The sequence below is a fragment of the Amphiura filiformis genome, unplaced genomic scaffold (assembly GCF_039555335.1).
Source record: "Amphiura filiformis unplaced genomic scaffold, Afil_fr2py scaffold_40, whole genome shotgun sequence".
Lineage (NCBI taxonomy): Eukaryota > Metazoa > Echinodermata > Ophiuroidea > Amphilepidida > Amphiuridae > Amphiura > Amphiura filiformis.
The window spans coordinates 107,335-251,513 of record NW_027305504.1 but is presented as its reverse complement, the minus strand read 5'-3'; the positions used below and the strand labels follow the sequence as shown (position 1 = coordinate 251,513).

The following is a 144,179-nucleotide window of genomic DNA, read 5'->3' as shown; positions in this document are numbered from 1 at the left end:
CAGGTAATTACTGCGAGCGAAAAAGTTGACCATAAATCAATAAATATTAGTTGGCTGATTCCAATGAATTTTCTCAAAGCATTGCATGAATAAATTATGCGTTCTTTCTGAATGACTGACAAGATTTCCAAAAATTGGTGTGAGGGGTTTCTTTATTTCAGTGTCTGGGGATAATTTAGATATTAAGTTTATTTATCATCCCTGAAAGTTTGGTAACCATTAAGTAAACACTTTATCCAAAAAAACTGACGAGAGAATTTAGATATTAAGCTTATTTACCATCCCTGAAAGTTTGGTAACCATAGATCCTTTATACAACACCCTTGCAGAAAAATAGCTCCTGTGTCAGATCAATCAGGTCTATTCATATTAAATCTTTAACATAACAAAGAAAAGTATTTTCCCCACCTTTTTAAGAGTCTTATAAAATTGTAACAATTCTTATGTTTTTCTTTATTTTTGAAAATTCCTTAATTTTGACAGTTTTGATTTTTTTGCCCACTTAGGAAGGAGCTGTGGTTACCACACTTTCAGGGATGGTAAATAAGCTTAATATCTAAGTTTGTTTTGGATACAGTGTTTACTTTTTGAATTTTTTTCCATTTTCTATTTTAGGGAATGTTAGAAACACTGTAGCTTAAAATAGAAACACTTAATTGGAAAAAGCTGACGAGAGAATTTAGATATTAATCCTATTTACCATCCCTGAAAGTTTGGTAACCATAGCACCCTTCCATGTTGGCTAAAAAAATTCTAGAATTTAGGTAATTTAGTGTTTCTAGGAAAAATAAAAAAATCATACAAAAGTACCAACATTCCTTTTAAATATATACTTAAGTAACACTAGGTTAGAAAATAAACTTGGTTTGTATTATTCTGTGATATATTGGCAGCGTCAAACTTTTATATACAACTGCTATAAAGGAGAGAAAACTCAGTTTTAATAAAATCTTTGTTTTCAAAAATGTGGTTATTTTGAGAAATTGGCAGTGCCAAAAGCCCTTCTCTGTAGTAATTCAATGGGATTTTGAGATGACAAAAATCAAAAACTTGGCAAGTAAGGTTTTCTCATCAATTCACACATCCTATATCATTTTCAAGGAGTTCTGAGCATGACACCGTAGCCGATAAAGCCACCTTAAACCATTATTGTGAGTACAATGTATACCGTTTTACCAAATATTCATTAAATTACTTTGTACTATTTTTACATTGGTACTGACTCCTCCATTTTCAATCATATTTTTTAATGAAATAATGTCCCCCCCAAGAGGGGCCAACCACTTTGCTGCTGCTACTGAGGCTATCACCGCTGCCGCCACCATATGATTATTACCATTTGAGGACCTACCCCTATACTTCTGCTGCTGCTACCACCACCATGGGTATGATCAGGTTACCTGTGAGAACTTTGACTGATGTCCATTAGTTGCTTAAATACCAGACTACCTGTCGATATCGCAGAGGGTGTCTTTCATGCAGCAAGGGTTCACATATATTCTTTATAAAGCGCATGCGTTCACAAAACCGTGAAGCCTAAATGTAATTACTGAAACAAGATATTCCTGAAAAAAAAAAAAAATTGGTGTCAGTTCAATTTACAACGTAATTATTATTTGAATGTAATGTTAAAGATGGAACTGCATGAGAAGTTTTGCGCTGCAGCACTGACAGGAACATTTAGTGGTAGTTCATTTATCATTAAATAATTATACACTTACATATGTGTTTTGGCGCAGCGTCAGCCTTCTATTCTAGCTAAAAACGTTTTTAAAAATAAAAAAAAGGAGGTAGCTAATTTGCATATTTTTGCGACAAAAATCACATGGGATCTTAAGACTGCTCCTGCACCATCCCACCAAATTAAATTTCTATACGCCTCACCAGTTCCAAAAAATGGCAAAAAACCTTTTTAAAAATAAAAAATATTCAAAATGGCAAAAAGCGTTTTTAAAAATAGAATAAAAAGGAAATGAGGTGGCTGATTTGCATATTTTGTGACAAAAATAGCATCTGATCTTAAAACTGCTCTTAACCATCACCCCACCAAATTACATTTCTATATACCTCACCAGTTCCGAAAAATGGCCAAAAGCATTTTGACAAATAAAAAAACAGGCAAATGTGGTGACTAATTTGCATATCTTGCGACAAAAATCGCATCTGATCTTACGACTGCCGCTTACCACAACCCCATCAAGTTACATCCCTATACGCCTCACCAGTTCTTCAAAATGGCAAAATAAAAAAAAACCCAAAACAATTTTTAAGTTAAATATGCAAATTAGCTACCTAATTTGCAAAAAAAAAAAAAAAAATTGCATGAAGTCTTAAGGCAGCCACTTACCACCACCCTACCAAGTTACACCCCAATACACCTCACCAGCTCCGAGAAACTAACCTGGAAGCCAAAGGCATTTACACAATACAAATGTAAAAGACCCCATTATAGCATAAGGCAATTTATAAGTCATTTTAAATGATTTTGAATGTGACGTATAAAATTTGTCTATAACACAGGGAGATATAAAATGTAGGTATTTGGGTACTTTTTGTTCAATTTTCACAGACATTGAAGGATTTTGACCCAATGTTTTTTTTGTCTGTTTACCCCAGGGTCGCTGAAACAAAGAATTATATTAATTAAGGGGGTACTACACCCCTGTGGTAAATTTGTGACTATTTTTGCATTTTTCTCAAAAATTAATAACACACTGGTAAAAAAAGTTATGTATATCATTGGGGCAAGGAATCCAATTACTACACTGAAATATCAGTGACTCAAGACGAGCAGTTCAGTATATATGATATGGAATGAGGTACATTCGAGCGGTACCTCTTTTCTTATCATAAATAACGAACCACTTGTCTTGGGTCACTGAAATGCCAGTGTGGTAATTAGATTCCTTGCCCTATAATATACATAACTTTTGTTACCACTGTGTTATTAGTTTTGAGAAAAATACTAAAAATAGACACAATTTATTGAGGGTGTAGTACCCCTTAAATCACCTAATTTATAATTAATAAAGGACAAAGTAAGATAAAAGCAAAAGTATGCTTCATTTAGTTAAACAATAAATAGTAACATCCTTGTTGTGTACAAAAAATAACTCTATACGACAATGCAAATCAGGATCAATGCATGGAGTAAGTCCACAAGGAAATGTTGATTTCCCAGCGGATGGAACAGCCATTTTTTTCAGAGGGAGTATGTAAATTAAATGGAACAGCCAATTATAGCATTAAACATGATCTGTTCTTTCAAAGGTCAAACGGAAGGAAATACAATACACTTCAGAAATTAATTTCATGGATGACGTGTCAAAACATATTCAATAACACAACAATGAATGCAATATTGTTGTGTAGTGTCACGGTTTATCAGATCTCTAGTCAACAGATATAAAGCAGTATACAGACTTTTTATTGTACGTACAATATTGTATGTACAATATGTACGTTATTTAATCTATTGCCATTCTATTTCCAGTAATGTTTAAGTTCTAACGAATGTTTGATGACGTAAAATCGATAATATATTTCTGCTAGATATTGTATGCAACATATTATCGATTTTTCGTCATCAAACATTCGTTAGAACTTAAACATTACTGAAATAAAGAATGGCAATAATAAATAACATACATATTAATACATACAATATTGTACGTACAATACTCAAAGTCTGAAGCGCGCTTTAGGCTCACTCAGTCATTTATGAAGCAATAAAAACGATCGAATTTGGTGTTGACCTGGTTGAAATGAGCAAAATTTTGAGTTACACCTTTTTAAACAAGACAACAAATAAACACAAATCCCGGCCGGCACACAACCCAACAAAGGAATGTGCCGGTATAAGATTCGAACCCACGACCTTCCAATCACTAGACGGACGCTCTATCCATTAGGCTACCCTTCCCCTTTTTTCAAGTTGGGTTGTGTTGTGTGCGGGTCGGAATATGTGTTTATTTGTTGTCTTGTTAATTGTAACACTTTGGGTTTGTTAACTGTTCTTTCTTTCTTATTAATTATATTCAGTTTCCTCTTGTAGCGAGCAATCGATCCCCATTGTGTTTATTTGTTCTTGTGCAGGATGCATATCCTCCTTCCCTACCTAACTTGTACTTGTATTACGACTCGTATGCTTGGGAAACGATTATTAAAGCATCAGCAATGATCTCCTGTACGTGAGTAGTTTTAACAACCGTTTATCAGTGGGAGCTGGTGACCTAATGGATTGAGCGTCCGTCTAGTGATCGGAAAGTCGTGGGTTCAAATCCCATGCCGGAACATTCCCTTGCATTCCGGGATTTGTGTTTATTTGTTGTCTTGTTCAATTGTAACACTTTGGGTTTGTTAACTGTTCTTTCTTTCTTGTAGCGAGCAATCGGTCCCCATTGTGTTTATTCATTAGTTTATCTTAAATTGACCAAAAAACTTTCTAATAAGGCCAAAAACAATATATAACTTTTGGCAAAGAATAATTAACTTACAATTTGACAGAAATCGTATATTAACAAAAGTCCTGTACGTTCGAGTGTACGTGGCATGTAATCACAAGTTTTCTTATTTCAATGTCAAACATCTTATATGGAAAATTAAACGGACAAATAATGTATAAATTGTTGACAAGGAATGATTCATAACTGGGATTATGTATGCATTATTTTTACATGGTTTACATGATTACTTGATTACTTGAAGCATAAAAATTTCCATTGATCCAATGAACCGTAAAGTAAATTCTGTATAGTTAAGAATTAAGTTCATTACACATGTTACATGTAGGCGTTTGAATTTCACTATTGAATTTAGTTACGATGATAAAATGAGGAACGACTTCCATTTTATGCATCATTAAAGTTTCAAAATTAAATTAAATTTACAAAATTAATTCAAACAAAATAGGTAGCAAATTAGATCATTGTAAATGATTTTAATAGTGCGCTCTGAAAATTAAAAATGTGCAGTTTTTCATTGCTTATCTCTGCTTTAGATGCCCTCTTCTATTTTTATGCATCATTAAAGTGTCAAAATTAAATTAAATTTTCAAAATTAATTCAACCAAAATAGGTCGCAAATTAGATTATTGTAAATGATTTTAATAGTGCGCTCTGAAAATTAAAAATGTGCTGTTTTTCATTGCCAATCTCTGCTTTAGATGGATGAGGATGGCACTCTCATCATCAATGACATATAAATTATAAACGAATAAATACGTTCACATCATTCCCTTTCAAATTAAAAACAACAACAACAAAGATTCAAAATGTTTGCCTCTTGTTTCCTGTGTGTTAATTACTTAATTTATCGTATAACTGGCTGTAAAATGTAAATCTATATGGGATGTATAGAAGGCAGGAACCTGGGTTAGATTCCAGAGGGAGTGTACGGTACCTGTAAGAGACACAGCTATCAGAAAAAGACTAGCTCAGATCGTGCGCCAAATAAGTTTGCAGTTCAGAAAGTGCAATTATTTCCTAGCATTGAAAAGATAGGCACAGCTGGGAATCGAACCTGGAACCTCCCCATTGTAACAGTGTATGAACACTAAGCCAACTAATTATTAGCTGTGCAGCTGTGAGAAGTTTAATATAATCCTTGATATTGCTGAATAGAATAAATCAATACTGATATTTATCTAATGTACGATGCTATTCAAATAGACGTTCCATAGAAACTAGGAATATGTGAAATGGCTATCAATCGATCAATCAAGTTTTCAATTAATAATAAACCGATGAATCATGGAATATTACTAAATACTTACTAATCTACCAAAGAAATAAATAAGTCAGTAAATAAATAAACAAATAAACAAATACATGATGCAGATCCAGTTAGTATTTTAGTTACAAAATTCCAAACATTCTATTATTTATATATTTCTGATATACACGCAAAGGGGCTGTACTTTTTGCATTTAATATCCGCGCCTTATCGATAATGGGTCTTTCACTCCACTATCAAACTGCTGTGTTCCTATAGGATTATGTATTGACCAGGTCCTAAACAACTCAGTCGTAAGCTGTATGCGTTATAACAGATCACAGTACCCAATCAACCATACTAGAAGGTCAGACATTGCTGAATAGCAGGGCATTATACAAAGAGATACTTCATGTAAGTGCCAATCACAGCACACGTTCGAGATTAACAGTTTGGTGTATCCTTGGTATAAATCAAAATAATTGTCAATAAACGTATCCAAAGCAGTATAATATAGACATAGACGCAAGCTTTCATGCGGGAAATATAAACACACTTGCTATAGTCCTGCTCTCTTTTATGAGATATTGATACGGCACCAAAGACTACAGCTGTTCTGAAGTCAGCCAGGAACCCTGTTTCCAGACGAAAATTTGGACGTTGTCACAATGAGTTCAAAGTAATTATACCGTCAAGAGACCACATATATGAATGGCCAAGTGGTCCAAAAAAACGCGTAAGATTAACGTGTAAGGTTACACGTGTAAGATTGCATCTTACACGTGTAAGTAAATTGCATCTTACACGTGTAAGGTTGCATCTTATACGCGTAAGATTGCATCTTATACGTGTAAGAATGAAGCGGGATATTTAAATTGACGAATCACAGAGTAAGAAATCACAAACAACCAATCATCTCGCGTAACAAAGTTCAACCAATAATAAGTAAAGACGTTTTGTGATGTGTAACACCCACGACTTCTTATACGTGTAAGATTGGGATTTTAGTGATGGACGATATGTGATATTATTGGCGGCGTACCGAGGATAAGGAGAGCTCGTCACCAAAATCATAAACGAGGCATTTTCTTAATTTGTATAGGTGCTACAATGTCCAATATTTTATGACGAATCTCTGTCAGGAATTGTTCCTACTGTTGGTCCGGCATGGTCACATCCGTTTTATCTCACTTTTGGCTACTTTTTCAGTTATCTGGGTCAAATAATACTCATATCAATTTCAAGAGGCGGTGGTAAAATAATCACGTTTGCGAAAACTACTGCGGTGCAGATCGATATCGAGGCTGAGATTATTCGACACTCGTCGTACCATTCAAATCGAAATACCGTCCATCCCTAATAGGCAATTCTTACGCGTATAAGAAATGCTATGGTGAGATTTCATTGGTCGAAGATGAATACGCGTAAGATGATAGGTTGTTTGGGGTTAAATATGCATTCTTTATATATGATTCGTCAATTTAAGCATCCCGCTAGATTCCAAGACGTATAAGATGCGATCTTACACGCATAAGATGGAATCTTACACGCATAAGATGGAATCTTACACGTGTAAGATGTCATCTTACACGTGTAAGGTTACACGTATAATCTTACACGTTTTTTGGTCCACTTGGCCATTCATACACATAGAGGAATACGACATCTATCTAAAAGGACCATGTCCAGATATCAGCATTAATTTCATGGTAAGCTTAAAACGTATCGAAAACGCCAAATTGCAGCATTGCAGTCACAAAATATATCACCAAAGCAATTGTAACGTAGGTATGTGGAAAACATATCAATTTGTAAGCGCTCTTTAGCAAAGTCACAGTTCATTTAATTTACAACCGTATGACAAAACAGGCCGAAATAGTAACTTTTTGCACTAAGATGTGCAATTTAAAGAGAATTGGCCATTGAAATGAAGCTAGTGTATGGATAATATAAGTGTGGTTTTTCATTTCATGACATAAAATTTGACAAATATTGTAAGGAACACCTGAGGTTTTGACTTTTAAAACCTACATTTTGGTCAAAAATTGTGCTTCAACACATTTACCACATTTGCCTTGCTATAAACATTGAATTGCGTTATCTGTTGACGTAATGAAAAAAAATGTTTTAGAGTGAAGTGTTAGCTTTCGTTCAATATAAATATTTTTCTAACTGGATGAAGGGAACACTTGAGGTTTTGACAAAAACCAATCACAGATGCCTATTTTCCACTAGATCTCACACAGCTCATATGATGCTGTGCACTCAAACGTGTAGTACAGACTCGCTGTGCTCGGAAATATCTGTTTACTCTGGTGTATCGAGGTGAAAACTGTGCGTAGATGCATTTATAAGAGAATCGTTTTGTAGCCAAACCTTTTCATATGGAACTGTATTAACAAAAACAAAGTATGTGTTCAAAGATGTGTCTTTTAGGCATGTCGCCTTTTTGAAATATCAGCAAAAATATCAAATTTGGGAAAAACGTCCCAAAATTTAAAAGAAACATGAACCTTCCAAAGTAAATACACAATCGCATCGGCGGGCCAGTCACTACCTGCTGCTGTCATTTTGGGGTAACTCGTCGCTTCCCCTCTCCAGTGACCTGTACTTTTTAAGTTTGCCCATACCCCAGGCTAAGGGGGCTGTTAGGTAAGAAAATGACTAAAATGAGCATATATGTGTAATTTGAGTTTTGCAACTTATTAAATTCAGTAGAGTTTTAGCTTTCAAATATTTTTACCCCATTAAAATCGGATGTTGCATTGCAAAGTTGTGGCTATTTGAAGTGAACAAGGTGTCGAGAAATATGGTAACATTCGTTCGTTTCCTATTCTTATCCATGCATTTGAATTTTAATGTATTTTATTGTTTTTCTTGGTGCGATATGTAGAAAAATTACTAACAAAAATATTTACATGGCAATTACAATCATAATTTAACATTTATTTACTTTATTATTATTTATATACTTTATTATTATTTTTGCTTCGACAAATTTATATTCTAGTATATTTATAATATATTTCATAATTTCTCACCTGGCTATTATTAGTCATTTTTAAAGCGCGTTTATTTCAAAATGGAAATTTTATCAGTAATTCAATTTTTTTTTTCAGCCATTGTAAGTCCAAATGACTTGAAACTTGACAGAAAGGTGTATTTTAAGTAGATCTAGAGAAGCACAGAGCCCTTTTTAAAAAACAAAACCCCTCCAAATTTTAAATATGGTGATTCCCCCCCCCATGGACAAATTTTGAACTTTTCGCATAAACACGATCTTAAAACATCTGAAAAACAAAAACGGAACAAAATTTGTGAAAAAGGGCTCTGTACTTCTCTTTATTATGCTTCAAACAGTTAAATATTGGTGGTTTCAGACTCATTGTTGTTTTAATTTTTCTGAACTTTTCTTGAATAACTTGTGTATAAAAATCCAATATGGCTGCTGTTACCATGGCAACGGTGGATGCGGCGACGAAAAAAAAATTTAAGTTGAGAATTGTTATAGGTATACACCAGTGATGATTGTTTATCCCAAAAGTCCAAAATAACCAAACATGCCTTCTTGCCTAACAGCCCCCTGGTCTTAAATTCATGAATATTAAAGATTAATGAAGAAAAGTGGCTTTTTACCAATTTCTGGATACTAGTAATTAAACCATGTAATTTTGGGTCACTTAGTTTTCTTATTTGCTTAGAAACCTGGAATTTTTGACATTTCACACTTAAGTGAGAGTATCAGCCTCCTAACGAAAGGACTTTCGTTTACAGGACTCCGTCAAACTTTTGGGTTGTTCCCTTAGGGATAAGGCTAATAACGGAGTTGTTGATAGGACATGTATTGCTCCTTGTCCATGGCCCCCGCTAGGCTCTTGCTACGCCCCGACGCGACGTCTGGCCATGGTCTGACCTCCTGACTGCTGTTTTCTTGGCAACGATGATTTACAATATGTAGGTTTAATAATAATTTAATCAAAATTAAACATACTTAAATACTTGAAAAAGTTCCTGCAATATTATTGGTTCTTAGCCGTGTGATATGAGACGATATAACACGGTTTATCATGTGCACGGGATACGCGTACGCGCTATTTGAACCAATCGGAGGCTCATAACAACAACAGGACTGATCGATTCTGAGCCCCAGGTAATTCCTTGTAAAATGTAGGATATAATTTGTATCATGAAATTCGGCATACTTATAATGACTATTTTTTTAATATCAATAGAATTGTTTAAGAATAAGAATAATGGTGTTGTTTTTAGCCGCTGCCGTGCATCTATCGTCTCATATACTGACACGGACGACACCATTATTTTTGGCGTAAAACAACTCAGCTTCGCCAGATAATTTTACCATGTCCCTGTAAGTTGCCTGTCACTTTACAAGAGCTCTAAATTACCATGGTTACACAGAACAAATCATGATTTGATCGACATCATGCTACACACAACCAATGAAAAAAATAAATCGATATCCCTTTTTTTCTTTTATTCGAAATAAATAAATTTATTGAATTTGCGACATATTTTAAGATACACTCTGTATATTACACAAAATGTTAACTAGGAAAAAATATCGCATGTGAAATTCCCAAAGTGGGTTTTTAATATGTTAAGTTTGGTTCCCAACTTACCTAGACCGACTAGATCAGTCGGTGTACAAATATCTGTACATTTGAGCTGTACTGATCGTCCAAAGAGCGAAACAAAATGCACAAAAACAGTTGAAATCTGCCATAAGTAAAGCCTTTGACATCCATTTTGACATGAAACTTATATGGCCTCCATCATTACCAAAATTGAATGAAACATTAACCACCAAAGTTTTATACAATAGGTGCTATCTATTTTTCAATATATCTGTTTACTGCGCATGTGTATATGTCAGACAGTAAATCCCATTAAACCTTTTTCGTTGTTTATTCTTTATTGAACCGTTACTGAAGCATGAACTGATAGTCTGATCATGTAATCATAATAGTAATTTCATGGTAGGCCTATTCTATCCCACTACGGCAAAATGAAGTATGGAACATTATTTTCAAAATGCTCTTTTTGGCTTAACTGTCTATAAACTGAACTTCTCGTTTATTAAAAGTTTGGCTTAGTTACGTTTTCAAAAAGTAGGTAAATCTCATTAAGAATACGGCTTCCTCTGATTTTGCAAACAAAAATATAGGTCATCTTCATCATCATCAGTCGGCTGCGGAACAGGTGACTACAAGCTTTCTCCAACTATATCGATCTTGGGCAAGCGAACAATTTTGTTTGGCTGTAGCATCCCTTCAGTATCTCTGTAAGTACAGTGTGCGCAGCCGTCCCGGTTTCCTCTTGCCATGTGGTGGAATATAAAAGGGCATATTCTTTCACAGGCTCATCGTCTTCAAGACGCAGTTTATGGCCAAGAAATTTGAGTTGATGAATCTTGACTCTGGCAACAAGTGGAGTGGTGTTGGTCAGATTGTAGATGGTTTCATTTGGAATCCGATCCACACGCTTGATGTTTAATGACTCTGTATCAAGATGTTGCAAAGGCATTAATCTTGTTTTCCATGTCCTTGGTGATTACCCATGACTCGCACCCGTACAGAAAGACAGTAACACAAGCCGTCTCAAACATCTTGATTTTTGTTTCGATTGTCAGGGATGGGCTTCTCCAAAGAAGTTCCAGTTTCAGAAAACTACCCAGACTAGTGCTTTTCTTATCAATCGTAATTGATCATTGTTTTATGGCATTATTGCTAATATCTGACAAGGTACGCTGATTTAACATACAAGAATACCAGTAATATGGGTATTAATAAATAAATGTTTTGGGACATATCTCAAACATATATGTCTACTAATGTTTTCCTTTTGTCGTGAGGGGTTTTTAATAACAAAGAATAGCAATATAATGGTATAATGGGGAACAAAATATTAATTACCAATAACAAGTTTTCAACTTTCAGAAAAGTACAGTAAGTCAACACGCTGTGTTGACATGTAAATGTTTGTCCTTACACTTGGTACAACCTAGGGGCTGTGCAATAATTATGAACGGAGGGGAGGTAAAATTTCCAAACGGCGTGCTAAAAAATGCCTGCCCCCGGCCTGCCACAAATCGGTTGCCCCCCCCCCCCCAATTCTCGGCATGTCAAAAAAATCGCTGCCCCTCTGCGCATTTCAAATTGTTTGGAATCTCAATTTGCAAACCTTAGTCTAGTAGATAGGCCTATGTTGCGAGCGCAGCGAACATGAAAATTTACCTCTTTATACGCTTCCGTATTTAACTCTTTTTACGTTTTAGAGCGTTTTATTTAAAAGGCACCCCATGAACGTCTGAAAAAAAACCCGACCGCCCCCAATTGGCTTGGCAAGAATTGCACCTTCTCCCCTTTTGACAGGCCAAAATTTTTGCCCCCCCTTATATTTAATTGCACAACCCCTTAGAATTTACGAATACAAATTTAGTTAACCAAAACCATAAAATGAAGTGGGTTTTGTGTTATGTCTCCACTCGAAAGTATAACAATATAATATTCGGGATGTGGATCAGCAATCATGCACGAAGGTCATTACTATCTGAAAACAAATTAATGACGTTTATGATATGTACGTCTGGCGCTCGCTATGATTATAGTTCGTCCTTTTTGCACAGTGGCCTTGCCCTATGCTCAACTTTGATACTTTCCGCCCACGTACAAGTTAGCAATTTTGTTGCGATTTGGTAGTTGACAGCATCTTCGAATGGTAGTGAGCTTTGGCAAAAATTACATTGATCATTTCATAGCGAGTGTGTAGAAGATTCAAATATCACAGATATACTTTTGTAGGTCCAGTGGTTCTTGAGTTATGTTGTAATGAGGGCTGAAACAACATACCTCATTCACAACAATAAATCAAGCAAGTTTTCAAAGTATATGATAAACTTTTGCAAAACATTTGTTACGAGTCGTAATTACTCAAAGCCAAAATCACCTTTCACCCAAATTCACGCGAATGAATAAGTTAACAACATCTGGTCTATAATTAAAAGTAAAATAAGATTGATACATGAGCAAGAAATTTACATTATAATCACAATTGTGTTGTAATGCGAAAAGACACTGTGCCTCATGGAAGAACAGAGGATACCTTAAAGGTCCGTAACCCGATCGACAGCATCATCCCCCCGATTTTTTTCATTGTTGATGAGGTTTTGGTATCACATAATAGATACTATTTTTCTCATTACTATCCTGAAATTTGACGCTCCAAGTCGATGTATTTCCGGAGAAATCATGAATCACAGCGGTTTTACAGGTATACCAGTTTGTAAACAATGGTAAATACTTTGGAATTCTGGGAGGGAATTATGAACGAAATATCAGTCACCGCAAGACGGTGCGCCGTATATAGTTATGAAAACGGCAACGGTAAGCGTGGTGTGCTAAATAGCTCAATTGACTAGCGCGTTTGTTTTTTACCCGAGAGGTACCCGGTTCAAAACCCGGTCTCGGAAGGGTTTTTCCTCTCCATTTTACCCAAACTTTTTTATATTCATTTGAAATGTACATATTGCAAGGGGAAATATATTTTGTTTCCTTTTTTTCTAAAACGGTACGAAAAAACACATTTTCCGTTCAATACGGGCCGGGCATTGTACAGCATGTCAGCATTCGTCATTGCCTGCCCAGAATGCAATTCACGTATACCAAGGTATTGGATTGCAAATTTGGCTATTTATTCACATTTACGCTGAAAATGCTCTCGTTTTTTCACAAAGCAGCATAAAGGAGGCGATATTTGATATTATTATGTAATTTTAAAGACAATCCATATCCAAAACCAATAGGGTTACCCCCCTTTAAAACATCCACTGAATGAGTAACCCAGGCAAAAAAGAAAACAAACAAACAAACAAACAAACAAATTGTTCAGCGAAGTCCACCATACACATACATTTATATATCCTTTGCGTGAAAATCCTCGCACAGAAATGGTGCTGCTTTCTCCAAAGACTTAACTCCTAGCACAGATGACGATCTCCAAAAATGATGCTTATTTCACCAATCACTCTAGTCCTTTCTCCAGGAAACAGGCTTTTTTCTGCAATGATCCACTTTATTGACAGATGTGTTGTTTTATGAACCAGACTCCAGCAAGTCCCAAATTGCTGTAATAAAGTAGCATGTTATTGGCTGTACAAACTGGTTCAAATGTACCATTGATTACAAACTCTCTTCATATTCTGTAAAGTGCAAACTCTATTGCTTCCACCTTTTTATACTCCCCCCAAGAAACCACGATAATTCTGTCACGTTTATCCTTGAAAAGTAACATATAGGGTGATCTATTTGATCTTCACCCTCTTGCATCACAACACCTCCATAGTCTATGTTACTGGCTTCAACAGTCAGCTGAGCATCCTGCGTTCTGAGCGTGGGCACACCCTGGTTCTCCTGCGCTTACCTAATGTATTTCCACAGGGCACGAGGGTTTTCTTGCAGGTTCTCCACGACAGACTCAACATAACGCTAATGCATCCATTTTTGAGCTCATGTTTTACAATTCTTCTAGCAGCTGCAAACTTTTCCCAGAAGATAGCTTTCCCGGACTGCTTAGCTTTTACGCAAATAACTTTTGGTCTACATGGCACACCGACATCGCCTGGCTAATAATTACTTGGTACACCAGAGATACTAAAATCTATACCCGGGATCGATACACGTGAATGTGCTATGCACGATTTTGATATTCAGATGAAAATCTTTGGATACCGGGGTAGAAAATGATGAATCTGTCCCGTAAATGATTTCGTCTAAAGAAACCAGATGTGGTTCCTTGCACTTGAATATATGTGCTGAACAGATATGATAATCGTTAGCTTGCGTCTTGAACTCAAAAACTGACAATAATTCTGATTCAACCTACCATGGCGATTTCTGCCATGAAGATATCGGGGCGATGACACTGTGCATGGTCTATGCTCGTCGATGAAAGCGTGGAATTCAGGAATCTTCCCTCGGAGACTAGTGGCATTCAGATTTCGCCATCTTGGATGTTTTGTTACCTTGGTAAGACAGCAAAATAGGTCATGGTCAATAGGCCTCAATGGTACTTGACCTAATTTGATGTGTTACCTAGGTAACGAAACATCCTAGATGGTGCAATCCTATCCTTATTTGAATTGTTTTATCAAAACGAACAATTTGACACCTCTTTTGGCAAAATCTAAGCACTTTGATGTTTTTGACCCCCATAGAGCCAAATACATGACCTTTGACCTTTTCGGCTATAACTCAAGAACGGTACGTCCTAGATAGGTTTTCTGAATCTTTGTGACTCGAGGAATACATCGGAATGATTTTTAACACAATTTGAGCAAAAAAAATTGAAATTTGACCCTGTGTAAAGTTCAATTTCTATCATGCATTTTTGTGAAGCCCATGTCAACTATCTCTGGTAGCAGTGCAGCTTTGTACCTGAACTGGTACCAAACACCCCCTTATGAAGATGTCAGGCTCACACGTTATAAGGGTTTGAATTATATATTAAGAGTTTTGATTATTTAGCATTAGGTCAGGGTCAGGGTTTAGTTTAGGTTAGGGGTTTAGGAGGTGACGGTTAGAATTGTTAGAACTACGTTAGGCATGTAAAACAACGCATGGTGCAAACGACGCATTAGCCACACACCGTTCCCACAACTCCTCTACCCCACCCTGCACGTGGAATGTCAAACAGACTGTCCGCATTTTGTTACGCAATTGACGCATTATGTTGCGCAATTGACGCATTTGGCAACGCAATCAACGCATTTCATGGCGCAAACGACGCATTAGCCACACACCGTGCCCACAACTCTTCTTCACCACCCTGCACGTGGAATGTCAAACAGACCGTCCGCATTTTTTGTTACGCAATTCACGCATTATGTTGCTCAATGAACGCATTTGGCGACGCAATCAACGCATATTTTCATGGCGCAAACGACGCATTAGCCATACACTGTGCCCACAACTCTTCTTCACCACCCTGTACGTGGAATGGCAAACAGACCATCCGCATTTTGTTACCCAATTGACGCATTATGTCCCCCGCGCAATTGACACATTTGGTGACGCAATCAACGCATTTCATGACGCAAACGACGCATTAGCCACACACCGTACCCACAACTCTTCTTCACCACCCTGCATGTGGAATGTCAAACAGACCGTCCGCATTTTGTTATCAACGCATTTCATGGCGCAAACGACGCATTAGCCACACACCGTGCCCACAACTCTTCTTCACCACCCTGTACGTGGAATGTCAAACAGACCGTCCGCATTTTGTTACGCAATTGACGCATTATGTTGCGCAATTGACGCATTTGGCGACGCAATCAACGCATTTCATGACGCAAACGACGCATTAGCCACACACCGTGCCCACCCACAACTCTTCTTCACCACCCTGCACGTGGAATGTCAAACAGACCGTCCGCATTTTGTTACGCAATTGACGCATTATGTTGCGCAAATGACGCATTTGGTGACGCAATCAACGCATTTCATGGCTCAAACGACGCATTAGCCACACACCGTGCCCACCCACAACTCTTCTTCACCACCCTGCACGTGGAATGTCAAACAGACCGTCCGCCTTTTGTTTTTGTTTTGTTTTTGTTTTCATGGCTCAAACGACGCATTAGCCACACAGCGTGCCCACAACTCTTCTTCACCACCCTGCACGTAGTCTGTGTTACAAACCGTGTACCTATATTATCCATAGGGAGAGAAACTACTACATGACGCAAACGACGCATTTCATGGTGCAAACGACGCTATCCAATGGATAGGCGTAGAAAAGGTTGTTGTTAAAATGGTTCCAAAAATTCATTTCTAAATTTGATTCTGAAACTGAAACGGTTAATTTATTACTTATTGTCTTGAATGTAATTTGTACAATGTTTTATCAGGTAGTTTTAATTATTTTTCTATGCTACATTTCATTCTTTGATTGCTTTTATTATGAATATTATCAATGTTATTTATGTTGATGCTCTGTTGAGCAGACAACCCTAGTTGAAATAAATAAATAAATAAATAAATAAATAAATAAATAAATAAATAAATAAATAAATAAATAAATAAATAAATAAATACTGGCAATTATGATTTTGAAATAGTGTACTGACTGTGGAAAAAAAAATGATGAAATTGTTTACAGAACCTAAACATGGTCAATGTGCTTAAGGAATGGGATATTATCGTTTAGCGATGTTTTCACGTATTTTTGTGGGAGCTGAGAGTTTTGAATTGCATTTTGAATACGAGGAATGTCCTTCTGATATCAAATAATTTTGATTTTTGAAATTCGCGATATAATACAAATTTTATGACAAAATTATAATATTAAAATTTGATATTTTAAATTTTCAATTGATCGTCGGCTTTTCTTCCCAGCTACATACACTTTAAGTACATATCATTACATTTATAAAGTTTACTTCGAGGACTGTTAAATATCAAAAATATAATTTTTTAATCATTTGCTATAAAATGCGTATTATATCGCGAATTTCAAAATATCAAATTATTTGATATCAGAAGGACATTCTAATTTGTTTGGTCTTTTCATACCTGTATATACCAACAAAATCGTTGAGTTAAAGGTCATATATTGCTCGGACAACATCATATCATTGGCAAGCTAATATTATGAGGACAATGAAAATGACTATTTTTTTGAGAAAATAAGACGTTTAAAATTGATATTCCGCAAAAACCAACTTAAGCGATGAATTCCTTCGAACGAGACAGATTTGACCTAGAAAAAAGTTGACGTCATGAAATGAATGTGCCTGGTTTGCCAGAAGGGACTATACACATTCTCAATGCACAGAACATATACTGTTGTTGTTCACAGAAAAAAAACCTCTGAATTAAGTATTACAAATTTAATGGTTTTTAAACATATGGATAAAATCAGCCGCTTCTTTTTTTTATATTATATATATTAGTAAATTGTGATATTACAAATAATTATGAGAAATATTTGGGGTAAAAATTAAAAAAATAATTTGAACTTAAAATTTCAGCGTGATCAATCTGAGACTAGCATATAAACCATGTCCACAAACTCATGTATCTGATTTTCCTGTGCGATATTGCAATGCTATAGTTATTATAGTTTCAGTTGGATGAAAAATTACAAAGCAAACGCATAAAAACAATATTGTGCGAGGCTTTGTTTCCGAAATGAGAACAATAGTCTGCATATTGTTATCCAGCATTGTTATGGTAAATAATAGTACAACTCATTGTTGCTAAATGCTAATGTCAAACTTGTCAAAGTGATTGTGATTATAGTGTTCGCTTCATTTACTTACGTCATCAGAAAAATTAATTTCGCTTCAAACGGGGAAGTTATACACGTACGAGCCCGAACTTTACCCACACAATTTCTCTTTTTTTTCAGGAGAAATACGCATAAAAAAATTGCAACGAGTGTCAACTTGTAATGTAATAATTATTCTCTTCGAATAGAGATAAACTTGTTTTTGCAATAGACCTGCCCTTTAAGAAAGTACCTTATATTACATGATTAGTCATTTATTAAAACTATTGGCTGTCACGGTAAAATTAATAAGTTTATGAATAAATTTTCATTAACGGCAGAGGAACCCGAAACCATAATAATGCGTCTTTACCTACGAAGACATCAAGGAAATAAGTTTGTTTGAAGTTTTGGTTTCTTTTAAATTGAAACCTTTTTCATTTAGAATTAAATTATTTTTCCCAATCAAGAACAAATAATAATAATTCTATTAGGAAGAGAAACCATACAAATTAATGTTTCAATCATGAGACATATCGAGGTTAATAATAAAACTTAAGTTCCGTTTTCACCATTATGACTATAATGACTGCATAATGAATGTGTACAGTTCACATTTGCCACCAAACTGATTAAGACTCAACCAAGGTCCACCATCACAATGGCGGGGATGCAGGTTATTTCATCCAATAACGGTATCGTCAACTTATCGGAAAGTGACCGTGTGGAAAATACTTCAACTACACGAGCCAACAAGACTTGGATAACTCGAGACAGTTACTATTCTGCTGTGGTTCTGATGTATTTTCTGATGAGTGTTGGCATAACACTCGGGTTAGTTCCTCTGCTGACTCGTGCAAGGTATCCTGAAGCAAACGCCACAGAGGTCGGCAACGGAACCTCTGGACCTGATCCGTCAAACTCTTTAGAATACAGATATGTGATGATTAAAGTTATCAGGAACGCCTTCAGTTGCTTTGTGGCGACTCTATATTTCTGGCTTGTAAAGCATAAGGCAAAGTTCATACAGGAGGGTTCAGTTTGGTGGCATTTTGACATGTTCAACACATCAGATATGAGCTTACAAAGATCACGGCATGGATATATTGATGAAGATAGTATAAACACCCAGCAATATCACCACAGTTCCCTATTTGGTGCGTCTTTATTTCTAGGAGCCGCGAGTGCCGTTATGATTCTCCTGGTCATCATTACAACGACGCAATGCGTCGTCTACGTGCAAAATCAAGGGAACGATGTCACGGTCAGTCAGGTGCTTAGCGTCATGAACAATTTCGTTTACTTGGTTTTGTTAATTGCACAGCTCGCGTTCTTCTACACCTATAATGGAGCGGTGTTTTCATGCCAGTCGAGACGCATTTTTCATTTCGCTATGGCGTTAGGTATTGCTGGTAACTTCTGGGGATGGGTAGGGAAGGCTTTCACCGCGCCAATTTGGGAGTATATTGAGGAAGAACAATACCAGGATCAACCCCACTGGTGTAAAGGTAACGAAACACATTCAATGTGGGTTCTCGTTAAAATACAACGATACATGACGATATTTTTTCCAGAATACTCTATCATGGCGATAGGATTGCTCTACTGTCATTGGACAACTATGGTCTATTTCGGCACTGCTCGCCATCTTGAACATACAGAAAGATTATCAATTCAAAACTTTGGCCGGACACAGATACGTGGAAGACCCAGAGCAGCAAATTGTATCGACAATAATAATGATGACGATGACAATGCGAACGAAGAAGCGGCGTTATTATCGGTAAACCCGACTGCTATAAAACAAAACGGATACCTCATTGCGACCCTAAGGAAACATCCCTATGTGTCCTTGATTTCTTTTGTGTTGGTTTCCATTTACTTGACAGTGACATTTTGTAGCCGGTACGGAAAAGTTCGCGACTGGAATAAAAATGAAGAGAAAGACGTAGCAGTGAGTATCATGCAAGTCTTTCAGGCTAGTATATTTTTCCCGACGATATTTCTCATGATCCAATGTCTCCGTCGGCTAACTCATATCTCACCGCAGCTCTTACCGCTGAGTGGCAACGATTACATGTTGCTCTTTGTGTCATTGTGGGGACTGCTCTTCGATCTTCTTCAAATCGTTGCATCGATTGAAATACTGAGATCAGGACGTTACACAAGCCTTGCAATTGTAGGTATATTGGTGGCATGTGTCTTCAGTACACAGATGTGTTTGCAGACAAAGTTTCTCATCACGATTCATCGAAAATGTGTTGATAACGAGAAAGATCAGGACTATATCAGAGCGAGTTTGATTTTCATGATGTTAACTAACGCGGCTAATTGGATGGTCACGAGTTTGACCCATGAATGGGCAGAGGATAGGAACTTTGTACCTATTGTCGCGATAGGTTTTGACCATATTGGATTTGATTTTAAGCAAGATCATACTTTGACCATCGGAAGCACCATCATACTCATAGTTTACCCGATGCTATCGCTTTATCGTTTCCATTCAGCGGTGATTTGTTTCGAAATGTTGAAGAGGCAGCAACCACAACTTAGAAAACGCCTGATTTCTGTCCGGCCATACCTTGACGACGAAAATGAGCTATATGAACTGTAACTGATCAATAAGACGGTACTTTAGTCCGTTACAAATTAATCGCGTATTATAGTTATTTGATGGAAAGGGAATATTAACATTTCTTGAATTGCGCCAGAAGTCGTATTTATATTCCCATTCCGTAAATAGCTCTCATAAGCATATTGTTTGTGACTTTATATAAGCAAAATGAATATTTCTAATCTTATCAAGAGATAACCATTTAAGTTGTCCCGAACGTCAGTATCCCAAGAAACATTCAATTTGAAACTTACACCCGGATAAGGGTGATAAAGTATTCGGTTTCGGTGTAAAACGATCAGAAAGCTAGAGGTCCAATATTACTGAGATGCTATAGAATAGAAGGACAGTTTGTTCACAAAATGTTCGTAAACATTATAGTCAGTAGCGAAGCCAGCGGTGGAGCAGTTGGGGCAGAGTGCCCAACAGACAAAAAATGAAAGAGAAAATCGGGAAAGCAAGGGAAACGAAGGTCAAAGGGAAAAGAAAGGGGGCAAGGAGCCTGTTTCCCAAGAAGTTTAACCTGATCATGGGCATGAGCATAAAATAACAAATTTTTGTGCGCTACGCGCGCACATTGTCCAAATAAAGTCCATTTTGAAGACCTTTATGTGTAGTCTCTCTAAAAACAACCGATATAAGTTTACATCCGGGTCAAAATGATGCACCCGTAAAATTGTTTTCGTCTTTGCCCCTGAAATTTGTATTTTGTCGCACCTGACCAAGAAAGCTGGCTAGGCAGATGATTATAATATCCGTCCCATAAGGCAACTCGAAATATAATCGGGACGATGTTTTTGAGAGCAGATATCTAATTATGCAATACGTCAATATAAAAATGACACTTTTGATAAGTCAATTAATTACGCAATTGAAAAGTAAAACTATTATAAAGACTCATATTTCAATTTTCATTTTCCTTTTCAAACTACTGTACATACTATATAGGCTAGTCTGTATCTTGTATGATAGATATATGTGATGTGATCAAGCAAAATCAGTCGGAAGTCAGAAATATTGATTTTCAGATATAGCCAAACAAAGGAAGTATTTCCTTTTGTTTCCTATTGTTTTGGAAACTCTTTAACTGCTCATATCTTTCAAACAAAATGTAGCTTTGCAAATGCCGGTTACAATCCTGTAATAAACTGAAAATTTAATATGTCCGACTTCAGACTGATTTTGCTTGGTCACACCATATATAATGTAACATAATCATAGACGAACATACAAGGGTGTACCAATTTGTTTCAATTAAAGATCAAGTACCTTTGACCAATGACGTAGCGCTTTTCACAACGCAAGAGAAAGCACTATACTTCAATGAACAAAAATTAATCGGTCATCGCTAGCGATGTTATTGTAAATTCAGTAGAAAAATGTGAGACGAAACTAGCATAACGGATAGCTGAATCTCGGTACCAATAGTCAATTGTCTTTTGTGTTGTATTTAATGTCTTTATCGCGTGTAAAGATATTGTGCATTGGTAGTTTCAGTTTTTATATAGACCATTCATATAAAAACTGCTTGAAATAATATTGTTTACACATTCAGAGGCATTCGTCTAGCGAATAAAGGACATCGGCAGAAAATCCACAATGGCTGGAATTCAATCTATCCAATGCGATAGTGAAATGCTAGACGACGAGCAAACAGAACTGATATCCCATCGGAGCTCAAACAATTCGCATGTCACCAAACACTATATCAGCTACTACTCTGCAACAACGCTCATGTTTTTCTTAATAAGCATCGGTGTAACATTAACTATCGCTCCTCTTCTCTCTGTATTCTCAGGACAGGAGGATACCGACTTGATGTACACATTTATAGCGATTAAGATGGTAAGGAATGTGTTTAGCAGTTTAGTGGCTGTAGTGTACGTATGGTTCGTGAGGTGCAAGAGAAAGTGGTTGGAATCTGGTTATGTTTGGTGGCTGAAAACCCGACCCAGCAGCAACACCGGGTCTTCAGAAGAGAATGACTACCATCATGACCGTGGTAAAAATCACTCTTCACTACTTGGAGCTCTGCTAGTCTTAGGAGTAGGAAGTGCTGTCATGATCAGTATCAGAATCATCAACGCATCGCAATGCCTATACCAAAAGTATGAAAAGGAGGATACCGAGGATGTACCACTTGTGATTTCGCATGTCATGGACGTTATGAACAACATTGTCTATCTGATATTACTGCTTACGCAGCTCGTTTTCTTTTACACTTACGACGGTGCTATCTTTGCGAGCCGAAGTATTTTTCATTACGCAATGTCTTTGTGTATAGCCAGTAATATCTGGGGCTGGGTAGGATTGACCGTGTCTGGATCATTTTGGAACCATCTTGTGCATAATCCGTACGGCAATGAGACATACTGGTGCTCTGGTAACGAAACAGAAGGAATTGAGATCCTGATTACCTTACAGCACAGTATGTCAATCCTCTTCCCTGAATACTCGACGATGGCTATAAGCATGCTGTACTGTCATTGGGACATCATGACTTCCTTTGTATCTGACATTACAAGAGATATACGAGACGGGATACGAGAATCACATACGTCTCATCAGCGTGATCAAGGAGAAAACGATACCAGCTGTAGATCAGATGACGCAGGAGAGGATACCACCAAAGACAATGTTAACGAGGAATTGGGAAAGCCAGGTGCGCATTGCAAGAACGGTATCTTTGATACTTTTCGAAATCATCCTTATGTAACATTCGTTTCTTCTACAACAGCAATTTTCTATCTAGTACTGAACATTACAACTCAATATGGAAGGTCTCGTGAATGGGCTGCTAATCACGCCCAGATCGTCGCATCGATCGGCTGTTTCTTTTCCGTTGTCATTATGGGTGCCGCAACATATCTCATTCTTCAAAGTCATCGTCGTCTTACTATCACTTTGGAACACTTGGTTTCGTTAACGAGTAATGATTACTTGCTCATGTTTACAACGACCTGGGGACTTGTCTACGACATTCTTGAATTTTTAGCCGCGATTGATTTGATTAGATCAGGGAAAGTAACTTTAGGGGTGATCGGTATCTGTGTTTCAGCTTCTTTTGCTACACAGACATGTCTTCAGACCAGGTTCCTGATTACCATCCAACGCACAAGTGTTGTCGACGAAGCGTCACGAGAGTACCTCAGATCTTGCCTGATATATCTGTTCATGATTAACGCTGTGAGTTGGGTCCTGACTGCTCTAACTCATGAATGGGCAAATAATGTCGGAACATTTGTTCCTATCATTTCCATGGGATTTGATAGTGATGAACTTGGTTCAATATTGATTCTAGCAATATTTCCGATGGTTTCGCTTAATCGCTTTCATTCTACCGTCATCTGCTGCGAAATGTTAAAGACTTGTAGGCCCCGCGTTGCTCCATATCTGTTGCCTGTTGAACAGTAAAATCGGACAAGATCGGGTGCATTTAAATATCAATATATAGATATAATGCAATGAAATTAAACATCCTAGTTGGATAAGGGCCGTTAATAGTCTGATGCGTACGTTTGGCCGTGTGACAAACGCAAACGCGTATGTGAAAGTTTTATTTATACATGTATGGTAAAGATCGAAGGGCCAAATACAGAGCCCTGGGGAACTCCTGAGCTTAATTCCTCCAAATCACAAGCATCCGATAGAACACCTCGAAGGTCGACTGATTTTAAGCGTCCCCTCAGGTATGATTCAAACTATCCAAAGGTAATACCAACAATGCCGTGCTGATTTTGCAGGCAGCGTTCGAACAACTGTGAGATGAACTATGTTGTGGAATGCCGTGGAGTAATCCAACAACACCAGCACCGCTTCCTGGTGATTGTCCACTACTAAGGACGCCTCTGTAGTGTTAAACTTTTTGGTATGAAGTCTGTTAATGGTAGCAGCCCGGTTGTTCCATTCAACACCGTGTTAAAGCATTTTCTATAATTAAGCAGAAAGATACGAAGAGCAAGCAAGAAGTAAATTTGCACATACGGTCAAAGAAGCAGCTGACAGTCATTGCCTTTAGCCTCACAATAAGATGACATTGCTTAAGATAGAGTCTACTCCGAAGCTAGATTTAATCATTCTTCGATATATGCTCCGTAATGTAATGTAATGTAATGTAATGTAATGTAATGTAATGTAATGTAATGTAATGTAATGTAATGTAATGTAAAAATGTAATGTAATGTAATGTAATGTAATGTAATGTAATGTAATGTAATGTAATGTAATGTAATGTAATGCTATGCAGTGTAATGTAAAGTAATATACATGTATTGTAATGGCAATGTATGAAAGCTAATAGATTATACCCAGTTCTGGTAAGACAATATCTTGGAGAAATTTAATAAAGAAAAAGGTTCCATACATTACCCGAATTTTTCCGGGTATTATACCGTTATGTATTTGGTTATACCCATTTGAATTACAAGGTAGAATTTATTTCCCTATTTTTTAATTATTGAATGGAGATTGTAGCCCCGCTGCTTCAAGAAAGTATAAATAGCTGCATTAGTTTTTGATACACTTGGAATACATCCTGTTATCATATGATATCAGCTAGTATCAAAATATAGTGTATCAAAAAAACTGGCTGTTGAACAATCAAGTGTATCAAATCGTATCAAAATCTTTCAAGTGTATCAAATTGTATCAAATTCTTTCAAGTGTATCAAATCGTATCAAAATTGTGCAAGTGTATCAAATCGTATCAAAATCTTTCCAGTGTATCAAATTGTATCAAAATCTTTCAAGTGTATCAAATTCTTTCAAGTGTATCAAATCGTATCAAAATTTTGCAAGTGTATCAAATCGTATCAAAATCTTTCAAGTGTATCAAATTGTATCAAAATCTTTCAAGTGTATCAAATCGTATCAAATTTTTGCAAGTATCAAACTGTATCAAAATCTTGAAAGTGTATCAAATTGTATCAAAGTTGATATGATTTGATACAATTTGATACTTTTGATATGTTTTGATACAATTTGATATATTTTGATACAATTTGATATATTTTGATACATTTTTGATATATATCAAAAACGTCCCAATTTGATACACTTTCGATACAGTACTTTTTGATACAATTTTGATACAATTTTGATACTATCAAAACTATATCAAATTTCTGCCAGGGCTAATTTACCTGTTTCTGGACCATTCATTATTAATATCATAGGCAAAGGAACTAGACCCGTACGTATGCAGGATTTCATTTAGGGGGGTGCTGATTTTGAAAAAGTGGACTTTTCACCAAGGGGTGGGGGGGGGGGGGGGCAATTTTGTGAAAAGTGGACTTTCTTCCCAAAATTTGGATCTGTTTTGTAAAGCGTAAAAAACCTGAATTTTGGGACTTTTGGTATACTTATCCAAATTTGGGGTTCGTCACACCCCACCCCACCCCCACCCCCTGCGTACGGGCCTGGAAGGAACATTGCGATTTCAATGATGCGTGTGTTAGAGGACTTGGGAGTCAAAGACATGATGCAGTCAGTCATGTCTACAGTAGAATTCATCACGACCTTTGCAGGACTTAAACCTCATTAAAAGCTATTAAACCAAGATAACACTCATTGAAAACAGCTCAACTGATTAAATCATATCTTCTCTGGTTAAATACACACAACATATATTTCTGCTTTACACGTACAATGGAGCAATGAGCGGGGATTCTAGTTTCAGTTGGGTGAACGATTATAAAGCCAGCGCTAGAGAACAATTCTGTGTGGGCTTTTGTTTACGAAATGAGACAATACGTGCTTATTGTTAACCAGCGTTCTTGAAAATGAGAAGCATGGTGGTTTGCAGACTTAACAACGGTTTGGAAATAATTTCTTCATATTTTTGGTCGTTTACATATCCTTCCTAAAACACCAAAGTACGCATATTTCCAAACATCTAAATTAGCTAAAAATTTAGGACATGTTACAAAACTATATTTTCTAGAACTTTAGAAGAGTACTTTTAATATTGGCCGGTTATTTTTCACACAGCGACGTTAACTAGGCAAATCCCCATACTTCTAACGTGTACGCTATTTGTAGACATGGTAGAGGTCACGCGTCAATGGTAAGAGCACTGTGTATTGTGTATAGGAAAACGGACAGTAACTGCAGATCGCTATTGCGGTGCAGTTAACAGAATTTGAAACAGAATTGCGCAATCCGAGCATCTGGGAAGCATGGGCTTACAGTATGGTTTTGTCCCGGGGGGGGGGGGACTTAACACTAATGACCATTTGAGAACCCCTATATTTGACCAAAATAGAGCTCCGAAAGACCCTTGAGTTTGATAATTTCAGCTCTAAAAGACCCCAAAATTGCTCATTCCTAATATTTCTGTTTTTTTCGGGCGAATTTCAACCAAACAGCCAACAAAGACCCTTGATTTTGACTGTTCGCAGCTCCAAAAGCCCCCGTTTTACTTGTTCGCAGCTCCAAAAGACCCCCCTTTTACCGGTACGCAGTCAGCTCCCTCGGACCCACCACCTCAAAATTCCGGAGGAGAACATACCCACCAAAATGTTTAATCATGCTCCCCTCTGGGGGTTTGTATGGTCTAGTAGCCTCAAATTAGTTGTCAAGTTATGTTCCAGGGGTTGGGAGGTTTGAGGGTAAGGAGCCAGAATATCCAAAGTGATAGCCATGTTTTATTATATCACTCATACATAAATTCTAGACAGTTCATTGGTTGATTACCATTTATCATTTTTACTATCACCCTCTCCGTGTGATAGTCTTTAACAATCCATCTTTCACCGAGTGATTATATTTCGACCATCACACTCATAGACAGTTAATATTTGCATACTGGCAAAATCCTTGTTTAAAAAAATCACACCGTCTTCACAAAGTATGGTCTTCATATTCAAATATGAACGGGGTCAGTTCAATTTTTTTTATTGTTTTCAAAGTGTCTCAACAACATCACTAGCAACAACAAATCTACAGAGCAATTGATTTAACATCCACTGATGACTCCGGTTGACTCGGTGAATACGCTTCGCTGTGTCAAATTTGCGTAGCGTAGAAGTTTATTAATTTGTGGATTCTATTGACTGTCTATCGCCAAGGCTCGCCGTGTACCGACAACCATGATGAGTGGTGGGAGCACATTTCTGCAGTCCTCTCCGTGTCTAATATTAAATGGAGCGGCACAAATTGCTCAACGCTCATTGCAAATGAGATGGGTGATGTTGAACACCCTTGCTGTACTCTTCGTCATTATTTGTACCAATTAAATAAATGTATTTTGGCAACGTATTTTTGATTTACTGGTCTCATCTTGCTAGCAGTAACATCCCTCGGTGTCAGTTCTTGAGTCGGTTGATGGAACTAACCGTGTTAGCATTTTATCCTTCTTCCTTAAAAAATATTTGAGCCTACACGTAAAGAACAATTATTCCCAAGCAATCAATATTTAATAGTATTGGGAGTGACCTATAAAGGTCACAGCAGCACTTCTTTTGATAAATTACAAATTGTTGATATTAACGATAGTCCTTTGTAATATATAAAACATTTCATTAGTTGTTGTAAACATGATTTTCCGAAGTTTTTGGTTCATAAACTTAACACCATATAGGTGACTCGAATCTATTCATCAAAACAAAATAGGCAAAACATATAAAGTCTGCACAAAAAGTAACTCAGCTGTTATAAATACGCCTATAGATTCAGAACTAATAATTGTTTTCACAATATTTCAACATTAAAAGAAGGATGATTTATTTACGCGCATCTTGATACCCCATTTGTCCAATTTTGTTCAATATTGACAATACAGCAGTATTTTGAAAGAAAAATACCCCAATTTAAAAGTTGCAATTATTTATATTGATTTGAAGTAAGCGCGAAGATAATGGCGGGCTTTACGTGTTACAGTGCTGGCATTATAACCATTGATCGCTGTAAACTGCAACTTTTAAATTCGGGTATTTTTCTGTAAAAGCACTACTGTGTTGTTAATATTGAACGACATTTGACGAATGGGGTATCAAAATGCGTGTAAATAAATCATCCTTCTCTCTATGTTGAAATATTGTGAAAACAATTATTAGTTCTGAATCTATAGGCGTATTTATAACAGCTGAGTTACTTTTTGTGCAGACTTTACATATAAGGGTCATTCTTCGGTATTAAAGGTGGTATTTGAAGGTTGGGAAAATATACATTTCAAAATGATTTTTCTGTTAATTCTTTTTACAGATTAAGAAAGAGACACGTCTCCAGTGCAGTAAAAAAGTGTTTGGCTCAATCTTTATTAGCAGCTTGATATATTTTTTTGGCTTTTTCTGCAGCTAATGTCATCTCTGTCACCGTCATCTCTGTCACAATTGCAACAAAGTTCAACTGATACCAAAAATGTGTCGCACATTGAACATTTGTTTTTTACCTACAGAGGAAGGGAGTATAACCAAGATTATGTAACATATCATTACATTTCCATTTGACCAGTTTGAAGGTCAAAGCAGGGCATTATCTGTAGAGTGACGGATATGATGTCAATGAATGGAAATTCTGCTGTATCATCTCCGTCACGTGGCGGAAATGATTCTCGATGTGTGGTATATTACGAAATTAACAAACTTACGACCCTAGTGGTAAAACTATAACATACACATGGTCAATAAAGTAGTTGAATAGAAATAATCGTACAACTGTTGTAATTTTGAAAAAAAGTAAAATAAATAATGCGAACATTTTAGGTATAATCAGAAGCGTTCGGAGATGATAATTAATAAAGGTACCCACCCGTATGAGTGAAGAAATGGTTCTAGTTTTTATGAATTTTTCGCGCCAACATGAGGGAAAAATGTCTAAATGAATTTACTGCATATTGAGTTGTGCTCTCTGGGTCAAATATATGACCTTACAAAATTAGTCTTTTTCTCCAGGCGCTTCTAAATTTTCGTGACGGTAGATGACGCAGACATCGGGACAGGAAATTTTAGACATAAAGGGTGAACTCCTGGCTATGAAAGATGTGTTACAATAACTTTTTCTACAATATACAATAAATAACTTGTCATTCCCAGTGTTTTTTACGCTGCTGAAGTTACCCACTAAAAGATGTCAGCATCAAAGTTTTGATGACCCCAATCGGGACATAGGGTTTTTGGGGTTGTGACACCCTGTATTTAAGCAATTTTCTCGAGAATAAGGACTTCTTTTAATATTTTGATGTTTTAAGATATAAAAGGAACGTCAATACTAAACAACTGCAAAAATAAAATTCGAAATTATGTTTCATATTTTAGTTATGACTCCTGAAAGTGGCGGGACTATTAGGCACCTTACCGAAGAATAACCCAAATCTGAATCAGGGCCGAATTTACCATTGGGCCAGTTTCACTCACAGCTGGCCAAGTCATCCCCCAATTAAACCCCACAGTGGATAACCAGTTGATACAAAAATATTATGTTATTACATGTTTCACACCATTTTGACAGCTCTATCAACAGGGCACAATAGGAGTGAATGCTGCACACACCAAATGTGATGCAATAAAACAAAGAACAGGAAAATTCTGGTACAAAATATACATTTTATTATATAAAGATTATCCAATTTTATACAATATAAACCTGATTATATCAGGCATCATATAGACATTTTTATAAACCCAACACAAAGGAAAATCATCTGGTTTCGCCACGACCACTATGAAACAGTGCTTAACCCCCTTAGATCTCTTTACCCCTCCCCATCAGCACATATCTGACCATTCAATGGGCCCTGTTTACCCCCTCCCCATCAGCACATATCTGACCATTCAATGGGCCCTGTTTACCCCCCTCCCCATCAGCACATATCCGACCATTCAATGGGCCCTGTTTACCCCCCTCCCCATCAGCACATATCCGACCATTCAATGGGCCTTGTTTAGCAGGTTGACAACAATAGGAGTTAGAAATAGGTTGCAAAACCTATTGTCATGTGATACAACAGATTTGAACTAAGCCACTATTCATTGTGTATAAATATTAATAATTGCTCCCACAGTCTAATATGGTTTATTGGTTTTGACATTGTTTATGACTATTGTTTCAAAATTACTACTGGATTCTAATGTTCTACCTGGTTTCTTTTCTGTTGGGCTTATTAATATATTGCATACCTAAATTCCTTGTGAAATTAATAATGACATTATTCTATTTAACAATCACATTCCACAAAGACAATATTAAAAAAACACAATGAAGATTTGTAATTTGTACATTCTAAGCCTGTTGTATATTCCTCTTTCACAGCAGCGCATAGTGGTTCTTACCATTGCAACATCCATATCAAAACGATGCACTTATCGGCTGCTACTTGTGTCTCTATTTACATTATTAGTTAAGAATAAATACCAAAGTCACATGGTTTAGGAATGTTCTCTTTTTTGTAAACCATGTAATGAGGGGATTATTTGAAGTGACCCCACTTGATATGTTTGGTATGCATTCCTAACTATTATGTAAAAAGAGACACATGTAGCAACTGACAAGTGAATCGTTTTGATATATGGATGTACACATATACTCCGAATGGTGTCTCTCTCGCAGATGTTCCAGTGGCCCCCACAGCATGGTAGCTCATACTTTTGGCGAAGTCCCCAATAACCCCACCTTTATTTAACAGCAGCCAATCACAATCGTGTAGCGCTGCAATATCGCAAAGAGCTGCAAAGAAGTTGAACAAAACTCTCAGCGCCCAATGGCCAGAAATCCATCCCTGAATGAGAATTTTCTTCACAGGGGTCATAAAAATCTAGCTCTATTTCATTGCAGCCACAAAATGGAGTATACATCAGACTTAACACATCTATTTTATCTCTCTATTTGACAAACTCCCAACAAAACCTGAACAAGTTGGTAGACCTGATTTTGAGATAAAGGCCTCTTAAAGTGGCATATAAAAATGTGTAAAATTTCTGCAATGGAGTTGCTATTGTTTTTGAAGATGATACCCATGCTAATCATCACAAGAGTTCAGATACAAAAGGTGATATATGCCATTTTCACTTTTTCATTAAGGCCACCAACATCTGCCAATGCTAGCTTTAAATTCCAATCTTTTGAAACTATGATCGAAAACAGCATATATCTTTAATTATTCTCTTTATATATTGGCCTTTATTTCATATTGAGAACAATGTATTATATCAGTTTTTGCATTTGAACTCTTCATTATGTTACAAATCAAAAGTAACCACTTAACTTTTGTTGGTCCCATTCAGCACTATGTAAAAAGAACAATTTGTTGCTTTATTTCTCAGCATTCCACTGACAGTTTGACACTGACTGACAAATATCAAAAGAATCTTCTATATCGCCAATATGGTACAAAAACATGAGTGAACATTTCAAGCTTATTTTCATTTTTTTTACAGCTATATAAAAATCTAATAAAATCTAGGCATGTTACTACGTTCTACATTAATGTGGTGACTCCATTTGAAATCTAAACCCACCGTGTGACAGATTAATGTCTTCCATAGGCGGTGTATGGATTTCAAGTGGAATAGTCCAATGCATAACAGCTAGTGAGAAACAGTGAGATCTAGAACTATATTTGATTTTTGTTAAAATCTTGCCTACAAAAAAGTACCCATTTTCCCTCAAAATTTGATCATTAACTTTATTTTGTAACTACTAGCAACAATCACCTCAAATAATTATCAAGGTCCATTGGGAAGTTTTCAAAACACCCATTCCAGTGTAATTTCAGTTCTCTGGGTCCAAAATATCAAAACTACCCAATTATAAAAAAAATGCTATCCCTGCTTGCATTTAATACAGAAGATTTCTTGTCTGTTTGTTTTCGCATAAAATGTATCAACAATGTTACTACTTGAAAGCTTTATTTGCCAAAATATAGTACAAATCAGTTTTCTTTTATTGCCAAAATATTTTGTTATAGATAGGTACCATCTGAATACATATTTCTTTTGCCAAAAGTCCCATTTAATTTTCATTCTTTTGCATCTTTTTTTACTTGAGATATGGTACTAGGTTCTGCTTAAACCAATCCTCAGTGAATTGAAGATGATCACCTTCTGCCGTCAGGAAAACAAGCTTCTTCTGTGCATCCATCTCCTTCAATCCTAATGTGTCCTGTCAGATGAATAATAGAGGAAATATCCATAAAAATATATAGTATACGTAAATCTTTCATCTGCTAACAATACAATAGGACAATTTTCATGATAATTTTCCCAGGAATATGCAATATGGAAGTGATACACTGTACATGCAGATCGGGAGGGTAAAATTCTGGCTGGTAAATTAAAACACCTACCCCCCTGACCGAGGAGTGGCAAAACATTTTCTATCCCTTGTTTCCCTTTTCAACGCATATCAGGATTTCTGATGTGATATGCATGGCTGTATAGGTCTATTCCAGTTGACATCCATACACCCCCTATGGAAGACATGACTTCAATCTTCCGCACAAGGGTGTAGATTTCAATCAATCAATCAATCAATCAATCAATCATCCTGAAACAGTTTACTCTTCAGGAGCTTCTTGACCTGTTCAAGTACAATATTTGTTCTGGTAGTCGATTGCATAATCTTGGGGGCATATGCAGGAAAAGCTCAGTTAAACAAAAGAAACACATTCAGTTTTTGGCTCAACTAGAGAGGTACCATCTGAGCATGATGATCTAAGCTGTCTTTGAGTAAATCAAATTTGAAGCATATCAATGATGTCATATAGAGCTTGTCCGTGAAGTGTTTTATATACATATCTTTCAAATGGGGATACCTGAATGGGTGATTCCATTGAAATCTACACCCCTATGTGGGCGATTAAGGCCATGTCTTCATAATTGGGTATACACTATCAGTGTTGGAGGACTCGGGACTTGCACTCGGACTCGAGTCCGCACTCGAGTCCTTTTTTCAAGGACTTGGACTCGGACTTGGTCTCGGAAGCTAAGGACTTGGACTCGGACTCGGACTCGGACCCCAAGGACTCAGGGACTCGGCTTCGAGTCCTCCTCGAGTCCGGCAAAATAGGATCTTTTTAGGTCTTTTATTTTCGTTCATTGTAAACTTCTTATGCTTCATCAATGATCACATCACATCGTTTGTAAATAAAAGTAGGCCTATAATCAAAAGGCAAGATTGCGATCAGTTATATCTTTAATTGGTTAAATGGATTTTAATCATATTCGTTTGTTTTGACATGACTGCTTTGTTAGACGCAAGTCTAGAATGTACATGAATAATAATAATACTCTGGGGCACTCAAGAACTGATTTGGGGGCAAAATAGGGGTTTGATGAACTGAAATTTCAACATTTTTGTGGAGGTCTGTGAACTAAAATTGGGTCAAATTATAGGCTTTGGAGCTAACAAATTCAAAATATTTTCAAATTTGAGCTAAAGAGCTAAAATTTTCAGAGTGTTAGGCTCAATGAACTGGAGCATGATGCAAATGTGTTAAGGGACTGCCGGAGAGCCTGAAAAAGGACCCCTGACCGCAGGACATACCCGTATACCATCTTTACATGTGAGTGACCCCTACCCCCAGAATAATACTGCATAGGCCTACATTCAGATCCAACACCCCCACCCCCAGAATAATACTGCATAGGCCTACAGCCAGATCCAACACCTCTTCAGTTGGCACCTGGGGTTTGGTAGTGACGTCATATTTTGATTGTAATATTGCATTTTTTGCCTCTGTAAAACACAAGCCTAATAATTTACTGTGCTCTGTGATTATACTCTGTTTCCAAGGTATGCTACCTAAGGGTAAAATTTTTTTGACCGATCGAAATGGAGGGTGGAAGCAATTTTTGGCAAGCCGAGAGGGGGGTAACAAGCAATTGTTGGCACATATGGGGCACCTTTCAAATAAAACGCCCTAAAAAGGCTTAGAAAACAGTACGGAAACGCTTACATAATACAGATTTCCCTGCTTGCTGCGCTCGAAACATAATTATCTAAACCATTTAAAGTTAAGTAAATTGGGATCCCCAAAAATGGCATGTGCAAAGGGGTGCAAAGATTTTTGGCAGGTCGGGAGGGAGGGGCAAACAATGCATTTTGGCAATTTCACCCCTCCTGGGCTCAGCATAATTATTGCACAGCCCCAAAACAATACTAGGCATGCTAGGTGGGACTAGCAAATTATGTATTTAGAAGAAAATAATATAGAACTAAAATTCTGGTTAAGTATAGGCTATACGTTGATAAAGTATTGGTGAAAATCCCGGGGGTTGAATTTGATACATAAGGACTCGGACTCGGACTCGGACTCGAACATTGAGGACTCGGACTCGGACTCGGACATCAGAAATTGGCAGGGACTCGAACTCGGACTTGGACTCGGACACCAAGGACTCGGACTCGGACTCGGACGACGAGGACTCGACTACAACACTGTACACTATACAGATTTCAACTTAAATAGCCCATTGTACCGGTACACTGCACTCAGAGCACACAACAGCCCATCATCACATCACAATAGAGGTTATCCACTTTACTCATGCATGACTTCTAACAAAAGGCACTGGTTCCCATAGTATTCCTCATTCAAACCAATTCAATAGAGGCCTTGCATGTGACGTATCATCCCGTAAATATGGCGGACTACTCAAATGCATTCAACAAAAGCATGATTCAATCTACCGTGACAGTTCGTCTCACACACATAACCCTGCACTATGATCAAATAGGTTGATGACAACATTTGATTGAATAGACTGCACTCTGCCATAACTACGGTGAAGGACACCGGCTCAAATCCTTTGTTTGGAGCCAATCGATAATTTCATGCAGGGCCTCTATACACGACCTGATGATTTTGGCGGGCTATTTTGAAACAGCTATGGTTGCACATGCAGGTATCTCTTTTGAAAGTCCTAAACAAGATATAGCAGTCACTGATAGGATATGCAGCTTATAGAACACGGATAACCTCTATTATGAAAATACCTGTCCTTTGTGACCCGGCAGCACAAACGAGCCGTAAATTCCCTAAATTGTATTCTGTGTTACGGTGTAAAATTTGTACGAAGGTCGTATTCATCGATAACTTAAGCTGGCCCGACATCCGTCTTATTTTGATAGTCAAAAACTAATCAATAATCCTATTGTTGAAGTGGATAATAAGCTTCTACCTCAGATGGCCAGCTATAGAACTTTTAGCTCTGGTCTTTATTTGCTTTTGCTAAATCCTGTTCAAGTGGTGGGTTACCAGGCATTGTATTTTGTACAGGTATGCATAACCAACAATTAACAATGAGAGAACTTTCTTAAACCTCGTTGACTTTGGGATGATTTGAAATGACCGCCAATTATGACTGTTTGATATAAATTGCCAGCAATGTGGAAAAAAGAGACACATGTAAAAACGAAAAAAGCTATAATTTTGTTGAAGGAGCAAAGTTTAACAAACCATAACCCGCTTCTGGATATCGTTTGAAGTCAAATGATATACCATTTTAAGTTTATGATGTTTATTTTTTTAAACACGAAATAAAACAAAATTGACCGGGGAGGAATTTACGGCTCATTCGCCGTGGGACGGTCACATTTGTGTCTTATTTACTTACATTCTTGTAGATGGCACTCTCCTGTAAAGTATTAAGTATCTTATCCTGACCAGGCTTATAGAACCCAAACCACTAGAAAACAGAACATAGGAAACATATAATAATATCAGTAACTCTTTGAGGCAGTTGAGATTAAGAAATTCCTTTCCAAATGTTGACAGTAAAATTATTGTTTAGTTCATGTGATTTATTGGGATTGGCCTTCATTTTGTTGTTCAATACTGTTCCTTTCCATCTAGCCCAGCATGCATACTTTTTAGTTGCTCTGTTGCTGACTTATCCTTTCTAAGATGTTAATACTGTTTTACATGACCCATTCATGCAATAGTTATATTCAATGTATGATTTTGGTCAAATTTTAATTTTGTTATTCTTTGCCAAAAATTATTACACACCATTAATAACAAGGAGATTTTCTGATAATTTCCAGCTGAAATATAATCAGGTAAAATGAATAAAAACTACTAAGCTGCTTAACTGTGGAAGTCTATGCGGGAATTGGCGAATAAAACCGGGGATCCCCAGTTTTATTATAAAAACTCTAAATTTTACTGTAATTAAAGCATTTCAGGCTTAGACTTTCACATGGTATTTTAGTAAACCATTGGGCATTACAATCATACAAAAATTAGAAATTCAAGAAAAATTGAAGGCTTTTCTCTGAACGCAAATCACACATTATGGCTTTAATCATCAGATAATTACCTCACTTTCCTTTGGTTGTACTTCTGTGTCTTTTGAGAACATGACCATGACAAATTTGTTAAGCTTCATCAGGTTGGTTTTGTAGCTTGGATTCATTACCTGAAAAAAATATATTAATTTTAATCAGATTATAATTTTGATGTATCACTAACATATGAATACAGTCAGTCTACTCTGAAGTACAAAGTACCGATGGGGACGCACACATTATGCCGAATCTGCAGGAGAGAGGTAGCACTGTGCACTGTTTACGCTCTGTATACGCGCATGTTTTCACTTGTACTTCAGAGTGGACAAACTGTAGTGGGAATGTTGGCATCCAATTTCATAGCTTGGACTATACTCCCAGTTTTCCCCACCACCATCAGAACAAAAATCCCACTTACTTGTGTAAAAAATTCCAAATTTCCATTTTTTTGCTTTGCTCCCCCTTACCCTTCTGAAAAAAAAATCCTGTCACCACTGCAAGTTGCTTACATTGTTTAAATCAAATGTGAGCCCTGTGTCATTGCACTGCATATTTTTATGATGGGAAAAAGTAGTTGATTTTTTATGGTCAAGGTAAACATTTACTGCTATTGGAAAAAATTAATTTGTAGCAGAATTCCTTATTAAACACATAAACCTGTATGTTATCTGTTAAAACATGTTAAATTAAAAATGAAGAAACTGCTACATATATACAGGCATGAGAATGATCATCCATGAAAAAACCTGAAGTGTTTAAAAAAAAGCCTGAAAACGTGTGTGAAATGGGCTAAAAAGGCCCAAAACGGGCTGAAATTAAAAGAAAGTATGGAAATTTGGACAACAAAAAAACCTGAATTCAGATTTAAACCTGAAAATTCTCATGCCTGTATATATGTACAAAAGGATGCCTAAGGGATCGTCCAATATTCACGCCAGCCGCCAGGGGGAGTGGGAGTTTTAAGGGGAAATCTGAATTTTGGGGAGGTCTTGAGGGGAAAATCTTGGTTGAACCATGAGGGGGAATGTTAAGTTTTAAATGGAGCAAAGGAGAAAAACAAGTACGAATCCGAAAATGTTGAGCAGGCACGATGGGGTAACATGAAATTTTTTGCTAATTTTTTTGTCAATACTCCCACTCCCACGCTGGTGTAAATATTGAACAGTCCCTTAATCCAGAACCGTAGCCAAAAAAATGCTAAAGGCCAAAAAATTCCCTTTTTTTGACCCAAAAAGTCCCATTTGCGAGCATAGCAAGAACCAAAAATAGGGTTTTTTCAATGTTCTCCCCCCAGTCCAAAAAGGTCCAAATTTTGAAAAAAAAGTCCACTTTTTCAAAATCAGCACCCCCCAAAATAAAATCCTGGCTACGGGCCTGCCTAAATCTCTGTAATGTTTTACTGAAAACTCACTTTTTCCTGGTTGATATCTGCCAAGAAGACACTCTTAGCTCTGTATTCCTCCTCATTCAAAGGATCATGCCAATATTCAGCTTGCACAAGGCTACAATGAAACAAACAATAACAGAAATCATTACGTTTTGTTACCTGCAGAATTTGATCATGTCTCACCTCCTTTTTCAACCAAATTGACGGCAATAACTCTTGTAGTGAGGGAGATCAGGCCTCAGGCAAAACTCGCTTCCTGGGAACCAAATACCACACAAGGTCATTTTTATGTAACTCATTGACCCATTTGTGTTATATACTGCCTCTAGCTATATAATGACATCCTTGTGATCTGGTCAACTCATTGACAGATACGAACCTCAGGAGGGAATTCATTTTTTGATCAATTCTCTCCAGGTAGTGGAACATAATGTACATTTACGAAACACCTGACAATTCTTGGTGGTTTGTCAACTACATGAATGGATAATACATATTACACAGAAACACCTCAATGGCAGTTGAGATTGTATTAAGCACTTTCTTTCTCTTGATCCGAAGGCTGACAGTAAAATTGTCCACTTGATTGTTGGGAGTGGCCTTCTTTTGGTGTAATTTAATTAATACTTGGTTTGAAATCTTGAAAATTATAATGAATTGTAGTATATATGGTCAAAACTGCCTGTATCAAATTACCAACTATTATGTTATGAAACACAGACTTGACCAAGTCTTCTTAACATTCTTTTTAAAATTTTAAATGAATCTTCAACAATTAAAAATTCATGTAAGCTGTACAACTAAATTATTCAATTAATATTATCATAGATAAAAATTCTCACAAATAATTACACAAGGGATCACGGTATGCACTACCTATGACCTGTGTGGGCATTGTTTACCTGCATGGTCCAAATCATAAGCCTGCCACTTGCTGAATATAATCCACAGTTCATCAATGGCTACATTGAATTTATGTGGAACTATGTGGAAAGTGGAGTTATGTGAAACATGGGACCTAGTCATTATAACACCTAAGAAACCACTATGGGCCGGTTTCTCGAAGCATGGCTAGTGGTCATGCTTCGTTAGCCACCAGGCGTAAGCCCAATTAGTCAGGTATATCAGTGCTTATAATTTTACATTGTTCATCACTTAGAAAGATAAATCAATAGAATGGGATCCACATTGGTAGGGCAGGCCTGCTGGCTTAGGAAGCCTGACCAGCTAGCCCAGCTTCAAGTAATTGGACCTATAAATTTTCAGCACATCATATTGGCGATACTTAACCATTGACACAGGAGGGATGGGTGATATAAGCCACGGTTTAGCTATTATACCATGTGGTTATCATAGTTGTAGTATAGAGTCTTTTTCCTGTTGATGACTTGGTAAGTTGAAAAGTTTAAAAATAAAGCTTTTTCTGTGACTTTAGACCCAGGCCTTGGACCAAGGCTACATGAAACTCTAGAAATATTAAATTGATACTTACAAATCCTGTATGAAACTGGAGACAGGAAATAATCACCATCACATGTTGGAAAACAGAAAGACAATATGGTTTAGATTTCATAATATTGAATTAAAACATTTAAGCAAATACAGAATTGAGATTAAAATATACTAATGTGTGCAGAGAGAGGAGTCAAGCTTGTTTGATAAGTTTTACTTATGTTTGAGTTGCTTTGGATAATAAAAGTGATCACTATAAAATTACTAATTACAAGTTCAAATCAGGCTCAGAAGAGGTTATGATTTCAAATCCTGCTGTAAAACACACTGTAAAGAATGAAATGTTTGGCCAACAATTAACAATGAGAGGACATTCCTGAACCTTGTTGACTTGGGGATGATTTGAAGTGACCACCAGTTATGACCATTTGATATTTAATACCAGCATTGTGGAAAAAGAGAAATAATGTAGCACTGAAATAATGTCCCTATTGCTGAAGGAGCAAAGTTTAACAAACCGTAACTCAGCTTCTGGATATCGTTTGAAGTCGAATGATATATCATTGTAAAGCTTATGATATATATTTTCTAAACATGGACGAAAACAAAATTGACCTGGTCCGACTTTACGAGCGTTTTGTGGTAGACGTTCACGTATAGTTCATATCCACAAAATACTTGTTTGATTGTATTAATGTATATATTACTATACCTTTCATAGGCTCCAAGGTTGAGTAGTTTTCTGACCATTTCACATAGAGTGTAATTGGCTCCAGGACATTTGGGAAATCCAAATACACCTGTAAGTGTTTAAAGAGAAATAGATGGAAAGAATGCAACAGGTGATTGAAGGAGAATTGTGCCAATTCATCACATGCTATTCCAAACTTGGTTGAATGATCTGGAATCCTATCGAGATTCATGATGACTTTGCAATCCTTTTTTGATTAGATCTGCAAGTATGGCAAAGTTGTGCCTTTAAAGGTCTTAAAATATAGTCAAATAACTGCTATTTTGTAGCCAAGGATTTTAGAGCATAATCATGGGTAATTTCAATATCCTTGCATGTAAGATAACAGAGATGTGATGATGGAGGTAGAACTTTTTGAATGACCCTCTAATAACCTAACTATTGCTTAGTCTGCTGGGAAGCCCTGTTATCAAAACAAACAACTACTGAAAAGTTTAAATAACACTAATATCACAAATAGTATACTTAATCATGCAATGATGCATGCATCAATGGTTATCACTCAATATACCTTGGTGTTGTCCGCCCACTGACAGCAAGTTGTGCATTGGTGGCGATGGGCAGCGCTGTGCCACAGCACGTCTGAGAATAAAAACAAACACAAGAAATATTAAAGGGGCACTAAACAGTGTTATTAAACTTATATTTCAAGAATGTTTGGGATTTCTTTTAGAATACCCTACCACTGTAGATTTTCAATGGGGGTCTTTTATGAACGACCCATACACATACACTGTGAATGTAAAAAATGGTAGGGTATTCTAAAAGATAGCCCATGTTTGAAGACACCCATTGCTAATTCCTCATTTAACAGGACGAAAGTAACATGCGTAGGTGTAAATTTCACCTAGAATACATGAATAGTCTTACAATTAGGGACTCTATGAGGCCAACCATATGCCCTATAATAGGCTACAGAGTAGGACTATAACTGGTCAGTTCGACTGCCACTTCCACATTTTTTTTCAAGTACTAGCTTTAGATTAAAAAGTGATGATGGTTTTGTACTTGATAAGGATTTATTATAATGCATTACAGGATACATGTGTAGCATCATAAAAAGTCTCATCATAATAGCAAATGGAAAAATAAGCATTTGTGCAGTCAATTAATTTGGACCCAAAACATCCTGTCACAAAGTAAAATTCTCTTTTAACTATTGACGTGAAAGATTGTGTAAACCATAAAGTTTTAAAGTAGGCCTATGGTACCCGGGTATGGTACTGGAATTTTTTCATTGCTAGAATGTGTTCAATATAATTCCAGAATGAAACAAATCAAGTTTACAGCAAAATGCCACTTTTATGTTTGATTTGAAGCTTTTCCTTTTTTGAATCAGAATGAAGTAAAACAAAGTGAGTAATATGTACAAAATGAAATATGAACTTTACATAACAGGAAACTTTGGTTCCTGTCTAACAATGCGCTATTCCAGTCGAAATCCATACCCCTACATTTGTATGGAAGTCATGACCTCTTCCACACTTGGAGTGTGAATTTCAAAATGGAGTCCCATTCAGGTAACTCCATTATAATCTTCACCAACTGTGTGGGAGATTAAGGTCATCATGTCTTCAATGGGGACATGGATTTAAACTGGAATAGCCCATTCAACAGTTGCACGAGAAGTTCATAAGTCCTTTGTTTTTATGCACTGAATAGTGTACTGTAGTAGTGGAAATGTAGGAGTGTACTGTAGTAGTGGAAATGTTTTGCATGATCAATTTTCCACGCTTTGCTAATTTTGAATTTGTCATGAGTTTTAAATTTACAATTGTAAGTTTCCTTGCAAGTTATATTGACCTAGATACATAAAAATAATAAAAACATCTCAAAAAAATAAATTACCCCTTTTAAATAATGGCCATTATTCAAACACGGGCTATTGTATTACAAATCTGTAAAATGCGTTGGAAGCAGAATTTATTTCTGCACATTTTGACACCTCATTTGTAGCAATTGACATCACAGCATACATTTAAATCAATGTAACCCAAGATTTGAAAGTTGCAGTAAATTCTATTGACTTGTATTCAGTACATTGTTGTAAGGGCAACTTTCAAATCTGGACCTCACTACATTAAATTGACAGGTGTTTTATTGTTTTCTGGGCTATCGTATAAAATGAGGCGTCAAAGTGCACAGAAATAAATTCTGCTTCCAATGCATTTTACAGATTTGTAATACAATAGCCCATTTTTGAATAATGGCAATTATTTAAAGGGGGTAATTACTTTTTTCGAGATGTTTATTTGTGTTAAAGTCATGTAGCTGCATGCAATAATTAGGTCCTCTGTTTCATGGTAGCTGCTTGCAATACAAAAAGTGTGGAAATAAATGACGTATGACCTTGGCGGTGCATGGTGACTCACAGAAACTGTCCTCCTTGAGAGAACCCCATAGAATTGTATCCTCCTTGTAGCTTGGGATCTTTACTGATCTTGTCACATGCCATATCTATCTGTTTGTTGACATTCATCAGAAACCCATTGGCAGTGTCCTGTTAAAAAAAGCAAATTGGTTTTTCAAGATAAAAATCCTGAATCTAAACATTGACATTTTTTTATATTTATACTTGTTATGTATTAAAAAATTGGCAGTTGGCAGGGAGTCTTTCTTGCGCTCTCAACAAAGACCTTCTGTGCTCCCAGTAACACCATTATGTGGCTTGACCATTTCACCCTTGATGACCTTTAGGGCTCATATTGAAATACCCTACCACGTTTTCACACAGAAAGAAGGCAGGATTCCCCTCGCTAAGCGCGTGCCTCAGGAAAGCTCGGTCATGAAACGGATGGATTATATGCATCAGTGATACACCCTGCACAGGATTTTAACAAAAGAAGGCTAGCACAGGAAAGCTGCCGGATGGTGCACACCTTCCTGTGTAAGGGAATTTCAATATGAGCCCTTATCAATTTTATGTAGAAGAACATTAAGCCTTGAAAAACCTGTCCCTAAATTCCCTGGAATGTGCAACAGGTTTGCCACAAATATAAATATTTCACATTTTTCTTTATTTGAGGAAACAAAATTTCCCTCCAAGTAAATGCTACATTTCCCTAGAGTCCACATTTTTTCCAGGCATGATGAATTACATGGCAATATATTTTCAATTACTTTTCAATGTTTTGAAACCTTCATAGAAATAAAATTTCCCTACTATACCGCTCCGGAATCCGATCACTTGAATCAGCCCATAATCCTCAATAAATGATTTTAAAGAACAAGAAAAGATAAACCCGACTCCTTGTATGACTTATTATTAGTGTGGCCAGGATTTCTGAAGACAGTGCGGATTGGCCACAAGCCCAAGCCACATCAGCAAGTTTGCCTTACATGTAGACTCTTGCTAGAAAGATAAATTCCATCACAATATGATAATAGGGCGCTTGCACGAAAGGTTAAAAGGTTGATAAAAATGACCTGCATTGAGAGTCAGTCAAGTGCGGTGGAGGACAAACAAACTATTATCATCCTCTGTGAATCTTTGGCGCGTCATTCAAACCCATGCTTTGTAAGGAATACTAGCACTCTGTAGGTGATATTTCATTTTTACGTGCTCCAATATCGTTGTTGTGCCATGGCGTACATGAAACATCCCTATAGGGGATGGTTGCCCCATAAAAGCTCTACTTGAATTTTCCCCTTTTTTAGAAAAGCTTTCTTAAACCAACATAATAATACAGTTCTTTTACTTTTCACAGTCCTTTTACCTCAATGATATTATCGCCAATCTGCAAAGATAAAACATAGATGCCTGGGACTTGCTCTTCAACCATCTTCTGAATTCGCCCCAAACTAAGAGGGTTGCAGCAACTATCACCTGCAACAGTGTAAAAAAAGTTACAATACAGTATTTAGTCAATGCAAATTATATGTGACACGTTCTGGTCCATGGGGGGGGTGCAAAGGTGTCACATTTGAAATTGAGAAAAGACAAAAATATGGAGTAAAAAAACAATAAAATACAAAAAAAATCCAAATAAAATGCCTGAAGTCTAACCATGAATTTGCTCACCAATAGCTTCACATTCGAGGTTAGAGACCATTGCATTCAAAATCTAGTCGGATTCGCTGAAGCATGACCCCATGTAAAGCAATGGAAGTTTAGAAGTAAACACATCGCATCACAATGCATGATCGCATCAAATATGTTGCTAAAATTGCACTTCAACAAAATTTTGGACTGTTCAAAATAGGCTAATTTTACTCAAAAGATACAATTGACTCTTGACTCATCAAAATAACTTTCATCCAAATTTCAACATTGACGGAATAAATAACATCCATTGCAAAAATGTAAACGCACTCTAACCAAAAAATTATAGCATTGAATGCGTAACTATCGTGTGCAAATATTCTGAGTTCTCGAGTCATACAATACTTCAGAACTTTAGAACTATAGGGGCTGTGCAATAATTATGAGCCCTGGGGGAGGGTAAAATTGGGGGGGAGGGCAAGAAATTTTTGGCGAGCTGAAAGGGGGGGGGCAAGCAACTTTTGGCAAGCCGAGAGGGTGGGGGCAAGCGATTTTTGGCACACATTCATGGGCGCCTTTTTAATAAAGGCTTAAAAAGGCTTAGGAAAATAGTACGGAAACGCTTAAATATGCAAATTTTCCTGCTTGCTGCACTCACAACATACATGTACATCTATTCTAGACCATTTAAGGTTTGCAAATTGGGATCCCAAAAATTTGGCATGTTCAAGGGGGGGCAAAGATTTTTTGGCGGGCCGAGGGGGGGGGGCAAGCAATTTTTGGCGAGCCGTTTGGAAATTTTACCCCCTCCCCCCGAGGGGCTCATAATTATTGCACAGCCCCAAATATTGCAAGATTTGAATAGAGAAACACCCAATATAGCTTGATATTGTGCATTTATTCTCAGCTTTTGACATTAAGGACTTACTCCCGATATGCAGGGCCCGTCACATTTTGTCAGCATCAATCCATGCAAGTTTTAGTAACTGCGAGTCTCAAGACTTGTATGTCAGTGGACCTGTGTAACGTTTGAAATTTTGCAAATTGAGTTCGGGTCCTTTTTTCTGTTTAGGTAATGATTAAAATAGTGTAAAAATGGTGCACCAAATGGCTTCAATTGGACCTTTCTTTCTCAGGGAGGAACACCTCCCTCAGACACCCCCTGCGTAGTGGATAATCAAGTGGCCATTTTCGCTTCTGCTTTCGACATTTGCCAATTTAGGCCCTATGTTTAACACAATTTATAGGCCAACAATAATACATGTAGGTATAACGTGCCAACAAAAGGCTTCATGGACCGTCATTTCACAAATTTTCGGCTTTTTCAACTGTTCAAAGTTAAATTTTCTGAAGGGGGAGCATCCTTTTTCAAACATAATTTTGGGTTGACATAAATGGAACAAAATTTTCAATAACTTGTATTATAGTAGGACTTCAAATTTTTATTTTTACATGTTATTTTGAGGAATGACAAAGTTGTTGTTGGAAACTTTGTTGTTTATTTCAACTCTTGATGTAGGATCGCGAGGTGAGTGAATTTGTGAAGAGGCTTCCTTGTTTGAGCGATAGTAGGATACGGGGACATCCGGACATACATGTAGGCTAAAATAGTACTTTGACCTGCTCTGATGTCTCAATTCAGTCTGTCTTGTTTCGTAATGCTTACCACAGACAGCAAATACTGTGTATTTACTGTGTGGAACCAGACATACAAAAGTACAGGCAAAATTGATTTTCAGCTAAAAATTTGGAATATATTAAATTTTACAAGAGTGATATGAAAATCATTGATTTTACTGTAGAAACCAATGGTGTGCTTCACCCCTCCTGTGGTCATCTTTGACAGCCGGTCCTACCCCCAGGTAAGGTGCTGGGGTAAAACTTTTATCACTAAAATGAGCTCAAAGGATGGATCTACGATTACCTAAAGGTCGTTTGGGCGTAAACGTGTGTTTTTTTAATGACGGATAAAAAATCTTAGCTTTAGGGGGGATGACAACCCCCTCCTTCGTAGTTCTTAAAGGTAATAATTATAGTAATTAACTCAACTTTCAAAAATGACTGGCCCCCATGGAGCTGGAGCAGATTGCATCATATATTATTAAACTACCGGGTAATTATTTTATTACTTTGTTTAACATATTTAAAGCCTTAAGTTAATGTACGATTTCCGTCAAATTTTATTTTGTTATTCTTTATTCAAAATGTTGAAATAATATTAGTAATAACTGATGGGAAGGATTGATGTCCATTTTAAGATGAAAGTAAAGTGAAAGAAACCCCACTGGTTATTTTGGCCATTTAACATGCAGTTCTATGGGAGGACATATCATAATTTTTTAAATTATGATAATATATGTCGAATTTTGCTCTGTTGACTTACAAAGACAACAAATTTGCCCAATTCCATTTAGGTGCAAGTTGGGACATGTGTAAATATTACAAATATGCAAAAAAAATTAGGTTTGATAAAAATTACCAATTTCAGATCGTACATTTTGGATTTAAGAGGGTACTACACCCCTGGCAAATTTTGTGCCTATTTTTGTATTTTTCACAAAAATTATAGCACATTGGTGACAAGTATACAAATATTGACTGCTATGAGGGGCACAGTTAAAATTATAGGCCCGAGGTGATGTCAAAACCATGACTATGCCCAAGCGAAGCTGAGGGCATAGTCATGGTTTTGACATCACCGAGGGCCTATAATTTTAAACTGTGCCCCGAATATTAAGCAGTCAATATTTATTTCATATACCGAATAATATAGATTCTTCTCATTTGATTGGTTAAAAGATTTCCTGACTGACAAGGCCTACAAGTTTTTAACTGCATAGGCCTTTAGGCTTAAATGCACACAGCATGACAGTGCATGCAAGAGCAAGGGTGCAGAATTTGGACCGATATCTACCGATGTCATAATCTAAAACAACCCTACCGTTTCTGTGCTAACATCACACACTGCCGAGTCTCCAGGTCGTAGTAATTTGTCTAAAAAGTGACATTTGGCAGGTATAAATCCTTGACATGTAACATTTTGTAAACAATCACTGCACTCACTACGGCGGCCGTTGAAAGATCGTCGTCAAGCAAGGAGAGGTCAAATTCATTGCGAACTGTGACCGCGATAGTCTCAACACTCGTAATCAACGCCGGCCGTATAGTGGGTGCGCAAGGTATACGAGCGATCTGTGTATGCGGGGTTGCGAATATCCAATTATTTTCCGGGCATAGAATCAACTGTGCCCGGGGCACAGTTGTTGTATGACGTCATCTTGATAGAAAAAGGGGGCACAGCTATTTTAATGACTCCACTTTTAACCAATCAGATGAGAGGAATCTATATATGAGGTATATAATAAGATATGTATAGGCCTATAGGGGCAAGGACTACAACTACTATACTGAAAATTCAGCAACTCAAAGCAAGTAGTTATTGATTTATTGATCAAATATTGGTTTTCCCTCATTTTTGACTGTAACTCCACAACTGTTGTCTGTGCTGTAAATAAAATTTCCAGTGATTTAGTTGTAGTCCTTGCCCCTATAATAATATACATATCTTACTTGTCCCCAATGCGCTATAATTTTTGAGAAAAATGCAAAAATAGGCTCAAAATTGTGCAGGGGTATAGTACCCCCTTAATACATTAAGGTTTCTGAAAAAAAAAACTTGGAAGGAATATCGATTATTATTCATTTATTTATTCACTTTATATTTATTCTAAAAAGGCATTAAAACCATATTCATACAGGGTTACCCTTCAGATTACAGGGCCCTGTGTCATAATACGCAGTTGGTAGAATATAAAAAAGAAAACCAAACCATGCAAACACAAATGCTTTTTTAAAGCATTAAAATACTAAATAGAGTTAGAAATAATAAATAATAAACATACACTTGTCTTAAAAATCTTGAAACCAATTGAACCAGGAACTTACCCATTCCGTGCCACATTACTAGAGGCAGGGTTGCATTTGCCTTCGATTTCATGTGAACCCCATAACCCTGGCAAACCCCCACAAAAACAGCAATCAACAACACAGCAAATCTCTCCATTTTTGTTGTGGACTTCTGAAATGAAGGATGGTTGTTATTCGCATGCATAGAAAATGCTGAGATCGAAAATAAGCAACCTGCTTCGCACAGATTACTGAACACGGGTTCCTGAAGATGAGGTTGTATGATCCTTTGTCATATGACTTCACATGTGACATAGCGTTTGCAGTGTTTGTTATTGTGATTTTAGGAATACTAGGCAAAATGTTCAAATTGTTGGAGTATTCAAATGCTATCAAACAAAATTTGTTACGTTAAAAGCAAAAGTAATAAACAAACAAGCCACACGTGATAAGCGTATTGAAGAGTCATATTTTTCCATATTTTGTAAACACAAACAGAACTTATTTATAGAATCACTACAAAACAATATGTCAGCGCCCTTGAAAAAAAAAAAAAAGTAAGTGCAGAGTTTTCACTTTTCAGTGCATTTTAAAGTACCGGTAATATTGAGTTTATTCTCAAATCCATTGTATCTTAGAAGAATAACGATATAGCCAGTGTGGCTGGAAGCTCATCTGCAAAAAGAAAAAAAAAAACTAAAAATGAGCTAGACTGAAGAGTTAATTCATTTTATATCAATTGGCATTGATTTGATGATTGCTGACGATTGCCATTGCTGGCTGGTTTGATTGTATTCAGTATTTTTTGGGTATTTTTACATTGTTTCTCATTATTTTTAGTCTTTTTAAGGCCAACTTGAGTGAACGAAAGAGTGTACCACCATGAGCATTCAACCGCTTAAAATGTGAGTATATCTTAGACTGCGGAACTCAGTCCTCAATGATAGTCAGTCATTTATCTTTTGGTCGTTATAATTATATGACTATCATTTGAGGACTGAGTTGTTATAATATATTTTCCGAGGAGCAATTTCAGACAATAGCTGGGGATCAGTGGGGCAGAGGTTATCTATTGAATCCTTTCATGACCACTGAAGCATAGTCAAGTCTGCCAAGGACACTCGGCACAAATTGAAAGACCACACGACACACGACACCAATTTGGTGTTTGTTATGCTCCTCGAAATTAGTACCTTACGGTCTATGTCTGAGTATATCTGATATTTAAATCTAGACTCAGTTCCAATAATAATTGAAACTCCCGGCTCCGACCTAGTTCGCAAGGCAAACTTAAAAAAACCGGGCAAAACAGACGTGTCATTTATCGGTATGACATTTTCGTTATTGACGCTGCCCTATTTTAGCAGAGCTAAGTACGGTATGGGTTCCTCGTACTAGCTCCGACCGGGAGTTCCAACAGGTGCTGTGTATGTGTTTATATGTGCATTCACATACCGCTAATTCTACAAAATCCGGTGCCAATCCACTATAAAAATTGAAAAAATAAAAGTTGTTCAAAAATACCTGCTTTTTTGTATATTAAGAGTAAATGTATCACTACTTTTAGATGTAAAAAATTGCCAACACCACTTAAATATTTTTCTTTCAGGAAGTCATGATGTTTTTTAACACTAAAACTCTTGTAATGTGAGCTACGTTACAGACTACAAAATGGGCTGGTTTTACTCAATCCAAGGTCATAAAAAGCAATCTAAAGATCACTTGAGTGAAATGTAAAACAGATTTCACCATTTCATAGAAGTTTTGAAGATGCGTAAATGAGTGTGTAACGTAGCTCACAGTAACGTAGTTCACTGGTTTTAATGTTTTTAATGTGATTTGCGAACGTTAGAACGTTATGTCGGTTAATTCTAATATAAATGGGGTTCGACCACTGGTAGCTTTCACATATTATTAGGAAGTACATCTAATACAAGTGCATACTATAGAATCCTGGTAACGTAGCTCACCAATCTTAACATGGTCGGTCAAAATTTCAATGTTTACAACATTTCTATGCCAAAAATGCTACAGCATCACAATTTTTACTGTGATTTTTAAAAACCTATGAGTGTTTCCTTTCAAAAACCGCAAATTACATTGATACCTCTGTTTTACTTCTTTCCAATAACGTGTGTTAAAAAGGGGTAACGTAGCTCACAGCGTTTTGGTGGAAAGTGCAATTTATTTTAGAATTACACAAAGACGTTTTAATCACTAAAAATAATGTTGATAAACAATATGATGGTGCGTTATCTAATTAAAAACAACAAATATGTAAAGAAATCGCATTTATTCAAAGAAAATATTCAAGGTTAGATGTGACACTTGAGCAGTGGAAACGCATTTTTAGCGATTTTTGAGCCTTTGCTAGGGTTAATCAGGCTGAAGAAAGCATTTAAAGTATGGAAAACTATATATGTCCGTGTAGATCTCGTTGAGTTCTACCAGAAAAACAACATATTTGATGCCCTAAATGCTCGAAACAAAGTGTTTGTGGACCAAAGAAGCGGAAAAAAGGCTATTGGCACGGATTTTGTAGAATGAGCGATACACACTTAGCCATCAGTATGAAGAAATCGTTGCTCCAAAAATGATTGCAAATTACACATTTGTAATCATTTTTCACCACAAAATAGGATATATGAAAATACAGGTGAGCAATGAATATGGAGAGGTCAAACATGTTGTTATTATATTATGTCAATATTATTAATATTTTGCGACATTTATAATGAAAACAATTAACACTGAAGACACCCTATGGCACCTTCTACAACTTGAGAACAAGTCCTCAAACGTTCGAAATTTGTAGTTACTACAACTGATCTAGACTAGAGTTCTAGAATGCGTCTACGGTATAGGTGTAGTCAGATGTGATCAAGAGACCCCGGGCAAAAGACAGTTGAAATCAAGTTCATGACCTTAATCTTGCACATGACACAGTATGATGCCCATATCCGCTGCCAGTGCCGTACTATTTATGTTGACTTCCCTATTCGGTGAGGATAACAATTTTGACATCCTTGACCTTGTCTGTTTAGTGTTTACAAACAGAAAGAGACAAAAGACCTGTATCTTTCTGCTTGTCCAAACACTCAAGTATCAGAAGGATGCTTCACAATAGAGTGATTCGCACAGCATGGATAGGGGATTAAAAACTGTGAAGTAGGACCATGTGCTTCTTTTGTCCAATTTGCCATTAAGATTTCAAATGGAAACAGTTCTGATGATGATCATGTCAGAAATTAATCTTTTGTCCTGGGACTGATTGTTCGGACTAATCCGATATTTTTTTTTTTTTACTTTTTAAGCTGTAAATTTTAATCAATTAAAAAAAAATTTATTATTATTTTCAAAAAAAAAAAAAAAAAAAAAAATTGTAGTTAGGGTCGGGCCTACTTTTAAGGTCTGTCGGGTTACGCCAATCAAACAATTTTTTCAGGCCTAATCCCCATGTAAATCCCAGTACAATCCCTACGAGTGCCCCACATTTCCCACGATGGGGTTGAGAAAGTACTTGAAAAGTGCACAAGGCACACTATGGCAGTAACAAACTTTGATATTTACTGTAATGGGAATTAATCTAGCTTCCTGTATACATGTAGTAATATTTGTATGCTATTTGCACCACTTAAAGATTATGGTTTATTGTCATACCATATTTTCATTTGTGTTTGTTTTGCAGACTCGTGACTGGCGATGTAGCTGGGAAATTTGACCAGTTGTTCAACAGAGTGAGAAATGTCAACAAAAAGGCAGGGCCTTTTGAGGTAGGAATATCATTTTGAAATTGAATATTTTCAAAATTGTTTTCATTGCAAAGAGGACTTAAAAAATTGAGTGGTCAGACACATGTAGCCCAAAATGTGCAAAGTATATTGATAAATGTAGGTCGCCAGATTGTGTCAAAGTTGTGTCATTACTCTCTGAAAACAATACATGTACAATGCACATGTATTAGGGGTTCATTCATATATTTTCATGACTAAACGGTTGTTTATAAACAACCGTTATAAACAAATGTTTAGTCATGCAAATATATGAATGAACCCCGTTCATACATACCAGAACATTTTGTGATTCTTATTTCATCAAAATAATAACAAAAAATTGCAAGTAACATTATTAAAAAACATGATTTTCCTTCATTTTCCCTACCCGGTGGTTCTGGTTCTGGTTCCGATACTGCTAAACACCCCTTCAAAGGGCCAAATTAGCAGGACTGGTGCTGCAGAACGGTTGGTTACTTTTTCTTGGTTGCGTAGTGCTGTTGGATTGCTGCTTTAAACTTTTCTTTCTCCTCTATTGAAGTTATCTTGTTGGGTAGAGCATTCCACTCTACCAATGTCCTTTATAAAGGAGAACTTGTAACAGATTTTGTTAGCTCTAATTTGTGTAAACTTAGTGTGCCTTGATGAGCGTGGGACTGGGCGCAGGACCTTTTGCACTGGGAGTGCTTGTTGGAAAATTGTGATTCTCGCTGTCTTTCTGCAAATTTCTAGTGGTTCCCATTCCAGATCTGATTTCATTTTTGTAACACTGCTCTCCCTCTCGTAATCTTGACTAACAGCTCTATTCTGCACGGATTCTAGTTTTTGTTTGAGTTCTTTTGTGTGAGGATCCCATACTGATCCACTGAATCCATACAAGGTCTTACCAAAGATTTGTATGCCATATTCTTTATATTTTGGGAGCAAGAATACAAGTTTCTGCGAACGAACCCCAGAGTTCTGTTTGCTTTTGCTACTATCCCATTTACGTGTGTGTTCCATGTTAATTTTGAATTCAATGTGACACCCAAGAATGGCTGTTCATTTGTTTCAGCCAGAGTTGTATGATTGAGCATGTATGTGTATGTTTGTGGCGCTCTTGCATGTGTTATTCTTAACACGAAGCACTTCTTGGCATTAAAACTCATTTGCCACTGTGATTGCCATTTGGTGAGTGTACCCATGTCTTCTTGAAGTTGGCTAGCATCCTCTGGACCAGCTATCTTTCTGTACTCTATACAGTCATCTGCAAATAACTTCATGTGTGAGTTTATGTTTTGTGGTATTTATGTATAACAATAAATCCATGGGTCCAGTTACTGTGCCTTGAGGGACACTAGATTCTACTTTTATCCACTCTGAGTTTTTACCATCCATAACAACCTGTTGTTTTCTCTGTGTGAGAAATGCTTCTGTCCATTTCAGTGTTTTCCCTCGAATCCCGTAACGTGACAATTTCAGCAATAATCTTTGATGGGGCACTTTATCAAACGCTTTCACGAAGTCCATTATAATCATGTCAACCTGTTGTTTTTGGTCCAACTGCAAAGCTATATCTTGGATGGTGTTGATAAGCTGAGTTTCACATGAATGGTTTCTACACAATCTGTGCTGATTTTCACACAATATATTATGATTTTTCAAGATGTTTCATTACATTGGACTTTAGTATGTGTTCAAAGATTTTGCTGCACACTGATGTTAAATTCACTGATCTCTAATTCCCCGTATGAGTTTTGTCACACTTTTTATGCCTCCACCGGAGGTATTATGTTTCCTGGTTGTCCGTCCGTCCATCTGTCCGTCCGTCCGTCCGAGCTTGTGAGTGCAATTTCTTGGAACTGGTAAGGCGTATAGTGAGGCAATTTGGTGGAGGGGTGGCAATTGGGGGTCTCCAAATTTAAGCAGGTTTTTGTCGCAAAATATTGCAATCAAGTACCTAATTTGCATAATTTATGCATATCAAGCAAAATAACCTTTTGCACAGATAATCTGGAGATCTGTACAAGTTACAGTGATGAAACTTGGCAGAGAGTAGCACAGCCAGAGGTTCTTGACCTGATTTGCTTTTCAGCGCAAAATTTGCATAATCGCAAGGTCATTGTGAGGTCATTTCGGGTCATCCGGGGTCAAATGGCCATATATTGTTGCAGGTTCATGAAATTTGGTGGGAATGACTACTGTAGGAAGAAAAAAATGTCAAGGTCATTGCGGCCGACGCTTTGTGTCGAGAACCGCGCAGGTCGAGAACCGCGAAATTTTAGTTGAATATAGGAGTTATGTTTGATAGCAGCCAATCGGATGGTACCACTCCAGTATCGTATGACAATTATCATCAATTAAGGATTGCGCATACATAAGGAACTTCCTTTAGAATTGCCATAATTCCAGTAATTATGCGTTTTCCCATAGGAACACAATACGCAATTCAACTTATGCAAGGATCTTTGTAAACAATTTGCCTGAATCAAAATTAATTTATGATCTTTTAAAATAATTATTATGGAAAGAAAAATCTAAAGTTCTGTTTTCTCTACAGATGTTGCTTTGTGTTGGAGACTTCTTTGGTGTGGCAGCATCAGCCCAAGCAGAGTGGAAAAAGTACCAAGATGGGGAAGAGAAAGGTAATATCTGAACAAGATTGGAACAAACAACTAACAAATATAAGATTTTCATTTTTCACCAAACCATTATTATTTTATCTGGTTATTTAGGGGATAACATTTTAATGTTACATTGGTCCTCATTAATGTAACACTTTGTAAGACTTCAGACTTGCAATTAATAATAGATAATATCATAGATTGATGAGGATGTTAGCATTGAGGCCATCTTGCTGAATTTGGCCTTTGGTCCATAAAGTAACCAAGATATACATTTGTGACACGTCATGTCAAAAACAGACACATTTGGGCAGGTTATCAATTTTGAGGTTTTTACATATCTTTTGGGCGGGTTAGTGTAGTGGTCTTCTCACTCGCTTCTCACCACTGTGGCCCGGGTTCAATTCCCCGCGGCGCCACATGTGAGTTTGGTTGCCGATCCATGCTCGTCCTCGCAGGTTTTTCTCCGGGTGCTCGGTTTTCCCTCTGCATCTAAAATCGGACCTCTTCCCATATCCCTGTCCCGTCATATCCGGATGGCGTCCCTTAAATTTAGTAGCCTCTGAGCACTATTGGGATTAGCCTGGCTTCGGCCGAATGTTATAAATAAATATCTAAAATATAGAGATGTTTTGCTCCACAGCTGTTTTCCCCAATGAAATTGGACATTTCTAAGCGAAGATATTGAGTTAGTAAGTTATGGTGTAGTTAAATTGCAAATTGCGATATCGGCCTTTAAAAATATTATTGACAATGTTGAGAGTAGGAATTACCTTGAAAATGTCTGAAAAAATACAAGATGCCAGTTATATTCTGGTCTGAAACTCTCAGACAATATTTTAAACATTAATAACATCACAAATTCGCAACAAAAACAAATTGTGAAAAAAATCACCCCCAGGCAGGTTTTTGGCTATTTCTCCACGATCCTGCCCCAAAGTGTCTGCTTTCGATATACCACTTCACATTTACTTGAGTGTGTCACTTTATAGAATTGTCTACTGCCCTTCCAATACTTTCTTGGAATTATTCTTGTTTCATTTGTGCTCATTAAAATTGTGCATAATAACTTGAATAAGTTTTATACATGTAAATGTTTTTAAAGATTGTTTGATTTGGTAAATGTTTTTAACCCTTTTACTTTTGTTTGATTTGACAGTTCCAATGCCAACATATATTCTTGGAGCCAATAAAGTTGAACATTTGAAGTTCTTTGCTGAGCCAAATGGATGTGAAATTGCTGAAAATGTCACATTTTTAGGTAATGTAGAGTGTCCACATAGGTTAATCATAAATAGTGTATACGTACATGCTTAATTACTTAAAACATAGTTGCATATATGCGGTACTTTAGGACTTTTATTCGCATAGGTAAATGGATTTTATAAAAAGATTTTCAACAGAAAAGGTCAAGTCACATGGAAATGTGCCCAATTGGGGTATCAAATAGCAGGTTTAGCAGCTGTTTGTTTGTTTGTTTAAACGGTCACTCTGTGTGGAGACAGGCTTGGGTCCTGATGGGACCAGGCTCAAACAAAATGTTCAAGCCAAGCTAAAAAGCCTATATAATTAAGCATGGGGGCCTGTATGGAAAGAGAAACAAGAAACAGATTTGAAGACAAAGAACAAGGAAAAGAAGGCCACTCCCATCAATCAAGTTAAAAATTTTACTGTCAGCCTTTGGGTCAAGAGAAAGAAGTGCTTAATTTAATCTCAACTACCACTGAGCTTATTTTCAATCACCTGTTTCCAGGTATAAAGAAAGGGACATTCACAGGAACATTAGGTCTTCAGCCCAATTACACTACTGGCTGGTTTGGGAGCCGTAGTTTAATAAATTGTTATTTTCAATCACCTTTTTCCAGGTAAGAAAGGCACATTTACAGGCACATCAGGTCTTCAGATAGCATACATGAGTGGTATAGAACAAGAGGATGCAGCCATCAAGGAACCACATCATTTCAACAAAGCAGACGTGGATGCTCTAGGCATGCCATTGGTATCTGACTCCAAGTTTCGTGGAGTGGATGTACTGCTGACATCACAGTGGCCTCTTGGTGTGGCCAAATACGCAAGTCCACCCGTAAGTTTGCCATATTATTAATATATTTTTTGCTCTCCTCTTCCATGTGGCTTCTTTTATCCACTGCCCAAAGCCAAAATATAATGATCTTATAACATAAGTTAATATATTTTTCAGACCTGAATTTTTGGCATATATTTGTATTGTTTCCACATGTACCAACTTACACCTAAATGGAATAAGCCAAATTTGTTGTGTTTATCAGATGTCAGGTCAACAGAGCATTTTTGACCCAATTCACACATTAATTTGCCTCCAGGATGGCATCAATGTGGAAGGTCTCCAATCCACAGGATCAGCCTCTGTATCGGACCTAGTGTTAGCATTGAGGCCACGCTATCACTTTGCAGGGATGGAAGGATGCTTCTATGAGAGATTACCATACAGAAATCATAAGGTGCTGGCAGAGGGCGCCAGACATGTAACTAGGTTCCTGGCACTTGCTAAAGTTGGCAATAAAGAGAAGAAAAAGGTTTGTTTGTTTGTTCGTTTATACTTTTACAAGATACTTCTAAATGAGAGATAACCATGAATATCCTATTTATTTTCTTTCAACACACTGTCCAGACATCTCTGGGTGTTGAAGCCTTGATATGAACTTCGTCCATGGAATCAGTCCCTGGAAATCCTTGGCTTAAGATATTTATAAGATAATTTTGATACATTTTGGTGACATTTGAAATGGGGTTTTTTGCCACATACTCCTGGGTGTGCACACTCTGTCTGCATCTCCTGGATCATCATCATCATCAGTCGGCTGCACAACAGGCGACTTCAAGCTTTCTCCAACTATTGCAATCTTGGGCAAGCGAAATAATTTTGTTTGGCTGCAGCATCCCTTCAGTATCTCCCAGAGGTGCTGGACATACTGTAAGTACAGTGTGCGCGGCCATCCCGGTTTCCTCTTCCCATGTGGTGGAATATAAAGGGCATATTCTTTCACAGAAAATCACCACATTCAGAACCAATAAAGAGTAAGCTCAACTGTTAGGTGTCACTTCTCTTTCCACCTTACTTTGTTTTTTTCTTGGAAAAAAAAAAAACAAAGTTCGGAGGATTAGGCTGATAGGTTTGATGATCTGATTGGTAATGCGGCTATTCAGTTTAAATCCATACACTGCCTGTGGAAGTCATGACCTTTATCTCCCACACAGGGAGTGTAGATTACAAATGGAGTTTAATACCCATTCAGTTAACACAATTTGAAATCTACTCTCCCTGTGTGTAAGATTAAGGTCATGTCTTCCCTAGAGGGTGTATGGATTTCAACTGGGGTAGACCAATCCTAATTGATCCCACTTTTTATTCTGTACTTGTCATTTTCAGTATCTGTATGCATTCAACATCATCCCAATGAACAAGATGGAGAAGGAGGAGTTAGTGAAGCAACCACAAGATGTTACAGAGTGCCCATACAGCTGGTCAGAAAGAAAACAACAAGAGCAACAAAGGGTAAATATGACCTGTACATGTCTCATTTCAATAGATATAATCATGACAAAGTAGTTTCATGATACCCGATGCAGTCCTGTCGTTTAAAGGTGGGTGAGCGACCCTTAAAAAATAGCAATATCATTATTTTGACCCACTTCTGTTTTCATTTCATTCAGTTCCCTCATCAGAGAAACATACCTAAACCGTGATTCGGTATGATAATTAGCACACTACATGTATGCATGTATGTGAGAGTATGTTGTTTAGCAAACTATCTGTTACAGAACGTGTCCCCAAAACCTTTTGATAATGAGGCAAATTATCGCGAGTACAACTGTGTGCACACTGTCTCTACATAAATTTTATGACTGTCAGTACTCAGAAGAGTGATTAATCTGTCCATGCATCATGAACTGATGGAATGCTCAATATCTGCATCATAGAACCATTACTATGTGATAGCAAAGCAGAGTGATATGTATGCATATAATATACAAATATATACTGCCATGAGAGGTTCTGGTTAAAACTATGGGCCCGAGGTGAGATCAATAGTACTATTTAAAAAAATAGTATTAATTGATCTCAACGAGGGACCATAGTTTTAACCAGAACTTTGAATAAAGGCAGTATATATTTGTTTTATATACTTCATTGATATGTTCTTTGTTCATTGATTGGTTAAAAGAAAATTATTTGACGTTTTGACTCTCCAGCTTCTATCCTGAGTGAACAGCACGGCCAATTTAAGCACAACCTATATTTTGCCCTTCAAAAAAAATCAAATAGGCTTAAATCGGGGGCTAACCAATCACAGCAGCGCGAAATCACGCTATGGTCCGTCGCATCGAATGCGCACACACGGAAGGCATGGTCAAAAGTACTATTTACGGCTTGGAGGTACTATTTACGGCTCATCCGGGACATTGAAAATACTATTTACGGCTTAGAGGTACTATTTACAGATAGGAGTACTGATGGAAAACTATTTTTGGTCATGTGATCCACTTTTAACCAATCAATGAACAAGAATATATTAATGAAGTATATTCTGGGTTTCTCTACTGGAAGTCAGTTTGACCGAAATTACCCTTTCATTTCGTATCCATGTCACCATGTCATTCCATGTCAACCCTTCCATGTCATTTTACTCGTCTTTTTTTTTGTCTTTTCGTGTTTTTTATATATTCTTGCTTTTCGTGTTTTTTATATATTCTTGCTTGTTATTTAATGTTGTTGTTAATGTAGATGATGTGGAAAATAAAGACTTATTATATTATCCTTGAACAACCTATAGTGTACGTCGCATTGGAACGTGTATTGTATACTCCAATGATTACATGTGTGGGGTGATCACGAATGCGCTGTGAGACCCAGCATATTGTATTATGGTAAGGAATTTCAAGAGTCTTAGGAATTTCGGTCAAACCGACTTCCGGTAGAGAAAACCAGGATGCACATATTGTTGTGTACTTTTGAAGATTCACCTTTTATTATATTTCAGCCTGATATGTCCAACCAATATTTCTTCTCAACCGGTCAACATGGTCAGGGCTCAGGCCATAGAGGCAGAGGTAGAGGTCATAAGAGGTCGCATGAAGGCCAGAGGATGCCTCTGCAAACCACGTAAGCATTACTTCAATCTGTTTATAAGCATTTTAGAGTGAAAAAAAGAAGTCATTTTAGCATGGCACATGGATTATAGACCCTGTGCTGGATTCACAATTATACCTTTTATTGGGGGGTTGTTTATATAAGTTTTGTCTTAGAATTGATCTTATATCAGAAAGAGTTTGCACACACATGGTATTAACATAAAATAAACCAAACCCTATCACAAACCAACAAAACTTCAAGTTTGAGCAGGCGGCGAGTGGCATGATAGAGCCGGCAACTTGTGAAACCGCCCGGCCGTATGGCATTTTCCATATACTTGTTTAGTTTTGTGGGGTTCATTATCGAAACCCAACAGTTTTAGCTTGTATTTATATTCTTTATTAACATAGGCCTATTTGTTTGTGATATTTCAAGCGTTTTAAAATGTCAAAATAATCCCATTCAATTACACGGTTGACGATGGAAATTTACTGAATTTAGAGAATGCACGTCATTCACCACCTGAGTTTGAGTGATGTATTAGACCTATAAAGTGAACAGATTCAATAAGTTTTACAATCTGCCCTGTTGTGAAAATAAACATGGTCAATGGGTGGGACATTCTAAAAATATTATATTGACCCCCCCCCAAAAAAAAAAATCTGTGAATGTGTCTTTCAAACCACACTTTTGACAACTCATTTCAGTGGATATCTTTTTCCCGTCTTTTAACACCTGTATGATAACTCCAATCTTATTGCAGCCAAACCAACAGGTCCATGTTGGTTTTGTTTAGCCAGTCCACAAGTAGAGAAACACCTTGTAGTCAGTGTGGGAACCACAGTAAGTATCATTCATTGCATTGATTACTAATAATATTATACAAATATTAAATATTTATGGGTTCAATGGAAAGAATATTTTCATGAGGTGAAATGTGGACTTTTCCATTCAAGAAGGCTTTGCTGAGTCGAATCGAACAGTTCATATTTTCACCGAATGAAAATATTCTTTCCATTGAACAAATTAAAACAGTATTTGTTTTATATAACTCATTTATAAATTCCTTTTCTTCTACTTAACTTTATAAATCACCAGGAAAACGAAATAAATTAAAATAATATATAAGCTATATTTATTTTTGAAGCAGCGCTCACACCTATAATTGGTGAGTCAAGGTGGTCACTGTGCTCATTATACAAATGCATATGTCAGGATTGCCATGGTGCAATGGAAAATTGACTATTGCACTGGCGCAGTGTGCAATAGTCTTCTTCTAAATATAGTAAAAATATTCAACAGTAATTGACCAATCAAATGTCAAGAATCTTTTTATAAGTTATATAATAACTGATGATGATGATCAAGACTACTTTTAATTACCTGCCTTAGGAGCATAGGATGGTGTGTCCCTTCATTCTCTGACGAGTCATCCACTTCTCTCTACATTGTGCCTGATGTTCACAATCCTTTAATGGCATCCCTATGTCATGTTGTACTCAGGGCTGCTGCTATTGGGATATGGGGGGTGCAACACCCCCCAATTGTAACTTTTGTTGGCAAATATTAACTGTTATCGGCAAAGCCATTGCACTATCGGCAAATTAATAAAGCCATATTTAAATTAAATGTGTTACCAACTTGCGGCATTGTTGTTATATTGCAATATGGCTATTGTTAAAGTAATAACAATTACCAATGAAAAAAAAATTGGATGAAAAAATTTTGCCCCCACTTTTTAGATTTGCGAGCGCCATCCTGGCTAAAAGAATTTGAGGTGTACAATTCACAATTTTATTACAGAAAAAAAAAAATTTCTGTCGGCAAAATATGCAATACACCCCCCAATCAGATTGGTCTAGCGACGCCCCTGGTTGTACTGGGCCTTTCGATTTGGAATGCCCAAAACCTCTCTCGTGCCAAGCACTCCATCTGTACCCAGTAACCACAGGTGTTTTGCTGGCCTGGACAACAAAACTGCATATGTATGAGTTTGGGCGATTAAATCATCACATCACATGGGTTGCATGCATGCACAATTATTTTACTTTGAAAGTTTTATAGAGTTAGGGTTCAGATCATTTGGAATGTGTTTTTATAATTGTTCCTATAAATTTGTCTTTCTCATAGACATATTTAGCATTAGCTAAAGGTGGCTTAGTTCCTGACCATGTACTCATCACACCTATTGGACACTACCAATCAACAGTAGATCTACCACAGGTGAGTATATATACTTCTATTATTCTATTTTACCTAGGACTAACGGCGATGCTGATGAGGGCCCATAGATTGCTGGCTTATATCCAACACTGACAATAAGTAACCATTAGATATATGTGACGTGTTCTGTCAAAAATAGACTCTTCTGGCAAATTTTCAAAAATGAGTTATTCATATATTATTCAAGAATGGACTTTCTCCTTTACAATGGTAGTTCAATTTTTGAAATTGTATATTCCTGTGCAATGTTACGACATTTTGATTGCGCAAAAATAATAGAAATATAATAAAAATTAATATCATATTTTGGCTATAAATCTTACTTTCAATTTTTGCCAGAAGCGTCTACTTTTGACAGAACACATCACATATATGCTTAATTCTTCAACTGGACTATTATGTTATGTGTGAATTTGAGTTTATGTGACAAGGGCCCTTCTATTCTTTTTTCAAATAGCACCTGAATGGCCCTTTGAAATGTTGGCTTACTTCTACAGTTTGATCAGCTCGTAATCGACGGGCCTTATAACATTGCATATTAATATCAATATATTTACTTACAAGATTTGTCTGTGACAACTCGTCAGAAGTATCCTGAATTATTAATTATAGTCCTATACTTTGCCTACTTTATTTAACACACACAATATAGACCAGACCGGTCAATTATATCAATCCTAATGTGGGTTTATTTTTCGGCGTAGTGGTAAAAGCCTAACATTTACCGCCGATTACGAGCTGATCAGAGTATAACACGACCCCAAAGCATTTGCTGTGCATCAGCCTCAGCAGCTATGTGTCATGAGAATTAGCATTTGAATGAAACTATGTATATAAAGGGGGATACTCAGAGGCAGATAGAAACAAAACCACTTTCCATGCTTTTCTGGTTATTTGCATATTTATTATCATGTGCAATCCCCCATGAGGCCTCCAGGGGGACAGAAATTTAGTTAAATATGACGATGAGTCTGTACGAGTGACGTCATATTGCATATCCTCTATTGAATTTGCAGGATGTTATATCAGAACTGGAGCAGTACAAGACGGCCTTAAGGAAGTTGTTTAAATCTGAAGGAAAAACGTGCGTCATATTTGAGAGGAATTTTAGGACGCAACATTTACAGATCCAGGTAAGGAGCCGTATCAATTTGACATAAGTTGATTTTTGTGATTTGTTAATTCTTTTTGTTTTCTTATAATAAAAATCCAATAAAACATTGAAAGAAAAAAAATTGACATAAGTTAGACATAAGTTAAACAATTATCATATCACATAGACGTTTTGTCTCCCATTGTGCATTTGTCTCTGTGAGTTAGGGAAGTGTTATCAGGTACACTGTCCCCAAGGTACTTGGCAGGTGCTGTGCAGTACCAGAGGAGTACCATGCAGTGCACTGCTAGTGGGTCCTGTGCAATAGCAGCTTTTGGTACTATGTAGGCACTCGTTTCATCATAATAATTTGTCAAATAGTAAACCTCTTAACACCCAATAGTCAAATGTTGGATCGACAGTTTTATTCAAATGACAGAAGCTTGTCAGTTTTTAGCTAAGTGCTTGTGTGAAAAATAATGCTTATACATGTAGCCTTAGCACCAATATGAAGGATTCAGTTTATGAGGATATACAAGGAGATCATTTCCTATGTAAATTTATTCATACAAGTGCAAATATTTTTAAAAGGTAATACTAGGGAAGAGATGCATTGACCTATTCCATTTGAAATCCATAAAGCCCCTATAGAAAACATAATATTAATCTCCTACACAGTGGGTGTAGATTTGATTAATTAGTTTTCAGTGTTACAGTATTATTGTGCTAGTTTATAATAGTAATTTTAAAAATTGTATTAGTTGTAGTATTTAGTGTTGTCTTGTATTTTGACCATACCTGTTATATGGTGAATGTCAATAAATTCTGATTCTGATTCTGATTTGAAATGGAGTTGCCCATTCAGGGAATTCCATTTGAAATACACACTTCCTGTATGGGAGATTAAGGTCACATCTTCTTGACTGTATACATGTAGGGGTGGATTTGGCCATTAATCGACAGGTGGTAACTAACAATAATTGAATTTTGAGAGATATAAAGATCAAAATTGATTGACACATAAAATTAATTGTATTCTCTGTACTTGGCAGGTTGTACCAGTCAAATTTGATTCCATGATGGTTGACATCAAAGATGTGTTCTTGGAACATGCTGAATCACACAAACTAGAACTGAATGAAATACCCAGGCATAGTGACTTGAAACAGGTTTGTATGAAAGAAAATAGCACACTGGAAAATGATAGCAAATGGTGATCAAATAAGGAAACATATTAAACCAAAAGAACCCCTGTAAAATGTAACTAGTATAGTGCCTTATTTGAAGTTGGTCGAAAATAATAAAAGCATAGGAAATACATTATAAACATTTTTAAGGCCCTCCCTCCCTCATAAAAACTAGTTTGTGCATAGGACTTCAGTAATCTTTTGTTTTGTTCCCTGAGACATGACTATGGTATGGTCATTAACTACTGTGCTTGGATGAAAGTACTATGTACAATGTATGTAATATGAGTAGGAAAATAAAGTACAGGTGGGATTTTTTTTCAAACAAATTTACCAATAAAAAAGTTTCAGCAATATGGTTTTTCTTAATCAAAAAATTGATAAGGCATGAAGACCAATAATTTTGATACTGCTTGTATTGTAAGTTTAATTGTCAAATATACTTTTAAATCAGCATTTTGTGGGTTCAATTTAAGACTGTCAGTCTCACAAAAGACCAAGAAAAATGTTATGGCACTTGTCTAGGCTATCTCATTAGGACAAACTCTTACACATGATCTATTGACTTTGCAGATTGTATCAGTCGGTGCACCTTACTTCTATGTGGAGCTTCCTAATGGTGATAAACTCTTACACAGGGTCAAGAAGTTCTTCCCATTGCAGTTTGGCAGGTAATTTACTTTGTCTTCATTTCAGCATATTGGGCTATTCCAGTTGAAATCCATACACCCCATATAGAGGACATCACCGTAATGTCCCACACATGGGGGACAGACTTCAAATGGAATAACCCATTCAGGTAACCCCATTTCAAACTCCCTACGTGGATGATTAAGGTCATGTCTTCCATAGTTGGTACAATGATTTCAGTTGGTATGATTAAAAATCGCTAGTGATCAAACACTGGCTTGCAACTTGACGCTCGGACATGCTAGCGACTTATGGATTAGATATTTGCAGACGTTCTACTGATCAATGACGTCATTAAAAAAGGCTACGCTCCTAGCGATTGCTTAGTATGATGTGCCCTTAGTACTATATTCAAGAAAAGTCTTAATAATTTGTAAGATTGTGAGAAGCATTAACCAAGGCAAACATGGCTTTTCAATGTAATGAAAATTGAATAACATTACTGTCTGTTGACATAATAATACAATACAGACGGTTTAAAGGTAACATCAGTGTCTTAGCTAGCAGCCCGTCTGCGCATCATTTTAGACGGGGAGTTAGCTCCTGGGATGGGCAAAATTAATGCCTTTGACAGATGCAACATTATAATTGCAGGTGTTGAGAAAGGCTGTTGACATTTTTAGTAGACCAGATTTGCAAAACAAGACAACACATATTTGAAATACCTATGGGCTGTAGAAGTCTGGTAAATGTTTTAAAAGTCAAATTAGGACAGGCAATTTTTAATATTCAAATGATGGATAAACCTCAATTTCTAGTTAAGATCCTGGGTAACATGCTTTAATCTCAACGTTGTATGTAAAATTATGCATAATTATATCACCTTTTGCTTTATTTTTCACTCTTTTTCTGCAGGGAAGTGTTAGCAAGTAGCGAGATCCTTGACATGACAGAGAGAGCAGACTGGAAAGCATGTGATGTCAGCAAGGAAGAAGCAACAGATATGACAGCTGTATTCAGGGAGAAATTTAACAAATTTGATTTCAACGCTGCTGATGACGATGATGAAGACTAAAGCAGGATTATCTGAACAGCTTCAGCGCCACTTTTTCCACCATCAAAAGTGTGTTTTTGGTATTACACATACTTGAAAGATTGCTTTTTTCTCATTGACATGAAAAAGCCATAAAAAAGTTGTTTGGTTGTCCTTGATTTCTCTGTAGAAGACAGGGTCGGTTAGTCGGTCATTTAAATTTTTTTTTAAGCATGACGTTTAATCTCAATTCCTAACAACACTGTAGCTACACAAGCTCTCACAACTATAGTAAAACATACAGTCTCTTTGCAAATGAATTTTTATTTTTACTTTTCGTATTTGGCTTTGAGTAATGGTGACACATACCATGTTGACAGTAAAAAAGAAAATTCTATTAGAGACACCATACACTCTCACAACTATAGTAAAACATACAGACCTTAAGGTTTTACGTCGTCACCCGATTTGACTTGACTATTGCGCCTGTTTTCAACGTGTGCGTACTCCGCGTCATGCTCGGCGTTGCGTTGCAGACATCGCAGAGAACGATGCGTGTTGTGCGTGTCAATGCTATTTTTACGCACCGGCGATAACTAGGGCCACAAAATAAAGAAAACAATGTTTCCTGAGCGCAAAAACAAGTGGCCGCTTCTAATATATTAAATACAACATGTACAAACCAAATGCCAGCGTGCTTCCACTGATAACGGACCTGGACCCCATCCCCAATTCACCCCAAAGTATACGACAGGGTCCAATAGATGGTATGAAGTTATAGACTACCCACACAGAATCAGGGTATTTTTTTTAACATTAGGCCTAAACAAGTGTTGGTTAAATTGGTTAATTCGTTTTAATAATATTTTGGCCTATGTTGGGTAAGCACTATATTATAGGCCTATTAAAGGTTACGTTTGTAGAACGTTTCATAATGAAACACACCACAATAAAATTAAAAACATGTTGTGAAAATGTTATTGTAGAAAAATTATTTTGGCAACATTGTCCCAAATTAGAATATGTTTTGCAGCAAGTATTCAATGTTTTTGATTGTTATTTTAAAAATGTTTAAAGCATTTTGTGTTATTGGGTAAAGACCTACTACGTGCACTGAATTCATAATGCATGCGATATAGACAACACCATCAAAACTATTCCGTTTCAAAAAAGGGTCATACATTAAATTATGATATCATAATTGGCCAGCGTTTTTACACCAAAAAGTTTTCCTCTCGTAAACGGCACTAAGCATGCTAAGTAGGCCTATGCCTATAATAATTGTAGGCCTATGCCTATAATAATTGTAGGCCTATTATAGTCAAACAGTTCCGCCCATGGTGTCAAACGCTTCGCTTTAACATGTTTAATAAAATAATCCTCTTTTTGGTCATTCGAGTCAGGTAAACATAAAGCTGAAAATTCCTCACTTTGTGTAACTTAATTAGTAGCCCAATATCTTTGCAGAATGGCAGTCTTTCTAACACCTGTTTGTGACCAAAATACACCAAATTAGAATTAGGCTAAGAATTTTAAGGCTTGATTTATAAGTCTTTTATAGTCGACATCATCATAATTGTTCCTATTTAATATGGACACTTCTTAGCCTAAGAAGTATCTTAGGTAACTTTTTTTTACAGTGTAACCTTTCCTGCGTAAACAGACAATTCCTTTTTGTGGCCATATGCAAACTAACGCTGATCTGGCATCAGATCGCTTGTATACCAACGTTGGTACGCACCAAAATATCCATGTACGCAATTAACTACGCATGGTGTCGCAGAAAAAAATGCTTTTTGACCTATTTTGGTCAATTTACGCTTGAAAACAAGGTCCGGTACCCCAATTTTTTTTTTGCGCGATTTTACAGAGCTTTTTTCTTTTTCATAACATATATAAAACGACAATTTTTTATACAACGCTAAAGGTGGTATATTTTGGGCAAATTGCTGATTTTGCCATTGTGTACAGAGATTTTTGGAAATGTACACCTCTTTTAAAATGGCTGTAGCTCAAAAGTGAGGTCCGCACCCTGTTTTTTTTTCCTGATTTATTATCTACACATATTAATGTACAAAATATGTCAATTTAAAAAAAATTGGTCGATAGGTTTAGTTACGACGGTAAAACCTTAAATAGCAGCTTGTCTAACTATCAGAACACTGCTACAGAAATGATTTTTTACATCTCCGGTCAGAGTATAAGTCACTTTATGCTTGTGAGAAATCGCACGTAGTATCCCGGTTGCAAGCTGTGAATTATCCTTTCTATGTGTAGGCAGCAGAACATAGTATTGTCGTAGAAAAAATGATGAAACTTAGCTGAATTAAAAAATAAAACAATATTTGGATATTTTACTAGGTTAAAATAAATTTGAGTCTCTTAAAATCATTTGTGTCCATTACTTTATATAATTACATTGCTTGAAAACAAATTATAGCATATATTTCTTTTGAGATTTTTTACATACTAATATATTCTTGAGAATGCATTTTGTATGTTGTATGTAAAGAGGTTACTGCCTCATTGACAACACAAATTGTTATGTTGTATGCGGCAAAAAGATTCCAATGTGGGAATTGGTTGTGTGGGATGATGGTATTTCATTATGGAAACATGGAAGGAAATTTTCCAATTTTTATGGTTAACTAAAAAAAAAAAATTGAAATTTTTTTGGGGTCAGCATAAGAAGTTGGGTCGGTCGGTCAAGGACAACCAAACAATTTTTTTCTTGGCTTAATTGGCTTGAAAATGTCTGCATTTTGTAAACCAAAATATTTCTCAAAATGGGCTAACCACAGAAACAGAAGCAGAGAATTTGAAATCACTATGCAGGGTCTTAGCTAGGATTCACAAGGACCCATCTATTTCTTCAAAACTGCTTGTCCAATGTGAAAACATAAACCAGACCTCTGCACCATCTGGGGGTTCAGTCAGTTCAAATAACTATTGCTTTATTACAACAATATCTGTTATTGAAAAAGAGACATTATTGTGAGCACTATGGTAAGTTTATCTGCTCTACTCCCTATAAAAAATACAGCACTAATTTTTTGGGATTAAAATATATCCTGTTTTGCCCAATGAAACATGGCTAAATCCTTATCCTTTAGTTAGTCCTAACTGGAAATAAAAGTAAAATTGTAATATTTGGCCAATTTATGGAAATAAACATGCGTTTTTAAGGTGTTTTTCGTATGCTGTGATAAACAAGCCCAAAGACTTTGTACTAAGACTAATGTCAGTTTATGCATTCTAATTCTGGGAAAAGGCATGTTTCATTTTTATAACCAATCATTTAATTATAGTAACAATAAAAAGGGAAATTTGAGCAAAATTTTGTCAAATACTCTTGTTCCAAGCCTTTGATTTTTGTGACTCGATTGTCAGAAAACATGCCAAAAATGCATGTTTTTGGCTCTTTTCAAAAAATTAGTAAAATATTGAACTTTTTCTTTTATCTCCAGTTAGTACTAAATAAATGATTAGGATTGAGATAAGTTTCATTTGGCAGACCTTGATAATATTTTTTTAATCCTAAAAAATAAGTGCTGTAGTTTTCTGGAATGGGAAGTATAGAACTGCGGTGGGGATTAAGTTTCAGATCCAGAATTTAAACTTCTCCCACACTGGGTATGCCCCTGAATAGACTGAAGAAAAGGCTGATACCATGTAATGAAGTAATAGTCTCGGGTCAAGGGAAAAGAAATTCTGAGTTCACACTATTGTTTTTTACAACATGTTTTATTTCAGAGGGGGCATTAAGTAATTGTGTGAGTTGTTGTTTGATAAACCTTTTTTAAAACATCACTTTTATGCAAATTTTATCTTCAAAAATATGTAGATATTTTTTTAATGGGAGACTAGCAAAATGGGTGTTTTTTAATCACATTTTCCAACAAGAAAGTTTTTTAAATAGTAATTAAATGTTTGTTCAAATGTACAGTATATATTTTTCAGAACTCTGCCTCTCTTCTTTACTTGTTTGATTGGGTGTATTTGTACCAACATAAGTAAAAAAAATGTAGCAAGTTTGTTTTAATGTTTCTTGTTTTAACATTATGTTTCCAAGGCTGCGAGTAATACCTTGGAAATAAAGTCCCACTTGAAAATTGCGATGTCTGGGTAGAGAAACCAGTAGCTGGATACCTTAAAAGGACATACTAGTAATTTAATACATTCACAAGTCTTGCCTTGACCCAGTTTGCGTAAAAAGATTGCCTGCTAAGTTGAATGGCACCATAGTGAGTTGTGGTCCTAGTGGTAGCCACAAAATCCAACTACAAGAGGCCAGATGTCCATGTCAAAGAAAGCTGTTGCTTAACTTTTTACATTAAATATTTTGTGTATATTGTCAATAAAAATATCATAGATACACAACTGTTTGGGGACCATTTAAAAAGAAATAAGTGCAAATTTTGCACTCCACTTGGACTTGGCTTGGTCAAATCCTTGTTGGTACTTGTACCCTGCTGCATGGGTGGGTACCTACCTGTAAAATTACATGCACTATAGGGCTGAGATGAATATAACTAAAAAGATAGGAAGCAATGCACGTTTACCATTGTTCACTGTGAACCATGTCTTGCATGACATTATACAAATACCTCAAACAATTTCTTTAATTAAATTGTCATACTTCCTATTGTGCAATCACGAAAAGAACATAATCAGTACATGCACAAACATCCAATTCTTAATATGAAAAAAGAATAAAACTCGGGTTGCATTAAGGTGGCTGTGTACTCTCAGACATGCATGTAGTAAAAGTGCAATAACTTTGTAATTATTCATAAAACATATAAAAGTATACATTTTATGAAGGCAAGACATCAATAAATCTTAATATAAATACAGATTTGGGGTAAAAACAACAATTTTGAAGAAAATCACAAAAAGTGAGTTTTTGGCAATATTTGTTAGGTACATCATAACAAAAAACACTCTTTCCAAAATATTTTATTTTGTTTTTAGCTCAATCTTGAGGCTCCATTCCAAAAACGTTTTTTTATTTTTTGATATTGGCCTTATTTTTTGAGATATTGACCATATAAGGCATCAAAATGAACTTTTAAAATTCAAAAATGCCTATTTGCACAAAATGATGCCCAAAATCGGAAATAGACCAAAATATAAAAAAATGAGAAAACCGTTTCTTGAGTCGATCATGCTTTTTACGATGATCATATTTGCTTACCTATAGATGCTGTATTTATTGAGTTATCGTGTACCTAAATCGTAATTTTACCGAGAAAATGAACATTGAAATAATGGCCGTTGAAGTTTAAAGTGGTCACATTTTGCACTTTCATCGAATCTCACAGGAGAATGCGACAGTTTTCGTTTTTGTAACTTATATTACGTGAACATCGGGTAAATCCACAGCCCCTTGAGAAGTTTGAGCGAAATCCATTCATAACTTGATATTTAAATCGGGGAAAGAACTTGAAAAAACCCACATTTTATCAGCTAAAACGGAGCCATTTGACCACTAGGTTTTTGTGAAATCAGTGCTTCCGTGGTGTTTCCATAAGATGCGCCGCAAGATGCAGATAAGCGTCGCGTATTTGTGCGTTAACAAATTGCGCGACACGCATACGCGATGAGTTGTTGCTTGGCGTGTACCTTGCTGGTACAACAAAGATTTTCTTTCCTTTTCAATTTCAAACACGAGTGGAATAGTGAAATAAAATCCTTAAAATATTGCAGTTGGAGTTTACAAATCTGGATTTTTCATTCCTTGTATTTATAAAAAACATAACAAGGTACAAACATATCATAAAAACTCAATTTTGAGAAAGAAACAATGGCTAGAGTACACAGCCGCGTTAATTTGGCAGGAATTGCTACACAAAATGAGCCAAAATTCACAAAATTATGTCAAAATCTGAAAAAAGAAGAAGTTTACATTACATTTGGACATAATTTAATGAACTTTGACTCATTTTGTGTATCAATTCCTACCAAATTAATGTAACCTATGAGTTTGATTTTTTTCATATTAAGAATTAGATGTTTGTGCATGTACTGAGCATGTTCTGTTAGTGATTGCACAATAAAAAGTGTGACAATTTAATGGTTCACAGTGGACAATGGTAAAAGTACATTGCTTCCTATCTATTTAGTTATATTTGTCTCAGCTATAAGGTACCTGGGCACAAAATTACCCAAAAATCACAGCCTTAGTTTGCAAGAAGACACCAACAATGATAAAAATAGCAACAACCATATATTTCTTGCCGTGGGCTTTTTAATTCAAATATACATAAATATTTTCTAATATCCTACTTATATTTAATTTAATAAGTTTCCTGCATTTATATAATTTAATGCCCACTATAGTTGGAAATATAAATATGCAGTCGTTGTTGTGCAGCAAGGATAGTTGTCAGGTAAGGTGTTGGAGCAATGTATGATCATCCATCAGAATGACCATCTCTAAATAATTATATTATTAAATGTTAGTAACCTAACCTTAATCCAAATGCTAATCCTATAGGGGCCACAACTTATAAGTTCCCCCTAAATACTTTTTAAAATAAATCAAAAAATATTTGACGAAATGCAAACATGTAAAAAGATAAGTAACCTTATTTGTTTTACACATATGGACCAAATTATAGCGTCACACGTCATTGCGTTCACTCACAATGGTTCATTATGTAAAAAAAGAGACCGTTTAAACAGTGCTTGCATCTGATTCCATAGGAATCTCAAGCAATACAGTAGGCCAGGCCTATTCATGTGTTTGTTAAAGAAAACCTGACCGCTTTGGACTCAGGTGCAACTTTTAAAATGGCCTCTTTTCTTACACAATTAGCCATTGTGACTGAACACAATGATGTGTGACGCTATAAATTGGTCCACAGGGGTAAAACAATAAAACAAATAGGGCTATACATATCTTTTTACATTTTTATATTTTGCAAAATATTTTTCGACTTATTTTAAAAAGTATTAGGGGGGAACTTTAAAAGTTGTGGACTGTATATAACAATACAGATGATCACTGTGTGTAATTGAGTGTAAGTTTGTTCACTTTAAAAAAAAGTCTGTCTCAGATACCCGCACACATTGCTATGTGAATTCCAATTTAGCGCTTGGCACTATGTGTTGGCCGTAATTTTTTTTGCCCGTATGTTCAATTTAAAAAAATATTTTCAGTATCATATCGCCATCCAATTTTGTCTGTTTTTGCAGTTTGGTTGTTGTCTTTTTGTACACATTTGGCCATGATCACTAATGACTGACTATAAAAGAGATAAACAAAACTATTCATTGTGTATGTGTATTACTATGTTTCTGTATTTGAATATCTAAAAGTACATTTAAATATTGTGGCTTCATTGTAAAAAAAAATAATAAAAAATTTAAAAAGCATAACGCTTAGCTTTTTTACCAAATTTGTCGGAGACAGACTTTCTTTTTTCTTTTGGCCTTAGAGCCTATCTTGTAAAACTACCGTAAAACCCCGTCTACAAGCATATAGTGTGCTTCTGATGAAAGCTACATTAATCCAGTCGCCATCATGGAGTTTGAGCAAATAAATTACGGATCCAAGCATATACAAACAAGTATTATTTTAAGACAGATCTATTGTATTGGTATATTAACGCTTGCTTCGAATTAATTAAGCTTGTATAAAAAACACTATATATGCTTGTAGACGGGTTTTACGGTATTGAAATACATGTAGATTTTCAAAATTATGGATATAAAATAGCTATTCCCCCTTAAAACTAAGAGGTAGTTGACTAAACTAAGCGTGGTCGGTTAAGCGTCAGGTGTTAGGTGCGATATTACTTCTTAGTTTCCTCAGCCCATTCCTTATATCCACCTGGAAAGTTCTTGGCACTGTAAAATATAACAAACAATACAAGTTATTAGCAGGGATGGCATTCTTGATATAATGGCAGATTTTGTGCATTTTTATGATTTTTGATATAACTCTGGGCCGTAAAAATATTTGGAAAAAGAGCAGATTTTTCATTGCAAAATTCTTCCAGATCTTTTAACAAAAACAGTGAAAAATAAGTAGAGTTTTTCTTGTCAGAGCTGGTCATATTACATTGCTATCTACTGCTAATATTAGTGTTGATGAAGTAGCTATCTACTGCTGATATTAGTGTTGATAAAATGGCTATCTAGTTTTTCTTGTCAGAGTTGGTCATATTACATTGCTATCTACTACTGATATTAGTGTTGACGAAGTAGCTATCTACTGCTGATATTAGTGTTGATGAAGTAGCTATCTACTGCTGATATCAGTGTTGATAAAATGGCTATCTAGTTTTTCTTGTCAGAGTTGGTCATATTACATTGCTATCTACTGCTGATATTAGTGTTGATGAAGTAGCTATCTACTGCTGATATTAGTGTTGATAAAGTAGCTATCTACTGCTGATATTAGTGTTGATGAAGTAGCTATCTACTGCTGATATTAGTGTTGATAAAATGGCTATCTAGTTTTTCTTGTCAGAGTTGGTCATATTACATTGCTATCTACTGCTAATATTAGTGTTGATGAAGTAGATATCTACTGCTGATATTAGTGTTGATAAAGTAGCTATCTACTGCTGATATTAGTGTTGATGAAGTAGCTATCTACTGCTGATATTAGTGTTGATAAAATGGCTATCTAGTTTTTCTTGTCAGAGTTGGTCATATTACATTGCTATCTACTGCTGATATTAGTGTTGATGAAGTAGCTATCTACTGCTGATATTAGTGTTGATGAAGTAGCTATCTACTGATAATATTAGTGTTGATGAAGTAGCTATCTACTGCTGATATTAGTGTTGATGAAGTAGCTATCTACTGCTGATATTAGTGTTGATGAAGTAGCTATCTACTGCTAATATTAGTGTTGATGAAGTAGCTATCTACTGCTGATATTAGTGTTGATGAAGTAGCTATCTACTGCTGATATTAGTGTTGATGAAGTAGCTATCTACTGCTGATATTAGTGTTGATGAAGTAGCTATCTACTCCTGATATTAGTGTTGATGAAGTAGCTATCTACTGCTGATATTAGTGTTGATGAAGTAGTTATCTACTGCTGATATTAGTGTTGATGAAGTAGCTATTTACTGCTAATATTAGTGTTGATGAAGTAGTTATTGAAATCCCAGCCACACATGTGTCATTTCAAATGGCAAAGTAACTTACACTTCACATCATTGCCATGACAATCTTTGATCTCTCATTTTGGAGTATGAATTTTTATACCAAACACATTCAAATGCTATCGTATGATTGTATAAGAGGATAAAGAACTGTGTCCTGACAGATGAGCATATTTTTGATCCAAGTGAAACCCAGAGAAGATAACTTACACTTCCCACAATGCATGTCTTCCATTCCAATATCCTGTACTGATTTGCTATCTACTGCGACATGGGTTGATAGTCACAAAAGTAGCTCCATGAACAGAGCACATCCAGAACTTGCAAAATATGTTTATTGCTTGACTATTGACCCGTGCTAACGTGCTTAGCCAGCCTATTCTTGAATGAAAACAAAAGGAGATTGTACAGTGTATAATGTAATTGTGTATTTAATGATATGAGGTGATGTATCATGTTGCAAAGGATTCTGGGAAGAGTATAAGGTATCTTTGAGTGGAACCATATAGTCCAATTCAGAAATTATTTAGCTGTTCAGGTTTTTACTTACAGACTATACCCTTCTGCACGTGCTACAGCCAGGGCCTTGATACTTCGTTTGCCAATTCCACAGTGAAACACAAGGTTTGTATCTGTCTTAGATGGTTTACACTGACCGTATTTGGACTTGAATTCGTCGTCGGATAAATTCAGTGCATCTTTAAGCTCTCCAACTGAAAGGAGAAATATATGGGAAGGATTAAGAGTATTTCACGGGCACTTCAAATGTTTTTATATTAAGGTTAGCAACTATTTTAAACTGTTGCAATTTGGTAGTTCACAGCATCTTGCGAATGATAGTGAGCTTTGGCAAAAATTACATTGATCATTTTATAGCGAGTGTGTAGAAGAATTCAAATATCACAGATATACTTTAGTAGATCCTGTGGTTCTTGAGTTATGTTGTAAAGAGGGCTGAAACAACAACACTTTTGTAAAACGTACATAACTCATTAACAACAATAAATCAAGCAAGTTTTCAAAGTATTATGATATGCAGAATGAACTTTTGCAAAACATCAAGTGTTATTTTTCAATAATATATTGATTTAGATAATGAAAATTTGTTTAAAGATGATCCATGTAACGGTGATACTTCGGTCTTTACAAAGAATAGGGTGAACCTCGACACATTTGTTCAGGACATACCAGAGATGTAGACTTGAGTCGTGTGACTTGGACTTGAGTCTGACTCAAGTCACTATTTTTGGGACTTGTGACTTGACTTGCAACTTTTGCAAAATGACTTGACTTACTTGTGACTTAGACAAAATGACTTGGACTTGGACTTGGACTTGGACTTGAAAAAATTGACTTGTTACCAACGCAAGTCTGAGGTTACTTTCCTGTAAATTGAAATTTATGGATAGAATTTATGAATATTAATAGGCCTACAATAACATTAATGAATTATCCGCTGGCGGGCCTCGTGTCCGGCATAACCTGAACTTGAAATAAATAAATGTATTTAACTAGTGCCCTCAATCAGCGACACAGGCTCGGCGTGGGAAGTAAAAGTATGTTGCGTTGAAAACTTACAATGGAGTCCTGTCCCAGCATACACAAAACTGGTGAATAGACTTGTAGTGACTTGTGACAAGTTGTGACTTACTTGCGACTTGACTTGTGATTTGATGACTTGTGACTTGACTTGACTTGCAACTTTTTCAAAATGACTTGACTTACTTGGGACTTGGACAAAAGGACTTGTGACTTGGACTTGACTTGCAAAAAATGACTTGTTGACATCTCTGGGACATACAGGGTAGGCCTATATATTTATGATAATTGTTCGTACCTTTTCTTCTACACGTAGGTCTACATAACCTTCAGTCCTTCACTATTTGCAATTTTTGAACTAACATAAACCGGCACTTCCCTGCATAAACATATAGCCTACTGTAGTAGATTTTGCAAAAAACTAAATAATATGAAAGTGATCTAATGCCGAAGAATTGCATATAACAGGCGCGAAGCATATAGGCCTATATGCCTCTAAATTAGTGTGTTTTTGTTTTGACAAAAGAGTCGAGAAAGCAGATACCTCCACAAAAACATTTGGAATTCGAGCAACTATATTTGATAATATTTCTAATACAGGCGGCCGTACAATGTGGCACTTTTACTACATGCATGGCTGAGAGTGCACATCTGCCTTAATAACGTTAATGTCGGAGGGAAAAGATCAAACTAAAGAAGATTGAACAATATGTGCCAAGTATAAGTTGATCAACCATGTAGTTTAATATTCTCAGATGACCGGGCATGTTGAATAGATTTGAGAAATCTCACGACACATTGACATTACTACATGCCTCAATAATTTCAAATTCAAGAAAAATCAGACAGGGCATGACTGGTATAAATTTATGATTTGATTGTTTCTATTTAACCACAAATCTTATTTTCTCGTGAAATTGTACTAAAAACACTAAACTCAGATCATGCACCAAATAAACTTAGCAGTATTTTCCCCAATTTTGAAAAAACAAAACAAAATCGAGGCAGCGTTGGGATCGAATTGGGGACCTCCCGGTTGTGAAGCACGCCACAAAACCACTAATCCAACTACATAGAGGCCTATTTAGTAAATCACCAAAATGAATGGTAACATAGCTATGCTGAAAAGAGCTGTATTAACAATAACAAGTTATGTGACCAAAGATTTGTCTTTGGCGTGTCGCTTTGTTGAAATATCACCAAAAATATCAAGTTTAGAAAAAGGTCCAAATTTCCAGCAAACATGCCTTCCAAAATAAATATACATTCACACACGGTGGCCTAGTCATTACCTGGCACTGTGATGTGGTTATAGGTCCCGCCTTCCCCTCCCCATGTACCAGTACTTTTAGATTGCCTTTTACACACCCCTTAAGGCAATTACACTTGTAAGCATTTTTATGTGTTTCATTTAGACCTAATCATTATGAATTCGCATCACGTGCATTGCATGCACGAGCAGTGGTTTTAATAGTGAGATATTAGTGAGACCTGGTTCGGTTTGAGTTAAAATATTAAAAACACGTTGATAACTTACATGGTAAATTGAAAGATTTAGGAATTAGACCTTGTCCTAGCGCTTCTTCTTTTCCTCTGACGTCAATAAGTTGTATGTCTCCAGATTCAATCCTCTTTACAAGGCCAGGATAATAGACATTATTTTCATCCTCCAACACAGCATCTAAATTAAAAGGTTTGGTACAGGAAAAAAAGAAGGGAGTAATTATTAAAAATAGTCCAAAGAAAATGGGACTCTTGAACAGAAAAAGAAAATAATTATGGTCTTTAATCAATTTCGTGGGGCGGGGGATGGTTTGAAATTGTCAGTTGAGAGAAAGGCAAATTTCGGTACAATTACCGAATAGGGTGCAACTTGCTAGACTTGAGTCCAGTCCTCGTTTACAGAGTTTAGGGTTAGGGTTTAGGGTTGGGGTAGGGCAGTCTTGTAATAAGACTAGTAGAAGGCATTTTTGTGGGGTTGTCCCCATCCCCATGTCTAGTATTAATGTACCCAGAACGACACAAGGCCATGTGTCCTGAACTCGCCACCCTTAGCGTTACATGACACATATTATGAATTTTTACACCAACCGGGTTTCTAATTAGATTATCTCGACAATCATCAACCCTAAACTAGCAAAAGTATACATTTTTGGAAAGCTGAAGGCATAAGCAATTCAAATATATACATTTCAACTCATTATACAGGGTGACCTGCAAGTTATACAGGGTGGAATAAAAACGATTTTGATAAAAAATGGGTCACTCAATGCATTGCTTATTACCAACTTAAAGTAATAAACTGGAAGTAAACAACATTCATTTGGTTAGAGGATATGGAGAGCCAACTGACTTTGGAAGAAACCGAAATCACAGCTGTTTGGTAATCTCGGAATATAGGGTGTCCCAAAGTATGTTAGATTTTTTTACAATTCAACATATTTTGAACCTAAACATTTTCCCCCTTACCCATATAAAAACAATATGTCCATATTTAGATTCCTCGTCAAATTTCCCTTCAGAAAATCTATACTTTGACTATGATAGGATAAGTGATTAAAATTTTACAGTAACTTTTAGATTTTGAAGACATCTGCATTACTTACTACAGTGTTTAATATGACAACGGGTAGTTTTGTATGGAAAAGTTTGTATTTTCTAGACTAAACCAATCATAAATGATTAAAAACAATTAGCAGAATTGTTTAGCTGTAAGGCCGAGAGTCTTTTAGATGGTAAATAGAGTCCAACTCCAATTTACAGCCTTTACAGAAGCAGATTACGCACTAAAATACCAATCCCATAGAGTTTGTGTGTACCACATCCCCACCACCACATCCCCCACCACCGCCACCCTGCCCCTTCTGAAGTCTATGATGCACAGTGTTAGTATTAAAAAAGTTCAAGTATTTCTTTTTACAGGGTTGAAAGTGCATTTTATTTAGCAATAAAATGATACCACAATCATGACAATAACTTCTTGCTTGACAGAGATATCATCATTTGTTTTGAGTCGACTTTGGCAAAATGTAACGTCGCCACCTTTTTTTGGTGGCGAGCTCAAAACACACGACCACAATGCAATTCACATTAATATTTAGACTACCCATATAAAATTCTTCCTGGTGTACACTTATAATAAGGCCGTGTAAAATTAATATTTTGGTTCTCGTCCCCTCCCTCCTCAATTTCTGGGATTTGTTAGATTTTTTTTTTTTTTTTTTTTTTAGATTTTTCAATTTTTTTAGGCTTGGGAATGATTTATGAAATCTTCATACATATAAATAAGTTTATTAGAGAACAAGCATCACTTCCAAGTCTTTTTGTGGTACTCTAGGGGTTTATCCTCAGAATCTCACATTTGAAAAAAAAAAGGGCCTCATCGTTTCCTCGAGCACTCAGAAGACCGAAAACTACTGACAATGCTAATTTTACATTGAAAAAAAAAAAAAAAAAAAAAAACCACCTCCCTCCCTCATCAATTCATGAAAATCCTCTGGACGAGAACCAAAACATTAATTTTATACGGCCTAACTACTACAGTAATGCCAGAAAAGTGTGACTTATGTTAGCTAAAACATTTTTGAAAAAGGAGCGGATAATCTGAACTGAGTAGAACCAGTAATGGTAACCATGGTCCATGTAATAATTGTATTGCAATCATTCCCTCAATGCGACACACATGCTTAGATTTTGACCAAATAATATCATTATTTGAACTTTATGAATCGCACATTTTCTCGCGCATTTATTGCTGAGATTTGTCCCAGTTATAGCATGGGGGTGGGGGGCACTCACGTATAAAAGTTGTAAGCATCCGCGTGAATTGACTTTCTGTTTGAGTTTGATTTGAAATTTATTGTGCCCTTTCTTCTTGTCATTATGATTGTTGAAAAGATAGCAGAGTAGGCATATAGCCAATTGCGTGTAGAAATTATTTTTCTTTATAAGTTACTGTTTTGAAAATGTCGGTTGTAGATATATGTGTTTTTTAAAAGTTAAAAGTTACATTTAATATGCTAAGTCACTTCAATACAATATCTCACCCGCCATCTCGGTGCGCCGTGTTAGTTTTCAGAGAGTAGGCCTGTACCGTACTTCCAAGTTTCAGCACGTGTCCTTTATACAGTCTGTAATAAAAGTTTAATATTACGGTATAAGCGACGGAAAAAAAACCTTGCTCTACGGGCGGACGGACCTTTCAAGTATTTTCTTTTTTTCGTCGCCTAATAAAAGACACAAACAGGCGAATAGTTTCAGAGTATATCCGACAATGCCGTAATTGTGAGTTATAGGCCTAATGGCATTCTGTCAATGTCCCAACTATGTCTATGTTTGAAGCGGAAATAGTGGAACGACTTCCCTCCGGCGTGTGTGCCATACGCCTAAATCAAAAAGAGGAGGCTAGTGTTATTTAGGCCTATACACATTTAAATGGGATCGTTGAAGTGGAAGGCTCGATGTCCCCTCAATTCATTCTGGTCCCTGCAAGTTCAATGAAAAACACAATGTCCCCACAATTGCGAATTGCGGTATACACTCTTAAAACGATCTACTCATTTAAACTTGTCAACTTCAGATGGGGACAAAACACTCTTTGAAATGAATAGATCTCTTCAAAATGAATCTCTAGGCTGCAAGAGTTTTGTTAGCATGGTTAGAGGGATGGGGGATTTTGGCGCATATTCAGGGCCAATAATTTTAAATAAAAATGCTCTTAGGGCTCTTTTTTGGCATGCCGTGGGTGGGGTGAGCATTTTCTGGCAGGCCATTTTGAACTTCCCCACACAGAATCATTGCTCAGCACCTTTATCATGTTTATGCCATCATACATGCATTGAATTTGTATTTTGCGATGAGGTCATCGATAGTGTCAAGCAATTTTAATTAACTTCCAGCTACGCACGTATAGCCGCGATTGTTAGGCCGTATAAAATTAATGTTTTGGTTCAGAGGATTTTTATGAATTGAAGAGGGGGGATGTTTTTAAAAAAAATTTGTTAATCCAATGTAGGCCTAAAATGAGCATTGTCAGTAGTTTTCGGTCTTTTCCAACAATGCTCGAGGAATTAAAGGACGAGGCCGCTTTTTTTTTCAAATGTGAGATTCTGAGGGATAAACCACCGGCCTAGAGTATCACAAATAATTGTTCTCTAATAAACTTACATAATGTGTATGAAGTTTTCATAAATCCTTCCAAGTCGGGGGAAAAATCTGACAAATCCCAGAAATTGAGGAGGGAGGGGACGAGAACCAATATGCCTACAATAATTTTATACGGCCTTAGGTAAAATAGTCCGGGAAAATAGTGTGGGGTTATTTAAATAGTTGCTTTTTAAAACATTCAAAAAAACCGTTTATTGAAAATTCAGTACTGGTAGCTCTCAGTGCAAACAAAATGTTTAAAATATCAAAATGTTATGGCAAAAAAGTTGGTATAGCTAGTTTAAAAAAATATTTTGTCACTAATATGTTTTGCAGTTTTGTGTTGATTGTTATTAAACCGTTACTTTTATATACCCTTAATACATTATGTTTTAAAGGGGCATTTCGTGATCCACAGCCTCATCCCCCACTTTTCTCAAAAAAGTTGAGATTTTTATATCACTGGAAACCTCTGGCTACATAATGTTTATGTACAAAATATTTCTTGCAGATTAATTCGTTTTGCAAAGATATCGTGAAATTTGAATTTCGTTCTGGTACAACGCATTGTCTATGGAGCATTGTAATACACATAAGGCTAAGTAAAAAATAAAACATGTTTCACGTCCGGGTTTTCGAAAAAAAGGAGGAAGAGGGGGCTTTTTATTTTCTATTTTTTATTGCAAAATTGGTGTAAATACCCATACTTGGAGCTGTTTTAGCGTACAATCTGTATACAATAATGCCTGGAAAAAGGAGGAGGCCCTTTTTTATTTGTTGTTCTGAGAGTTACACCCCTCTAATGATCACAAAACCTTCCTAAAATGTTTCTTGTATCTTAACAAGGCTATAGAAAGCATCCCAACTTCCTAGACATATTTTTTGAAAAGTTATAACTGAATTTCAAAAAATAAAAATTTATTTGAGAAAACCTCAAAAAAGGAAGCGGGAGGGGACGTGAAACATGTTTATTTTTTTATTTGGCCTAATCATGCATAACTCGCAAACGCAAAATCGGAATCAACTGAAATTTTGGGAATAGGCTTTTTCGTGGATATGTACTGAAAAATGTCATAAAAAGAGGATGCTAGGATCACGAAATACTCCTTTAAACCCGACATTAACATAATTGAAGTGCCCCCCCGGGCATTAACCATACTAGCTACGTACAAAACATGCATGGGTCGGACCACCATGCAATGTATAATGCACAACCGCCATCCCGGTCACCATCACTGCACATAATGCAATCGGTATGCATGTATGTAGCTGCATGTAATCACATTCTGAACTTGAATTCCAAAATGATGTTTGAAAATAGTGTTGGAATGTTATTTTACTATTTATTGGCTTAATGCCTACACAATCAATACTATTAGGTATAATTATTTTGACAGACATATAATAAAATAGGCGTACTTACCCGTAAATAGCGCCTAGATAAGCACCTGTACTGTAGCCTATTATAGCTGTACCTACCTACCAACTAATCGACTTCCAAAGATATATGATCAGAGATAAGAAAGTGACACGCGTTGGTAATGCAGATCAATATACAACGACCTTCGAAAAATACTTGAACGACCTTTTCTCACAAAGTACGGTAGTTGAATACCCGGTTGAATACCATTGAATGGATTTAATTTGAACGCATTATATTTAAATGCTATATATAGCATACGGAATACAGGTCGTCGTAGTCATGACATTGGTCTCAAAACCTGTCTCAATGAATAGAAGGAACAGCGCCGTTGCATCAAGGCTGTATTAATCATCATAATGCTCTGGGTTGGCGCTACCGGGGGCGCTTCAGCAAAATGTACTTGTCGCCAGCTAGAGATGGCCGTGCAAATTCAACTTTATTGCCCATTAGGACCTGAGCACGTTCCTGTATGGAACCTAAGCAACCATACTGGACCAAGATGCGAACAGACTCTATCTCGGGATCAACTGACAAGTTAGTTTATGGGAGCAGTGGCATCATCATCAGACTGATGACCCAGTGCACATTATTATATTGGGTGACTCATTTTTCCTACTCATCATCATCGTCATCATTATCGTCATGATCATCATCATCATTATTAATATTATCATCATCATCATCATCATCATTATCATCATTATCATCATCATCATCATCATCATCATCATCATCATCATCATCATCATCATCATCATCACGTCACCACCATCATCATCATCGTCGTCGTCATCATCATCATCGTCATCACATCATCAGCTATAACGCATACGGTTGCCTTTATATCTTTTTAAGTAGTTTGTGATCAGTTGGAACTGCATGTCTCACTTAATTTCAAATAATGTTCGTTATCACTAATTTTGAATAAGGCCCGCTATCTTTATTGAAGGTTCGCTATCTCTAAGGTTCGCTCCCGGGGGGGGCACTTCCATGACAGATATGCATCATGTGCCTCGGGATAGACCCCCTTTTTCAAGCCGGCTTGTACCCAATGACCCCCTTTTTGTGTTATGGTCCTACCTATTACCCAATGACCCCCTTTAAAAAAAATTCATGTACTCAATGACCCTCTTTTTCTATTTCCTGCTATACCCAATGACCCCCCTTTTAATTCCCAAATTTAGGTGGTATTTGTGTTCTTTTCCAGAAAGTGGCCAAGTTGTTTTTACGCAGTTTGGCACTTATTTGTGTGTACTTAATGATAGTTTTGGCAATCCTGTACTTAATGACTCCCATTTTACTTTTTGTTACCCCAATGACCATCCTTTTTTCAAAGTTTCATACCGAATGACCCCATTTTTATTCAGGTTGTGTACTGAATGACCCCATATTTTTGTAATTGTACATTTGACCTGAATGCCCCCTACTTTTAACATGGCCGAGGCACATCCCTGCCATTTCAGATAGGGAGTGCCTCCCCCGGGGGTTCGCTATCACTAATTGCATTTAAGGTTCGTTGTACCTAAGGTTCGCTATCACTAATTTTAATTAAGGTTCGCTATCACTAATTAATTAAGGTTCGCTATCTCTAAAGTTCGCTATCACTAATTTAGATTAAGGTTCGCTTTACCTAAGGTTCATTATCACTCATTTTGAATAAGGCCTACTATCATAAATTCAAACCAATCAAGAAAATAGTGAATCATTAAAGCAAAAAAGAAAATTTTATACATATCTGCACGGAAATCATCATCATTATCATTTTATTGTCATTCAAATCAACATACAAAATATATATGGCACCAAATTTGAATGAGGAGATGCTCAAAAGGCCTGAAGCGATCCCCCGATACACTGACCCAGAGGATGATTTAAGCACTTCCCAGCGCTCCACTGGGGTCAACTTGCGGTTAGCACAGCTGTGTGAGTGAACATAATGCCACCACTGCTCGCACACTGCATAGACGTGTATGGCAAGCCAAGGGGTCCAAAAGCGTGGAACTGCTACGCGTAGCTTCTTTCTCGTGACGTGCAGCTTATTAACCAATCAGATTCGCGGTTTTAAACACGTGGAGCTGATGTAAACATCCTCTCTCACAAATATTACGTTGTTAATTTTTGTAAATGAAAATATCTGTAGTATATCAGCAAAAAATGGTATAGGTGCTATTAAAGTAATATCTGAACAGAATGATGATTGTTCTATATTTAGGGGACTATCATTTTCTTCGGAAGGGGATCCCAAATATGGGGGTCATACTTTTTGGAAAGAAAAATAAGGGGAGGGGGTCATAAATTGATAATGACAAAATGTCGAGTCACAAGATGACTACAGATAGTGTGTTTATTGTATTCAAAAGACTGATTTCAATACAATTTTAGCCTGTCTAGGGGGTAAGGTGTATCGGTGGTGGGAGTCGGGGGTCATAACATTTTGATGCCGAAATAGTGAGGGCCGCAATTTTATTGACGCCGACTTTTTGTAAATTTAGGAACCCCCGTTCCGAAAAAAATGATGACCCATTTTACTCTCTCCATATTTACACAGTGGCATGTGATATCGCTTTCCTGCAATATCTTTACACAGCGCTTTACATCAGTAGTAGTTGTTGTTTGACCTTCATATCCCCTGCACCGCTAATACAGCCCGAGTATAAAGTTACTTGCTATTAAACACGGTGTAAACTTGGAAACACTAAATAAATATGCTTTGTGTCATTTTAGCCAGGCATTAGCAACATGTTCTCTTGACACGTGCTGTGATTTGGCCTCCTTACCCGCTCGTTATCTATGCTAATTCCGTAAATTAATTACAAGATAATAATTGTGAAAGAGGATACCTAGCACTATACTACGCGCAGCTAACGACCCAACCACGTGATTAAATTTGACTATTTTGATTGGTCAAACAGCTGCTCATAACGAGAAAGAAGCTACGCGTAGCAGTTCCACGCTTTTGGACCCCTTGGCTTGCCATAGACGTGCACTGTTAAATTTGATTTTGGACTGATATATTTACAAAAAAACACATTTAAAATGTGGGTTGATTTCACATTTTATGTTATCTACAGAAGGTGTGATTTATCCTTCATGCATACATCACTTTTGTTCTGAAATCGACTAAGTAATGATGACACACACACAATTCTAAAACAACATCTTTTGCACAGAATTCAATGGGATTTGAAAAGTAAAGTGGCAGTTGAAACTCTCGTGGTAACACTTGTACAGTGCATGATGGGGCTTCCTTAAATCATCCTCTGACACTGACCTAAGTTACAACATACAATTACACCATTTGTACACAAACATAACAAATAATTGAAAAAAGAAAGAACCAATGTAAATATTTACAACATTTTAATAAATAGACATTCATAAAAGTAATATCCTTAATCATAAATTCAAAGATTAAATAATTAAAACCATAATAATTGACATGAAACATCATTATACATCAAACTGAGATACATAATGCGGCAAGAAAGTATCCTTACACTTGGAAAAATAATCACAATTTCAAAACTGAACCATATTGGGGTAAATTTGTTTTTTTAATAGATGCACTATCTAATCCGGTACATTATGCCACCCCATTAAATCCAATGTGACTTCAAGAAGCAAAGCCAGTTACAAGCATTTGATTAGACGAATGTCCAGTTTTAAAAGTGACAAACTGGCCTATTCAAAACTCCACGCATTAGACATCTGGTTTGAGAGTGGTGAATGGATAATTTGTGCGTTCCTTTAATTTAAAACAAAAGGAACAAAAGAAAACTGAAACAAAAGAGCTGACAAATAAAATGAAAGTTATGAAAAGTACAGAGAAGTAAAACTGAAATAAAAACAAAACTGCTTTAAATAAAGCTTCATTGAAGAAACTGTGTTGTCTCTTTGTTGCAATCTTTTTGCGCTTTTCTTGACGTCTCATTGGATTCAAAGTGGTGTCATAATGTGCAGAATTAGATCTATTAAAAAACATCTATTAAAAAAAACAAATTTACCCCAATATTGTTCAGTTTTAAAACCCACAACGCACACCTCCAGCTCCACTTCCACAAACACCTCTTCCCCACCCCTCCTCCGCGAATTAAAAATAATGATTTATGCACCAAAAGTAACATCCTTTAATATCATAAAAGACGGACATGTGACGTTTATGGCAAGCTTTCGGTGTCATAACGTGCAGCTACAATCAAGGAAAAAAATAGTTGGCACACTTGCACTAAACAATTGAAATGCGCGCCCTATCAAAATTGGAGAGGCGAGTGAAACATACATGCAGTATATGTGAAGTACAGACTACCCCCTATATCTCACCCTTCCCCACTACCCATCTTTCAATGTTGGAGGGTCTCACGGGCTTGTTGACAACATGGCTTGGTCCAACATTGAATTGGGGGAGTGGGGGCAGAGATATGCCAAAAGACAGGCAAAGTGTACCAACCTTTTTTTCTGGATTGTAGCTACGCGCAGCTTATTTAAGGGGGCACGCAGGATCACTCAAAGTCTGAAATTTTAGACATTGTTTTGTATTGTATCTTTCAAAGTATATGATGAAGTACATAAAAGTATACATTTTCAGAAAGGAAATGACACAAGAAATCCAACTAGCACGGCAGACTTCTGAAAAATGAGCAGTTTTTGAGAAAAGCGTCAAAATTGATATTCCATGCCATTTTTTTCGGTCCACCATAACAACTTATCCTAAATATCAAATTGATGTTCTAAAGACACAAATCTAGAAAGTGTTTTCTTAAATTTTTGAATTTTTCCTTCGTTTTAAAAATATGGGTCAAAAAGGATCAAAATTTGACTTTTGTTCAATTTTGACCAAAATCTGGGATATTTTAAGGTATATTTTCAAAACGAAGAAAAAATTCAAATATTTGAGGAAACACTTTCTAGATTTGTGTCTTTAGAACAATAATATGGAATTTTAATCAATTTTGGTATTTAGAGTAAGTTGTTATGGCGGACCGAATAAAATTGGCATGGAAAATCAATTTTGGCGCTTTTCTCAAAACTCATAGTTGGATTCCTTGTGTCATTTACTTTCGGAAAATGTATGCTTTTATGTACTTATCATCATTACTTTTAAAGATACAATACAAAACAATGTCAAATTTCCCACTTTGAGTGATCCTGCGTGCCATCTTAAAACTACGTGCAGTTAAACCTTAATGTACGATCTTTTTAAATTTTTAGATTTTTCTTTTTTTCTTCCAAAATGATAATATGCAATCATTATGAAAGTTCCCAATACATTTGGATGCGAAAAACATTGGGAATTTGCAAAGAAACAACTTCATAAACTTCACCTCTATCACTCGAAATATCTCGCACTATTTGGATTAGGACGGCGAGTGCGGCCTCAGAGTTACTCCTATGCAGCCAGTTTGGTTACGCTCCCTCCACATGGAGCGTAACCAAACTGGCTTTGTAGGAGACTACGATTTGCGAGTCGTCCCGACATATTATCATATAAAAATTATGATAATATGTCGGCCCAACAGAAAATCATCCCGTTTTACTACAAATGGGGCGAATTTGACAGTTTGCTCATAGATTTAAGTTGGAACATGTGTAAGTATTACAAATATGCCAAAAAATCGGGTTTGAAAAAAATAAAGGTATATTCTGAAAAAAGATCGTACATTAAGGCTTTAAATGACCACTCAGAATCTTCATTCTAATCACATGATTGAATAGTTCGCTGTTCAATAAACGTCAACACTGATGAGTAATAATCATTTAACAGCATGTAAAATTTACATAATATTAATAATAACATAGCAATTCTTTAAACTTTCCAGAGCCTTCGAATTGCTTAGTTTAAGTCCATTCAGGCATGTCTGATTCGTTTAACATAGTTAAGATTAAATGACTCTCATATAGCGATGAAGTATGAGGAGTAGAACCGATATCATGCTAATTGCCAATGCCGTTATGATTCCTGCTTTGCTCCATCCTTTGGTCTTGTTGGATGCCTTTCTGGCGTTCTCATAATCACCACTCGAAATATAAGACGTAACCTGTTGGAAAAGGTAAAATATCGACATCATGATAATAAGTCAAAATCATTACTTGAAGGGCGCAAACATCAGCGACATAAATCACTTGTCATTATCCCGGGATCATTATGCAGAAATGTGGTTCGCTATCACTAATTTTAAATAAGGCCCTCTATTTCTAATTCTAACAAGCCCGGTATCCCTAAGGTTCGTTATCTCTAACAAGAAATGTCTTTAAAAAGACAACGCCATGGATGAAGATCATGTTTCATAATTTTGCATTGCAAGTACTGAATTGGAAAGCTAGTAAATTTGAATGTTTGGCACAACTAACCGGGTGCGAAATATTGGCATTTATTGGTAAATACCACCAATGACATACTAGGAAATACTCAAAATTTTCATGTCGAAAGCTGAATTGGAAAATGTGTGCTAAATTGGTCTACATTTAGTTCATACTTGTAACAAACGGCTCAATTGAAATCACATCCTCTGAGTTTTACAACAATCCAACAATCTATATTCAGATAACCTTAAGAATGTTTGCTGCTTAATTAAGGGATTTCATATCAACCAAATTTCATGACAATCCAACTATCTATTATCAGTAACTGTTAACCTTGATATGACCTTGATGGTTTTGACCCTTAGGGCCTAATTGTGATTACATGCACCACGTTTTATGAAAATCAGACTATCGATGCTCTATTGACATCAAATGCGCTTGACACCACTTTGAACATTCTGACAATCCAACACAATATATACTTAGTCGACCTCAAATGACCTTTAACAATTTTGGGCAGAATTGTTATCCACAATCTGACAATCTATACTCAATTCACCTCGGATGACCTTGACCTGACCTTCAACATTTCCGCTTACTAACCCACCATGTCCATAACAATCTAACTCCTTCGAATTCCTCTCAAATCTTTTATTCATATAAACTCCAAATTTCTGTCCTTTTACCTTTTCTGTGTTTTACTATTTACCAATATTTAGTATAAAATCCATTAAAAGCATGGTAATTAATTTTAGATATATTTATTCGTAATGTATAGTTTACTGGTAGTTACAATCACATTATAAGGCCACTAACAGTCAATTTTGAGTTTTCCGTCACATAATTTCTGAAAACAAGTGAGGTAACTTTTTCATTATTCATTATTTTTCTGCCTTTCATTATATGACCAACACGTATGTAAAATGTGTTGTTATTTGCCACTCACTCACTTGAAGATGGATGTTTAGCCCTAATGAGATTCAAAAGTATATTAAAAATAGTCACAATAATGAATTCAAGTGAGGGTCAGAAAATGAAGTGAGGGCGTTGACGGGAAACTCAAAATCGATTTTCATTGGCCTAATCAAAAAGACTGATTACTCAATCCCAGATTCCCGGTTGCTCTACATGTACCAAAAATGTATAAAACCAAAGCCACTATCTACCCCAATTACTGGTATCCCCCCCCCTCGACGACTAGTGTTACTCCCAACATCAATTAGTGTTGGTAGTATAGACACCTGCACTATTTAACCCAGCTCTGGTCAGATCAGGGAATGGTCAGATAATGCTCATTATTATTGTTTAATTAGTGGTCACACTTTACTTGTCAATGCTTGTTGACAGCTTATCAGTAGTCGGATCAGCAGGGGTGCAATTGTATCCTTTTTCATAGAGCAAAATTGTTCAAAATGTTTATTGTCGAATGGTTCCTAAAAACCTTATTTGTGAACGGATTTTGATCGTTAAGAAAGCAAAATGTATGTTTAATATATTAATTATTTCATTAATAGCAATTTCCTAAGTTTCCATCCATAAATAACCACAGAGCATTATCTGTTTACAAAATAAGTGTTTATTTTCAATTAGCCATCTTATCAGTAAAACTGATAGGAGGCCAAATTATAGTCAAAAAACAGATTCTTTGTCTGGTAGTCCCGGCAACCCAGTCTGTATGTGGCTCAGTTGTAAACATACACAACAGAAACCGGCTGTGAAGGAGCCTATATGCACGTAAACAACTTTCTAGTACATGTATAATAAAATCCGTTTTTGAGTATAATAAAGAAAGTCATGCATTGGCAACATGAAGGAAATACCTATTGCTAACTTGGTAAAATGCATACTCGTAGCCCAATCTTGTACATCATAGCACCCAGTTTGGGTTTGTAGTTTCGAAATGTTGCAATTAAACATTAGTTCTTTCAAATATGAAACGCTATAACACAAATCTAGAACAAACAATCATTATATTTAGAAAGATATAGCAAACTTTCCATGATAGAGATTGGACCGAAGACAAAGTACACCCAAATTAGGTGACAATTCAGAATTAAGCCATGGCTGGAATAATCAACCTTAAAGGCCCATTCAGTGATTTGCTCATCCTGACTAGCACAGGCTCTAGTTGTGCTGTATTCTGATACCTATGACGATCCAAGATACTAGTATTCCACCAATAGTGCTATATTCTGATACCTATGATGATCCAAGATATTCCACCAATAGTGCTGTACTCTGATACCTATGATCCACTCGCTATTCGAGAGGCGTCGCGGTTTGTGAACGGGGCTATATCCGGACGAGTCATCTTCATAAAAATCATCAAAATTCAGATTTCGGTACCTTTGTCATTGTCATAGATGTCCTAACATAGCCTGCTAGTGGTTCAGCCGAAAGCCGTGTATTTAAGACAATTGAGGCATTTACATGAATCTGTAATATATACTGCGCCAATAATGTATCCTTACACTTGGAAAAATAATCACAATTTCCAAACTGAACAATATTGAGGCAAATTTGTTTTCTTAAGGGGGTACTACACCCCTGTGGTATATTTGTGAGTAGTTTTGCATTTTTCTCAAAAAATAATAACACACTGGTAATAAAAGTTATGTATATTATTGGGGCAAGGAATCCAAGTACTAAACTGAAATTTCAGTGACTCAAGACAAGCGGTTCAGTATATATGATAGGAAACGAGGTACATCCTAGCGGTACCTTATTTCTTATCATAAATAACAAACCGCTTGTCTTGGGTCACTGAAATTCCAGTGTAGTAATTGGATTCCTTGCCCCTATAATATACATAACTTTTGTTACCACTGTGTTATTAGTTTTTTAGAAAAATGCAAAAATAGACACAAATTTATTGAGGGGTGTAGTACCCCCTTAATATATGCACTATCTAATCATGCACATTATGACACCACATTGAATCCAATGTGACTTCAAGAAGCAAAGTTACAAGCATTTGATTAGACGAAGGTCCCGTTTTAAAAGTGACAAACTGGCCTATTCAAAACTCCACAGACTAGACAGCTGGTTTGAGAGTGGTGAATAGCTAATTTATGCGTTTGGCTTTAATTTAAAACAAAAGGAACAAAAGAAAACGGAAACAAAAGAACTGACAATCAAAATGAAAGTTATGAAAAGTACAGAGAAGTAAAACTGAAATAAAACTGCTTTAAATAACGCTTCATTGAAGAAACTGTGTTGTCTCTTTGTTGCGCTTGTTGGAATCTTTTTGCGCCTTGTATAGACCACTTGACATCAATGTTGATCAACAAAGGCGAGGGATTGGTCTTTCGATATGCTCGAACGAACCGTTCAATGGCTTTCTTGTACTATGTGAAATGTGGTGGGAGATTTAAAATACACATGCCCTGAGCAAACTAAGATGCGCACGCTCACTGCAGGGCAAAGAACAATGGAAAGTGCCATAATGCGTGCGCATACTGCCGGGCAATGACGTCACATGTCAAGTGGTCTTTGTCACTTTTAAAACGGGACCTTCGTCTATTCAATTGCTTGTAACTTTACTTCTGGAGGTCACATTGGATTCAATGTGGTGTCATAATGTGCAGGATTAGATAGTGCATCTATTAAAAAAACAAATTTACCCCAATATTGTTTAGTTTTGAAATTGTGATTATTTTTCCAAGTGTAAGGATACTTTATTGGCGCAGTATATATACTGACAGTATATAAATTAGCTACATGTATTTGAATGGGGCTTCCTAACTTCGTCAATACTGCTGTTTCCTTCGGTTTTTTGCCAAACTTTTCGTTTAAAAAATAATGACAATATGAATGACTTATCCTTCACTTAAAAGCAATTTATAAACAATTTTAATTTTTTTACACTCGCGCTGGGATAACTGAATGGGTGGTCTTATAATGTATTTATAATATTACCTGGTTCGCGTATATCAAAGCAATGATACCAAATGGGCAGACGCAACAAAAGAAGGCACACAAAGCCCAGTCCATGTTCGTTGGCGGTATTCTGGTTTCCTCGGAATCCAATCTTGCATTGTTCTACAGTTGAAGTTTGGGAAAAAAGAAGATAGAGATGTCATTGCATTATGTTTGTAGTCATTCAAACAGGTAAAATTAAATTGGATTCACAACCCTAGTTCACTGTACGTATGTTTTTGAGTGTCTACGGTACACATCGTCCACGCCAGGTAAAGAATTATTTTGTATAGGCATCAAAGCACGTGTCTTTATAAACTACCCGCCGGCTGCTGAGAGTGAGCTTATACTTGTACTCCGCGCTCGGTGAGTGATTGGTTAAAAATCAATCATTGGCTAAAACCTATCGCTAATAGCTCATCGATGTAATTATATTCAGCTATGAGTTTTCTTTCAAAATAAACAGGCTAAATCTATTGTCACCATATTGTTGAAGGTCGAGTCTTTCAATGGTCTGTATAGAATAGTAAACTCAGGGACAATAAGATCACATTCCTCCGTTGCATATTGAGATGAATTCATTTTATTCCTATAGTGAAAATAGAATACATGTTGTGCTATGATGGTGTAGATTCTTTTGATGTGATTATATTCTCAAACCCTTTAATCATGTTAATATATACCTTTATTTTTGCTTTTTGTCCAAAACTTTTGTAAGAGTTGCAGCTGAATATATGTGTTGAAAGAATATGATAAGCGTTGTAACTGTGCGTATTAAAAACCCAATTTGCGTCTTAAAAAACAAAAACTAACGAAAAATCGAATTTTCTTTAGTTGGCAACGTTAAAGAGGAAAAATTAATCATTCAGCTGATAAAATGGCAACGTTACATTTGTAATGGAGAAGAAGCGTGTAATTTTATGGTAATCGGTGGTGTGCTTAGCCTGAGTCGATCGGCCTATCTCGAAGCGTGGCTATTGAAGAACTAGTGGATTCGCCCTACTATCATGGTAATATATGACACGAAGATATAGGGATGATGACGCTGTGCGGTATTGCCCCAATCGCAACTTATCCTAGCAATTTCGATGAAATCGGACCATTTTAAAATGTTTACCTTTGTGTATGAAATGTTTGACATTTTGACAAAATATGACAATTGACTCTTTTATTCCCTGCGATAAGAAGAACAATCACGATGGACTTTTTTTTGGCCCCAGTGTGACATTCAACCCTCATGGGAACCACAGGGGGCATAGGAAAAAATGAAACGTCGAAAAAAAATTCAATAACAATCGCTATTTACATAACAATGCGGCATATGCTAATAAGAATTGCCCTCTCCAGGAATTCTTCCCGGGAATTCCTCTATATGCTGATGATGTGGCGACAATTGATCATTGACATGTGACAAAATGGTGTTGCTAGAGGTCGTTGATTAAGATTAAGGAAACACAAAGGAGATGAGCAGGATATTTAATATCAAGAACTGAAGATAACAGGTGGACGAAGAGACTCAAATAATGGCAGTCAAGTAGTGGTTGAGTGAGTGAGTGGTTGAGTGAGTGGTTGAGTGAGTGGTTGAGTGAGTGGTTGAATGGTGGAGTGAGGGGGGGGGGGCACTTCAATATGAAATGGATATAGGTGTAGGGCTGGCACTTTCGCACTAAGGGGCATTCGGTGAGAGCAGAATGTAAAAAATATGGTGTCATTGGGTGAGAGCATGATTTTTGGCATTCGGTGAGAGCAAAATGTAAAAAATATGGGGTCATTGGGTAAGAACATGACCTTTTTTTTAATTGAAAATTTGGGGTGAGAGCCAAAACAGCGCCACAAAAACCTCGAAAATCGAATTTCTAGTTCGAAATGGCTTCAAATTTCATTGTTTTTTCAAAATAAGTCACAAAATCAGTGATAAATGAAAGTTGCTGTTCAAATTGAGCTTGTAAGGGTCTTTGGGTGACAGATCAAATGGAAAAATAGGGGGTCTTCGGGTGACAGAGCATGTGTTCGTAAAAAAATATGGGGTTTTTGGGTGACAGCGATGCTGAAAAAGGGGTCTTAACAGCCCTACATACGCGTCACCTCCAAAGTTGGAGTGCCCTCCTAGGGAGTGGTCGAATGAGTAAGTAAGTGAATGAGAGGAGTGAGTGATTAATTATATCTCAGAGAAGATCTGGGAAGAAGCGACGACTTAATTCCCTTACCTTGATAGTCCTTAGAGCAGCCGTTTCTTGTAACACTCGCTGTTCATTTTGATCGATCGGAGTCGTCTGTTGTGGCAGTTCTTGATAAGGTGGAGGATCATCTGAAGGAGGCGAATGCGGAACCTCTTGATAGGGTGGAGGTAGTTGCCATGATGGTTGGTGAGGATAACTCAGGTGACCGGGTATGACAGAAGTTATGTTTAGTTGTCCGGCATCTAGCAGGTGTAAGTTTTGCTGTTGATGTGGTTGTGAAGTTGATGAGAGTGCTGAATGATTTTGAAGTAATAGTAAAAAGATTATACAGTTAAACAATATTGGATATACTAGTATATGACTAATACAGGCTGTATCAAAATTGCCAATCAGTTTATTAAAAAGCCTACTTCAATTGGGGACAGTTGAATAATAATATAATGATAATAATAATAATAATAATAATAATAATAATAATAATAATAATAATAATAATAATAATAATAATAACTAATAATAATAATAATAATAATAATAATAATAATAATAATAATAATAATAATAATAATAATAATAATAATAATAATCCACATTGGAAGTTCACGTTTGGAATAGCCTACCAGATGGAGTAGTCGGACGCACCATCGGCGCACCATCCTTCAAGAGCAGAGTGCATAATCTTATTACTCGTGTCTGATGCTTTAGCCTACTGTATCCCCTTCACTTTTGCTGTTCATAGCTGCTGTGAACCACTGATTGGCCATGTCTTTTTTGCCTTTTGTGCCTATATAAGTTATTGACCTGTGTCACTGCTCATGTGCTATTTTTGCCTAAAAGTCTTATTTTTCTGTGAAAAATATTAGGTATTCCTGATCGTTCAACATTGTTAATATTCTAATGAAATACACTTGTATATTCGTACAATTGTGTTTATTTTTTGCACCGGATCAAAATTTGACATAATAATAATAATAATGAAAATATGATTGAACTTACCTTCAGGTGAATTATTATTATAATTATCCATTTGCACAGTTAATTTAAAGCCACTCGCCATTTTTGCATAATATTCTTAGTTTTCTGTTAAAAATATTTTTTGTAATTGTTCAACACTCTTCATATTTTGATGACATAAACTTATACAATCGTATTGTGTTTAATTTCTGCACCGGGTCAAATTTGCCAGAATAAGGATAGATTACGAACTTTACAAGCTCCCATAATGCATTGCAAATAAATTAAATACGAATGTGTCGTACTAATATTTCTTTTTATTTATTTCGTATTCTTGGTTTGTTTTGTCTTCATTTTTTTATAAGTCCTTATGTTTGTCTAAATCTATAGGGCTACATAAAGTGATAAAAACAGATGTATCTTGCCATTTCACACGACGAAGATTTTCTTAAACATCGATAGATATTAGGAAGCAAGCAGAAGCGTGTCATTAAAGCCATATTATAACATTTGCCGAGGAGATCGAGAACGCCCTCAAATTTTTTTTAAAATTTTGGTTTTTACACGATTGTAATGTACTTTAGTCAATAAAGATACTCTGCAAAAATCAACACTTTAGGTGCTGTAGTTTTGTCAAAATCCGAGATTTTGAATAAAACGATGGAACCGGCGTTTTATTATGAGACGAAAATACTGTTTCGTCTCAGGTTTTATTATTACGATGGAAATATTAGTCGAACACGTATGCACAGTACGTACACAACGTGCGGGATACACACATACACATACACCCCGAGAGGATCGTACCGTATGGGCGCTAGTAGTAAATTCCAATTTTATATGCTTTACCTCACTTGTTCGACTCAAAATTAAAAGGGGACATATCTGACAGTAAAAGCTAACATTTTATGGAAAATAAATACTAATCTATTTTTACAGAAATGTTATAATATGGCTTTAACATAAATTTTATATATTTTCACTGACCACTGTGATACAAGAAACCCCTTTAAAGTAATTTTATAACATTCAGAGACCCAGTCCATATAAGCGCAGTCTCCTTGTCTACCTATATGACCATCGCAACCATCACTTCTTTCATAGGGTCCAAATGAAAATCTAAGCTCTAAGCTGTCATTCTAAAAGCTAGTAGTTTGAAAATATTTGCACCTAGAAAATAGCAAAATTCTCTTAAAGAACACACTATACCATGATTCCCCAGGCGAATGTTTCCAATGATAAAATGGGGACGGCAAAGAGTAAAGTGTCATTAATTAAAATGACTAAACATAGGATAAACAATCTACAGATGGGGACGAAATGTTTGGAAATTTCAATTTCAGACTATTAATTTTTAGGCCCAAATGAAGGTGCGTTTTGCTATTTCATGGGCCAGTGCTCGAAAGCGGGCAAAACGGTCTAATTTTACATTATTTGGACCAAAAACTTGGTGTTTTTCCTGCTAAAAAGGAAGATGTACCTGTAGGGCAATTATTGCTTTAATTATTTACCCAATCCGTGTCATCATAATATTTTAAAACACTGTATGGTGGGATGGCGAACGTTTTTATGTGGTATACGGGATATAATTTTGGCACGTTCCTGTCACAGGTCATAGCGTTTTATATTATTAAATAGACAATCATGCATGAAGAAACCTTTTAACCAATGAAGGACACTATGCCTTTAACACTGACTTTTATTCTTTATTCTTTTTCTACACCTTTGCTATTTTTTAAGTCCAAGGTCAAACCTATAGGGTCAAATGGAGCCCGTTGCAATTCTTGTTATGTAGCTTTATGTGTTCAAGTAACTTTTTATCTTTTATTGGTGTCGTATTGAAAACTTAATAACAATTACTTTGATATAAGCCTTAACGGCCTATAGCTACATTGACTTAACACTTACAGCAGGACGGTCTTTACAGCCATTGTTGTGGGAGGGGGGAGTCAACCTCCAATAGCCTCTGGCCACCTCAAATGAGTGATCCAATCCCCAGCCCCACCCCAAAACAATTGCTCTTATTTTACCCCCAATGAAGTTTATATATGCCTACAGAGATTTTTGATAAACTTGGTTTTTCGGCTGATAAGCCAGGTTTATCAAAACTGTGACAATCGAATGGATAAACTTGGTTTTTTTGATTTGATAAACCTAGTTTTTCAATCAAAAACCCAGGTTTTTCGAATTTGTTTGTCATAGTTTTTGATTACCACGTTTTTCTGTTCTATTGTGCAATATTCATATTTTATATTCAATTTTTCTTAATCAAAATCACACACATGATAACACCAACAACTTTATATAAAAACAAGATGGAGGAGGTGCAACTAAAAGCAAAAGCCTGAGAAAACGTTGCACCACCTGACAATTAAACCAAACACTCAAAAACCAAACAGACACACAAACAAGACATGACAAGAGCGGTGGCCAAAAAAGAAAAAATATATGTGAGAAAAGAATCATTTATAATTTATTAGGCCTACAGACATTTGATCAATTAACTCATTCAAATCCAAACTCAGGGACAGAAAAAGGCAAATGGCCCCAGAGGTAGACTTCTCCGTAGTGCACTTGCCATTGTGCATATACAACATGCTCAAGCTATTCCCGATTAACTTTGCATTTAAAACACCGATTGTGTGCACAATTGATAGATTTTCCTGATCTGTTCAGTCACCGTACGCCCTCTGTTAGCTTGATATCCAAGTGATTTTCTCTCAGGCGGGGACAGCGCACACCGACATCGCCCGGTTAATAATTACATTATACAGCCAGAGACACTGAGATGAATACCCGGGATCGATAAACGTGAATGTGTTATGCACGATTGATATTCAGACGATAAATCTTTGGATACGGGGTAGAAAATGATGAATATCTCCCGTAAATGATTTCGTAGAAAGAAACCAGATCTGGTTCCTTGCACTTGAACATAAAATTATATGTTGAACGGATATTATCGTCGTTAGCTAGCGTCTTGAGAAAGAAGCGTGCGTCTTGAGTCAAAAACTGACAGAAATATTCTGATTTTCTGATGTGAGCGCTCACTCACATGGCGTACATACACACAGAGGTCACACACAGCGTAGTGTGAGCACCCCCTCACATGGCGTATACAAGCTCACTTGTAACACAAAGAAATCAATTACCGAGCTATTGTCAGTAGCCTTAGTCGGGATGTCCCTCAGCTCATTATGCGTCTTAAAGGTCGGAAAAAATGGCCATGCGTGGCTGTGGATTCAACCTACCATGGCGATTTCTGCCATGAAGATATCGGGGCGATGACACTGTGCAGCGGTCACTAACGTAGGCAATTCTCCAAAATAAACAGACTGCCTGGAAAGTCACTGGTAGGCATGAAGAGAGCCCTCTTTCAAAAAACAATTATAACAGAAAACAACTGTTTAAAGCAAGGCAGACAAAAATCATTTAGAATGTCTACATCTAGATTTGTGGTACACGATACACAGCGCACATCGTCATCATCCCTATATCTTCGTGTCAAAAATTGCCGTGATAGTACAGTGAATCCTCTCGTTTTTTCAACCGCTATACGCATGGCGATTTTGTTCGAGAATGGCCGAGCGACTCAGGCTAAGCATACCATGACTATCATATGAGATACCACAAGAGTTTCTATATTCTACTCATTATTACTATTTGTGCATGCTCTAGTACCCCATATGATGTTTCTATTACAAGAAAAATCGATTTGTTTTCAGGTAAAACCAGGGTTTTGTTTCCAGTACACTCACTCGAACAGCAATACACTAATTAGCGGGGCCTTGCAGCTTGCTGTGGATATCTTTTACTGCATTTTGAAATCCAAAGTAAAAATTGTGATATATTTAATTTTGAGAATTACAATAATACTTTATAGGTATAAAGGAACACGTTTAGCCCATTCAGTTAACTTCCAGGTACAAGTCCTATAACACAATGCATATGTAAACTTTCTTTATCTGTGTCAATAATAAAATATTGATTTCAACGGAGTATTGAGCTGTATGGAAAAAATATTTATAATACAGGGTGTTGACACTGCAGCGTCATCATCCCTATATCTTCGTGTCAAAAATTACCATGATAGTACGGCGAATCCTCACGTTTTTCACCAGCTACGCATGGCGATTTTGTTCGAGATAGGCCGAGCGACTCCGGCTAAGCATACCATTTACACGATATGACTCTCATATGAGATACCACAGAGTTTCTATTCTACATGTTTTTACGATTTGCGCATGCTCAGTACCCCATATGATGTTGCCATTGCAAGAAAATTCGATTTGTTGTCAGGTAAAACCCAAAAATCGTTCATCAAAATTGTGATATATTCAACTGTTTGAGAATTACAATTATATACAGGAACACGTGTAGCCCATTCAGCTAAGATCCAGGCGCTGTATAGAATATTAAATCACAAGTCTATAACACAATGCACATATAGAGTCACTATGTAACAGCACTTTCTTTATCTGTGTCAATAATAGAATATTGATTTCAATAGAATTGAATACATTTTGAGTTTGTACTTCACCACTGGGCGATCTAGCGATCGATTTCTAGCCAATCAGATAGGACTCCTTTTCTTGTGTTCGGTGAAATACCAATCGCCCGTCGCTCACTAACGGAGTATAAAGACGTGATTCATTGCAGGGAAAAAATCTTTATAATACAGGGTGTCGACACTCCCTCATTTCAAATATTTAGTTTTGGTTTCTCTTTTGTTTAGAAACCAAAAATCAAGGGATTAAAAAGTAGAGCTGGTCTGGTTTGCAATCATAACACTATTATGCTGGAAGGACACAGTATAGGGTATATAACCAGAAGTATACAATAGCCTATTGTGCTAACATAATTATTATCATGATTGATATCGGAAATCTATCCGCGGACGACAGTTGATGCTCTCTGTCGAAGGTAGGTGGCATATTACACTCACGAGTTCTAGGCCTAGAAATCATATACATGCGCGTATATTGAAGGATGGGGCGGGGTGGGGGATTTGTTTGTTTGTATGAAACATAAACGATGCATGGAGATGATTTGATTATGAATTAGTTTATTATCCCCGGGAAGCACAACCCATACCTCTTTAAGAGGGGCTCCCTCCCTATATAACCACCTCTTTCCTAAATTACCCCTTTCCCCTCCTCCTCCCCTACATTCGATATCTTCATCTCGAGCTCTCCTCCCCTTCTCTTTCACTTCCAATGCTCTCTCTCATCTGTTTCTCTCTCCCGGCCCATATCCCCCTTGCCCTCCAACCACCCCCACCACACCCCCACACACACACACACCCACACCCCACACAATCTCTTTTCCCCTCTATCTTCTACTTTTTGCAGTAAAAATTGCTTCAGTAAAAGTCATTAGGTTATTAGAGGTCATATAATGGCCTTCCATCGATTCTGGTACATGGGATTAAGGACATGAATCGATTTTGTTTATAGCACCTATACAATTACAATAGTGACCCCTTTTGTAATGTCGAATGCAAATATTTCGATGGTCTATATTTTTCACAGGTGAATTAGCCTAGACTTATTCGGTTTTGTAAACCACGTCTTTCAATCCCTCATTTCAAATATATAGTTTTGGTTTCTCTTTTGTTCAGAAACCAAAAATCAAGGGATTAAAAAGTAGAGCTGATCTGATCTGCAATCATAACACTATTATGCTGGGAGGACACAGTATAGGGTATATAACCAGAAGTATACAATAGCCTATTGTGCTAACATAATTATTATCATGATTGATATCGGAAATCTATCCCGCGGACGACAGTTGATGCTCTCTGTCGAAGGTAGGTGGCATATTACACTCACGAGTTCTAGGCCTAGAAATCATATACATGCGCGTATACTGAAGGATGGGGTGGGGTGGGGAATTTGTTTGTTTGTATGAAACATAAACGATGCATGGAGATGATTTGATTATGAATTAGTTTATTATCCCCAGGAAGCACAACCCATACCTCTTTAAGAGGGGCTCCCCTCCCTATATAACCACCTCTTCCCTAAATTACCCCTTTCCCCCTCCTCCCCTACATTCGATATCTTCATCTCGAGCTCTCCTCCCCCTTCTCTTTCACTTCCAATGCTCTCTCTCATATGTTTTCTCTCTCCCGGCCCATATCCCCTTGCCCTTCAACCCCCCCCCCCACACACACACCCCAATCTTCTCCCCTCTATCTCACACCGTCGACGTCCTATACGATAAATATAAATTTAATACTCCGTTGGTGAGCGACGGGCGAGTGGTAGTGAGCGACAGGCGAGTGGTATTTCACTGAACGCAAGAAAAGGAGTTCTATCTGATTGGCTAGCAATCGATCGCTTTAGGTCGCTCAGTAGTCAACTACAAACTCATGCATTCAATTCGATTGAAATCGATTATTCTATTATTGACGAAGATAAAGAGCGTGATAGTGTGTCAATAATGTACATTGTATTGCACCTGGTTTTACCAGCATTCCTTTATAAAATAATTTTCTCAAAGAGTTAAATATTATCAAAATTTTTACCCAGGATTTCAAATGTTTTACATCAAAATTGCAGTTAAACATATCCACAGCAAAATACCGGTCCTCACTAATTAGTACATTTAATTTCCAGTTAGTACATTTAAACGAAACCTGTGATTTACGTGACAACAAATAAAATTTTCTTACAATAGAAATATCATATGGGATACTGATATAGTAGGCCGCAACCGCCACAACGTGGAGCTGCTACGCGTACGTAGCTGACTTTTTGTTCCGTGGAGCCAAATTGACCAATCATGTTAGAGTTTTTCATTACTCGGAGGTAAAACTGACCAATCAAGTACGACTTACTCATTACGTGAAGCGAATTTAGTCATTAAGAATTTGTTGGTGGTTTATTTACATTCGATTCATTTAAAATCCACATAGTAAACATTAATTTTGGCAAGTTTTCTCTCTCTGGAACGATGATGCATCAACTGGCTCCGCGTAATGAAAAGATCTAACATGATTGGTCAATTTAGCTCCGCGAAGCGAAAAGCAAGCTACGCGTAGCAGCTCCACGTTGTGGCGGTTACGGCCAGCCATATACTGATCATGCGAAAATCGTAAAACATAGAATAGAAACAGTGTGGCCGGCTCTCAAAATCTCAAATTGTATGCATAGCCTGAGTCGCACGGCCTATCTCAAACAAAATCACCATGCGTATTTGTTGAAAAACGTGAGGATTTATCGTACTACCACGGCAATTCTTAACACGAACATATAGGGATGATGACGGTGTGATATCTTCTACTTTTTGCAGTAAAAATTGCTTCAGTAAAAGTCATTAGGTTATTAGAGGTCATATAATGGCCTTCCATCGATTCTGGTACATGGGATTAAGGACATGAATCGATTTTTGTTTATAGCACCTATACAATTACAGTAGTGGCCCTTTTGTAATGTCGAATGCAAATATTTCGATGGTCTATATATTTTCACAGTGAAATCAGCTTAGGCTATTTCGTAGTCTCAAGCCAATGCTTTCAAAGTAAATCAATGCTTTCAAATGTAGACTGTTTTGTTCGACTTCTCTGCTCGTGAATATTGCACTGCGAAATTTAAACATTTCTTTTGTATACTTAGATCAGGTAACTCGAAAATCCTGTAATTTTATTCGTCACACCACTTATAAGAAACTGAAACCAAAACCGAAACTACCTGTCACAAATGTTTAGTTTTAAACAAAAGGTAGAAACAAAGAGATAGATATCTTGTGATTCAAGTGGTTAGGCAGGACAATAGGAAACCACGTGACCAAAACCAAAACCAAAACTAAAACTATATATTTGAAATGAGGCAATGTAGATTACCATGCTCGATTTCTCTCCTCGTGAATATTGCACTGCGAAATTTAAACATTTCTTTTGTATACTTAGAGTAGGTAACTTCAAATCAAATAATTTTACGATCCACACCACTTATAAGAAACTGAAACCAAAACCGAAACTGACTGACACAAATGTTCGGTTTTAAACAAAAGGCAGAAACAATGAGTTCGATATCTTATGATTCAAGTGGTTAGGCAGGACAATAGGAAACCACGTGACCAAAACCAAAACCAAAACTAAAACTATATATTTGAAATGAGGCACTGTGCGATATCGAGACTATTTATTATACTATAATATCGAGATTATGGCATAGTCTACCCCAGAGGCCACCAGCGCGGCGTCAAAGAGCCCAAGCGGGAAAACTTGTAAATATTGAAGCGACAAAATAATAAAATAAGAAATTACTAATATTTTGATTTAAATTACATTAAAACTGGTATTATTTTTCTGGAGGAGAGATGAAATGCTTTTTTTTTTGAAAGAATTTACACTGACAGCCATTTTAACGAATCCAGGTAAATTCTTCCAAATCTTTGGTCCTGTGGACGTGGTGAGGAAGGTTTTCATTTCGTGAATTTTAGGTCGGAAATTTGATTTATATCTTGTATCATAAGTATGGACACTTTCTAAATCAGTGATTACATGATCAAATGATTGTGGAAGTAAACCGTGCTTATACTTGTACATAAAAATACCCCCTTCTTTGTCATACATCTCAAAAATATTCAATGCGTTATTTTTCAAACAATGGTTTTGTATGACTCAAGTAAGAACTGTTTGAGATTATTCTGGGAGCTCTCTTTTGAAGCTTTTCCCCACAACACTATTCCATAATGACAAATAAGGTAAAATAAGCGAGCTATATAATTAGTACAATGAATTTTTCGGTAAGAAGTGTTTGACCTTATTTAAAACGCCCAGGTTTCTGAAACCATGTTTTACGAATATTATTTATATGGGGCTTCCATGTCAAATTTTCATCTATAGTTATGCCAAGAAATGTAACATCAGAAACTCGAGATAAGTTACAACCATCTAATTTAATTGAACGATTAATTTCAGCATTTTTTGTTTTGTGTGTGGGTGTGTGTGTGTGGGGGGGGGGTTTGAAGCATTTAAGGGATAATTTATTGCAATTGAACCAATTACACTTCTTGTAGCTCGGTATTCATTATATCAGAAAGTATGTTGGCATCTTTATCAGAATAGAACACAGTTGCCATATACATCATTCGGCCCTTTCTCGGTGACGTGAATAAGGGGTGGCCGGGGAGGGGGGGGGGGGAGCCAAGGAAGGCACAGGTCCTGGGCGAGGTCTAGTCTTGGGGGGGCAGAATCGACCAATTCAGTGCCACCTCGATATATTGATTCTACTCTCCTCCAAGCGCGGGTCACAATTTCAGCAGGAAGGGGAGTGGGCCATTCTGCATCTCTGCCCTTGGCACCACAACCCTACCTACGCCAGTGTCTTCCTGTTTCCTTCACTTTACCAAAAGTACAGCATTATCTTAAATTTAAATCCATAAACATTGTGGGACAGCAACAAACTTAGCCAGCTTAAACGATCAGTTCAAACATTATTTTAGATATTCTGGCAAGCAGGGCAAGCTATACGAAAATTTGGCTTTGCCACGTCGACGTTCCTCCATTCAAAAAGGTTTAGCTAGGTTTGCTAAACCGCCGCTGTTTTAGAAAGTACTGTCTTCCAGCACCAAATTGAATGTTAATTTTGATTGGATAAATTGGAAGAGGGAGCCAAGGTCACACATCTTAATATGGCGCTAATATAATTCTTCAGGTGTGCCATGTGTCTTCATTGTTTCTTACTTTCAAATTAAGTGTTTATGCCTGCTAGGTTTCAAAGGTTTTCTTGCTTTCTTTTTGCGTCCTGGATTCTTTTGTCAAAATCTTATAAAAGCTGATTCTCTTTCTTGTGTGTCCTTCTGATGTGATGCCGGATGTTTGTGCGCACCCAGGTTTAGCTCAGTTTTCTTTACAATTTTTGTTTCGACTAGAAGAAGGGCCGCTACAGACTCCGAGTATTCGACGTAGAATATTTGATGTAACATATCTACGTTATTTAATCTAGTCCCATTCTATTTCCAGTAATGTTTAAGTTGTAACGAATGTTTGATGACGTACAATCGATAATATGCTACGTAGAATATCTGGTAGAAATATATTATCGATTTTACGCCATCAAACATTCGTTACAACTTAAACATTACGTGAAATAGAAGCTTGCAGATGCAACTACAGTACACCCCGTACATTGTATACATGACTTTTAGAGATGTGTGATGCACGCTGCGGCTGCTTATCACTTTAATGTACTCATAAAAAATATCGCACGTTTTATCAAGAGCCGCTTAGGATCGTCAAAATTGAAGGTCTTTGGTTTAATTTAGTAACCGGTGCCTGAGGTCCTTAAAAGATGTTCATAACAACGACGATAGCAGTGCCAATAATGCCAGTGATAGTGGCTAAGATATTCCAACCTCGAGCTGACTTGGAAGCTTGTAGAGCTCTTCTGACGTTACCCTGATGCATGTGGTCGGAAACCTGAGATGGAAAAGAAAAGATAGTACTACAAGGAGAAATTGGCATCATATTGGATTAGACATTTTATTTGAGAAAACTTTGGAAATGAGATGAAATAAAAGGTAAAGAAAATATTAAGACTCGTAGTTTGTAGGACTAATTGATTCTAGTATATCCACCTAATGGCTTAACTACGCATATTATGACTTATGAGTAGCCTTATCTATACCTAGCCAGCCCTGTCGGCCAGGGTGGACAAGGCTATAAAAATTTTCCCCCCAAGTTGAGTTAAAAATTGAGCGAAGCGTTTCTCGGCGTGGGGTCCAGGAGGGGGGGGGGAGGCATTTTTATACCATGAAGAGAAGTCTCTTTGCATCCTCTTTGCATGGGTCAACTGTCCAAGAGAAATGGGACGCCATTGAAAAATCAAATCAAATCTGTCATGGACAAACATGTTCCATCAAAAATGGTCTCTAATAGTCTGCCTTGGTTTACAAGGGAGCACAGAAGGTTGTGTAGAAAGAAAGAAAGAGCCTATAACAAGGCGAAGCGTTCTGGAAAATCAACCGACTGGGAGAAGTACAAACTTTGCTCGAAATATCTTAGACGCAGTCTCAATTACGCCAGGAAGGAACATGTTAAAGATCACATTATCAGCTCTCTTAACGACAATACTAAAGAATTCTGGTCATTTATCAAGAAGCTTCGCCAAGATGGAGGAAGATTACCAGATCTCAAAGTGAACAACAAAATTCTTAGCACCAACAAAGAGAAGGCTGAGGCGCTCAGCGACCAATTCAGCAGTGTTTTCATTAAGGAGGATACTACTATACCAAATCTTGCCAGCAGCAACATTCCTTCCATCAAGAAGCTGATCATCCGGGAAGAAGGGGTACTCAAGCAACTTCAGAACCTTAATCCAAATAAGGCATCTGGGCCTGACGGCATTCCAACATGGCTACTCAAGATGGCGGCGATGGAATTGACACTGATATTCACCAAATTCTTCCAAGATACCATTGATAAAGGTGGAGATTCCACTTCAGTGGGGTGAAGCCAACGTCAGTGCAATCTCCAAAAAGGGTGAGAAATCAAAGCCTGAAAACTACAGGCCTGTCTCATTGACCAGCGTTCCGTGCAAGGTGATGGAACACATCATCCATTCTCATGTAATGGGACACTTGGAACAGAACAGTATTCTTGTCGACAAGCAGCATGGGTTCCGTGCAAAACACTCCACGGAAACTCAACTTATCCTGACTTTAAATGACCTGACCAAGAGCATCGAAAGAGGTGAAGTCACGCATATGGCCATCTTAGACTTCGCCAAAGCGTTCGACAAGGTGCCACATGAACGCCTCCTCAAGAAACTTGAGCATTATGGCATCAGGGGTGACATTCACAGATGGGTAACAAACTTCCTTACCAGACGTACACAGAGAGTAGTCTGTGAAGGGACACCTTCAGAGCCTAAAAATTTGACTTCAGGGGTACCACAAGGCACAGTCACTGGACCATTGTGGTTCTTACTTTTCATCAATGACCTTCCTGCAAACCTCACCAGTACAGCAAGGTTGTTTGCCGATGATTGTGTGCTTTATACATCTAGCAGTTCACCTGAGGAGTTGACAGTCTTGTAAGATGACCTGACAAAACGTCAGGAGTGGCAAGACAAATAGGGCATGAAATTCAATCCCAGCAAGTGCTCTGTAGTGGAGAAGAACTCAATGAAGTGACTAGCCATCCATATTTAGGAGTTCAAATCGACAATCGTCTTCAGTGGAAGGGGCACATCAAGACGGCAGCCTCAAAGGCAAGCAGGATCTTGGGCTTCCTCAAGAGAAACATCTGGTTTGCAACACAGGAAACTAAAGTAGCAGCCTATAAAACGCTGGTTAGACCCATATTAGAATATGCTTCCTGTGTATGGAATCCATACAGAAGAGGAAATAAGATGCTTCTGGAGAGAATCCAGCGGAAAGCAGCCAGATTCTGCTTGAAAGACTACGAGCAGCGCAGCAGTGTAACAAAAATGCTGGAGAAGCTCGAGTGGGAGACCTTAGAAGACCGACGCAGAACCAACAGACTGACCATGATGTACAAAATCATGAACGACTCAGTCGCAATCGACAGGGACGACATGATCACCATGTCAACGGAAACCAGAACTAGGGGTAGTCACCAGCTCAAAATCCTCAAGATGCAAGGAACAAAGGACATTTATTTGAACTCCTCCCTCCTTCGCACTGTGACACACTGGAACAAGCTTCATGGGGACACCACTTCAGCAGCCACCTTAGAAAGTTTCAAAAATAGAGTCCAAAAGTAATTTAAGTGCATGTAGTCATGTCATTATATCAGCTTGAGCAGCATCAAAGTTGGCATAGTACATCTAGATCTGAACCTGCCGACTCAACCAAGACAAGACAAGACCATTTCTTCCCATTGCTCTCTTCCTTTTCTCTCCTTTCCCCTTCGTTCATTTCTTTCCCCTCCTTTCCCCTTCTTTTCGTTTGTCTTTCCCTTTCCTTTTTCTCTTTTCCCCTTGCCCCGTAACAGTTTGGCGATCTTGCTAGGATCACTCTGTGATTCAAGAGGAAGGACATGACAAGAGAAGTGAGGACAAGACGAGAACTTGATCCAGAGCATCATTAGTAACTACTTGTCTCTGCAGAGCCCCCCTAGATTTGTCCAGAATCGAGTCATCCACCGGTAGTTAGGCCACTTGGTACTTCAGTACACAATACACACACCGAATGGAAACCTCAGTAGGCTACCAGTGTGCACAGGCACTCCCTTTTACTTCTTGTGAGACAGGTGTTTTAGAATGTTTAGAATCAATCGCTGCCAAAATTAAAATATAGTATCTTCCATCAAAAACATAGCATATACTATATTTGTATTTGGGAGGCAACACAAATAACCATACGGGTATGGCCCCCACACACAAACAAAAGATCCCTGTTTTGGACCGAGCAGCTCAAAAAGACCCCAGAATTGTACCAAAATAAAGCGCTGAAAGGCCCTTGATGCTGTCACCTCTTAAAATATCCCCAAATTGATAATTCCTCTCATTTCTCTACGCGATATCAACAAAGATCCTTGCTTTTGACAGGCCACTGCTGAAAATTTCAATTTCAGACTATTTTAGCCCAAAATAAAGGCAAAACTATGCACTTTTGCCCTATTTGGGTCCAAAACATGGTGTTTTATACTAGCTATGTACAGGGAAATTTTGTAAATCCGGTCTTGCATTTCCAGTTCAACGGGAAGCATTATGTACTTTCCAACAAATTTATTGATGATATGAACCTCTCTTCACTGGGTCAAATATTTAAAGTCAAGTTACCCAAAAGTCACAGTTAGTATCTGCTAACAATCATTAAAACAGTTACCATGGTTACTGGATGTTTATTTGATTTGGTTATAGTCATGGCGAAGTAAAATTCTTACCTCGTTTGATTTGCAAATGGCGAAGACTCCAAACAAGCAGCAGCAAAAAAATGTATTGAGAATGGACCAAACCATGTAAGTAGGTGGGCCTACTTCTTGGGTGGTTCGCACGATTGTTTTCTGATGAAACAAAATAAATAAATTAATTGATTAATTTTAATTAATTAATTAATTACATTTACAGGCATTTATGGCGCCATTCACTAACATACCATAGCGTTTTATAGCAAAAGTATACACAAAAAGTCAAATAAACAAGAGAACAGTTCAAGAAAACAAATAAGTCTTTAGCGTAGAATTGAACATGGATAAGGTCGCAGCAGATTTTATGTCCACGAGTAGTGAATTCTATGCCGTAGCAGCTGCAATGTGAAACCTGTTTTCGCCATTGATTTTGTGGCTGCGTCTTGGAATAGCGAACTGGTTACTGTCAGAAGACGATCGCAAGGTACGAGGAGGAACATAAACGCCCGCATAAACGGTAAAGTAGTCCGAGCTGTGGTTGGGGCTCTGGTGTTGCATAGACTATACAGAAGGAGTTTAAACAGTAATTGTTGGCGAACTGGAAGCCAGTGCAAGGTCTTCAGGAGATTGGAAGCGTCAGTTCTACGATCAACTAACTGCAAAAACCAGTAACGCAACATTATTCTGTAGGCGAAGTGAAGAGTCCGTTGCAATAGTCTAGACGAGATGAAATGAGCGCACGAACTGCAAGGTGGCAAGTGTCCTGGACAATGTATAAACAGGAGTGGCCCCATTACATAGCCTTGTGGCGCACCAAAATCAGGTAATTGAGCAGCAACATTAACTTAATAATTAAATAATTCAGAATACCCCTGCCTGCTACGCTAGATTGGTCATTGAAATAGGCCTATTAAATTTCCTTTTTTTTTGAACCAGGCACTTCCAACCCTGATTCTGTACGCTTGTGTCTCAAAACTGGCTTCACAGGACGTGTAGATTGTCGTTGTCTTCAGGCAAGACACGCCCTTATACGCATTTGTTTCGTATTAATGCTTTGCGTACTGGCAACAGGTTTCAACATAAAGAAGTCCAAGTTCTGTGATTATTTCTTAAGAACCACTAAACCAACACTGGGCTTGTTTGTACACATTTGAACATTTCAATTCATTGTTTCATACTGATTCCAAATAAAGCCGGAATGTTTGAATTTTTGAAGACAATTTTGAATTGGTCGTCTGCAGTCGACATCCGTATGGCAATGGCGTAGCGTGAGTTATTAGTCATGGGGGTGGTGGTGGGGTGGGTGGGATTAGTCACCGACCATGATTGTAGGCACCAGGCAGGATGGTGGGGGGGCTCATTGATTTTCCAAATCGATGGGGGGCACAGCATGCTCCATCCCCGTGCCCGTATGATGCTACTCCACTGGCAAGGTACATGTTTATAATTGCTATAAGACACATTTTTACAGTGTACTGATAATTTCCTTATTATCTTGAACTGACTTACATTACGCGGAGGCCTAACGGCAACAGACGGATGCCTATCGGCAACAGGCGGAGATCCGACGGCAACTGTTGTTGTTTTTTGACTTGGCGGTGTGTAAACTTGCGGTGTGTATAAAGGATACTCCGGGGGGTGATCGCTTGGGAAGATGCCCGCAGCTGTCGGATTGGCATACCGGGCGGCATACGGCATGTACGGTGGTGGCTGTTGATCTATGCAAGATGACAAACAAAATGAGCAAAAGTGCTTTGAATCATCAACAATTCAATCATATATTATGCAATTTAGGCCTACAGGCGGGTACCCGGGGGTACAAGTATCACTAGGAATCAAGCCAAAGCGGAGTGTGAAATTTGCACTTATATTCTACATTTTCAAGCGGGACTCGATTTCCCGGGTGTTACACTCTTAAAACAGCTTGGTCAAAATTGACCCTGTAGAAGTCAACTATGCACCTTAGGCCTACCCCTACATTGACCACAATTTAGGAATAAGGTGCATAGTTGACTACTATGGAGTCAATTTTGACCACGCTATTTTTAGTTTAGAGTGTACATTTGCGTAGCTAGGGGTTGTGGCGCACGGGGCTAAGGATACATAGTGTCGCCCCTCACCCCAAAAAAAACTTGAAACAATTGCGCGCGGAGCGCGAGAAAATGTGCACAAATATCACTGATTAATTTTGTTTATAATGAAGTTGAATTTCGGTCATAAATCGATCTAAATGGATATTTGTGTTGAAATGCGCAAAAATTTTGACTTTCATCGCTTGAGGGGGCGCAGAATTGATGCTGAATTGGTCAATTCGGCACCCCCTAAACTGGCGCCCGGGGCACGTTGCCCCCTTCCCCCCTGGTTACGCCACTGAGAGTGTACTCCTAGTCTTAACACCAAAAAGGCTGAAGAATGTGACTTTATAATATACCCATTCTAATATTTTGGATTTTTTAATAGCAAAACATCTTTTATAAACAAACTAGCCCGTATTTAGATAGTTGCAAAGAATCTTTGAAAAACATTCTTTTTCTCTATAGCTAAACCAAAGGGACCGTTCAATAGACAAAATAATAATAATAATAATGATAATAATAATAATAATAATAATAATAATAATAATAATAATAATAATAATAATAATGGTGGTAGAAAGAATAATAATGGTAGTAATTAATACTACCACCAATAATAATGCTTTAATTAAAATACAATATTGACTTAATAGAACTTATGGCTATCACTTCAGTTATAAGAAATAGTAAATTGTCATGACAAATAAGAGTAACACAATAAAATAAGGAAGTAATTTGCCAAGCAGACATAATCTTATGTAATCAATGTACTACTCAATCATCCAGTAATAATAGAGAAGATATAGAATACGCCAAAGTGCGTACCTCTTCCAAGAAAGCAATATATTCTTCTGTAGACTTGCTGAAGTCTGGATATGAAACAACACATCTGTTAGTGTAAGTCGAAACAGGGGGATGCAAGGCACGCCTGTTTTCCACTAAAAGGTGTGAAAGGTGAAAAAAGCACTATTTTGGAGATCATCTGTGCGAGGATTTTATACGCAAAGGATATAAAAGTGTTCAGGATATACATCAAGAACATAGAGTGTAACAGAATTTTGTGGTCAACAAGAAAAGCTGCTGGTTAGGTAACATTCCTAATTTATGAATTTCATTCATTCAAAATCATTGTTAAATCATACTTTATTTTTCATTAAAGATTCAAATATTATTAACTTAATCAAACAGTGTGTTTTGTTGTGCATTCTGAATTGAATTTAGGTAAAAGGTGTTTTTGGCCTTGAGTCTTGTAACAACTCGTAACACATGCATGAAATAAACAATAAGTAGAGTTAGTAATGACTCATAAATAATTATGAAGCAGTATCAAAATCAACGATTATTATGGCTGCATCTGTAAGGCACAATATGTCATGTACAATAGTACACATGTACAAATGTACAATACACATGTACAAATGTACACATGTACAAATGTACAATAGTAAAAAAATAGTGCTTTTTTTTGTTTTGATGTATTGATGATGCCGGTGTGAGGTGCACCGACAGCCCCCCTTGGGGATTTTGTCGGTGGGCCTCTCACTGGTGTTAGGGTTACTCTTGCCATTCTAAAGTTGTTTGCTTGCAGCTGGCCTGCTATTTTTATGCATAGTATTGTTTGTATAATTCTTAAGTTAAAATCATATATTGTAAATTAAGTTTGGTAGTTTTTAAATCTGTAAAGCGCATTGAGGAATCTGAGATTCACAATGCGCTATATAAATGCTGTTTTATTATTATTATTATTATTATTATTATTATTATAGTATAACACAAATATAAATTATATACAAGTAACAGCCATTGAACCATGACTAGAGCATAACTATAAAAAAGGGACATTGGTGGTAATGGTGTTTAGAAACAGGTGAAGAGACGACCTCCTTCCCAGAACATTGAGCAAGAAGAAAGGCTGACGTATGCACTGGCTGTGGTATCAAGGTTAATATGAACGGGTAACACGGTACAAGTACAGTACAACAATATTTTAGAATGAATGATGTATCAGCATCATAAATAAAAACAATTATACAGTTTGGTCAATATAATAATAGGGCACTTTTGCACAAATAGAGTTAAATACAAAAATATAGACCTTAAACCAATTTAAACTTAAACATGCCGTAATAAAAGGAATAAAAATAAATGTAAAAAACAAAGGTCATGCCCAACCTGTATGTATGCAGATAACAAGGAAATCAAAATTGGAAATGAAACACTGAAGCAGGTATCCAAATATACCGAGGACAGGTGATTTAGTCAGTTGGTAACCAGTTGCAGGAAATAAATAGAAAAACACAAGCAGGATCGGCAGCTTTCAGTTGATGCAAAGACATATTAACAGACAAAACCATGGCAAATTATCTGATAAAGAAGCTTTTTGATCAGTGCATCTCTACTGTCATAACATATGGAAGTAAAACATTAAACAAATATATGAAAAAGAAACCCTTTCACCTACCTTCCTCATTGTTGGACTCCATTTTGATCTTAAGCTAAAACGGAACCTGCGATTTAAGAAACAAACCGAATTACATTATACTATAATTACGTTATGCGGCATGGATATGTATGTATGCCATGGGAAATTTTTCAGTCAATATCATTGTATTTGATCAAGTACTGAACCAGGTGAATCAGGTACGCCTGGATTTCTAGGTTTACTTCCTGAAAACGACTGGAATTCCAGTTGCCAATATCATACTGGAAAAAGCTTAAAAATGCTATAATGTATTAACAAAAGCCATGGAATTGTCCGAAACGAGCTTATCAAATATAGAATTTTCGATTGTGAACTATTTTTGCTGGAATTTTTTTGAAAATCTGGATTTAAAGCAATCGTAACTGGTCAAAAAATTCCTTTCAAAAAGGAATGGGGTACCCAATGGGAGCTGTGATGTGACGTGCTGAAACAGCTTGAAAAGTAACCGTACAAGATAAGATACAATACAGCCCATTTGCTGCTTTACTATTTGCGTAATGTCGTATACTTTAATAGAGGAACAGCGGACCAAATCTTAAAGGTTTGAAATTGTTTTTTTTATTTGCCTGATGAATACTAAATAGAGTTGGCTGGGCTACACTCTTCAACGTGTATTGGTTTGGTAATTTTTGGTAGGGCTCATTTGAGGTTAAACAGTGCAGGGGTCAATTTGAACAAAAAATATATATCACAATCCTGTGTAAAAGTTAATCGTCTGCCCATAAAGGAATCCAAAAATGTACATTGGTTCGCATTAAGTTTAGTTGTGACGTAGGAGAGTACATTCGCGCGTAAAACATTAATAGCGCAGAGCGTACATGCATGTGTACACTACCCATACCCATTCGCTTCTTTTTAATACGTATATCAGTCGGAGAATTCCACGACTGATATTTGTATTAAAGAAAAGGAGAACGTGTATGAGTTCTCATACTAATGCTACAGAACCAACACGAATGAATATTTGTATTAAAACATGTTAAAATCGGGTCATCCGTTTTGCACGCTTGTTTGATGTATATAGAATTGGCTTCATTATTAACTAAATGCAAACTAGAGATGGCGCTATTTATCCTAAATCATATTTCTTTATTTGCAAGGGGTAGATGATTAATACTGCCATTAAAACAGCTGGAATAGGTGAAACAAGCAACAAGGAAATTCTATGAACATAATTCATCAACAAAGAGGAATTATCTGTATAAGAGTAATTTCCAGTAACTAAATAGCGCCACCAATTTTGTCATTAGTAGATACATTTTATATCCGAAAAAGCTATAAAAATACTATAAAAGTAAATAATTATGTAAAATAGGGGAAATCAAAGTTGAGAATGACTCAAAAGCACCTGTATACATTAGCATGATATCACATGTAGCTGCTAAAGCCTAAAATTTTGTTGTACATGTACATGATGTTTTGTTTGAGGTCAATTATTCCATTCCAAACTCATTTGACTGTGAGCATTCTAAGACAAGACAAATTTGTAACTAACTTTATTCAAGTATTTTAAAATGGATACTGTGATGCACCCTGAGTAATTAATTTAATTTTAATTTTGTTTACGTTTAAAGCTATTTCATGAACGTTGAGAATCCCATGTTCATGTATAATCAAGTGATCATGCAATACTTTATGTGTTATGACAAAGCGGGGAATCCCCTTTGGGTGCAATAAATTAATTCAATCATAGTTATTAATATCATGGGGAATTCCCATATTGCTCAATCTTAGTACATTGCCTAATGTTAATTGGAAAACACCCTTTTTTGTTGTTATTTTGAACAAGTTCATTAGGAATGTTGATTTTAATTGTAAATTCATCAGACTGGCAACTCATCACATCTGGCTGAACATATCCTTTTATGGGTAACAGGAGGAACCAGTTCCTATATTGGTGAAACAGGTCGCCCCTTCGGTACCCGACTAAAAGAGTACCAAAACGTGGTTGAGAAATTTGAATCCAGACCATTTACACGTGCAAATCGCAAATCTTCTGTCGTAGACATTCACAAATCTGGTCACTAATCGTGAAGCTGATAAGACTACCAGGTGGCTCAAAGAAACCATTTGGATCCGCAGAAAAGGACATGAAACTCTAAATAAGGACGAGGGGGCCTACATACGCAACAACATCTTTGACCAACTTATCACGTCCTCTACGGTGCCTCCTGTTACCCATAAAAAGAAACAGCCAGATGTGGTAAGTTTCCAGTCTGATAAAGCCACTGATGTAGTGGTGAAAAGTCACTAGAATGTGAGTTAAAAATTTGACTGCTCATATCCATAAGTACCAGACTTTAATTATGTTTATCAGGAACAGTTACCCTGACTGCTCATGTCCATAAGTACCAGACTTGAGTCCTGTTTATCAGGGACAGTCTGTGTAGCTCAGTGGTCGAGCGCTCGCCCGACAAGCGAGATTTCTGGGGTTCAAATCCCCGCACAGGCAGGTATGTCCGGAGTTTTTACTCTGGTATATCTGCCTATGCATGTCATGTTTCCATTTGTAAATGTTGCAAACAAGGTCAGTCCATTATACGCCGCTGCCAGACACATACGAAAATATGAGCTGTCTTCCAACACCAAAATCTCAATTTTGATTTGATAGGAGGTAGTCAAGGGTAACCTACCTAAAAACACCAATTTCGTGGTCCTAAGTGCTTTTGTTTTCCCTATTTCGTAACTGTCAAATTCTTGACGGCTCGTTTTCATGCGTTGCTATCTTTTTGCGTCCTGAATCATTTTGTCAAATTCTTCTAAAAGCCACCTCTCTTTGTTGCGTGTCCGTGATGCCTGATGCTTATATGCATATTGCACAGGGTGTATCTTAGTCTGTATATTTGCAATTCATTTTTTTAGACTAGAAAAAAGAAAAGTGATATCAAAAACAGTTTTTCATTAGTAGTATGTATGGCGTCAAGCCGACCAAGTCAGAATTTGTTTCTGCGGTGATTTTAGGCTTTGTTTTGAAGTATTAATTACTTTACCACTGGGTCATGCCAAAATTCACCTGTATAATTTCTATAAATTGAGCCAGAAGCAAGCAACTCTAGAGGTATCAATAGAAAAAAGTATAGGCGAATCCAACGAGCCAAGTGATGGGTCAGAATTCAATCAGCCATTTGGATCCCATCCGCAGCAAACTGGTGTTGTGACTGCCCAATTGGATACATAAAACCTTTAATCGATCTTAATATTTTGTATTGTGTTGCAAATATTCATCATTATGTTGTCTACGTGTAACCACGGGTGGTGGAATACAGTTTAAAATTCCCGCCAAGGATGTATCGTTTCACATTTCAGGTGAGATTGGCCCGACGGGGACTCAGCAATGTCTGCCATTAAGGTGTAGGAATGTGTGAAATTCTTCTACAGGGAAAAGCAGACCGACTAGGATTTTCTCCATTATATCTTTAGATGTAGATGCAACTACAGTACATATCATATCTCGTTTAATGTGTAATTTTCAGTGATATGAAATGCACTTTAATTTACTCATACAAACAATATTGCACGTTTCATCCAAAGACCTTCAACATTGAAGGTCTTTGATTGTATTTAGTAGCCGTCGTCCGCTATAATGCGCAGAGCAAGGATGACAGGAATTAAAATAATGCCAGTGACAGTAGCTGCGATATTCCAAGCTCGAGCTGAGTTTGACGCTTGTAGGGCTCCTCTGATGTCACCTCGTAGCATGTGGTTGGAAACCTGAGGTGGAAGGTAAAGAAAATAACAAGACTCATAATTTGTAGGACTAATTGGTTCTACTAAACCTGACTACGCCCAATGACCTAAAAGCAGCATTGCCTCTATAGTCAGGCTTCAAGAAACATCGGCAAGAAACTGGTCTTTGGAGATTTATTTAAACATTTCAGGACACACCAAATGGCAAACCTCATTATCACACATTTGGCTTCCCAAGCAAAAGGCAGTATATGTATGAACAAATACAAAACATGTACCCAATTTTTTTTTGAGCGACTGGTGTTTTATCTGCAAATAACAACATAACATAATTATACTGCATTTGTATTTGGGAGGCAAATACCTGGGGAGAGCGCTTAACACAAATGACCATATGGGTATGCACCAACACCCCACACCCCACACACCCCTACACACAAAAGACCCCTGTTTTAGACCGCGCAGCTCCGGAAGACACCAAAATTCATATCAATATTTTTAATTAAGCGCTCTTTAAGCAAAGTCATTGTTCATTGAATTTACAACCGTATGTCAAAACAGGCGAATATAATGACTTTTTGCACAAGTTTTTGGCCAATGCTCATTGCCATGAATCTAGTACATCGACAATATAAGTGTACTCTTTCATTTAATGACATATAATGTGAAATATTGTAAGGATCAATCGGGGTTTTGACTTTTAAAACCTACACCTTGGTCAAATATTGTGCGTGACTAGGCCGTTTTCAACAAATTTACAACAATCGCCTTGCTATAAACATTGAATTGCGCCATCTGTTGACGTAATAGCGGGAAATGTTAGCTTCGTTCGATATAAAAACTTTTCTAATTGGATAAAGGAAACTATCGGAATTTTGACAAAACCAATCACAGATGCCGTATTTTCCACTAGTCAGCAGCTAGAAGCTCACACAGCTCTTATGATGCTATGCACTAAACCGTGTAGTGTAAACACAGGCTGTGTAGCTCTCTGAGGAGACAATGCATTGCTAGACTCCCTGTGTTGGACAAGTTTGTGTATTCAGGTGTATCGAGGTGGAAACTGTGCATAGATGCAATTATAAGGGTATCGTTTTTTCGATATGTTACAAAAACAAAGTGCTGAAAGACCCTTGACTTTAATGCTTTCACCTCTAAAATATCCCCAAATTGATCATTCCTCTCATTTCTGGTTTCTTTACGCGGTATTCAACATAGATCCTTGCTCTAGAATACCTTTTACGGCGGTTCCCATAGATCCCCCATTTCCGGTCCACGGAGAGCATGCCTTCAAACAAAATGGATTGACGATATGCGCCTCTCCCAACCGGGCCAAACATTTTATGTCAATCTACCCAAAAGTGACAGCTAGTCTGCTTACATTAAAACAGTTACCATGGTTACTGAATGTTTATTTGATTGGATATAGACATGATGATATTAATTCTTACCTCGTTTGACTTGATAATGGCGACGATTCCAAACACAAAGCAGAAAAATATTGTATTGAGAATGGACCAAACCATGTAGGTTGGTGGGGCTACTTCTTGGGTGGTTCGCACGATTGTTGTCTGATGGTGCAAAATAAATAAAAATCAATCAATCAATCAATCAATCAATCAATCAATCAATCAATCAATCAATCAATCAATCAATCAATCAATAAATAAATAAATAAATAAATAAATAAATAAATACATTTCAAATGACACACGTGTGAAGGGTTATTTACACCCTGTTTACAAAAATATTGTGCAAGCGGAAAGCGCCATCTGTCGAAATTACAAAATACTGTTGTGACATGATGCTTACATCAACATCAAGGGAGCAGTCCTAGCTTTCAAATACCGTTTATTTTATTCGTTTTGGTTTCGGCAATCCAGAGATCTGCTTCACTAAACACAAATGTGTGAAAACCCCTTTGTGCCACTTTTTAGAAAATTGAATAAAATGGTTATATCTAAATACCTGTACACTACACTCATTATAAGAACATTAATTTGAAGGATTAGAAATGATTATGTAACAATTACTCGGTGACATTTCAAACGTATACGATAGGCAATATTTCGTTGACATGATTTTAATTTCACAGCAAGAGTGTGCAATTTTGTTTGTTTTTTAATATGTATTGAGTGACAAAGAAAACAGTATTTGCCATGATAAAATCATTGACACGTACAGGTATATACATGTTTTTTAATTTTAGAGCAGAATGTGAAATATTTATTTTTCTTTTAACCCTAACAGGACGGTGTACTACAAAATACTACTCGATATGCGCTGTCCGTGCGTGCATCCTACGTGGTGTGATGACGCAATCGCCGTAAGTGATATATAGGCACGGTTTCGCTGGCCAGCGAAGTCCAAGACCCGTGGCAAAGTGTCACCGACCCAGTGGTTGGCATGCGAGGGTCTCGGGTTCGAATCCCACCCAGAGCAAACAACTTCTTTCTTTCTTTTCTCTCTTTAATCCTTCCTTCTTTCCCTTTCCGTCGCCAAAAAGCCCTTAGGCGGTTAGGGTTAATCTAATTCAAGTGGAAAAAGAGAATAATTCTCTTTATACCTGTATAAATAATATCTGTATCATGATAAAAGAGTAAAAACAGTGACAACAATTTTGTATTGTTGTGTATATATCGATGCATTCTTTTGATTTCAGGAAGAAACTCTTGATAAACTTGATGCTATCATTGATTTACATGTACAGCCCTCTTGACGTTGATGTAAGCATCATGTCACAACAGTATTTTTAATTGCCAAAGAGGGCGCTTTTCACTTGCACAATATTTTGAGACAGGCTGTACATGTCTATAATTGCTATAAGACACAATTCTTGCAGTGTGCTGTTATTTCCTTATATTGGATTGACTCACATTAGTGACGGCACCAGGCGGAGACCCACCGGCAACAGGCCCAGGCCCAACGACAACTGTGGTATTTTGACCTTGTGTTATGTAAGGGTTATTGCCCGGGATGGGGCCTGGAGCAGAAGAATATTCATACGGTGGTGGCAGTTGATCTATGATAAACAAAATGAGCAAAAATGCTTTAAATGATTATTATTACTCGTTCAATCATAGGCCATCTACTGATTTTACCTGAAGGTGCCGCTTTAAAACTTCACTCATTCTAATATTTTCGAATTATTAGCAAACTATCCTTTGCAAATTAGCTTTTTTATTTTATTTAAGGAGTTGTTGAACATTTTGAAAAGTTTCCTGAAATTTGTGAATATATAGGCTACAATAGCTGTATGAGCAGATGAGCTAATCCCAAAGATTTGAAAGTGCCAACTGAACTATCCACACAGCCACGTTCACTTTTCTGTAAGTTAAAAAAACCTCCCCCGTATGAACGTTGATGTTATATGATGACGGGTCCACGTATAGGAACAAGCTGATCGAGATAACACAAAATATTTATGTATAAAGAAAAGCACGATTTTGTTTTCCAAGATCGACGGACATGATAAGTTCTATATAAAAATACTTTTATGTTTCACCTACCTTGTTCATTAAATTGTCTGTCATACTTTATGTTAGACTCCATTTTGATCTTTAATATGTTGAAACTAAATTTGAAATTTATAAAGCAATCCGAATTACATATACTATTACGTTATGCTACATGTATGATGTATATGTATGACAACTGTATGACAAATGTATGACAACCAACTTGACCTTGCGCTGAATCTATGCATGAAAGGAAATGAGCAATCGGCAAAGTAATCCATCCATTCTACCTCACCCCACCCCCCGCAAGTGTGTATACATTTTACACCTTAATCAAGAGTTCCGCATTAATGTAGCATAGGGCGTAACGATAGATATTGTAACATCAGGAAGTACGTCATATCGATGTTTCCATGATAGTTTCAAAGAAATTGAGTGATAAGGAGTTTCCCAGGACCAACCACCTGTAGAGATTGGAATCCGTTAGAACGTTCTCTTTGCCCAAAAAGGCTAGAGTGAATATTGTACAGTCCAAAAAGGATGGTCAAGACGCAAGTCTTGAAATGGCATTTCATGACAGACGTAAAAGTTTGTAGAAATTGGATTAAGTTGTGCCAGCTTGGCGTAGACCGGGGATATGATAGGGGTAATGCGAGCTCCTATTTGGTTATGGTCGAGTTCCTACGGAAAGATCAATGGTGGTACAGATGTAATTAAATAGGCCAAAATCAGCATTTCATCAAAAATTAGTTTTTGTCATTTTCAGACACATTAATGTATGCAGTTTTCATTACATGAAAAACAAATCTGGAAACATTATGCAAATTGTATAAAAAGCGTGCTAATTACAACAAGAATCTTATTATTTTCTTTGTTTACGAACCCATTGCATGACGTTTTTCACGCATTTCATTTTTTCACCAAAGTCGACATTTGAAAAAATGCAGCTCCTAAAGTATACCCCCTATAGACATGAAAGTTGGTATTTATGTTCTGTAGACCATTATCTAGTGCAAGAACCTAATTTGAAATGTTTCTTGGATATTGATAAAATCAGACGACCAAATATGCAAAAATTGGTACACACAAAGTGTAATTTTATCCCAAAATCACAGGTGGTACACCTCCTACCCCCTCTGATGTTACTGGAAATAGGCTCGACGTTAGAGAACATTTTCCCAAAAGGTTGCATATGTATAACGCTTTAATAACGTTGGCCTTCAATGTAGGCTTTAGGAAAGAACTTTAAAATAACAGTAGTCCCGCTATGTGCAACAAAATCGGAAACGTTCATTGTAAAATGTTATGAAAACTTTTCATAACCGTTACTAGAATGTACACTTTAATATTATCTGGTAACCTTTGGGAGTGTTTTCAATTGTTGCCATTCTATGGCATTATATTAAATATGCAAATTTGAATTTGAATTGAACCTAATTTTCTAAATTTGATTCTACACCTGTTACAATGAATCATGTAAAGAGTTTCTATGATCTTTCCACACAAAAAAGTGTCAATCACACCTGTCCCAAGACAAACACGCCTTCCCTTCACTGTAAATCCAAACATTTAGGTTTATAGACTAAGTGCACACTTTTAGGAGTAGACCCCTGGTTTTCATTTAATTGTATTTGATTTTTAATTAATTATTTAATTATTATTTAAAACTAGAGCCATTTTACCCGTATGCGTAAATTATTATTATTTTACAGTTTAGGCCCCATCGATCAGGACCATGATAGCGATACTGTTTGACCCTTTCTTGAAGATATTCATCGGGACTGTTCATGATAAACTGGTATATGTAATTTCTTACAACTAGTCTAAAGATTTCCACTTACTTGCAGACGTTTCGAAAACTGACCGTTTTCTTTATCGATGCTATTGTTGCCAGGCTAGGATCGTCGGCAAAGAGAGTAATAGATATAAGAGATGGATTAAGGAGGCGATCACCATCAGAAAGCGGGGTAATACCATGAACAGAGACGAGGGGCAATACAACTTGAGTCACGTCTTTGACGATCTGATAAGTGAAAAATCAACTGGCAACTCCGTTGCCAAGCAGCAGAAATCATCAGCTGTACACAGATCGTCATTGCAACAATAGCATCGATAAAGAAAACTGTCAGTTTTCGAAACGTCTGCAAGTAAGTGAAAATCTTTGGACTAGTTGTAAGAAATTACATATAACTGTTTGCCCTGTTGTCCTCCGACTCCGGATGATATCAGTTTGATGACCTTTAACACAACCTTATTTTAGGCTTGTCCCTCTAATTACCGATTTCAACTAAATGTGATTTATTACACTCCTCTGTTCCTCCCAAGTTTGCCCTTTTCCATAGATGAAGTTTAAGAGGCCATTAAGAAACTTTAAAAACAACAAAGTGTGTGGGTAGGATAAGATCTCAGCAGAAGTGTTGAAAGCAGGAGGACCCATGTTGAAACAAATGTTGTTGAAGTTCATTAACACCGCCTGGGCTGAAGGAAACATCCCCGAAGACTGGAGTAAAGGTCTAATAACCCCTGTCATGCGCGTATTTTTTTGGGGGGGATGGGCTTTGGGATCGCCAGCCCCCCGGGGTAAAAGCAGGGGGCGGCCAAAATGAAGGGCGGCGGAAGAAGAAGGGCGGCAAAAACAGGGCTGGAAAAACGAAGGGGCGGTAAAAAGAATTAGTAAATAAAAAAGGGCGGAAAAATTTGAAAAAGCATAATAAATTTTGAAAAAATGGTACTATTCATCAAAATGTGCTGCTTTTAGGGCGCTAGCGCGTGAAACCTTTTTTTTTTTTTTTTTTTTTGCTCTTCACTTTTTCAAACGACCGAGAAAAAAATTGGGGCAGCAAATGGGCGGCAAAATTGAATTTTCTTCAGCTCCCCGGGGTTGGCGCGGCCACGGTACGCCACTGCCTGTGTACAAAAAGGGCGACAAACCGGACCCAGCCAACTATAGAGCTATTATCCTCCTGTCAATCCCGTAAAGTATTCTGTAGGATGGCTCTTATCGAACACAACAGACTGTAGATAACCATCTGAGAGAGGAACAGTGTGGGTTCAGGAGTTCCAGAGGCACCTCAGATGCGGTATTTACAGTAAACTGGTGAACCTCATTGCAAAAATGTATGAGCAAACTAAATGCTCAGTTCGTGGTAAATGGAAAGATCACCGATTGGTTTGAAGTCCTAGTTGGTGTTTGAAGGTTTGAATTTGTCATGAAGGACATCCAAACTCTAGGCTCACGTGTGCAGATGGGTGACATGTGCATTAACAACATCCGATATGCAGATGACACCACACTCATGGATATGGACTTTGAGAACCTGCTAATCTCCACTAATGAATTGGAAAAAGCATGCAGCAGCTGGGGAATGAAAATTAACCCAACAAAATACCAGATCATGTCTGACGATCCAAGATATATCATGCTGAACTTAAGGGCTGGGGTATGAACGTTTGGACAGTATTTATTTTGGGACATTAGAGCACATCAGGCATATCGAATTGCATTCTGAATACGAAGAATGTCATTCTGATATCAAATAATTTTGTTTTTTTGAAATTCGCAATTTAATACACATTTTATGGCAAATCATTAAAAATTGATATTTTTGATATTTAACAGTACTCGAAATAAACTTTATAAATCTGATGATTTATACTTAACGTGTATGTAGGTGAAATGCCGACGATCAATTGAAAATTTTGACCTTTCGTATTGAAGATATGGATTTTTTTTCAAAAAAAAACAAAAAAAAATTAGGTCTTTTTGGGAAAAAAATCTATATCTTCAATATGAAAGGTCAAATTGATTGATTGTCAATCCTGCTACATACACTTTAAGAATATATCATTAGATTTATATAATTACTTCGAGGACTGTTATATATCAAAAATTTGAAAAATATCAAATTTTTATAATTTGTCATAAAATTTGTATTATATTGTGATTTTCAAAAATGAAAATATTTGATATCAGAAAAACATGACATCGTATTCAGAAATTCAGATGTCTAGTGCTCTCATGTCCTCAAAAATACTGTCGAAACGCAATAAACGCTCATTTTAGATCCCTTAAGGTATCTGGAATGAGCGTTTTGAGCGTTTCGACAGTATTTTTTTGTGGGACATGAGAGCACATCGGACCTATCGAATTGCATTCTGAATACGAAAAATGTCTTTCTGATATCAAATAATTTTCATTTTATGACAAATTATTAAAATTTGATATTTTTCACATTTTTGATATATATATATATAACAGTCCTCGCAGTAAATTTTATAAATCTAATGATATATTCTTAAAGTGTATGTAGCTGGGAGAAAAAGCCGACGATCAATTGAGAATTTTGACCTTTCATATTCTCTGCCTCTTAAACGACATCAAATGTGCCACAATTGGGTATCACGAATCGTTATATATGATGTGCAGTTAATATTCATATTTTCTTTTATACAGAGGATGCTTCAGTTTTGACAGGAAATTTTTTTTCTTGAAAACACTCTCACTCGGTTATCTTAAAAAGGTAACCACGCAAGCGTTTCTAAAATGCAGTATGGCGAAATGTGGTGTACCTCAACATCGGCTTCCCCACCAATGACCCCACATGAAGCAAAGACACAAGCAACAGACAGAACTGAATAGAGGAGGCTTACTCGGCAGGGAGCAAAGTGACACAACGTCTTGTGCAGATAAGTCAAATAAGTCAAGTCTATCCCGTTGACCCCGTATGACCTTTGACCTCGATTGACCACTGCCTGATGACCTTTGATCTCGGATGACATTAATTAATTTATTAATTAAATTGATTCAATTATTTATGTTTTATTCATTTAACTGACTATACTCTTTCTTTTTTTCATTTAAAGCCATATTATAACATTTGCTGAGGTAGCCGCCCTCGATATTTTTTCAAAATTCTGTTTTTTTTTACATATTTATAATGAACTTTATTAAAGTAACATACCCTGCAATAATCAAGACTTTAGGTGCTCTCGTTTAGTCACAATCCGAGATTTTGAATAAAACGCAGGAAGCGTCGTTTTATTATTACGATATAAATAATTGTGACCGTCCAACACAAACCGCTCGTAAAGTCGGCAAATTGTATTTCGAGTTACAGTGCAAAATGTGCATAGAGGTTGTATTCATATGTACCTAATATTTGTCCTACATGTTTCTCATTTTAGTCTAGTCAAACACCAATCTTTAATCCTATTGTTGAAGAGGATAATAAGTTTATACTTATGTTTAGAATTAGTAAATAGCTTTAGTCCTTGTTTGCTTTGGCTAAATCCTGTTCAAGTGGTGAGTGAATCCTGTTCAAGTGGTGATTGAACCACCAATTAACAATGAGAGGACATTCCTGAATCTCGTTGACTTGGGGACTATTTGAAGTGACCGCCAACTATGACCATTTGATATTCAATACCAGCAATGTGGAAAAAGAGAAATAATGTAGCACCAAAATAATGTACCCTTTTACTGAAGGAGCAAAGTTTAACAAGCCATAACTCCGCTTCTGGATATCGTTTGAAGTCAAATGATATATCATTGTAAAGCTTATGATATATATTTTCTTAGCACGGAAGAAAACAAATTTGACCAGGGGCCTACTTTACGAGCGTTTCGACATGGATGGTCCCATATTAGTCGAACGCCTACTCGATGTTCATAACACAGTACATGTATGTAAGTGGAGACACAAATAAAGGATCGTGTCGTAGCACCACTGAATGGAGTGACGCGCATTGACGACATCGGTGCTGGTAGTAAGTTCAAATTTCCTTTGCTTTACCTCAGTTGTTCAGCTTAAAATTAAAAGAGGACATATCTGACAGTAAAAGCTAACATTTTATGGAAAAGAAAATAATACTAATCTATTTTTATGGAAATGTAATAACATGGCTTTAAAAATGGTTAATATAATTCATCACCATTGCACAAAATTGTGGGGCTATAAGACCTTTATTTCACCTATACTAAATTGGCAAGCTGCCACATACGTGTCCTAACCTGTTGACCACACAGGTGCACTGAAGCTAATCAAACAAACAAATCGCACAATGAAACTGGAATAGAAACTAATACTCGCTTTATATAAATCTTTATTTCAATAAAGAACATTTACAAATTAAAATTTGATCTTTTTAAAAACGACCTTTTTATTTACAAACCATTTTAATAAAAAGAAATCCGTATAATAATATTATGCATTACATGTTGCCATGAACAAAGGTGGTCTCTTCCCAAAGACACAAAGGTTTTGGTTCGATTTTTGTCGATATCAACAACTTTGAAATTGCAAATGTAATGATGGGTGTTTTATGCTAGTCAAATGTCTAAACTCACATAGTCAGATTACGAAGTTTACGAAAATTATAGCAATCGCTTTAAAATCCATCGACCATTGTCATGATTGTGTGGAAGCAAAAAAGTTAACAAGCTCAAACAATCAGCTTCACAAATGAATTCTTCAAACACTTTCAATCAACGTAGCAGTGGACATGGACATGGTCAGACCATATATGAACATTTGACTCCCCCCACGCACACTAAAAGGCTGCCTACGCCCCAGTCAGATTATAAGAAAATATGAGCTGTCACCAAAATCTCAATTTTGATTTGATAAATTGGAGGAGGGGTCACCCACCTTACTATGGCGAAAAAAAAATGATTTTGTGGTTACAAATGCTTTTGTTTTCCATATTTCTTAACTTTCGAAGCACTTGACGGCTATGTTTTCATTCCATGCGTTGCTCTCGCCTTCTTTTTGCGTCCTGGATCATTTTGTCAAATTCTTCTAAAAGCTACCTCTCTTTGTTGCATGTCCTTGTTTCGATTGTGAATGTGATGCCTGATGTTTGTGCGCATAGGGGTTATCTCTGTATTTTTTCCAATTGTTTTTAGACTAGAAGGAACAGGGATATCGAAAACAGTTGTTGTTTTCATTACTAGTATGGCATGATGTCGACCAAGTCAGGATGTGTTTCTGCGGTGATTTTGAGCTTTTGTTTTAAAGTATCAGTCACTTTAAATTCACCTTGTCCAATTTCTATACATTGAGCCAGGCAATTCAATAGGCATTGTTTGGAAAAAGTATAGGGAAAAGTAGACCAACTAGAATTTTCTACACCATCTTTGGATGTAGATGCAACTATAGAACCTATAATATCTCGTCTATGTATAGCTTTCAGTGATTTGTGATGCAAAATGCTTATCACTTTAATTTATTCATATAAAAATTATCGCGCGTTTTATCCACGTCTTCGGACCTTCAAAATTGAAGGTCTTTGGTTTTAGTTAGTAGCCACCGGCCGCGGTGGTTAAAAAGATGTTCAGAACAACGACGACAGGAATGACAATAAAACCAGTAACAGTGGCTGCGATATTCCAACCTCGAGCTGCGTTGGAAGCTTGTAGAGCTCCTGTGACGTCACCCCGTAGCATGTGGTTGGAAACCTAATGCGGAATGAAGAAAATGATACAGTAAGGAGAAGTTGGCATAATATTGAAGATTACTCGGATTAGACATTTGAGGCAATTTTGGACATGAGATGGTAAAGAAAATAATAAGACTCATAGTTTTTATGACTAATTGGTCCAACGCCTAGTGACTATACGCCTAATGACCTATGTAGCCATGCCTTTATAGCCAAAATTCAAGAAACCGGCCCTTGGAGATTTATTTGAGCGTTTCAGTACACACCGAATGGAAAAGTTCATCATTATTACACATTAGCCTTCCCAAACTAAAAGGCAGTATGTATGTGAACAAATACAAAACAGGTACTACCTTTTATTTCTTAAACGACAGGTGTTTTAGAATCAATTTGCTGTCAAATCAAAATGTAGTATTTTTAATCAACAGTACTGGGCCAATAAAGTCCAATACTGGACACTGGTATTGTTTTGCACACCGGTGTCGAATCGGGCCAGTACTGGTGCTAAGGTGGGCACATTTTAATTTTCTCGTTAAACCTGCCAATATGTGGGTAAGAGAGTGGGAGTCATGAAAGAGTAAGAGAGAAATTAAGGTGGCAAAGAAAGAGCAAGCTTAAAATGGTAATTTCACTTATCCAGTTTAGCACTACTCGGTCCAGTCCGACACCGGTGTGCAAACATGTATTGGCCCAATAACGGGGGTCCAGTATTGGCGTAATGTTATCTGGATAGCATAAGTGTATTTGTATTTGTGATGTAAATATCGGGGGAAGGTACTTAACACAAATGACAATATGGGTATGCTCCACCGAAATACACCTGCGCAGCGCAGAAAGACCCCTGAAATCCAAAAGAAAGCGCTGAAAGACCATTGACTTTGATGCTTTATAAAAGACCCCCAATTGATCAATCCGCTCATGTGTGGTTAATACGCGACATTCAACGAGAAATCCAACGAGAAAGCTTTTGACAGTTCGTAGTTCCGAAATATCCTTTTCCCAAATACGCCGAGTCAGCAATTACCAAAGAATAGGAGCATGCCCTCCACAAATTGAACAATAACATGTCCCTCCCCCGGTGGGGCGCGATGGTGTTTTTGGTACATCGTTTCACGCGTGGTAAAATCAGTTGATTTTTCAAAAAATCTGTTCAGAATCATGATGCATCATGGGTAATATTTGCCGATAGAATTGGAGATAAACACGAGGAGGCTGCAATTTGTGCATTTGCAATGGTGGCGAACTTTGCACTTCCTTCAAAAACACATTTTGTAAAACATTTGTTATTAATTCCTACATAATGTTACTATTTCCTGTGAAATAAAAATACTGAGAAGGAGTGAAGACCAAACTGTCAGCGAAATTCCAGTACAAAACGTTTTTATACAAACGTCAAAGTTCACCCCGTTGAAAATGTACAGTAGCCTCATCGTATTAGTCTCCAATTTTATCGGCAAATATTACCCATTACAGACAATGATCTGTAATTGCGAAAGTGCTTATTCCGTGTTAAATTGTGTAAAACGGAAAAAATAAAAAAGTTACAAAAATGATGTAGAAAAAAATATCGCCCACGGGTAAATGGTATTTTGTATCAGTTTACCCAAAGGTAAAATGCACCATCTGCTAGTATTCAATAAACAGTCACTACGTTTTGGCTTGAGTGGGCAAACATGATGAAATATCTTACCTCGCTTGACTTGATAATGGCGACGATTCCAAACAAGAAACAGCAAAAAAATGTATTGAGAATGGACCAAACCATGTAAGTAGGTGGGGCTACTTCTTGGGTAGTTCGCACGATTACTGTCTGGGGATGCAAAATAAATAAATAAATAAATAAATAAATAAGAGTTCTGAGAATTATCCTTGGGTCCAATTATGTATCTTATGACAATGCTCTTGTTGTGTGTAATCTGTGAGCTGTCTGATAGGGGGGAGCAACATTGCCTTGAATTTGCTCGTACATTTTCCAAGTGTGATCGGACCACCAAGTTGCTTCCTCCCAGCAGAGGTCAGAAAATTAAATTTCAGGGGGGGGGGCAAAATCAACGGATTTTTCCCAAAATTGTCGCATAAAGTGGAAAGTTACGTAATTTTTGTGTGGTTTTGACTCAAAGGGGGGAGGGGCAAGAAATATATTTGGGGGAGAATTAAACCCTCCCCGGAGCGCCGCCACTGCCTCTGGCTACGCCACTGCGCTACACACAGATCCACAAGCATCAGTACACTTAACAGAACCACTAAACCAACACTTGGTTTGTTTGCACTTATTTTCATGCATTTTTTATGCTGATTTCAAAATAGAATTGAAATTTTAAAGACAATTTGGAGCTGCAGTTGACACCCGTTACTGTTGTGTAGGTCTACGTGTGTGGAGAGGGTAAGGTACATACATATGTCTATAACTGCTATAAGACATATTTCTTGCAGTGTACTGATATTTCCTTTTATATCACTCATACATAAATTCTAGACAGTTCATTGGTTGATTACCATTTATCATTTTTACTATCACCCTCTCCGTGTGATAGTCTTTACCATCATGTGCTCTGCCGTAGTGCGCCTGCGCCAAGCCGTGCGCTGACTCTTGGACTCGCCGATTTAGTTATGGGGTGAACCCCAACATGTGAAGTATATCACGGCAAAACATGGTGTTATGTTGATGAAAAAATGTATTTCCTACCTTAAATAGTATTTTAGTAATAGAATTTATGTATGATTGATATCAAACAAATATTAACTGTATTAAATTCGTGTAATGGTCGAAATATAATCACTCGGACTGTGAAAGATTCCATTCCATTCCACTCGCCGTTCCGGCTCGTGGAATGGAACAATCCATCTTTCACCTCGTGATTATATTTCGACCATCACACTCATAGACAGTTAATATTTGTATAATATTGGATTGACTTACACCCGGGACTTACATTAGTAACAGGCGGAGGCCCAACAGCAACAGGCGCAGATCCGACGACAACTGTAGTGGTATTTTGACTTTGCGGTATGTAAGGGTATTCGCCTGGTATGGGGCCTGGAGCAGTCGCATAGGCATACGGTGGTGGCTGTTGATCTATAACAAACAAAATGAGCAGAAGTGCTGAATCATTAGGCACCACAGCCAAATGTGTTTGATCTTAGGTTCAACCGTTGATGCTGCTTCGATGCTTGTAATTATAAGACCTATAAACTAATTAATCCGAATTAATGGTAAAATTCATTACATACAAAGATTAAAATGTTACAACAATTAACAGTAGCTAATTATTTTATAAACAATATTAGAATCAACCAATCATCGATGGTCGATCAAAAGATCGAACAAATTTGGCTGCATTGCCTTAATAATTCAATCATATACCAAAAGGGTGATTTTACTTGAAGAAGGTGCCGCTTTAAAAATACACTCATTCTTACATTTTGGAATTTGTAGCAAACTCCGGGAGCAAACTGTCCTTTGTAAACATACTAGTTCTTTTTTTTTTTAATGCAGATGGCTGTAGAACATTTTGAAAAGTACTCCCCTTTTTAAAAACCATTTTCAATTAGCTGTATGAGCTAAGAACCCGAAAGTGCTACCCAAACTAGCCACACATCAAAGTTGATGCTATCTAAATAGATGGCTGCTCCGGATAATATAGGAACAAGCTGAGCGAGATAGTACAAAAAACCCTATAGGCCTACATGTACAGATGTGCCAAGGAAAAACACGATTTTGTTTTCCAAGATCGACGAACATAATCAGTTCCATAATAAAATATAAATATACTTTCACCTACCTTGTTCATTAAATTGTCTGTCATACTTTATGTTGGACTCCATCTTGATCTTACGCTGAAACTAAATTTGCGACTTATAAAACAATCCGAATTACATATATTATTACGTTATTGCGTTATGCTATATGTACGATGTACTAGTATGACATGACCCGGGTTGAGTACCAACTTGACCTTGCACGGAATCTATGCATGGAAGGAAATGAACCATCGGCAAAGTATTCCTTCCATTCTACCTACTCCCACGCAACTATATATCAATTTCCCGATTGTAATGTTCATTCCAGAGTTTAAATCATGTAGCCTATAGGGCGTAACGATAAATATTGGAACAGCAGGAAGTACGTTGTATCCCTATTATAGAATCTGTTTCGATATTCAAACAAATTTAACCATAGGGATTTTCCCAGGACCAACCACTGGAATCAGTCAGTCTTTTCTCGTTAGGGACGCACCATTAGATATTATCAGGGGGGGGCTAGGGAGTTTGGGTCAGGCAGAATTTTTTTTTTTGGCCGGGTGACACAACCCTGCAACGTAACTCCCTATTTGGTTGTACCTGAGTTCCTACGGGTATATTTGAAAACAGTGGCATAGGCCTTAAATAGACATTTTCATTTGAGGGGTGGCATGTGGGGACAAACATAATAAGCGGGCAGGCATTGTTCATGCTGTTTAAGTTTGTAAAGCTGAATTTATACTCGATCGCCGAGCGATGGCGATGAAACGCTTTTGGAAAGCGATATGGGCAATCGCAGAATTTTGCGATGCATCGCTCGTCGCTTTCGCATTTATACTTATCACGGCAATAGCGATTGCAGACGACAATAAAAATATTATAAATGCCACAAAATACATTTTTAAAACATCAATTGCTTTCAATAATTACTGCTTTGAATTAATTCATCACCAAAAGTTAATAATCGAATAAGGTAAATTTATCAGCAAAATAATAGATGCAGTTGGTTGTATATATGATTGGTTGACGCATTCACGTGTCAAGCGATATTGCTGGGAACTTGAGATTTCTTCAACTTGCAAAAGCGACGTCGTTTTTTTCTCAGCGATTTGAATCGATCGAACGGCACGATGCTCTGGAAATGTAAGTAAACACTGAGCATGCGTGGGAATCGCTTTTCTGCAAAAGCGATCGAGTATAAATTCAGCTTTACCGCGTTAACACCATCGTTGCACTGGGCGACACCGGGGTGGTGGTGGTGGGGGGGTTTGAGGAGTCTTGGGATCTGCTTGGAATATGTCCCCGGAACAGTGGCGTAGATTTATTTTGACATGGGGGGGGGGGGTGGGGTTGGAAAAATTGTCTTGAAGTATAGTGAATCCAGCACCTTTTTGCGACAAAAGATGTTTATGGTATAAATGCGAGCGAAGCGCGCGAAAAATTTTGGCATATTGAAGCTAAACTGGTGACCGTATGGTACAAAAGTTGAATAAATTTAATACGAGTCGTACTGACTCAATCCAAAATCACCTTTTACCAGAACTCACACGAATGCACAACACAAGTTAACAAAATCTAAGTCTTTAATTGAAAACAAAGTATGATTGGTACATATAACAACAATTGCATATACAATAAAATCACACAATCACACTTTTATTCTATCAGTACTTAACCAGCGGTCTTCTTGTTGTTGGTAATCCTAGAGTTCTTGCAATGTTCTGGACGACTGATGTATATATCCTTATTCGTTTGTCCTGCGAAAATCAGCGAAGTCCATTGTACACTTGCGTTTATATAAATATCCTTGCGTATGAAATCATCATACGAAAATGATGCTGCTTTCTCCAATCACTTATCTTCTTGCACTGCTTTCTCCAAAATATATCTCCTTGCGCTGCTTTCTCCAAATATTTATCTCCTTGCGCTGCTTTATCCAAAAATGGTGTTTCTTTCACCAATCGCTCTTTCTCCAGGGAACAGGCTTCTTTAATACTGCTCCGCTGTATTTGACAGATATGTGGTTTTCATAAACCCAGCAAACTCCAGCAATTCGACAAAAGAACTTTAATCCTTTGATGAGGATATTTGTGCACTCCTTCGTTGCTGTATTAAAATAGCTCAATTATTGGCTATGTAAACAGGTTAAAATGTACTTCTTTTTTGAAGCACGAAAGACCAACACACACATGTGGAGTTTTACAATCTCCCATGACATTCTGTAATCAGCAAACTCAAGCTCTCAAATTTTTATACTCCCAATCTATTAATACACCATTTTGTCACATTTACTTCCTGGGGGGATTTCCAAAATGATCTCCATTTCACAATCCAAGGGATTTCCCCAAGATTAATATACACATTCACCTTTCACATTACATCACTTCCTGTTTTTTTTACTGTGGTGCAATACACTGAACTGGGGATTTCCAAGTTCCAAACATAGATCTGACTTTGTTTTTGAGGGGAATCCCAGAATGACTTTACAGACCAACTCTTGCAAGAGGGGGGGGGGGGAGCAAGCAGGGGACAAGGGTTCAAATCCCACCCACCGCCTGCGCCCCCGCCGCTAGTTTCGCCACTGTTTGAAAACAAAAAAACCTCCCCTTCACTGTAAATTCAAAATATTAGGTTTATAAACACTTCAATATATGTTTACTTGCAACATTTTTTTCCGCAATGGCTGTCTAAACCCGCCCTGACTTTCCGTTTAATTTAGGCGTAGTCTTGATTCCAGTCTATACCATTTATAGTTTGCTATGTCTTTATGAATATAATGTTTGTTTGTACTAGATTTGGGTTTTTGTGTCTCATATTTGTAAGAGCAATGTTTAATCGCAATATGTTGAAACCACAAACCAAAACTGGGTGCTATGAAGTACAAGGTTGGGCTACGAGTACACATTTTACCAAGTTGGCAATTTTACATATGCACACAAGTCTAGTTTTAAAAGTGACAAACGGGCCTATTCAAAAATTCCACAAACTAGACATCTGGTCTGAGAGTGGTGAATGGCTAATTTATGCGTTTGGCTTCAATTTAAAACAAAAAGAAAACTGAAACAAAAGAACCGACAAATAAAATGAAAGTTATGAAAAGTACAGTGAAGAAAAAACTGAAATAAAAACTGCTTTAAATAACGCTTCATTGAAGAAACTGTGCTGTCTCTTTCTTGCGCTTGTTGCAATCTTTTTGCGCCTGGACCTTCGTCTATTCAATTGCTTGTAACTTTACTTCTTGAGGTCACATCGGATTCAATGTGGAGTCATAATGGGCAAGATTAGATGGTGCATCTATTAAAAAACAACTTTACCCCAATATTGCTCATTTTTGAAATTGTGATTATTTTTCCAAGTGTAGATACAAACAGTGGATAAAGGAGGCGAAAGAGATCAGAAAGCATGACACCATCATGAACAGAGACGAAGGTCAACACAATCTTAGTCATGTTTTTGACGATCTTCCTGAAAAAAAAGATCTGTCAACCGCGTTGCTGAGCAACTAGCTTCAGTGGTAAACAGACGATCGTCACATACACTCAATAATAGTGTAGAAAAGGGAGTCTGGTAGACTTTGAAACGTGTGACAGCGACTGTTTTACTGGACTAGAAAATGATAATCTGCTATTAAATTAAAACTGATATCTAATTTATTTTGTACGCTACACAAAATACAAGGTGATGCATTTAATCGGTAATATTATTTTAACCCAAACGGCCGGACCTATTTTGGCGAGCGGGAAGGAAAGAAGGAAGGAAGAAAGAAAGGACAAGAAGAGAGAACTATTTTTCTCTGGTACCAGGGACTCCTCGGGTGCCAGACAGTCATACCTTGGCCAGCCAAGTTTGATTGTTCGCATAATGACGAAATCGCAACACTTGGGATACCCGCGCTTGCAAATATTTTGTGATCTTTTTTCGGTTACTAATGTTACTAATAGTTGGGTTGCAAGAGATGTTCATGCAAATATAAAGAATATAGATTTACTTGTAACTTGCTTTAGATCAGGTGCGGGCAAACTACTGCCCGCGAGACTCTTGCGGATAAGGAAAGCTAGTAATTATTAAAACGCGAAAGTATATACATCATGGAGTCCTGGACGTACGAGTGCACGTTGCGATGAAATCGCAATGTTTACCGATTATTTACATGTCAAAAATTTCTACAGAAAATTAAAATTAAATTTCACTGCAATCCATCGACAAATAATACAGGGTGTCCCAAAAAAAAGAGGCCCCTCATTGCGCCCTCTTTTTCTCCTATTTCTGAAAAGTTGTTAGCTGTAATAAACTAAAACAATTATATCAATCGGCTCACAACTTTGGAAGATATGCTCTTTAAAGAAATGTACCCGTTTTTCACTCTGCCCATGGAGAAGGTTAGGCTACTTCAAATATTCAAAAGGAGTACACATACCATGCATGAATATCAAACATTCCTCAATGATAACTTTATAAAATAACTTTATTTATGGAATGGGCTTTACCGGTGGGTTTATGGGCAATGAATTTTGTTAATAGTGTCATTAATTCGTGGGTAAAATAGATGCTGAATGGGACTTCTTTTGCTTTACTTGCAATTACATATTTTTCTTGGTTATTTATGTTTCTTACTTTCTTACTTTGTTGTTTCTTGCTTGCTTTTTTTTAAATATTTACAACATAAGTCATTTCTCTTTTTAGGATAAAAGGTAGCCCTAAAAAGCTGTTTGGTTTGTCTTTGGTTCTTCTGAAGTGAGTTTACTGTGCTGCTCTGTCCTCTACCTGGTTGCCTCCTTGGCGAATACAGGTTTCAGCCCTGGTCCTCATTGCATCAATTGCGTTGCGTACCATCCTTGTACGCCGGATACTTGCGAATGCATTCAGTAATACGTTTGCGAAGATCTTGGATTTTACCACAAGTGAACAAAATCAAGTGGTGTGAGGTCTGGGGGTCGTGCAGGCCACTCCACAGCATGAGCCATCACAACCACTCTGTTTGCTATCCGTGGACAGAGTGAAAAACGGGTACTTTTATTCAAAAGGGCATATCTTCAAAAGTTGTGAGCCGATTGAAATAATTGTTTTGGTTTATTAAACCTAACGAATAAAGGTTTCTTTACATATCAAAATATATTTAATCAATCTTTCAGAAATAGGAGAAAAAGAGGGCACAATGAGGGGCCTCTTTTTTTTTTGGGGGGGGGGGACACCCTGTATGTCAATTGTTGTTTACAGGGAATGATATATATCCCGAGCCGTATTTTTCAAAGGGATTCCATGGATACTTGGTTCCTAAGAAGAAACCTGAATAATTTTCTTTGTATTTTTGTAATACTCCAATGACTCGTGAACATTGAACTCGTGAACTCTGTATAGCCAAGAATTCAGTTCATTACAGGTAGGTAGACTTAGGACTATTAAATTTAGTTACCATAATAAAAATATGGAATAACTTCCTCTTCCAATTTCATTTTGGCCAAGGATTCTATACCTAAGCACACATGCAAAGATATAAATTAATTTAATTCATTCAGACTAACAGGTAAAAAATTAAATGTAAATCTATACTACAAAATCGTCTGAAAATTGTCTTTTATAGGATGCTTTTTGTGAAAAATTGGTATACAGATAGGTTGCAAAAACAGCAAAAAGTATGTATGGTACATCCGCGTACAGAATTTTCCGAAAACCCCCCCGAGATGTAGGTTTTCAGTGATATATCGTGCTTATAATTCCCGTGTCGATTTCCCACAGGCGGAAGTTATATACATTGCTTCATTACACCACCATTTCGTTAATTTTTAATACATTCGGTGCTGTTACCTCCGTGAAACAATTTAAATGTAACATCTTTCAGCCATATCTGTACTATCAGAAACATCGAGTCCTCGGTTCTCAACGGTTTAGTATGGCAAAAATGTACAAAATCTGCATTTTAATCCGCAACAAATTTTATGTATGTGGTGATCCATCGTTTATATTTGCCTATGCACAAATCTTTAGGATTGTAGAGTGATTTGCTAGGGAAATCCACGAGGTTTATTACGTGAAATCAACCAATAATTATAACGAAGGCACGAAATCCGCGCAGGCGCATTGCGCCGTTTTATATGGTCTGGCCAATTTGCGGGAATTGTTTTGGTAAACATAAACTGGTGGTGTGTTGAGGCATGATTACTGCTTCCACAGAGCCAGGAGCTGGGTTGCTTCATAATCAGAGTTTCCTGTAACCATTACCGAGCATTTCTTGATAAAGATGGAGAAGGAGGAGGAGAATAACAAATTACTGAACAACGAGGCTCAAGGTGAATATGTGCAGGGTACATGGAGTGGGTTGATATACATTTAAAATAAATTAAGCCAGAAACTAACCATTAATACGATTTTACTTCCTCAATTCGTTTACCTCAATAAGCTTCTAAATTTCTGCACAATCAGTTGACACAGAGGATGATTTAATTGTCCATGCCAGAGAGATCCAGGCAATATGACAAAATCTGGGAACATGAAGGTTGGCCAAATCGGTTCATACTTTGTAAGATTGATGTACTGGATGACATATTTTCACATGCCAGACTAGACCCACCTGACCCCCCTGGGTAGGGAGATATGGGTACCCCCTAATTTGGGGCTTTTGACACAGGTAAATTGCTGTGAAAACAGGTGAAAAATGGCAAAGTTTATGAAGTTATTTTTCTATCAGCAACTTCTCGATTGGATTTTATTTTGAAATATTTGTCAAGAGCATAGTTTATTTGTAATATAGAACTTAATATTGCAATGATTGGGGTCTTGGGTTTTCAGGAGGGGTAATCAATGTTACCCCTCTTTAGCATTTTTAAAAAAAAAAAAAAAAGTGTAATTTTTAAAGCCCTTTTATGAAAATATACATCTTAAATATTGATTTTTTTTAATGTCAACATTTTGAGGCTATATTGGTCTACTCCAAACAAAAAATGGTAGATTCGGGCGGTGTAACGAATTTGCATAAAATTGGTGTTTCTAGACAGTATTTTCGCCTAATAAATTTCTTGAAAATGATATTGTAAGTCTAAAATGGGAGGAAACTGAATGTGACAATTCTATTTTTAGTCTTAAAATGCTTAAAAAGTTTTCATATGGTGACATTGTTTTAGATTTTTCTAAACAGAATAATGTCAAGTCTGCAGAAGTGTTTCTAAATACAAAACAATTCATATTTAGCTCTCTGAGTAAAATACAAAACAGAAATACTGAATACAAGACTACCTTGTGATAAACCATGATGAACAAAATTGCAATATAAATGTAGGTCCATTATGTAGGCCTATTGTGTATGCATTATTTAATTATATCATTATATTGTTTTTATATATAAAAAGTATGCCTAAAAGCCCTCAATGTTGTGAGTAAGAAACTAGGATATTTAATAGTTGGCTACTGTGATAATAACTGATAATTAACATAAATCACAAGAGTTTATAAAGGAGTAAGTTAATAATTTCAAATAAATTGGATCACAGTTTACATTCACAAATAATTATTCTAGAAACACTATACTGCAAGTGCCCAAGAATCTTAGCCATAGGATGTAGTTCTAGTAGGCCTAGCTAGTAGCTGGGGCAGATATGGCCTTTTATGATCTTCAATTTCATGCTATACTGCTTGAACTGCAACTGCCTTATAAATACTGAAATATTCACTAAATCAAACCAGGATTTTATTCAATTACAATCGCAAATTTCCAATTTGCGATTCCTTGCAATTGTACTGTTTTTGGACAGTTCTTCTTTCTTTCTTCTGTCAAACTTGTAATGAGCCATCGTAGCCATATGCTATAGGCCAATGTAACCATATTTGGTCACAAGGACCAATGGGTGGGGGCACAAATGTTACATGACCAACTCGGGGTCAAAGGTCATCCAAAGGTCATTATGGTCAAAATGTGATTTTCACTAAAAATCCTTCTTCTTCCACAAATTACATAACACAATGACGTCACGTGAATACCTGCATCGGCTTTAGCTAATGTCTAAAAGTTGAACAAAGAATTGAGGTCAAAGGTCCTTGAGGGGGTAAAATCTTATAATTGCATTATCTCAGCATCCGTAAGGGTTATGGGGCTCAAACTCGGTGACAACAAATCTCATGACCAGGGGAACATTTTACAGGGGTCAGGGCAAAGGTCATGCAGAGGTCAAATTTTAGAAATGCATTTTCTGTACATCTGTAAGGGGTACGGGACTCAAACTCTTTGACAACAAACTTAATGACTAGGGGAATATTTTGGAACACTTTGCAGGGTTCAGGTCAAAGGTTATCGGGGGTCAAATCTTATCATTTCTTTTTCTGGACATCTGTAAGGGGTATGGGCTCAAGCTCAGTGACAACAAACCTCATGACCAGAGGAACATTTTGCACGGGTCAGGTCAAAGGCCATGCAGAGGTCAAATTTTAGAAATGTATTTTTTGGACATAGGTCTGGAATGTAATTCATAGGCCTACATTTACATGAGAGATATACAGGTTGTATTAAAACGATTGGTACCAATCCATATTTTGTTTATTAAAAAGCAAACTTCTTGGAACATCATGATATCTATATTTGTTCCTGAGAATAAAATAACCTAGATAACTTGCACAGTCATAAAATGACCTTTGAATGCTTCTGCATGCATATTTGAACTGGAAATAATATAACTGCAAGACATCATAAATACTTGAGAAGTAAAACATGTTTGATATATATGATTTAATCAAAGTATCTATATTCTGGCTGGAATACTTAGATTGTGCTTGAAATATTTGAGGTATAAAATTGTATACTTGGGATGAGTTGTTCTATATTATCATGATTATCAGGATCAGAAATATCAATGGACGATTGAGTAAAATCCAAGAATCTTGTCTTTTTTGCAATGTCCAACAAAAAGTAACAGATTTCCATTTGAGTTACCCAAAATTAATATTGCGAGTATCCTGCTTTGTTCTTTTTTCTTTAGTGGTTACTTTGTAGCATGTTAATAGACATTTTCAACAATGCCACGATAATTGTATTTCAAACACCAGTATGAGGAAACATTTTGTTTTCTTACATTATATTATTTATAGGCTGATTGTGATATTTGTAAACAAAGCAAATAAGTGCACAGCCAATCTATGTTGTGACAATTTGTAGATGGCTTAGAGGAATGTAACTTTGAACTTTCAGCTCCAAACAAGATCTTTAGATGTCAAGTCAACTCGAAAATAATGTTGACACTTGTTGCTGAAGCAAATGAACCTCAAGATCTACTTAAGAATATTTACCTAGCTGGGGGGTTTACACCCCCAGCTAGGTACTGTAATGCTATCCGATTCTTCTTTCTTTCTGCTTCTTCTGTCAACAAATTTCAAAATGCTTCTCCTCCTACATGTTACACCCTACAATTACGTAACTTGCACATATGTACCGGCTATATCCAGTGCCCATAGGGTGCAAACAGAATTGGGGTCAAAAGTCATTAAGGGGCATTTCCGGTATTTAACCAAATACTTCCAAAATGCTTCTTCTGCCACATATTACATAGCACAATGACGTCACTTACACATATGCAACGGCTTTACCCAGTGCCCATACCTTGCACACAGAATTGGGGTCAAAGGTCATTAAGGGGTAAAATCTTACAATTGCATTATCTGGACATCTGTAAGGAGTATGGGGCTCAAACTCGATACAATAAATCTCATGACCAGGGGAACATTTTGCGGGGGTCAGGTCAAAGGTCATGCAGAGGTCAAATTTTAGAAACGCATTTCCTGGACACCTGTAAGGGGTACGGGGCTCAAACTTGGTGACAACAAACTTAATGATCAGGGGAACATGTTGGAACACTTTGCAGGGGTCAGGTCAAAGGTTATCTGGGGTCAAATCTTTATAACTTCATTTTCTGGATATCTGCAAGGGGTATGGGGCTCAAACTCAGTGACAACAAATCTCATGACCAGGGGAACATTTTGCAGGGGTCAGGTCAAAGGTCATGTAGAGGTCAAATTTTCTAAATGCATTTTCTGGATATCTGTTAGGGGTACGGGGCTCAAACTCCACAACAACAAACTTACTGACCTGGGGAACATTTGGAACACTGTGCAAGGGTCATGTCAAAGGTCATCTGGGGTCAAATCGTAGAATTTCATTTTCTGGATATCTGTAAGAGGTACGGGGCTCAAACATGGTGACAACAAACCTCAAGACCAGGGGAACATTATGGAACATCATGCATAGGTCAGGTCAAAGATCATCTGGGGTCAAATCTTAGAATTGAATTTTTTGGACATCTGTTAGGAGTACAGGACTCAAACTCGGTGAAAACAAACCCCATGACCAGGGGAGCATTTTTGGAACATTTTGTAGGGTTCAGATACCTCCACAACACCAACATGCCCCTGCTAGGTTTGTGGTCTATGACCACCATTTGCCACTAGTTATTCTTATGATACTATTCTTGCATAAGATTCTGGCATACATCATGTTCATTCGATTTTAGTATACGTGCAACATGGCATAATGCATGAAAGACATACGATATCTTTCAGCTTTATGATTGTTTAATCAAATGAGATATAAAAACATCTACATTTTAAAGGTTTAGTAATGTTTATTTTTCCATTTATTATCAGCTTGGTAATTTTAGTCAACTTTATAATTGAAGAAATACCTTAAAAGACATGTGCTTCCTTAACGGAGATTTTCAGTTTTGTGATCTTGCTAAAATACCATAGAAACACTGAATTTTCTATTAGTATTAAACCAAGCAACACCATCCAAAGATAATCTGATTTGTTTCCCACAGTCTAGGCCTACAGCCTAAGGTTGGTTCATTTGGAGGAAGATGAAAACAAATCAACATTTCCAAAAGCAGCGTGAAAACAACAATACATTGATCTTAATGTAGGGTCAGTCCATCTCATATCAC

At 36.8% G+C, this 144,179-nt stretch overlaps 7 protein-coding genes and 1 long non-coding RNA gene across 10 annotated transcripts in view; 2 read left to right on the top strand and 6 right to left on the bottom strand.

Annotated features, from left to right (window-relative positions):
• Positions 1-30,980: 30,980 nt before the first annotated feature.
• Positions 30,981-48,544, bottom strand: LOC140144116 (palmitoyl-protein thioesterase 1-like). Its single transcript, XM_072165951.1, has 10 exons — positions 48,359-48,544; positions 44,148-44,257; positions 42,804-42,931; positions 40,943-41,013; positions 40,393-40,480; positions 39,721-39,735; positions 38,253-38,343; positions 36,874-36,972; positions 36,169-36,240; positions 30,981-32,713 (listed from the first exon to the last, which is right to left on the bottom strand). Exons 1-10 carry the CDS (start codon positions 48,522-48,524, stop codon positions 32,591-32,593), a joined length of 963 nt encoding a protein of 320 aa, XP_072022052.1. The 5' UTR covers positions 48,525-48,544; the 3' UTR covers positions 30,981-32,590.
• A 588-nt stretch (positions 48,545-49,132) lies between these two features.
• Positions 49,133-66,194, top strand: LOC140144119 (CWF19-like protein 1). The gene is made up of 14 exons (XM_072165953.1): positions 49,133-49,224; positions 52,008-52,092; positions 54,632-54,716; positions 55,855-55,956; positions 56,561-56,778; positions 57,038-57,250; positions 58,105-58,230; positions 59,717-59,828; positions 60,572-60,651; positions 61,939-62,031; positions 63,048-63,164; positions 64,177-64,293; positions 64,885-64,982; positions 65,857-66,194. Exons 1-14 carry the CDS (start codon positions 49,202-49,204, stop codon positions 66,014-66,016), a joined length of 1,629 nt encoding a protein of 542 aa, XP_072022054.1. The 5' UTR covers positions 49,133-49,201; the 3' UTR covers positions 66,017-66,194.
• Positions 66,195-72,206: 6,012 nt separating this feature from the next.
• Positions 72,207-83,440, bottom strand: LOC140144120 (thiosulfate:glutathione sulfurtransferase-like). 3 transcript variants are annotated; one of them, XM_072165956.1, is made up of 5 exons: positions 83,341-83,440; positions 80,685-80,768; positions 78,176-78,319; positions 75,650-75,812; positions 72,207-73,828 (listed from the first exon to the last, which is right to left on the bottom strand). In XM_072165956.1, exons 2-5 carry the CDS (start codon positions 80,689-80,691, stop codon positions 73,774-73,776), a joined length of 369 nt encoding a protein of 122 aa, XP_072022057.1. In that variant the 5' UTR covers positions 80,692-80,768; positions 83,341-83,440; the 3' UTR covers positions 72,207-73,773. The 3 variants fall into 3 exon arrangements, with proteins under 3 accessions (XP_072022057.1, XP_072022058.1, XP_072022055.1); XM_072165957.1 differs by having other exon boundaries at positions 83,263-83,351; XM_072165954.1 differs by lacking the exon at positions 83,341-83,440 and adding an exon at positions 83,207-83,332.
• Positions 83,441-89,042: 5,602 nt separating this feature from the next.
• LOC140144118 (uncharacterized) lies at positions 89,043-96,730 on the bottom strand. The gene is made up of 4 exons (XM_072165952.1): positions 96,601-96,730; positions 95,632-95,897; positions 93,425-93,547; positions 89,043-89,241 (listed from the first exon to the last, which is right to left on the bottom strand). The coding sequence occupies exons 1-4, from the start codon at positions 96,659-96,661 to the stop codon at positions 89,086-89,088; spliced, it is 606 nt and encodes a 201-aa protein (XP_072022053.1). The 5' UTR covers positions 96,662-96,730; the 3' UTR covers positions 89,043-89,085.
• Positions 96,731-106,073: 9,343 nt separating this feature from the next.
• On the bottom strand, positions 106,074-115,036 carry LOC140144122 (interferon-induced transmembrane protein 3-like). The gene is made up of 4 exons (XM_072165959.1): positions 114,920-115,036; positions 111,893-112,101; positions 110,420-110,539; positions 106,074-106,987 (listed from the first exon to the last, which is right to left on the bottom strand). The coding sequence occupies exons 1-4, from the start codon at positions 114,939-114,941 to the stop codon at positions 106,853-106,855; spliced, it is 486 nt and encodes a 161-aa protein (XP_072022060.1). The 5' UTR covers positions 114,942-115,036; the 3' UTR covers positions 106,074-106,852.
• A 1,320-nt stretch (positions 115,037-116,356) lies between these two features.
• LOC140144123 (interferon-induced transmembrane protein 3-like) lies at positions 116,357-122,291 on the bottom strand. The gene is made up of 4 exons (XM_072165960.1): positions 122,137-122,291; positions 121,504-121,649; positions 120,079-120,198; positions 116,357-118,651 (listed from the first exon to the last, which is right to left on the bottom strand). Exons 1-4 carry the CDS (start codon positions 122,177-122,179, stop codon positions 118,502-118,504), a joined length of 459 nt encoding a protein of 152 aa, XP_072022061.1. The 5' UTR covers positions 122,180-122,291; the 3' UTR covers positions 116,357-118,501.
• A 6,924-nt stretch (positions 122,292-129,215) lies between these two features.
• Positions 129,216-133,460, bottom strand: LOC140144124 (uncharacterized). Its single transcript, XM_072165961.1, has 4 exons — positions 133,305-133,460; positions 132,456-132,598; positions 131,213-131,332; positions 129,216-129,541 (listed from the first exon to the last, which is right to left on the bottom strand). The coding sequence occupies exons 1-4, from the start codon at positions 133,345-133,347 to the stop codon at positions 129,383-129,385; spliced, it is 465 nt and encodes a 154-aa protein (XP_072022062.1). The 5' UTR covers positions 133,348-133,460; the 3' UTR covers positions 129,216-129,382.
• Positions 133,461-139,266: 5,806 nt separating this feature from the next.
• Positions 139,267-144,179, top strand: part of LOC140144126 (uncharacterized) — a 10,187-nt gene continuing 5,274 nt past the window's right edge. Inside the window, exon 1 of the long non-coding RNA XR_011857836.1 lies at positions 139,267-139,550. This is a non-coding gene — a long non-coding RNA (uncharacterized lncRNA). The remainder of the gene's footprint in view (positions 139,551-144,179) is intronic.

Coding starts and splice junctions, on each gene's coding strand:
- LOC140144118 (XM_072165952.1), bottom strand. CDS start 96,661: ATGGCGAGTGGCTTTAAATTAACTGTGCAAATGGATAATTATAATAAT. Junction 95,898..96,600: donor TAATAATAATTCACCTGAAG/GTAAGTTCAATC, acceptor AAAATCATTCAG/CACTCTCATCAACTTCACAA. Junction 89,242..93,424: donor CTTTGATATACGCGAACCAG/GTAATATTATAA, acceptor CTTTTCCAACAG/GTTACGTCTTATATTTCGAG.
- LOC140144119 (XM_072165953.1), top strand. CDS start 49,202: ATGAGCATTCAACCGCTTAAAAT. Junction 56,779..57,037: donor CCAAATACGCAAGTCCACCC/GTAAGTTTGCCA, acceptor ATTTGCCTCCAG/GATGGCATCAATGTGGAAGG. Junction 63,165..64,176: donor CGCAACATTTACAGATCCAG/GTAAGGAGCCGT, acceptor TGTACTTGGCAG/GTTGTACCAGTCAAATTTGA.
- LOC140144124 (XM_072165961.1), bottom strand. CDS start 133,347: ATGGAGTCCAACATAAAGTATGACAGACAATTTAATGAACAAG. Junction 132,599..133,304: donor CAGACAATTTAATGAACAAG/GTAGGTGAAAGT, acceptor TGTTTGTTATAG/ATCAACAGCCACCACCGTAT. Junction 129,542..131,212: donor CCATTATCAAGTCAAGCGAG/GTAAGATATTTC, acceptor ATTCCGCATTAG/GTTTCCAACCACATGCTACG.
- LOC140144123 (XM_072165960.1), bottom strand. CDS start 122,179: ATGGAGTCTAACATAAAGTATGACAGACAATTTAATGAACAAG. Junction 120,199..121,503: donor CGCCTGGTGCCGTCACTAAT/GTGAGTCAATCC, acceptor TTGCACCATCAG/ACAACAATCGTGCGAACCAC. Junction 118,652..120,078: donor CCATTATCAAGTCAAACGAG/GTAAGAATTAAT, acceptor CTTCCACCTCAG/GTTTCCAACCACATGCTACG.
- LOC140144122 (XM_072165959.1), bottom strand. CDS start 114,941: ATGGAGTCCAACAATGAGGAAG. Junction 112,102..114,919: donor GGAGTCCAACAATGAGGAAG/GTAGGTGAAAGG, acceptor CATCTTGCATAG/ATCAACAGCCACCACCGTAC. Junction 110,540..111,892: donor CCGTTAGGCCTCCGCGTAAT/GTAAGTCAGTTC, acceptor TTGTTTCATCAG/AAAACAATCGTGCGAACCAC.
- LOC140144120 (XM_072165956.1), bottom strand. Junction 75,813..78,175: donor TAAATCTTTCAATTTACCAT/GTAAGTTATCAA, acceptor TTCTCCTTTCAG/TTGGAGAGCTTAAAGATGCA. Junction 73,829..75,649: donor CGTGCAGAAGGGTATAGTCT/GTAAGTAAAAAC, acceptor TATATTTTACAG/TGCCAAGAACTTTCCAGGTG.
- LOC140144116 (XM_072165951.1), bottom strand. CDS start 48,524: ATGCATGCGAATAACAACCATCCTTCATTTCAGAAGTCCACAACAAAA. Junction 42,932..44,147: donor TTGGCGATAATATCATTGAG/GTAAAAGGACTG, acceptor TTTTTTTAACAG/GACACTGCCAATGGGTTTCT. Junction 40,481..40,942: donor AGTGGGCGGACAACACCAAG/GTATATTGAGTG, acceptor AAACACTTACAG/GTGTATTTGGATTTCCCAAA.